The sequence below is a fragment of the Cavia porcellus genome, unplaced genomic scaffold (genome assembly GCF_034190915.1).
Source record: "Cavia porcellus strain 051 isolate PalLab524CR breed Dunkin Hartley unplaced genomic scaffold, mCavPor4.1 scaffold_29, whole genome shotgun sequence".
Classification (NCBI taxonomy): Eukaryota; Metazoa; Chordata; class Mammalia; order Rodentia; family Caviidae; genus Cavia; species Cavia porcellus.
In genome coordinates, this window is record NW_026947512.1 from 37,549,938 (window position 1) to 37,676,300 (window position 126,363).

General features: G+C 37.8%; 2 protein-coding genes and 1 non-coding gene across 5 annotated transcripts; 1 reads left to right on the plus strand and 2 right to left on the minus strand.

Annotated features, from left to right (window-relative positions):
* Positions 1-41,687: 41,687 nt before the first annotated feature.
* Positions 41,688-118,035, minus strand: Gtf2e2 (general transcription factor IIE subunit 2). Of its 2 annotated transcripts, none has more exons than XM_003474876.5 (8): positions 117,869-118,035; positions 114,283-114,458; positions 94,753-94,844; positions 84,217-84,324; positions 82,158-82,340; positions 60,890-60,983; positions 43,890-44,005; positions 41,688-42,198 (listed from the first exon to the last, which is right to left on the minus strand). In XM_003474876.5, the coding sequence occupies exons 2-8, from the start codon at positions 114,452-114,454 to the stop codon at positions 42,082-42,084; spliced, it is 882 nt and encodes a 293-aa protein (XP_003474924.1). In that variant the 5' UTR covers positions 114,455-114,458; positions 117,869-118,035; the 3' UTR covers positions 41,688-42,081. The 2 variants fall into 2 exon arrangements, with proteins under 2 accessions (XP_003474924.1, XP_063096186.1); XM_063240116.1 differs by lacking the exon at positions 117,869-118,035 and adding an exon at positions 117,653-117,675.
* LOC134474036 (U6 spliceosomal RNA) lies at positions 90,059-90,161 on the minus strand. The gene has a single exon (XR_010044604.1). It is a non-coding gene; the product is annotated as a U6 spliceosomal RNA (small nuclear RNA).
* Positions 97,988-106,187, plus strand: Smim18 (small integral membrane protein 18). 2 transcript variants are annotated; one of them, XM_013158079.3, is made up of 3 exons: positions 98,079-98,137; positions 105,177-105,259; positions 105,652-106,187. In XM_013158079.3, exon 3 carries the CDS (start codon positions 105,688-105,690, stop codon positions 105,973-105,975), a length of 288 nt encoding a protein of 95 aa, XP_013013533.1. In that variant the 5' UTR covers positions 98,079-98,137; positions 105,177-105,259; positions 105,652-105,687; the 3' UTR covers positions 105,976-106,187. The 2 variants fall into 2 exon arrangements, with proteins under 2 accessions (XP_005005985.2, XP_013013533.1); XM_005005928.4 differs by lacking the exon at positions 105,177-105,259 and having other exon boundaries at positions 97,988-98,137.
* Positions 118,036-126,363: the final 8,328 nt, after the last annotated feature.

The window sequence follows — 126,363 nt, forward strand, 5'->3', positions numbered from 1 at the left end:
TTCTTATATTGGATTTCTGGAATTTTGATTATTATATGCCTGGTGTAGCTCTGTTTAGGTTGTAGGGGGCTGGGGCCCTGTTTCCCTCATACATTTGAGTATGTTTTACCTTTTGCTAAATTAGGGAAATTCTCCTGGATTGTTTCTGTGAATAGCCTTTGTAGTTCATTTGTTTGTGTGCCTACTTCTTCTTTTACGTTTTTAATTCTTAAGTTATAGATCTTATCATCTTCTAGCCTTTGTATTTTTACTGCTTGTTTCCTTGTTATTTTTAAGAAGTTTTTCATTTCATGCTCCCACATTACAAATCTATCCTCCAGTTCAGTTAATCTATCCTTAGTTTCTTTCAAGCTGTTATACCAGCTTTCAATAGAGTTTTTAGTTTCCTGGTAATCTCTTTGAACCTGCTTCATATATTCTATGTTTTCTCTATTTTCTCCATCAAACAATCCTCCCCTTTTTTTCTGTTCTTCCATTCCACCATCTGTTTTTTCTTGGGCAGTGTTTAGCATTTCTCTAACTATTCTACTTATATCTTGCCTTACTTTGTTAAATACTTCACTTTTGAACTCGTCTATGAGGCTTCAGAGATATCACTTTATGTCTCTTGGTGCCGTGTCTGATATTGCATGTTTTCTGTCCTCATTCTCCTTTGCATTTACCTTTCCTGGATCAGTGTTCTCAGGATTGGGGACTGAGGACCCTTTCTTGTTGCTCCTTCTTCCCATACTTTTTGTTCCTTCCATACAAGTGTATATAGGAGGCCCAGTTTCTTTCTTTGTCAGTTAGAGTTTGTTTGAATCTGCTAGCTAGGTGTTCCCACCTCCTGCACTGTACTAGGGAGACACAGACCTGGGCAGTGTCTGTTGGGCCCGCCCCTCCAGGTCAGCCTGCTGAAGGCTTCACTGCTAGGGTGCACCACTGGGCGCTGGGACCTGGTTTGGGCTAGCCTACTGGGTCTTAGTCTGCGGCATCACCCAGGCCAAGCACTCCCCACCAATCCCATTTGAGAGGGGAATATGCAACTAAAGTCACTGCAGCATCCTGTTCCAGCTAGTCTGCCAGTCCCAGAATGTCCTCTGTTGGGGCCTCCTAGTCTATGCAAGTGTCCTCATTCCTCTCACTCACCACAGGTCAATCCACACCAGTCCTGCTCTCAACTCCATTCCCTGATTCCCACTCTCAGAGGTTTTGCCTCTCTGTACTTGCTTTGCCAATTCAGACGCAGCAGTGGCAGCAGGAAATTCAAATTGCGGTTTCCAGAGGCGTGGGTTCCAGCTTCCATGCTGAGATTTTATCTGTTCCAGTTATAGCACTGGGATTGCACTTCCAGTTCATTTCTCTCAGCTTAGTTTGTTCCTGGGTTGGCAGGGTATATCTCCCCTTGCTTAGGACTCCTCGCACCGCACCATTCCTGGATTCTATGCTGGCTGTCTCAGAGAGCCTCCATAGCTGCTGTTATCTACCCACCATGTTCTCCCAGAAGTCTCAGTTTTACCAGTTTTCAGTGGAGTTTTTAATTTGCTGGATATTTCTTTGAATCTGTTTTATGCACTCCAATTCTTCCCTATATTGGCCATTCAAGGTTTCCTTCATTTTCCTATGCTTCTCTTATTTTTTTTATCTATGTCTTCTTTAGATATGCTCAGCAACTCTTTTAATATGTTTGTCATTTCTTGATATACCTGAGAAATTATTTCTGGTCTGATTCTTTTACAGCCTCATGAAGTAGTTTCTTACTTTAGTTACCATCATCCCAGAAATTTCAGCTGTGAGGCTTCCAATTTCTTTCATTTCTATGTCTCCTAGATGTTTCATGTGTGGGCTGAGGCCAGAGATTATTTTTTGTTCCTTCATCTTCACATTTTCCTGGTTTCTTATTGATAAGCCAGTAGTGGGGTCCCAGGTGTTTCTATGTTGGCTATCCATCTGTGGTGTAGGGGAATGGGTGAGACACCTGGGTTTCTCCTAGCTTAGGTTCCCAGGGAGTTGGTGGGGTGTAGAGTAGGCTTCTCCAGACACACTCAACTTCTCTGGGGTATGGCAGGCTGGTTCTCCTGGTTTGTGCTGGCTACAGGTCCCTGGTCATTGCCACTGAGCTCATGATGTCTTCTCCCAGGCAGTGCTGGCTCCCTGTAAATTGTGGAGACTCACTGCTTTTTTGAAAATCCTTCATACCATCTTTTATTGTCTCTTGTTTCTTCTTGGCAATAGAGATCTCCTCAGCTCTATCTTTGTAGTCCACAGCTTTACTGGAGCTTCCTTTCTGGCCAAACACTCACTGTTTTAAATCATCCTGGTTGGTTCTTTGTTCTTGATTTGCAACATAAATCCATCTAAAAGCCCCTAACAGTGGCATGCTACTGCCTCGACATTCAACTGCTCTGAAATTTCTTCTGCTAGATTAATTAGTCCACTGTCCCTAATCTTAGCCTCAGGTAAAATCTCTGGACATGAGCAAAATGCAAACTTTCTGCCAAGTCATAACGCATATCATCTGGACTCCAAAAACCAGTGAAGTCCTTCCCAGCGGAAATCTCCCAAGCCTATTCTTTCCCAGCAAGATTTCTATCAGCCCTCTGGTCTTCTAACCTCTGACCTGAATCTCCCATACAGAACAGCCTGAGGCATTCCAGCTTTACTCTTAGAGGTGATACATCTGAATCTTTCCAAACTCTTCTTACAAGTCATTCCCAAAGGCTCTTGAGCCACATAATGTATAATTGCAACAATGACCTAGCTTCTCTGGTACCAAATTCTGTGTTAGTTACTTTCCTGTCATTGCTGAGACAAAATATCCCATGCCCAAACCTAAAGAAATGTTTATTTAGCCCATAGTTTGTGGAGATTTCAGCCCATAATCTGCTGGCTCCAAGGCAGAGTGGCACATGGCAGAGGGTGATGGTTCATGGTTCATGGTGGCAGAACACAGCAAAAGTGACAAGAGCAAAAGAGGAGGAGAACAAGCCTTTTTTCCTTCCTCATATTACACCACTTTGCAGGTGTAACACTCACATCATCTCCATACCCTTCTTTTTGTAGAGGATAAGGATGTTTGCAAAGTGAAGACCCTGGCCCTCTGCTGAGTCGCTTACTTAACCAGCTAAACTTTTCAAATTGATACAATGTATTAACCATTACCTGTAAATCAAGCAAAATTTCTGAAAAGAAGGGAAAAAGGTAAGGAGTTCTCAAATATTTCTCATGAACACAAAAATTGTACTACATAATAAATATCCTTAAGGAGTTTATAGTTTTCAGAAGAAGATAAACATTCATGGCTACTAGTGAAACCATTTTCCTTTATAATGTAAATGAAATGCTTAGAGGAGGAGCCAATTTCAAACAAGAGGAATTTGGGCCTCAGAACTTGAAGGAAAGGCAAGAGTTTGATAAGCAGAGGATGGAACATTCCAGGAAGAACCAAGTGGACTGATAGAATCAAACTGTATGTTGTATTTTGAGAACTATAATAGCCTATGATGGATGATGAGAGGCAGTGGTGATAAGAGGCTGAAGAAGCTAATCATTACTATATTGTGTAAGTCTCACTTAAATATGAAGTCAGGATTCATATATATACTATACAGTCTATTAGAGCTTCTAGAAGAAAAGTAATACTATAGTATTCAGTTTCACCCCTGTACTTGAGAAGGATTAATTACCTCAGGTAAAAGAAGCAGCAAAATTAGTAGTGACATACATGTTAGATGGGTTTGGGACCATCTTACTTTAAGGTCCTTTCTGACCAAAAGACTTGATCACTGGAGGCGGAAACGCTATTGACAAAGAAGTTAGCACATATTGACTACAGTAGTAGACAAAAAACACAAAGCTCAAAAATTTTTGTGTAACCATGGTCATTGTTTGTTTTTTATTTGGCATGACAGACAAGCAAGAACAGAAAGAGAAAGGGGGAAAATGGTCTTTGTTGTGGGCACAGGAAGGCTGCAAGATCCCATTGAGGCTGGGGGCTTTTATTAGTTTGACAGGTGGTAGGGTTTTGAAGGGGTGGCAGAATGACATATTGACAGCTGATTGGGGGGTTCCTGGTACATGCAAAAAATGGGAAGTTTAAATTTAGGTTTGGAAGAAGAATGCAGAAGTCAGTATTGAAGGAATATGCTGTCCTGCTAGGGCCCAGTGCCATGTTGGGCAGACGCCACACTGAGTTTCATACCAGTGGAACACACATCAGTCATATACTAAGAGCTGAAATAGGTAAAGATCCAAGGAGAGAGAGGATAAAGAGAGGTTCTGAACTACAATTTAGGGAATACTTCACTTTTATGCAGTGTAGGGAGGGAAAATAAGCAAATCTATTAGAGAGGAACAGATATAATGAAGTCAGATGAGAGAAAATCTTGGAAACTACAACTTCATGAAAGCAAGGGAAGCTACTTTTTAAAAGGAGACTGTGAATAACAGGGCTACCTAAGTTGAAGAGGTTTGTCAATAAAAGAAGAATGAAAAAAATTATACAGAATCGAGTTAGCAGAAAGATTTGTATTAATTTACAATAGGCAATTAACATTGTAAAATAGGTTGCTTGTTTTAAAAAATGGGTATGAGGGCAACTGATATACTAGTATGCAAGAAAACTAGCAAGCAGTAGGAGATCCATTATTGTAAGAATGGGGTATGGGAAGCTCAGGATCCCTGAGTGATCTGAGAAAATAAGAATGTATATGAGGAAATAGCCAATGGCCACCAAACACATGAAAAGGTGCTCAGCATTACTATTTATTGGGAAATGTAAATGCAAATCACAGTGAGATACACTTCACACTTGCTAAGATGGCTATTATTAAAAAAGAAAAATAACTGTTGGTGAGGATATGGAGAAACTGAAGCCCTTTGAGTGCTCATGAGAATGTAAATGGTACAGTTGCAGTGGGAAGCAATTTGGCTGCTCCCTCAAGCAGTTTAATGTGAAATTATTGTGTAATATAGCAATCTACATCTAGGTAAGCAATGGAAACATTAAGCATATATCACACTCAAAACATTAGTCATAGCATCCAAAAGGTGGTAACAACCCAAAGGTCCAACATAGATGATGGGTAAACATCATGCAGTATATACACATGATGGAATATTCTCAGCTGTAAAGGAATGATATTCTGATATGTGCTGCAACATAAATGAGTCTTAAACATATTACGTTCAGCGAAATAAACCAGATAGAAAAGGACAAAATTGTAGGTACTTATATGGGGTTCCTAGAACAATCAAATTTTATAAAGATAGAAATTAGAATAACGGGGTTGGGGATTTAGCTCAGCGGCATAAGTGCCTGCCTCGCAAGCAGGCAGTCGTGGGTTCGGTCCCCAGTACCGGTAAAAAGGAAAAAGACCAAAAAAAAAAAAAAAAAAAAAAGAAATTAGAATAACAACTACCAGAGGACTGAGGGAAAAGTGGTTTGGCGAGTTATTGTTTAGTGAATAGAGATTGTTTGGAATGAATAAAGTTCTGGAGACAGAGAGTGATGGTGGTTATACAGCATTATGAGTGTTCTTAACACAAATGAATTGTGCACCTAGCCAAGTGTGGTGGCATATGCCTATAATCCCAGCAATTGTGAAGCTGAGGCAGGAAGATAGCTGCAAGGTTGAGCCTAAACTGCATGATGAAACCCTGTCTCAAAAAGACAATAAATAAATAAATAAATAAATAAAAAATAAAAGACTGAATTGCATACCTGAAGATGGTTAAAATGGTCAATTTTACATTATGTGCATTTTAACACAATAAAGAAGTTTTTAAAGATTTAAAGAATAGTCTTACATTTGCAACTTTAACAAACTAAACACCAATTTTGTTCCAAAGTTCTAGTTGTGAAGGGCCTCACGTTGGGGATTTTCAATAAATTAGGTCCCACCCCTTAACTGAAAGATCAAAGGGAAAAAGTAATGAAGAAAGAAATATATTCAATATTTCTGTCCTGAGAAAATTAGGAACCAGCATCCTAGTTCATAGGCTTGCCTCCTACAGTACTGTTATGGTTTATGTTCAGATGCCCCACCCCAAGCCTCATGCAATCATAGGCACCACCAAGCATTTGTGACTGGTTTGCGGCCTAGCGCTCAGATTGGTGGTATGAATGCCACACCCATTCAGAGGTGGAGCCAGCATACCATGTAACGGTGGGAAGGAGGAGTCTTTCTCTCTTTTGCTGTTTGCATTTGCTGTTTGCAGTGCCCATGAACAGCAGTGTCCTGCTGTGCCACCCTGCCACTTGGAGCCAGTTGAGTATGATCTGAAACCTCCAAACTGAAGACATAAATCTTCCCTTCCCTAATTTTGAGTGTCAGGAATTTTGTCTCAAGAGTGAGAGAAAAAGTAACCAAGACAGGTACTGACAGAGGATTTAGGTTTAAATAGGGGAAGAACTGAGGCAGTGGGTAAGAGGGGTGCATAATTAAGCAGTCTGGTTGGGCATTGTCTCAGCTCTGGTTCTGCTACATTCTTATTGCTTGAGGAGGCAACTCGGTTCTCATCATAAGATGATTGCGCCTATATAGCAGGGCAGTCTCATCATGCGGACTCACTGCACTGCTCACAATACCTGGTCAGTATAGAACAAGGGGGAGACTTCAAGGTGTTGTTCCAGGTTTTTGGAACAGGACGTTGTAAAAGCTGACAGTTGACAATCTGTTCATTATCATGTTCCTGCAAATCTTGAAAGCACCTTAGTTCTCCTTGGTGTCTTTAGCCTTGAAGGGCTTGATTCCCAGCTTTAGGTAAAACATTCCTTAAATAATTAACCTGCATGCATGCAGAGTTGAGTACAAATCTGACTCAAAGTTTTAAAGTGGCAAATGTGACAGATACAAAATGAGGCAGAGATCTCAAACTTCTGACTTTTTCTTCTTATCAGTACCAGGGATCAAACTCACGACTGCCTGCTTGCAAGGCAGGCGCTTATGCCGCTGAGCTAAATCCCCAACCCCTTCTATCTCTCTTTTAAATACCTACTGGGAATCTGCAGGCCCCAGTGAAGAGTTCATTATTTTTAGTACAAGTAGATTCCAAGTTCTTGTTATGATTTTAATACAAGTAATTGTAGGCAAATTTTCCTTTCTAAATATGTCTTGCCTGGACATGGATAACTGTAAGTTGATAGAGCGATATACAGGAGCCACATACAATTTGAAATTAGGAATCTGCTGAGCTTCAAGAGCTACATTTAAATTATTAGAAAGGAGCAGAGGACAGGCATAATGGCACATATCTATAATTCCAACACTCCAGCAGGCTGAGGGAAGAAGATTGCAAACTCAGATCTAGCCTGGGCGATTTAGTGACTAAGATGCTGTCTCAAAAAATAAAATAAAATAAAATAAAAGGCAAGAGGATTTCCTAGGATTATAACTCCTATGCAAAAACACTCAATTCAGTGCTCAGTGAGAGAGGCAGAGAGAGAGAGAGAGAGAGAGAGAGAGAGAGAGAGAGAGAGAGAAGAAATAGAGAAAGAGAGAAAAATGATATCAATCAAAATAAAGAGAATGCATCTGGTGAGGAAGCTAATGGGTTGATTCTGGAAGAAAGAAATAGCCTGTAATTAGAAGAAAAATTTAGGTTAAATGAGAATAAACTATAGCATGGGGGGGGTGTCCTGTGGGGAAGGTATGGGAAAGGAGGTCAAAAAGGAGGAAAACAAATCTAAGATGCAAAGAAAGACAGAAAATTACCCATAAAGATCCTTAAAAAGCAGAAAGGAGAAAAACTGGAGAGATCATTTACCAATAACTGTGACCTCTATTTAAAGGAGCTGGAGTTCAAGGTTGAATATCTTTGGTGAAAAAAGACCGCTAAGAGTCTGTCTGAGCTCTGTGCAGCTTCTTCCCTGCCGTGATCCCTCCTCCCAGCTGCTCACAGTGCTGCCTCTCATCTTCAAGTCACCTTCATGAACCTCACCCTGAAATTCAGCCTGATGTGGTCCAGAGCTGTTCTAACCTCTTTTCCTTTTTCTTGTTTTCCATAGTTCTTATCACTATCAAGTATGCTACCCAATTTACTTACTATATTTATTCTTTTTTTTCCTCTTGCTCCTTACAAGAGGAAGGATTTTTAAAACTTTTTTTATTTAAAGAAAAAAAAAACAAAGCAAAACAGAAAAAGGGTAATTTCAAAAAAACAGTAAGAAATCGCTAGTTGATAATTATACACTGCCCTCTTAGAAATAGTTGTTCAAGTTACAGAAGTGAAGCATACAAAGTGGACATTCAAACAGTGAGACTTCAAATAGTTCTGTTCAGCAATCCAACAAAAGCTTAGTAATGTGATTATCAATCCTACGTACTTAAACAGACACGAGGTTATATCCTTTAGAGCACTTTCTTTTCCTCTCTTTTTTACAATAGCAATTACACATTTTCTGTTTTATTACCCCTTACATTTCTTACTACTTTTTACACTAGAGACACAATGTGATATTTATAAATATGATTCTTATTTATTTCACTAATAGGATAGTCTCAAGTTGTCTCCATTTGCCTATGAAGGCCTCAAGATCATACTTTTTTATAGCTCAGTGATATTCCATTGTATAAAAATACCACATCTTTTTCATCCACTCTTCAGTTGATGTGCATCTTGGTTGTTTCCAAGATTTAGCTATTAGAAATTGTGCTGCTATGAACATGGGTGCACATGTATCACTGTGATATGACTTTTTCAGTTTTTCTGGGGAAATACCCAGGAAGGGAATAGCTGTGTTGAATGGAACTTCCAATCCTAGTCTTCTGAGAATTCTCCACACTGATTTCCATAGTGGTTGCACCAGTCTACACTCCCATCAACAGTGGAGCAGTGTTCCTTTTCCCCACACCCTCGCCAACATTTGTTATCAGTTGATTTCTTGATGGTAGCCATTCTTTCTGGAGTGAGATGAAATCTCAATGCTGTTTTAATTTGCATTTCTCAAATGACCAGTGATGGTGAGCATGTCTTCATGTATTTATTTGCCATTTGTATATCTTCATCTGATAACTGTGTGTTCATCTCAGATGCCCATTTTTGGAGAGGGTCTTTGAATTTGAGGGGCTTGATGTTTTTCTATTTTTTTATATGTTCTGAATGTAAGTCTTTTGTCTGAGGGGTTGCTGGCTATAATTCTTTCCCATTCTGTGGGTTTTCTTTTCACTCTGTTGGTGATTTCTTTTGAAGTGCAGAAACTTTTTAATAATATGAGATCCTAGTTGTTGATTCTTTGAAGTGTTTCCCATACAATTTGCATTTTGTTCATAAATTCTCTGCCTACCTTGTCTCCAGGACTTCTACCTATCTTGTTTTCCAGTAGATTTAGTGTTTCTGTTTTAATATTTAGGTCTTTGATCCATTTAGACTTTAGTTTTGTGTATGGTGATAGGCATGGATTTAGTTTCAGTTTTCAGCATGTGGAGAGTCAATTTTTCCAATACCATTTATTAAAGAATCTATCCTTCTTCCAGTGAACATCTTTAGCCCCTTTGTCAAATATCAAGTGGCTGAGTGTCTTTGTAGTTGTACTTGCATCTTCTAAACTGTTCCATTATCCTCAGGTCTATTTCTTTGCCAGTACCATGCAGATTTTATCACTGTGGCTTTGTAGTATAGTTTCAAGTCAGGAATTGAGATGCCTCCTGCCTTGCCTTTGTTGTGCAGAATTGCCTTTGCTTCTGTTTACAAATGAATAGAGTGTTATCTCTAGATCTGTGAGGTATGTTAATGGTATTTTGACTGGGATTGCATTGCTGGGGACTTAGTTCAACAGTATAAGCACCTGCCTGGCAAGTGTGAGATTGTGAGTTTGATCCCTGGTATAAAAAAAAAAAAGAATGGGAGTGTATTAAATCTGTATAACAGTTTTGGGAGTATGGCCATTTTCACGGTGTTCCTTCTTCCTAGCCAAGAGCAAGGAATATCCTTCCATTTTCTAATATTCTCTTCAATCTCCTTTTTTTAGTGTAGCATAATTTTCAGCATATAGGTCTTTTACATTCTTAGGTTGATTCCTAAGTATCTCATTTTTTTAGATGCTATTGTGAAGGGTGATATTTCCATAATTTCTCTCTCAGTGAGTTTTTTGTTTGTGTACAGGAATGCTATTGATTTTTGAGTGTTGACTTTGTATCCAGCTACACTGCTAAATTTGTTTATTATTTCTAGTAGTTTTTAATCGAGTTTTATGGATCTTCTATATAGAATATCATGTCATCTGCAAATAGTGATAATTTAACTTCTTCCTTTCCTATCTTTATTGCTTTTATTTCTCTCTCTTGTCTGATTGCTCTGGCTAGTGTTTCCAGAACTATATTGAATAGGAGTGGTGATAGTGGACATCCTTGTCTTGTTCCTGATTTTAAAGTGAAAGCTTTCAGTTTTTGTCCATTTAATATAATGCTGACTGTTGGTTTGTCATAGATGGCCTTTATAATGTTGAAGTAAACATTGTGTATTCTGAGTTTATGAAGGGTTTTTATCATGAACGTGTGTTGGACCTTATCGAAAACTTTTTCTGCATCTATTGAGATGACCATATGACTTTTGTTTTTGGCTCTGTTGATGTGGTGTATTACATTTATTGATTTGTATATGTTAAACCATCCCTGCATTCCTGGAGTGAATCCCACTTGGTCATGATGTATAATCTTCTCAATGATTTGTTGCATTGTATTTGTCAGTATTTTGTTGAGAATCTTTGTGTCAATGTTTATTAGTGAGATTCACCTAGAGTTCTGCTTTTTGGTTGGGTCTTTCTCTGGTTTTGGTATCAGAGTAATACTTGCCTCAGGAATGATTTAGGGAGGATTGCTTCCTTTTCAATTTCATTGAAGAACTTAAGGAGTATTGGCATCAAATGTTCTCTAAATTTCTTGTAGAATTCAGCCGTGAATCCATCAGGACCTGGGATTTTTTTTTGTTGGTAATTTTTTAATTATGATTTCAATTTCAATAGCTGATATTGGGTTATTCAAAATTGTGATATTTTCTTGGTTGAGCTTTGGTAGTTCATATGTTTCTATAAATCTGTCCATTTCCTCTATGTTTTCCACTCTATGTGAGTAGAGATTTTCAAGGTAGGTATTTATGATCTTTTGAATTTCCATGGGATATGTAGTAATTTCCTCCTTTTCAGTCCTTATTGTGTGATTTTGGGTTTTTTCTTTCCTTTTCTTTATAAGGTTAGCTAGAGGTTTGTCAATTTTGTTTATTGTCTCAAAAAACTAGCTTTTTGATTCATTAATTCTTTGTATTTTTTTAGTTTCAATTGCACTGATTTCTTCTCTAATCTTTACAATATCCTCTCTTTTATGAGCTTTGGATTTACCTTGCTTTTCTTTTTCTAGAAGCTTGAGATGAAGCATTAAGTTGCTTATTTGTACTCATTCTGTTTTCTTGATATGACAATTTATTGCTATATATTTCCCTCTTAAGACCACTTTCATTGTATCCCACAGATTGCAGTAGGCTGTTTCTGTATTGTCACTGAATTGTAGATAATGCTTTATTTCTTCTTTAATTTCATCTGTAATGCCACTGGTTGTTTGAAAGGTTGCTATTCAATTTCCATGTATTTACATAGGTTTTGCAGTTTCTTTTGCCATTAATTTCCAATTTCAGTGCACTATAGTCAGATATTACACATGTGGTAATTTCAATACCTTTGCAGTTATTTAAGAATGTTTTATGGGATAATATATGGTCTATTTTGGAGAATGTCCCATGCACAGCTGAGAAGAATGTGTATTCTGATGCAGTTGGGTGAAACACTCCCAGGTATGGCTCAGTTCTATTATTTCTTTGCTGACCTTTTGTCTAGTCGATCTATCTCTGTGACAATGGGCTGTTAAGGTCCCCTGTTATAACTGTGTTCTTGTGTATTTGATTTTTCATGTCCATTAGTATCTGTCTTATATAGTTGGGTGCTCCTATATTTGGTGCTTATATATTAATAACTATTAGTTCTTCTTCTTGAATTTTTCCACTAATGAGTATGTAGTGACCTTCTTTATCTCTTTTAATCATTTTAGGTTTCAAGTTCATGTTGTCTGCAAATAGAATAGTTACTCCTGATTTTTTCTGGGTTCCTGTTGCATGAAATACTGTTTCCCATTCTTTCACTTTTAATCTGTGAGTTTTTTTGGGTCAGATGTATTTCTTGTATACAGCACATTGTGGGATTTTGTTTCTTGACCCATTCTTTCAACCTGTTTCTTTTGATAGGTGAATTGAGGCCATTTACATTTATGAATATCACTGATATGTACTGGTTCAACTTTGCCATTGTTATGTTCCAGTTGTTTGCTTTCTGCTTTTCCCCACTGTTTAATTGCTTGGCCTACCTGATGGTTTCTTTCTGTTGTTGTTTTGGGGATTGTGGTCATTTTTATCTCTATCTAGTATGTCTTTCAATACTCTTTCTAGGATTGGTTTGGTGGATACGAATTCCTTCAGTTATTCTTTGTCATGGAAGTATCTTGTTTCTCCATTAAATATGAATGAAAGTTTTTCTGGGTACATCAGTCTGGGTTGAAAGTTGCTTCCTTTCAGGGCATGAAATACCTCACTACAAGCTTGTCTTGACTTGAGGATTTGTGCTGAGAAGTCTGCTGTGATTCTAATGGGCTTTCCTTGATAGGTGAGTTGTGTCTTTTCTCTAACAGCTTTTAGTATTCTGTTTTTATGGTGTATGTCTGACACCTTAATTATTGTATGTCTGGGTATAGATTTATGTTGGTTGTTACTGCTTGGCATTCTATATGCCTCACTTATCTGCATATCAGATTTTTCCTCCACATTTGGGAAATTTTCTGCTATTACTTCTGTGAATAGTTTAGGTATGTCATTTGCATTGACTCCTGCATCTTCACTGATGCCTATTAATCTTATATTGTTGCTCTTGGCATCATCTTGAAGCTGCTAGATTGTCATTTCATGTTGCTTTGTTATTTTTAAAAGTTCTGTTCTTTCATGATCACTAATTGTAATCCTGTCCTCAAGGTCCAAAATCCTATTGTCAGCTTCATTTAAATGGTTTTTCCAGCTCTGAATAGAATTTTTTGTTTTCTTGGATGTCTCTTTCAGTTTGTTTCATGAATTATGCTTGTTTTCTATATTGTTCATTCAATGTTTCAACTAGTTCCCCATGCTCCTGTGCTTTTTTCTGTATTTCTTCTTCAGCCGTGCTCAGTAACTCCTTTACTGAGGTTGTTATTTCTATTTCTACATGGGAGAGTACTTCTAATTTGATTTCCTCTATAGCCTTATGGACTTGTTTTTTTATTTCACTCACTATCTTTTCATTGATTTCCAATGTGTTACTTTAAAGTCCTGTATTTCAATGTTTCCTGTACTTGTTCCTGGTGGACTACATGTTTGAGATTGCATTTTGTTTTTTCATTTTGCCATTTTCCCCTTGCAAGTTAATATTTGATCTTTCAATCCCACTGTCAACTGTTGGTAGTGTGTATCTTGGGGTCCTAATGTAAGGTTGGTATTTGTCCAATTGCTGGGGGTCCCTCAATGAAGAAGTCGGCCAGTCATATGACTTCCCACTGCAGGACCTGTTGGGTGAGTCCTATATTCTTCCTGGGCTAACAAGCCTCATAGTATTGATGTGGGTCAACTTTTAGTTCCTACTGTTACTTTATGTTCAGACTACTCCAGGTCACCAAATCTCCCTGTCTATAGTGTTTTTGTTGGCTGAGGCCCTACTGTGTCCCCATCGTGTGCCTGTATGTCTCATGAGCCCTTTTGACTTTCTCCAAGTTGGGGGAGTCCTTAGTGGCACGCTCCTCACCCTGCCTGATGTTTTCTGTGTGCAGGAAGGGGTCACCCACAGTCTTGCCACACTCACCAAGGTCTTACAGTTAGTTGGAAGGAGCTTTACTACTGGCCCTATTTACCCACTGCACACCTCTGTTTTAGAGGCATAATCACCACACTGACTGGAGCCTGCTGAGATCTTCTGTTTGGGTGAGGCAGTTACTAAATCTCCCTTCTGAAAGGATTTTGCCCTAATTAGGACATTACCTGACAGTGGGAGGCGGGACCAAGTGACGTTTACCTTGAGGTCATGTACCACACCCCTAGGCAACTCACCTGTGGCATGAAAAGAGTCCCAATCTGCTACTCACACATCAGCAATGCCACCTTTAGGCAGTACCACAGTTAGAAACTATATGTATGCCCCCCACACCACGTTTCCAGCAGAGAAAGCCAGACCCCCAGCAGTCATAGGGTTTCTCTCTGCGTTCTTAGAACAAAGACCGTTTTTACTTTATATTCTCTCTCTTTTACCATGGTGAAAATCCTATCATTTGGTTCCCCGACCAGGAAGGCAGTGTGAGTGACTCCTGGGGTCCTCCCAGTTTGAGTCTCCCTGCCAGTTCATGGACTGGACCGCATCTTAGATTAATTCCTCATTTCTCAACACCCGGGAGCTGCTCAACTTGTCGCCACAGGCTTGCAAACAACATCAGCCCAATTCATTTACCTCAAATGAGCCAACCTCCATCCGAGGGTTTCTCCATGACTGTAGGCCACTCTTACGACAGACTACCCATGCCGTCCCTGGACTGGGGTAGCAGTTCTCATGTTCCTTGGACAGTCTGAGGCAGAGCCGTTACTACAGTCCTCTGGGTTTCCACTGTGCCCTTTTGGTGATGGCCAGGAGGCATGAGTTGGAACTGTTCCTTTAACCATGCTTCCAAAAATAGGTGACAACCTCTTTTGGTTAGTCATGGTCTGGCTTTTGGCTTACTTTTAATTTGGTCATGGGAAATACTTTTTCCTTTCCCCCAACAAACACACCTCTGAGGTGCCTGGTTCGTAACCTTGGTACCCTTGGCCTAAAGAAAACCACAAGAATTGAACAATTAATCTTTTACTGCCAGGAGGCTTGGCCGACCTACGAACTTAATGGCAGCCCGTGGCCTAAAGAGGGGATGTTTACCCCCCTGTATTCTCAAAGATTTGTATGACTTTTGTTACACTGGCAACAAGTTAGCAGAAATTCTGTGTGTACAGACTTTCCTTACCCTGAGAACTTGCTCTTCTCTCATTAAATCATGTATACCTGCTTAAATATTTTTAGCTAGCTCTACTGCACCACAAACTTTTCCCTCCTGCCTCAAGACCCCTTAGACAATGTGCCCCCTGTCTTTAATGCTCCCACCCCCAAGATCAAACCCCGAAGCCTTCTCAGCCAAAGGTTTCTGTACCTGCTGTGCTGTCCTCTCCTCCTCTCTCCCCTAGGGCCTCTAATCCTTCTCCTAGGGCCTCTGATCCTTCCTCCTAGCATCTCTGATCCTTTCCCTAGTGCCTGTAATCCTTCCCTTGCATTTCTCTCCAGTCTGTCCTGTCTGAGGGTTCTTTGTCTCCTTCTCCTGTGTCACCATTTTCCCCGCCAGCTCACCATACTCAGGCTCAGGTGTTCCAGCCTTCTGGCGGGCCACATGTTTGCTGCAGCTCGAGTGGAGGACAGCCACCATCTTATAGCCCTCCACCACGTGTCAGAGCACTGCCATCTTGTGATGGGTCTCAGGGTCAGTGGCTGCCCCCTTGTGGCTCCTTGTGTGATCAGCAACGAGCACCCTGTTACCCTGTTTTGGGTCACATGATGTCTCACTGTGCTGCCAGCAGTGGCTGGATCGCTGTGGGGCACATGATGACATGCCAGCAGCCTGTGTTTCTTTGTCTCATAGTGATGAGCAGATGCTTTGTAGCCAGTCATCGGGTAATTGCCTGCACACCCTTGCCGAATACTTGGCTGCTTGATGGTCATTTACGCCACAGTCTTCTCCACCTCAATCTCTGTTCCCACTTGAGAACAGGCTGGCTCCGAGGGACTTGTTAATATACATGTGCCTTTCTCCATTTCTGACTTAGATTAGCCATAAGTTAGGTTGCTTCTGTGTTGACCCACAGAATTATATCATAGAATTTTAATTTATAACTAATTGCTACGATTTACATTTTAAGGACATTTATGTGATTCTAAACTCCACCCTAAGTTCACAAGAGTGAGCTCAGTTGTGGCAAGCAGCTCGAGAAGAAGCTGATCGCAGACAAAAGGCAAATACCGATGAAAATTACCCTGGGCCTATTGCGGTACCAGAACAAGAGCCTACCTGGAATTACCAAAATGGAGAAGGGTCTTATCAAATATATAAGATGACTGAATGTCTAATTATGGGCCTTAATAAAATTGCTCACAAACATACTAACTATAACAAACTTTTAGAACAGGTCCAGGAGGCTAATGAAAACCCAGCTGTGTTCCTAAATTGGCTTAGGAACACCTTAATTAAGTTTACTAATGTAAACCCAGATGCTCATGAAGGGATGATTGTTGTTAACTCTTATTTTATTTCTCAGTCTGCTACTGATATTCATGCAAAGTTACAAAAGGCTGAACATGGCCCTCAAACCCCACAAGGAGACTTTCTTAATTTAGCTTTCCATGTCTTCAACAACAGAGAGGAAAAAGAGGCACAAAAAAAGAAATTTGCTAAATATCAATCTGATCTCTTAGCAGTGGCACTTGGGGCTCCCAAGACAGGAAAGTCAAAACAAGGTGGAGCTGCTCGAGCCCCTCCTGGGTCATGCTTCAAGTGCAACAAGGACATTGGATAACACAATACCCCAGTCCTGGTAAATCCTTTGGGGCCTTGCCCCTATTGCAATCTCAAGTGCCACTCAAAGAGTGACTGTCCTAGCCACCAGAGAGCAGGTAAGCCATCCTCTAACTCCTTGCCCTCACAGGAGATTCCATCACCACCAGATTCATTGCTGACTGATCTGCTTGGACTTGCTGCTAAAGATTGATGGGGCTCAGGGCCCACAGACCCCTGTAAGGTATCCTCAGAGTCTCACTGGAGGTCTCAGGTAAGACACTATCTGTACTTGTGGACATGGGGGCAACTTATAGTGTGCTTTCTGAGTTTCCAGGTCCTTATATTAAGTCCTCAATCTCTGTAGTGGGTGTTGATGGCCAGCCTATGCAGCCTTTACAGACAGGGCCTATTCCTGCAGATTCCAGATTCTCTTCTTTACCCATAGCTCCTAGTAATTCCAACAGCCCTACATTCCTTTTAGGTAGAGCTCTCCTTCAAAAACTTAACTTCTCCTTTACCTTCTCCCTCCTCACAGCTCTAGTCCTCCAAACAGCCTCACAGTGCACCACAAAGTCATCCCCTTCCCTTCCTTCTTCTCTGGTTGATCCCATAGTTTGGGATACTTCCAATCCTACTCACACTACCCATACCATGCCTATTTTAATTCATCTCAGGGCTTCTTCAATTTTTCCTTGTGTTCCCCAATATCCCATAGCTCCCAAACACTTACAGGGACTTATATCTATAATTAAGTGTCTTTTAGACAATGGTTTTCTTAAACCTAACAAATCACCCTATAATACTCCCATTCTCCCAGTACTCAAGCCTGATGGGTCCTATCACCTAGTGCAGGACCTTAGGGTAATCAGTAGTGCAGTAACCCCAATCCACCCAGTGGTGCCAAACCCTTATACCATGCTTTCTCATATTCCTCCCTCCACCACTCACTTTACAGTTGTAGATCTTAAAGATGTCTTTTTTTTTAGCATCCCCCTACACCTAAATTGTCAGGATTTCTTTGCGTTTACGTGGAGTGATCCAGACACTCTCAGGTCTCAACAACTTACTTGGACAATGCTCCCCCAAGGGTTCAGGGTTAGTCCCCACTTCTTTAGCCAAGCTCTCACTGCTGACCTTGAGAACTTGATCTCAAACCTAGCACTCTCCTTCAATACATAGACGACCTTCTCTTATGTTCTCCATCCTATACGTTAGTCATACAGCATTCAACTGATCTCCTTAATTTTCTTCCCAGTTGTGGATACAGGGTCTCTCCTGCTAAAGCCCAAATAGCTTCCCCAAAAGTCAAATATCTAGGTCTCTTTCTCACCCCATCACTTGTTCCTTCTCTACCGATAGTAAGGCTATTCTTTGAGATCTCCAGGTGACCACAACTAAACAACAGGTTACATCTTTCCTAGATTTAGCTAATTTCTTTTGTCTCTGGATTCCTAACTTTGCAGCTCTAGCTCAACCCCTCTACAAGGCTTCTAAGGGTCCCTTATCAGAACGCCTAGACCCCAGTAGGCTGATACATGCCTCCTTTCATAAATTAAAAGAGGCTCTCCTAAGAGCTCCAGCCCTTACCCTTCCTAACCCCACCCAAACTTTCCCTCTCAGGAATATACTACCTCTCAGGGCCACAATGCTGTAGATGTACTAGGACACAAGAAGGGACCTTCTTTTCAAGCAGTAGCCTACTTGTCAAAACAGACAACACGGTAAAAGGATGTGGCTGCAGCCCTACTGACATCATTCTTCAGATTACTCACACCTGTCATCTCTGTGTTAGTATCTCTCCTCAGGGACATATAGCACCCCCTTTCTTTCCATCAATTTCCAGGATATAGTTACTAAAGTCCTATTACAGGAAATCATCCCAAGGTTTGGTCTTCCTCAGATCACTCAACAGGTATCCTCAAGCTTACACATCACCTGGCACCTATACATTCCATACCACCCACAATCCTCAGAGCTGCACGCATGCCCCAGGGCCGGTGGGGTTGTGCAGTAAGCTCTCCGTGGCCCAGGCCAAGGTCCCAGGGCCGCATGGCGTTCCTCAGTGCCGGCTGGAGTCGCGCCTATTTCCAGGTTTTGAGCGATGTTTCAAAGCTTCCTTGTGCACTGGGAATCACGTGGCCTATTTTTGGCTCCTGAGCAGAATGCTGGGCCACTTGGAGCTCTCTGGGTTAGGCCAATTGGGCCTGAGGGGACTTCTTGTGTCCTCTGGTGATTTCAGACACAGGGTGTGGTCTTACCGCCTGGGAGCGAAGTTCTAAGGCTTCCCAAGACCTGGAATTCAACCTGCAGAGGTGGTCAGGGCCTGGGACTGGATTCTGGGCCCTGCTTGCTGCTTGGAGTTGGCTGGGCATTGCCTGGTTAGGCCCACTGGTACAGAGGAGGTATTTTTTAGTGTGTTTTGTTTACTTAAAATGCTGTCTGATGCTTCATAAATATTTGTAGGTCAATACATAGACAGGTTGATGTTGAATGGAGCAAAACAAAAAGAGACAGTTTTTTGAAAATGTGTACTTTGGAATAGTGCTGACATTTACTTGGCTCAAATGATTCTGCTGAATTGGTTGCTGACATATTGACACTCAGTTCTAGCAGCTGGAATTACCTGCTGCTCCAGCAACCTCAGCCTCTCGGTGCACTGGGGCCCTAGGTCAGCAGTGCGAAGTGAGCTGGGGGCCTCTCTCACAGAAAGCTCTAGTGCCTTCTGTCCTTTCAAGGCTGTTGCCTTTGTGTTATTGGTTAAATATTCTGAATATTACCTCTATTATAGGTGATATTGAAGAGTCACTGCAACATGAGCATGGTGGTGCATACCTATAATCCCAGGATTCTTGGACACTGAGATGAAAGGATTGAAAATTTGAGCCCTGCTTTGACAACTCAGGGGTTTAGTAAGACCCTGTCTCAAAATAAAAAATATAAGGGATTGCAGGTATAGCTAAGTGAGAAGGCAAGGCCCTGGGTTCAGTATCCAATACCACACACAGGCGCACGCACACACACAAACACACACACCCCACAATGAAATGACCAGGAGTATTACTGGGCAGCAGTGTGGTATCTTTTAAGGTAAAAGGTGTGGATTTACTGAAAGCCACCCGAACAGTCATTAGGCTGGAAACCAGCACACAGAAAATGACAACAGAGAAGATTCAGAGCAGATATGGGCCTGACAGCAGTGGGTGAGTGCAGATGTTAGGAGATAGCGAGGCATTTCTTTGAGATTGTTGATAGTGGAATCCAAGTTAAGGGTTAAGGCTTTAGGAGTAATGACAGTTAAACATTCTGATGGGCTAAAATACTCAGAAGAGCTCTAGAGAAAACAAAATGTAGAGTGATGGTCACTTTACAACTATCTGGAAGGAAAAACTGTTTCTCTAACCTGTTAGGATCAGCTCTTGGTGGCCTGCAAATTAAAATAGTAAAATGGGATCAGCAAGAGGAAAGACAGGTTTAGTCACTCAGCTAGGAGTCATAGGAACTGTGGTTTAAAAATTTGTTAGAATTTTTGACCTATACACCACCTTCATAGGAGGAGGAGTACAAGAAAATGGTGCTCACAATAGCACAAATGACTTTTTGGAAAAACTGATGGGCTCTTAGAGGAACAGGTAAGAGATGAAATGGTTTAGTGACAATGCCTACGCAAGTGTGGTGTACAGAGTTAGCTTCTCTGATAAGTATCAATCCTCCGTCTCTGCACCCAGCCAATGGACTTACAATTGGTTTCTTTTCAGTTCTTTTTGGAAGCTCTTCTTTAAAGCAGGGAAAAGAATTCAAGAACTCAGACGCCTTCTGCTCAAAACCATCAAAAAATTTTATTATACATATTTGCCATACATAATGATCACATTCATCACATAGAATTTGTAACTGTACGTAATATATATTCATTTTTTATTTCTTTCATTTCCCTCCCCTCCCTTCAACCCTTCTTCTTTTCCCATTTTCACAAGTTTTGTTTCCATATTTTTCCTTCTAATCTTTGTTTTTAAAATCTCTTCCCCTTCCTTTATTCTCACTCTCCTTCCTTATTACCCTTCCCATCTGAACATGTTTTTCCTACTTCTCAATATCTGTCCTCCATTTTGCTCCTGATTTACCCTTAGGATTTCTCATACAAGAGAAACAACTCTATATTTAATCTTGATTTATTTCACTTAAAGTTACGATCTTGAAGTGCATCCGTTGACCTACAAATGACTCAAGTTTATCCATCCTTATAGCAGAGTATACTTCATTGTATAAAAAAGCCCCCACATTTTCTTTATCTATTCATTGGTCAGTGGGCATTTGGGCTGTTCCCAAAATTTAGCTATTATAAACTGTGCTGCTGTAAACACAAATGTGCATATATCGCTATGGTATGATGTTTTTAATTCTTTTGAGAGGATACCAAGGAGGGCAATATCTGGGCCAAATGGAACTTCTAGTTTTAGTTTTTTGAGAAATCTTTTGCACTCATTTGCACAGTGCATGTACCAACAGTGTCTACATTCCTACCAACAGTGGAGAAGGATTTCTTTTTCCCTACAGCCCATCAGCATGGTTATTGGTTGATTTCTTGATGACAGTTATTCTTTCTGGGATGAGATGGAATCTCAGGGTTGTTTTAATTTGCATCTCTTGAATGACCAATGATGCTGAACATTGTTTCATATATTTATTTGTTGTTTGTACTTCTGAAAAGTGTCTATCCACTGCAGGTGCTCATTTTTAGATTGCATCTTTGAATTTGGGGGTCTGGTTTTTTTTGATATATATATATATATATATATATATATATATATATATATATTCTAGATATTAGTCCTTTGAGGACTAGCTAATACAAGTATTTCTCCATTCTGCAAAATGTCTCTTCACACTATTGGTGCTTTCTTTAATGTGCAAAAGCTTTTTAATTTGTTATGATTCCAATTGTTGAATTGAAATTGTAATTTTCCTGTGTAATTGGTGTTTTGTTCATAAAGTCTTTGCTTACACCTGTGTCCTTGAGAGTTTTACTATCGATTCTATCTTCCAGCAGAATGTTTATGTTTTTATATTTGATCTATTTCAATTTTACTTCGGTGTGTGGTGAGACATATAGGCCCTGATATCAGAGAACGATTCAATCAAAAAAGAGAACTGCAGGCTAATCTCCTTAATGAATACAGATGCAAAAATCCTCAATAAGATACTGGTAAACAGTATGCAACAAATCATCAAAAAGGTGGTACAACATCATGCCCATTCCAGGGATGAAGGCATGGTTTATCACAGGCAAATTAATAAATATAACATACCACATCAACAGAACCCAAGACAAAGACCACATGATAGATCTCAATAGATGCACAAAAAGCATGTGACTAAACCCAACACCCACTCATGATAAAAAACCCCATAGAAAATTGGAATAGAAGATTTTTATCTCAATCTGGTAAAAGCCATATATGACAAACCAACAATCAACATTATAGTAGATAGTCAAAAATTGAAAGCTTTCACTCTAAAATCAGGAATAACACAAAATCACCCACTGTCACTCCTGTTCAATACAGTTTTGGAAACATTAGCCAGAGCAATTAGATAAGAGAATACAATAAAAGGAATTAGGATAGGAAAGGAAAAAATTATCATTTTTTGCTGGTGACATAATACTCTACATAGAATATCCCCAAAACTCCACCAAATGACAACTGAATTGATAAACAAAGTCAGTAGTATAGCAGAATTCAAAATCAACTTTCAAAAATCTGGCTGGGAATTTAGCTCAGTGGCACAATGCTTCCCTGGCAAATATGAGGTTTTGAATTCAATTCCTAGAACCCACCCCCAAAAGATCAGAGTATTCCTATACGTAAATAACAAACTTACTTAAAAAGAAAAGAGGGAAATAACACCTTTCACAATAGCATCAAGAAAAATGAAATAAATAGAAATCAATCTAGCAAAGGATGTGAAAGATCTTTATGTTGAAAACTACAGTATTCTGAAAAAGGAGATTAAAGCAAGTATCAGAAAATGGGAAGATATTCCCTGTTTTTAGGCAGAACAATTATCAGGAAAATGGTCATACTTCCAAAATTGTTATAAACTGTTATACAGACTTAATGCAATTCCAATTAGTATATCACTAACATATCTCAAGAACTAGATAAAATAATCCTAAAATTTGTATGGAACCAGAAGATACCCAGAATGGCAAAAGCAGTTTTGCACAACAAAGACAAGGCAGGAGGCATTATGAGTCCTGATTTAAAGTTATACTATAAAGCTAAAAAAAAAAAAGGATAAAAATAGAATGGTATTGGCAAAAAATACAGATTTGATGATCAGAGGAACAGAAGATGCAGAAACAACTCCAAGCACACTTGATTACCTTATCTTTGGCAAAGGGACCAAACACCTTCACTGGAAAAAAATAATCTCTTTAATAAATGGTGCTGGGAGGTGCTTTGGCTTTCCACAGGCCACAGACTGAAAAACTGAAAAGGACCTATATCAAGAAAGATCAGCTGATCACAGCAAGTGTCACTTTGGGTAAAGATGTACAACTAGTAATAATTTATATGAGTGCCAATAATTTGTAACACTTAACCATAGGTATAAGATTTATGGTTTTATACCTAAATGTAAAACAAATCAGAAAATTATGTACAGTAAATATTCATTCAATAAAGCAATTTTACTCTAAAGGGAGAAGACTTAAAAGGAAGAACAGGAAAAAAACAGGAAAATAAAAAGAGGAGAAGAGAGTAGAAGCAAGGCTGAAGGACAAAGAAAGATTACTCCAACTTCAGGAAACTGGTAAAGAAGCCAGGAAGGAAGGGAAAAATGAACAAAACAAAACAAGGACAAAACAAAAACCTACAAACACTGTTCATTCAAACAAAGAAGCAAAAACAAACAATCAGAAAAAAAATCAAACAAAACACCCACAAGCAGAGGAAATAATATTAAAAACCAAATGAGAACGAAAAAGTTTCTCTGTGATTTCAAGCCTGTGCTTATATTCTGGGGTCTACAGTTTGGTGACAGTGTCAGATCAAGATGTGACTCTACTCTCACTAGTACACAAAGGAGGCAGTTAGAGCACAGATCCATGCTGGACAATTCCAGAAGGCCAGCAGAAGGATTAGAGTGTGATGTTGTTCTGATGCTTTCAAATCCATGGCAGTTCAGACTGAGCCTGACCTCTGGTTTTGGGGTTGGGATCTGAGTCATTCAGCTTACAACACTTTGGGTCTCATGCCAGCTTGACTTTGGCTCCCTGACCACGGGTGTCCCTCATGATTGTCCCTTACCAGTCACTGTTGCAGTGTAATTCTGGGGGCCCTGAGATGGAGCCATCTCGAGGCTGCTCTGAGTCCAGGGATTGGTTGGTCCTTCCCTAAAATGGCGACCAATCAAGCACTCTTTTCAGGGACACAGCTGTCACTCAGACTGGAGTCACTCACCACTGTTATGGTGCACAACATCCACTATCCCACTCCACTGGTGCATTTCTTCTTAGAGGCCGCTGGAGTCAGCTGCTTCACTGTCTCAGTAGACTCAAGCTTCCTTTCCTCACACCACAAACCAGGAGCCAGGGAGGAGTACAAGTTGCCCTGTCCTTTTTCTGTGTTGTAGTCTGTCTCTTCAATTTCTCTGTAGGCTCCAATTGTTCCTTCAGGTCCTTCCTGAGTCCCAGGGATCTACCTTTCTCCTTTTCTTCCTCAAGTTGTTATTAATCATTATCTGTATTCCAAATCTTTGACAGGCTGATTTGTTGCTACATACTGCTCTACTATCCTCCTGGAAGTTCCTCTCAAAATCATTTTTAAGCCACAGTGGGGTATGCAGGACTCCTTTGCTCAACTCACTTGAGTTTGGGACTAAAGACTAGAAAGATCACTGGACACAGTGGTGCATACATATAACCCCAGCACTCTGAGAAGCTGAGGTAGGAAGATCACAAGTTTGAACCCAGCCTGGACAATTTAGGATTTAGCAAGATCCTGTCCCAAAGCAAAGTGAAATGAAACAAAACAAAGCTGGGAATGTAGCTCAGTGCAAAGGCCTTGGATTCAATACTTAGTACCAAAGAAATAAAAAAAAGATGAGAGAAAAGCAGAAAGGCAACATCAACTTCAGTTATTTTTCTCTGCTGTCATGTTCAGAAAACTTTGTCTTTCAATATTCAGTTGGGACAATACCTCTTGTTTTGAGCATTATAGACCACAGCATAGTCACAGAAGCCTGCTGTTGGTATTGCTTATCATCTAGTCTGGGAGAGGCAAGCTTGATATTCTTCAAGCACATCACTTTTAAGATTGTGCATTGAAGGGGTAAGTATACTTCGGCCACAGGATACTTATCTGCATGCACAAGGCCTTGGGCCTAATTCCTAGCATCGAAAAATGTGTATTATAGATTACAGATGTAATCTGACTTTAAATTCTATGAAGCTAATATAAAAATAATAGATCTTTAGCAGCATCTGATAGTCATTCTCTGTTCCCTTATGTGTTCAGCTTCCCTAGAGAATTCTGTCTGCCAGTGAAAGTACCATCTTGAGACTATAAAGTGGTCAAACCCATTTCAAATGCAATATGTCTTTCACTGTTGTGATTAGTCAGCTCATACAAGTACCTGACCACACTTTTTCAAGTTGCCTCTTTAGAAAAAGGGTCTGGTAATCCTTTTCCTTTGGCCTTACCATCCCTTACATCTTTTAAATGATATTTTTGTTTATTGTCAGGCTTTCTAAGGTTCTCAGCAATTGGTAGCACACAGATCCTGTTTTAAATTCTACTCAATCACACAGAATATCTGTGTGATTTTAATTTAACTAGAGCCTGCTTTTTTGGTCTAGACATACATTTGCCTTGCCATGCCAGGAGATAGCATCTCTACAAAGGCATATGCTTTTATTATACACATTTGGGGTTGGAAGCACCATGTTTTGGTAAGAAACTATGTAGAGACAGCTCTGCTTGTACGATGGGGAGGGTCACAGGGGATTGATATATTTCTTCCTTTGCTCATTATAATTAGCGATATTTGTATGAAAATAGAATCTCTGTTGTTTAAGCGTTGCTCAGCTCCTGCTGATCAGTTCTCAGTCACAGGCATCAGCCTTTGTGATATAATAGTTAGTTGCTGTGGAGATGATTATCCTGTCATGGAGAAAAGAGACTTATGAATTTAAATGAAGAATGAGCAGCAGGAGCTAAAGAATTGTGCCATAAGCCAAGTGGTTTGTCTAATTTAATTTTCTCTTGACTTTTTAATATATGTTATGCAATCAAGTTGGATATATCAGCTTAAATAATACCATTTCAGGGGTAATGATGAGTAATGACAAAAGAGAAATTTAAAGAAATAGCAAGATGCAATACTGACATTCCTTATAGAGGCAAAAAATAAGTTATAGAAAATCAAACTATAATAAATACTTAGTACTAAGTTATACTCCAAAGTTTAGATAAACAATTAAGCTATTTAGATAGTTCCACTGCATTCTAACTTTTGATGGACGGGGGAGGTAATGTAGCTATCAGTCAACAAGTAGGAAGCAGAGTGCTGAGATAAATGGCCTTTGTGTCAGACACAGATGGTCTGAGTCTCTGCCACTTACCAGTCATTACCTAAATGAGGTCAGTTTCTCACTAACTGAAGTTAATGAACTTCAGTTTCACTATAAAATTTGTAAATTGTAGGGTTATTTTCATGATTATTCAACTGGTATGGACTCAAATGGCGATGACGTTTTTTGTTGTAGTTTTGTTTCTCATTTTTGAGGTGCTGGGTGTGAAACCCAGGGCCCGCTTGATGGCAGGCAAGCACACTACCACTGAGCTCCACCTCTAGCCCTGCCACCAGTTCTTTACCGCCAAAAACCTTCATTCATTGGTCACTTCATTCATTCTTATGGGTCAGTGCCTATTTTGTACGTTATTATATATTCTATACATAATATATACTCTCTCTGTATATATTACATATAATATATCCAGAATATATATTCGTGGCTAAATACAATGATGTTGTATTTTTCACTCCCAGAGATTCTAATGTAGGTCTGGTGGCTCCTCTTTCTCTTGTGGCTATTGGTTTCCAGTCCTAGGTCATTATAGTGGGAGAAAGAAAGGATGAAGGGAATGCACAGCCTTTCACTTTCTGAATCTCAGATAGACATGGGCTATTTATACTCACTGACAATTGGACAGTCTCAGATTCATTAACTGGTCATATAGGGGAAGAATATACCCGGTCAGAGGTGCTCACAGCAAGGTTTGCTGACTTCCAGTATTTTAGTGTCAGATCGTGGTGATATGAGGAGTGAGACAGAGAAGCCAACTTGTTAGGGTCCACACTATTACCATAAGGAAATTTCTTAGTGAGTGGCAGTTACCTATTACACAGCTGTATAAATAAGCATGTCCTGAGCTCATATTTTATGTCTATAGTAGAATTATGGGCATTATAGAGCATGTAAAGGAAAAATAAAAACCTCCCTTCTTATAACCAAGAAGATGAAATCATTCCTGGCAAATGTGTTACTCAGGTTCCCATCATGATAAAATATCTGTGATAATCAGCTTACAAGAAAAGATTTATTTGGGTTCATGGTTTTGGAGATTCTAGTTGAGGACTAACTGGTCGTATTGCTTTGGGCTTGCAGTGAGGCAGATAATGAGGGGGCACTTGGCAGGACAAAGCTGCTCAGCTCATTAGTGGGGGAACACAATGGGAGAAGGCTGGAAGCGCACAAGCTTCAGTGACCTGAAGACCTCCCATGAGGTCCCACCCACCCCGGGGCTCACCCAACTGCTGACTTGCAAGTTATAATAAAAAATAAGTTTTGATCTATCCTTCCCCCATAGTGTCAGTCTGGGGGCCACGTCCTTGACCTGTAGGCCTTTGGGAAGTACTCAAGATCTAAACTATAGTACTAGACAAGCCAATAAATAAATGGAGAACTGCAAATGACAATTTAAGAACAGAGCAGCATAAAGGAAAGTGTTGATTTTGAGGCAAAATTTTTTAAAAAGTAGAAATCAACATTAATTCCCCATGGATGTTAAATATTTCAGCATAAATTTAGGCATCTTAGCCAAGATGTACATGTAACAACAACACTAGTGTTGGAAGTTAAGAAACTTTCAAGTCAGCTGCTTTGAACAGGAAGACACCAGGAATAGCCTGATGCTTCGGGAATCAAAGGCAGATGAGAAACGCCTTGGAATTCATAGGAAAACTGGCAAAAGTCTAGGAAAGCAGAACTCAAGACTCCCTGCGACCCACGGAGGGGCAGATGAGAAACAACACTGAGCACTGATGTATTCATATCAAAAGGTTACAGGAACATTTGAGTTACATCTTGTTTGAAGTCATTATCTTAATATAGTTTAAGTCTCTTAAACATTTTTCTGTATTTAAGACATGAGTTACATTTGGTAATTTGCTACTAGTTTAGATCTGACTATGTCATAAGCATTTTTCAATATTGTGAATTAATGTTCGAAATATAATTGTTTTGTTTTTGTTTTCTGAAACAGGGTCTTGTTAAACAGTTCAGGCTAGCTTTCAACTCGGTAGGTAACCTAGGCTGGCCTTGAACTCATAGCAATCCTCCTGCCTCAGCCTCCTAAGTTTTGGGATTAAAGGCATATGCCACTATGCCTGGTTTTAAAAAATAATTTGTAATGTATAGAATTTTTCAAATGTAAAATAAGGGGCTGCATAATATAATGAAAGAGTACATTCTCTTACTTATTTTTAATATTTATAAATATTTATATATTTAACTTATAAATATTTATAATATTTAACTTATATATTTAGTGATAATATTTAACTTATATTTATATATAATATTATATTTATATTTAATGTTATATTTATAATATTCAATGAGAGAACACTCTCTCATTTAATCTCTATAATATCCGTATGAAGTAGGTACTGTTATCCACCACCTTAAAACAGTAAAAATGAGACCAGGAAATGTTAACATCACACAGTATCTGAACCAGATAAAACCTTTGTGTGGTTTTAAAGTCTGTCCTCTAGTTATTTATACTACACTTTCTTTCCTTGCTCGGCATTGTGTCAATGTATTATCAACTAATAAACTGATCTGTTATTGTTGAATATTTGTCTTAAAAGTCTTAATCATTAAAAACTCTTCTATCATTCACAGTAAACTATGAACATTTAAGTAGAACAGTTAAGAATATTTAAATAGATCTTAAGTGTTTTTATCACACAGAAAAAAAAAAGATAACTGTGAGAGATGATGGCTATGTTAACTAACTTGACTGTGGTAATCATTCCACAATGTGTATGCATCTCAAATATCATGTTATATACCTTAAATATAAATAATCTTATTAGTTATATTTCAATACAACTGGAAAAAAAACTATGATAAACATCGCTGTGAGTAATTTTGCATGCATAAGATTTGCTATGTCAAGCCTCTCCCTGTGAGTCAATGTCATTCGCAGACGTGGGGGAGACAGAACAATGCCACATCAGCAGACAAGCCCATTCTGGGAACCAGCACCATGCACCAACTGCCTCTGGACTGGAAACAGCTAGACTAAGTCCTTTCTGGCATGCGGGCTGGCAAACAAGAAGTACCAGCCCCCGTCCCAATAAGGGATCGGCTTTCCGAAGAAACACAGGCTGTGATGATAGCTATGGGGGTGAAATGCAGTTGGGTGCCTGTGGTGGTGCTTTGGTGTTTCACTAACATTGCAGGTCTAGGGCCAGAGGTCTGTCATAGGTTCAGAGAACAGTGGTATGCAGTGTGACATTGAGGGGGATCTACTTCTGAGGGTTACAGCCATTGTTGGCTGCCTACGGTCTTCTTTTGAAGTCCTATATCGTTTCCATTGTTTTGTTGGGTTGCATTTTATTCTCTTCTGTTTTGTTTGATGATGTTAAATCCAAGGGCAGGAGAAGCTATTTCAAGGATGGCAAAGGGCTGGAAATTTAGCTAAGTGGCACATGTGCCTGCCTGACAAGCAGGAGATCGTGAGTTTGATCCCTGGTACCAAAAAAAAAAAAAAAAAAAAAAAAAAAAAAAAAAAGATGGCAAGATATAATATGGTAGCAATTTTGGATTTACTATTGGCTTGTTTTGAAATCTTTTATTGAATTCATTGTTTTGTGTTTATTGTTCCTATTCTATTCTGTTCTGTTTGATTTTGACTATGTCCAAAGTTATCTATAGCTATTTTGATGACATCAAAAGGCATTATATGGTAACTATTGTTGACTTTGTAGTATTTTGAAATCCTGTATCTGTTTTTTTTAAAAATTGGTTTTATTCTATTCTATCCTCTTCAGAACAAAATTTCATGTCTTTACACATGAGCCTTTTAAAAAATATTTCTACAAAGTAAACACTTTAAAGTGGAAGTGATCAGAGTTGAAACACTGAAAAATTTTATAATGTTATTAAATTTTCCAATTGAAAAGTTGTATCGCTATACTCTGATACAGTGTGAAAGTGACTATTTCCTTGACATCTGCCCTGCAGTAAGTATTGTAATTTTATTCATTTTTGTCTAGTCACAAAATATGAAAAAGCTTAAAGCCCAACAATCTACTAGATTTGTGATATTCTAGCAGCCCTTAATGCTCCTCTTTTGGTGTTAGTCTTTAATGTCGTAGCAAATGCTATGTGATTAATTACAATTCACTTATATACTTACTATTAGCCTGTCTTGAACCACAAATGCAAACGTAGTAAGTCTGTGATTTAGGAATGAATTTTATTTTTAGAGAACATTCATAAGTTAGATTTGTCCGTAAGTTTGACAAAGTGAATCTTATATTCCTTTAACACAAATTGACAAGTAAAGCATTAAAAAAGTATACACACAAAAGAAATGAGTGTCACCTATGATCACTGCGTTGGAGCAATCTCTCACTTATGTTCACTTTTGTTTCCATGGTAATGCTTTGCTCTTCCTAGCAGTCCCTTCCACATCACCACTCTTTTCCTCTTGCTTCCAGACATCCTCGGCTCCAACTGAGCACTGCACTGCGGCACACTATCGCACTGCACAATGAGCACACAGCAGCACAACAGTGACAATGTGTAGCAGACACGTGAGCTACTTCCACAGTTTATTTGCATTTATGCATATTCATAATGTGAGGTCTGTGTGCAACTCAGATGTCTGGAAATCAGGGATTGACTGTATTAAAAATTAAATATCTGGAATTTATTTAGTCCAGGTCTGTAGCCTTACACAGCCAAAGACTATTATTCTGTCCATTTGGAGACTTTTTACTAATTTCTTCTACAGAGGAGGAAAAAAAATTCCTATCCTCTAATGTTTTTGCAGACATTAAGTCATTAAGTTTCTTGTTTGTAGTCTTGTGTAAGGTTTATATGAGTATTAGCAAAAGCAGGAGAGTGGCATGTAATTGAATAATGTGAATAAGATTGAGGAAAATGAAGGATTGATGAAAGTGAAGTTTTTTTTAAAATAATAATAATTGCAGCATGAGTTTTTAAAATTGATGAGTATTAGTAATACAGTACAATGAGATTCATTTTGGTATATTGGTATGTGCATATAGCAAGATGAATATCTTCATCTCTGATACACCATTTCTTTTTTCAAAAAATGAGTTTTAAAAGCTGTTTTGTATATTGCTTTATGTTTTAGAAAAATAAAATTTCCAAAATTCAGCAAAAATGTATAGATAAATATATATAGTTCATGAACTGAAACACAAATAAGGTTATTATGTTAAAATAATTTATGTTTTCCTAGAAGTGTTAAACTCATATAAAACTAATAACATGTTCCTTATAAGCAATCAATCTAATGTGGCTATCTAATTTATATCTGTTAGCTGAGCCACCATATCAACAAAGTAGACCCTTAATTCCTAATTTCATATAAAAATATGAAGAATGTGAGGGTATATATTAAAATGCGAAGCAGAGCAAGGCATTGTGGCACAGGCTGTGATGCCAGCACTCTGGAAACTCAGCCTGAAATATAACAAATTGACAAATATAACAAATATAACAAAGCCTGGGCAGCTTAGTGACTCGGTGGGATCCTGTCTCAGAATTTAAAAAGGGGAGGGGAACCTGGGAAATGTGAAGCCCTAACTTTAATATCCAATGCCTAAATAAATAAGTAAATAAGCAAATAAATAAATATAGTAGCACATGAAAAAGTTTCCTAGTAATAAGAATATAGGCTTTTGAGTAAAAACATTAGTTTATACCAAGTCTGTCACTTCCTAGCTATTTAATTTGGGGGCTAGACATAGTTGTTTAATTTTTTATTGTTGTTTCCCAAACTATAAAATAGGGCATTTTTATTTACCTCATGGAGAGATTCTAATGGTTAAAGGAGAATATATATCTAAAATAACTAGGCATAATAGGTGGCAGCTAAGTGTTATTTATTTCATTACTGTGTTCTCAGTAGCTGGCCTAGTGACCCATATCTGTAATTACCTAGCTATTCTAGACACATCACACTTTGACCTTTTAGTAATTTAATTTGCTTAGTTATAACAGGTTGTCGTTCTCACCAAGGGTACTACTGGATGTAAAGTAAACAAACTATAGTTCATTATTTTCAGCTAACAATAATTCAAGTCAGTCTCGTGCAGGGAGAGAGAGAAAGAGACAGAGAGAGAGAGAGAGAGAGAGAGAGAGAGAGAGAGAGAGAGAGACAGAGACAGAGACAGAGACAGAGTAGAGAGAGAGGGAGAGAGAGGAGACAAAAAGGTCCCAAGAGCACTAGAATATAAAATAATTTTGGAGAAATTTTGAGATGACGGATTGTTTTAGGGTGACGTTTATTTGAAAATGAAAAATAACAATATATGTGCAATGAAATTTGTGCTTTAGGTGAACATGTTTCAGTGCTAAAGCTTTCAATATATTTCATTTAACAGCCTTATAAGCTGTTAAATGGTTAAGTGATTTTACTTTATGTGGCAAAATGAATGGCTCTTTAAGTGCTTTTTGATGTGTGAAGTAATATTTTTTAATTGCCAATGGTAAGTGTCCTTAATGTAGTGAACTCTTGTTTCTGCCTTTTTATGGTTTGTCTCTCCGATAAAGTGAAGCATATTTGCTTGTGGCAGCCATAGATATTATTATAACCTCCAACATGCACAGTGATGAAAAATAATGATATGTGAACAGATGAATACAAATAAATGAGATGCAGCAAGGTGGAAAAATGATCTTCAGAATTTATTTTAGAAGGAAACTGTTTTCTTTTAGGAAAAAATTTCAATAGACTGCTGGAAGTAGAAGGGGAGAATCCCAGGACGGGGACTGGGGAACAAAGAAGGTAGCATAAGTGAGGTAGTCTGAGAAAATGGCAGAGTAAGAAACACCAGGAAGCTCTCTCTCCACCTAGACAAAAATACCCTGGAAGAATCTGTCTGATGTAACTATTTCAGAAATCTGGAGTCTACAGAATTGCAGCCTCCAGAGGAAGGAACTTCAGAGAAAAATTTATGGTTACTTTCAATCAATTTCAGGGGTGGAGTAGCAGCAACCCACCCTCCTGGCTTCAGTCTGCAGTGGGTAACTGTGTTGCACCTAAGTGGAGCCCGTTTAGGCTCCCTAGTGATACAGTGAGACCCAGTCCCTGCCCCCCCCCCCCCAAAAAAAGAAAAAAGCCTGAAGATGTAGCTGAGTTACAGCATTTGCCTATCTCTGGGTTCACTCCCCAACACCTCTCATTCCCCAAGAGTCTCAATACATTTGAAAATATAGGCACATAAAAGTATCTATAGTATCTATTTTTATCTTTTATGTGGCTTGCATTCAGCAATTACTAAACTCACAGATTCAAAAGCTTAATAAACATTTACTCCAAGGATTTTAGGTAGAAACTAAAATTCAAAGATTTATATGCAGTATTGTAGGTAATTGCCGCTTAATGAGAAATTAATAATTTAATCATTTGAATAAATCAATATTTGTGATGTTCATCTCTAGGAATGGAAAATATTCAGAAAGTTTTTTTTTCTGGTCAGAAGTTGCAGTGGTACTTTTTAAGCCTTTAGGGAATAAACTTAACAAGAGCAATAAAAAGATAAACTCTCATGTTAAGTGGTGGTGCTCATGATACGGTGTGGTGCTCAGCAGTAGGGTCTGAATAAGATCATGAAAATGTACGATGAGAAAAACACCACGGGGTTGTGTGCATGGGGGGGGGTGTGAACCAGGCTGGGAAATGTACTAGTGAAAAAACCATGACTGCGTGTTTCGCATCGAGAGGGCCAGAAGCAGGCAGTGGAAATGTAAGAGTGTGAAAAACGCCACGGGATTATGTCACAAGTCACACGTGTGACATGTGACACGTGTCACATGTGGGACATGTGCCACACGTCACACGTATCAAATGTCACAATTGTGACATGTGTGACACATCACATGTCATACATGTGACATGTGACATGTGTGACACGTCACTTATCAAACGGGTGACATGACATGTGTCACATGTCACATGAGTGACAGGTGACATGTCACAAATATCACATGTCACATGTCAAACAACTGACATGTGACACGTGTTACACATGTCACATGTCATGTCACATGTGTGACCTGTGAGATGGGTAACACATGACACGTCATATGTCACGTGTGTGACATGACATGTCACACATGTCACATGTTGCATGTGACATGTGACATGGGTCACACAGGTCACATGTCACTTATCACGTGTGTCCGGTGACATGTATTACGCATGTCACATGTCACCTGTCACACGTGCGACCAAGTGACATGTGTGACACATGTCACATGTCACACATCACATCATACGTGTGACATGCGTCACATGTCATGTCACGTGTGAAATGTGACGTTTCACACATGTTAAATGTAACATGTAACATGTCACATGTGACACATGACATGTCACGTGACGTCACATACCACGTGACATGTGACATGTGTCAAACTAGTCACATATCACGTCATGTCACATGACACATGTCACATGTCTGACATGTGACATGTACATGTGACATGTGTGACACATGTAACATGTCACATGTGACATGTGATGTGACACATGTAACATGTCACATATCACACGTGACCTGTGACCTGTCACACATCACATATCACACGTGTGACATATCATGTGGCATGTGTGACCCATGTCACTTGTTACATATGTGTCACACATGTCACATGACACATGTGTGACATGTGACATGACATGTGTGGCCCTTGTCACGTCACGTGACGTGACACATGACATGTGTGACCCATGTCACATGTCGTGTGACGTGACATGTGTGACAAATGTAACATGTCACACATGTGACATATGACTTCTGACATAACCCCGTGGTGCCAATTCACACCACCAAGTGGTCTTTTTTTCACTCCTAGATGTTCCCGATCTGGTTCAGACTTCCCTATGCGCACCACCCTGTGATGTTTTTTAGAAACCTACATTTCCACTGCCCGTTTCGGAACCTTCGAACCACCCTGTGGTGCTTTTCTCCTTCCTACATTTCGACTGACTATTTCAGACCCTCCCGATGCACACCACCCGTGGTCTTTTTGTCACTCTTACATTTTAATGGCCTGTTTGAGACCTTCCCGATGTGCACAACCCTGTGGTGTTTTTCTCAATCCTACATTTCCACTGCCTGGTTCAGATTCCCCCGATGTGCTCCCTCATGTGGTGTTTTTCTCACTACTACATGTCGACTGCCTGGTTCAGACCCTGCCAATGCACTCTACCCCGTGGTGTTTTTTTTGTTTTGTTTTGTTTTAATTTTATTTAAGTAGAAAAAGAAAAAAAAGCAGAGAAAGGGTACAAGTTATACAAATTTACAGAAAAAAATAAGCAGTAGGAAATCACTAGTTAATGGATTACATATTGTCATCTTAGAAATAGTTGTTCAAGTTACAAAATTAAAGCTTATAAAGTGGACATTCCAACAATGAGACTGCAAACAGTTATGTTCAATGATCCAACAAAACTCAGTAATATCATTATCTATCTTATACACTTAAATATACATGCAGTTATATCGTTTAGGGCACTTTCTTTTCCTCTCTTTTGTACAATGACAATTACACATTTTAGGTTTTGTTGCTCCCCCGGTTCTTATTACTTTTTTGGAAGAGAGTAGAACCAAATGTGACAGAACAGAACAGAGTCAAATCAAAAGGGTGGACATAATAGATAATGTAAAAGCATAATACAAGGTGATCAACAATGGTAACCATAATGCCTCCCACTATCTCTAATAGAATTGCCTATATCATCAGTTATAATAAAATTGAACAAAACACTAAAGAACAAAACCGGCAAAACCAAAACATTGGAGACATTATAGGTCTTCAAAAGTAGATAATAGTCAACCAGAATGGGCGTCATAATGAATCCCACTATCTTCACAGCTGTTGCCTAAACTTTCGAACCTGGTACTATCAAGCAAAACAGAATAGAGGAACATCAGTCAAAACAAGATGGTGAGAGCAATACAGAGCTTTAAATCAAGATAATGGAAAGTCAAAGTGGGTTACTATAATATATCCTGCTATTTTTAAATTTATTTTTCCCTTAATTAAAAGGATAAAAATAAAAAAGTAAATAAAATGGAGATTGAGATAAAAGAGGGCATAACAGCAAAACAGCGCAGATCAAAACATAACCATTTAAGCAAAATAGTGTTTCACCACAAGATTATCCCGACATAAAAGTAGTTACCATATTGTCTCTTTCCTTGAAATATTTGAGTATAACTTCGTATACTGTAGCATCAAATATATCAAAACAATGTAAAACCATTTAGGAGAATGACTATTACAGGGTATTTAGAATCAACTAACAGAAAATGAACAATAGTTTCTGTATAATCTCCTTGTCTATAAAAGTTTTTGCTTATACTATCATATATAATAAAATCCAGTAAGATACAACCTGTTTAGACCAATGAAGACAGAAGAACAAAAGCTTGATGAGACTTCAAAACAAGATGATACTAAACCATTATTACCTATTAAGATGTCATTTTCTCCAAAATAGCTTTTATGTGCCTCATTTCTGTTGAGCTCTTTTTCTGTCATTAGTTGTCAATTTGTCTTCTTCATTTTGTTTTCTGCTCCATTCATTGTGGCCTCTGTGCCACTATTTCTGGATTCTTCGTATTTTTCTTTTTTAGAATATCCTGCAATATTCTCTGTAGAGTTGGACTGGTGGTTGCATATTCCCCTAGTTCCTCTTTATCCTGGAAGCACCTTGTTTTTCCATCAATTTCCAGGGACAGTTGTGTAGGATATATCAATCTTGGCTGGAGATTATTATCTTTCAAAGCTTGAACTATTTACCCCCACACTCTTCGTGATTTGATGGTTTGTGCCGAGAAGTCTGTTGTAATTCTGATGGGTGTTCCCTTGTAAGTGATGTTTCTTGTCTCTGACGGCTTTTAATATTGTTCTTGTATTGGATTTCTGGAATTTTAATTATTATATGCCTGGGTGTTGCTCTGTTTGGGTTGTAGGTGGCTGGGGTCCTGTATGCTTCATACAACTGAGTATCTTTATGTTTTGCTAAATTAGGAAAATTCTCCTGGATTATTTCTGTGAGTAGCTTTTGTAGTTCATTTGTTTATGTCCCTACTTCTTCTATGTTCTTAATTCTTAAGTTATAGATCCTCTTATCATCTTTTAGTCTTTGTATTATTGCTGTTTGTTTCTTTGTTATTTTTGAGAAGTTTTTCATTTCATGCTCCCATATTACAAATCTGCCCTCCAGTTCAGATAATCTGTCCTTAGTTTCTTTCAAGCTGTTATGCCAGTTTTCGATAGAGTTTTTAGTTTCCTGGTAATCTCTTTGAACCTGCTTCATGTATTCTATGCTTTCTCTATTTTCTCCATTAAACAATTCTCCCCTCTTTTTCTGTTCTTCCATTCCACCATCTGTTTTTTCTTGGGTGGTGCTTAGCATTTCTCTAACTATTCTGCTTATGTCTAGCTTCAGGTCATTAATAACTTCATTCCTGAACTTGTCTGTGAGGCTCTGGAGATAGCGCTTTATATCTATTTGTGCTGTGTCTGCTATTGACTTTTTCTCAGGACTGGGGGCCGAGGAGCCTTTCTTGTTGCTGCCTCTTCCCATATTCTTTGTTCCTTATATATGCAAGCGTATATAGGAGGCCCAGCTTCCTTCCCTGTCAGCCACAGTCTGATTGAATTGTGCCGGCTAGTCACCTTCAGGCGCTGGGATCTGGGTTGTGCTCACCTACTGGGTCTCAGCCAACAGCGTCATGTAGACTAGGCACTGCTCACCAATCCCTCTTGACAGGGGGATACGTTACTGAAGTCACTGCAGCACTCTGTTCCTGCAAGTCTGCCCGGTCCCGGAATGTCCTCTGTTGGAGTCTCCTGGACTGTGGAAGAGTCCCAGTTTCTCTCACTCACTGCAGGTCAATACACAGCTCCCCGCCCGTCCTGCTTTCAACTCCATTCACCAATTCCAGTTCTCAGAGCTTTCGCTCGTCTCTCTCCCTGCCAAGTGGATGCAGACGCAGCGGCGGCAGCGGGAAACCCAAATCGCGGCTTCCAATGGCGCGGGCTCCAGCTTCCATGCTGAGGCTTTTCTGTTCCTGTTATAGCACCAGGATTGCATTCCCAGTTGGTTTCTTTCAGCCCAGTTCGTTCTTGGGTCAGCAGGGCATATCTCCACTTGCTTATGATTCCTTACTCCACACCATTCCTGAATTCCAAGCTGGGTCTTTCAGAGAGCCTCCGTAGCTGCTGCTATCTGTCCGCCATGTTCTCCCAGAAGTTCCTACCCCGTGGTGTTTATCTGACTTCCCCATTTTTCGGCCTGGATCTGACCCATCCTGTGCACCAACCCTTGGTTTTTTTTCTAACTCGTACATTTTCCCGGCCTGGTTCACAACATCCCTATGCGCACCACCCACTGGTCTTTTTCTCACTCCTACACTCCTCACTCCTCTCACTCTTCACTCCTCCCTATCTGGTTCAGACTTCCCTATGTGCACCACCCCGTGATGTTTTTTAGAAACCTACATTTCAAATTCCTGTTTTGAAACCTTCCAATGCGACCCACCCTGTGGTGCTTTTCTCCATCCTACATTTCCACTGCCTATTTCAGACCTCCCGATGCACACCACCCTGTGATGTTTATCTCACTCCGACATGTTAACGGCCTGAGGCCTTCCCTATATGCACCACCCCGTGATGTTTTTCACAATCCTACATTTCCACTGCCTGCTTCAGACCCTTTTGATGCATGTCACATCCTTTTGATCCTTCAGACCCTTTTGATGACATGTGTCAAACATGTCACATCAACCCATGGGGTTTTTCTCACTGGTACGTTTTCCCGGCCTCTTTCAGACCCTTCTGATGCGCAACATCATGTGGTGTTTTTCTCACTCGTATATTTTCCCCGCCTGATTCAAAACGTCCCAATGCGCACCACCAAGTGGTCTTTTTCTCACTCCTAGATTTTCCCGATCTGGTTCAGACTTCCCTGTGCGCACCACCCGTGATGTTTTTTAGAAACCTACATTTCCACTGCCTGTTTTGGAACCTTGCGATGCGAACCACCCCGTGGTGCTTTATCAATCTTACATTTCCACTGCCTATTTCAGACCCTCCTGATGTGCACCACCCTGTGATGTTTCTCTCACTCCTACATGTTAACGGCCTGTTTGAGACCCTCCCGATTTGCACTACCCCGTGGTGTTTTTCTCACTCCTACATTTTAACGGCCTGTTTCTGACCCTTCCAATGCGTGTCACACATGTGTGACATGACGTGTGTGACACATGTCACGTCACACATGTGACATTTTACATGTGACGTGACACATGTAAAATGAAACACGTGACACGTTTCACACATGTAACATGTCACATTTGACATGTATCACATGTGTCACATGTCACACGTGTCACATGTCCCATGCCTCCACCTCCCACAGAACACTGCATCTCCCAGAAGGCTCCACTGTGTGCAACCTGGAATCCATGCACTGTCCTATGTGAGCTCCAGGGACAGTGCAGGCCCCGCTGTTCCAGGCACCACACCCCAGCCTTGGTACAGAAGACACGATGCTGGTCTCAGCTCCCTTACAGTCCATGAAATGTTAGAAAATCTCTACTCTTCCTTTACATCATCTTAAAAGTAAAAACAGTAGCTGCTAGTAATTTCAAACAGCATGTAAGAGAAATCCAGGGCTATGCATTTAGAGTCCCTCCCCAAGAGCTCTGGGATGGGAATAACCAAGTTCTGTGCTGTCCCATCTGTAACACGGCCCTATGGGTATCAAGTGCCCCCTACTCCCAGGGTCCCATCGTCTTCTGGCCACACTTAAAGGCTGTGACAAGCAAATGTTCCTTTACATGTTGTCTACATTCAACTACATTTCTCTTTGCTAGCCCCTAAAAGCCTCAGGTGACTGTGATGAATTATACATCAAATGCACTGCAGACTGTGGGGCCCTGTTAACTCACCCAGCCAGGCCTTCCCACTTGCTTCTAAATGGCAGCTATTCCAGCAGAAGTGGGGAGCTGTGAGAGCCTAACTTTAACTTGAAATTTCTACTGGATGTTTTTAAGACACTCAGAAGAACTGCTAAGACTCACTTCTTTGTATTATGTTCACCAGGCAAAACCTGGCTGCCATGAGATTTTCCACGAAGACTATACCCCCTACACTGCCTAGCCACACAATCCTCAAGTGGAGGGGTAAGCAAAGGGGATCAAAGCTTAAAAAAAAAAAAAAAAAAGAAAATGCAAGTGAATGAGACCTTCTGAATTTATATGTGGGGTGATTTAATAAGACACTTTGTTTCTCCAGAATTAGTACATCATGGTCTGTACAATCTCAGCCAGGATAGTTGTCTTGCTGACCAGAACATCAGCTTTGCTGTGGCTCCGAGACCTCATGTCCCAGTGTCCTCATTTCTAGAGTGAATTTTAAGACATGGAGGCTGAAGTCACTTATCAAGCCAGTCCACAAAAGATTGTTAATTGTGGGGTTAGCTACAAGTCACTAATAATAACGAGTGATAACAGAATGTCTTCTCTTAGAACTCATGATGGAGGCCTTGATATCTCTTTGCAAAGATGCTGAAATGTTTGAAATATCCAAAACATAACCAGACCTAGCCTGTAAGACAGCATACAGGGTATGGGCCCCCCCAAAAAATCAGGCCTCTGCTTGGAGACAAGCTGTTCTAGATTTATAGAAAACTGAGGCTGTAAAAAGCTCTTATTAGCAAATACCTGAAGACACAAAAAAAGCGAGACAAGCTGAATTCTAAAAATTATCAGAATTCAGTCCGCTATCATCTCATGGTATTCTGTGCGGCAAAGAGGAAATAAAGTGGTAAAGCAAACACATAATACTAAATGGAGGTGAGAAACATGCATAAAGAATAACTGAAACAGCTAAAAGACTTCATCATCTGATCAACTCCACTGCTTTGAATTACCACTGCACAATTTTTGATGACACCAAATCTCTTTTTTTGGGGGTGGGGGGGATACCAGGAATCAAACTCAGAGCCTCATACTTTCCAACAAACATTTTATACCCAATACAACTTCAACCTGTAACGTAAGACCTGCCTAAATCAAACCAAAGGACCACAGTAGATCATATAAAAAGCACAGAGAGGAAAGTGCTCAGCCTGTCAGACAGGCAGAACCCCAGTGACTTTAAGTCTCTGTATCATGGGCAATCCTGCACATACTTGATAAAGGCTCTCACAAGCCAGGCCAGTGATGAACAGCAAAGGGCATGTTCATTGCAAGAACCTCAGGACAAGACACATGAGATCTGAGGTACCGTAAAGCCAAAGCCGGGGTCAGCACATGACTCCTGGTTGGAGACAGTATCAGACCTCGACCTTCCAATGCCCAGAGGCTAAACATTGACACAGAAAGCTGAGTCCCTGCACTCCCAGACCCCGTCTCCCAATGTCACGACACACACCCTGGGCGGGTCCAAGGCATGGAGTTGCTTCCTGTCATTTTTGGAATAAAAAGAAACAAACTGAATTCACTAACTTCTTAAAAATCCTTCTACAATGATTTTATTATAAATATGTTCTTTTGGAATAAACAAATATTGCATCCAAGATAATCCGCAACTTGTTGTAAAGTAGTAAAAGGGAAAAGGGAACCGGGAACCATTTAGAAATAGAGATAAATAGCAAACACACCTGCATGCCATGCTAAGTCCCTTTCTCCCAAAAAAGAACAGAAGGTTAACAGGGAATATCACACTGCGTGTGCATTGGCCTATTTGATGAAAAATAAGCTTGAGTTTGTACTTGTTCTACAAACCAAGCTGCTCCTTGCTTCAGTCCTCAGCAGCAGAATGGCAAGTCTTCAGATCTGACATCCTCAAGAACGGTTTTGGTTGTGTGTTTGTGACTCTCTGTTCAAAGACAAAGTGTTCCTATTTGCTAGGAGTAATGTCCGAGTAATCCTTCAGCACGCCAGCCATGTGTTCGTTATGAGTCTTAAACCGCCGCTTTTTCTGTGAAGCAGGCTTTTTCCTTCTCTGAATAGGGGCCTAAAGGAAAACATAAAACTAGTGAGAACAAACAGGAACCTCAAAGGACAGAATGGTCAGGACATAAAGAACAAGCCCAGAAGCAAGGATGCAGGGTTGGATGTCTGCCCTGCTTTTATTCACCTCACACCATTCACAGCACACATCCCAGCCTCCAACCAGGCCCGGCGCCTTCCATTACCATGAAAACCTCCACTGGGAATAAACGGCCAGCACAGAAACTTACAATGGACCGTGATTTATGAACTCAATGTGTTCCCGAGGGCCGGCTGTAACTCTGTCAGCTGAGGCTCAGGCTCCCTTACATAGTTCTGCAAAATCTCTCCTGTATGTAGCAGAACTCAGTGTGCTTAGACACTGGCTCAAGCTTTCTCAGCCCTATACAGGAAAGGATGCTGTGATGTTCCTCCCAGTGCTCATTAAGGGTTAAATCTGTATCTGAGACCATTTGGAAGCACAAGTGGCTAGCATTCAGCTCATAACTCAAGACTTCGGTCCTAAGCTAAAACAAAAATTCCGGTCATAAACCAAGCTGTTTGTGTGCCAGGCTGTACTAACTTGAGGATCCACTGTACCACAAATATTCCAGGCATTATGCAGATAAAACAGGTGGTGCTAGGCTTTATCTCTGTTATCAAGTCTAAAAATACAAGGCCATTATCATTTCAAAAAAAGATCTGAAGTAAATCTGGAAAACTACTGGGACAGGCAAAATGTAGAAATGGTTAGGCACACAATGGTTGTTGGTAATCTCTATGCTGTCAGTATACACATTAGTGTATTAATAAACTATATTATTATACTAATATACTAATTAGTATATAGTATATTATATTAGTATAATACTATAATAGTATATTATAGTATATTAGTATATAGTATATTATATTAGTATAATATTCTTTTAAAACTCTAAGCAATGATAAGAAATCACGAAATGCTGCAATTACACTCATTCAGTCATAGAGATCACTGGCAATACATTTTCCTTTTATGAGTCCTAAAAATTCAGACTGAGAGAGAATTCTACAAAGAACAGCTTCAAAGCATAACACTGGCAAGGAGAAGAGGACAGAGGCACCACAAGAAGAGTCTAGCGGTGATGGCGAACCTTTCGGAGGCTTCAGTGCCGTGTGCCACAGGTCTGCCACTACTGCTCTTAGGTGTTACCGCCCACCCTTGGTCTTTTCTTGGGCTACAGATTGTTGGCAGCTGGTCCAAGGCAATTTACCAGTCTCTGTCTGATAACTGATGGCTCCAGTAAGCAGGACTGAGCCACGAAGACAAAGATATCTGGCTCCCTGAGAGTCAACAGGGACAGTGTGCCATGATCAGTGTGGCATCAGCACTGCTCCCAGAAGAGTGGGGAGCACACTGAAGGTGGCAAAGGCCAAGGGGTGAGAAGGTGGGCACCATGGGGGCCTCAGGAACCGGGCATTGTGGCTGGAGCTTGAGTCATCATCAGCAGGGTGGGCTCTCAACAGGGCACACTCTCAGGTGTGCGAAGCCACCCCTGAGGGAGCACACTGGCCCCCAATAATGACATCAACGTGTGACCTCAGCTGTGTCTAAGTCAGTGGATCAGATCCAGACAAAGCTGAAGGGGAGAACAACCATCTGCTCCTCAGAATGGGAAGCAACTACGGCTCAGAGAAGAGAGGATTGGTAGACTTACTCTCGAGATTACTTACCACTTTCTTTGGTCCAGATTCCTGCATGGAAGAAATACCCTGTCGCTTCAGATATTCTTCAATTTTCTCCTCATCCATGGAATCCACAGTAACGCTCCTCCATAGTTTCTGGAATTCTGTAGCAATCAAACAGTAGTTATTTTACCACTGATTCTTACAAACCACAGCATCTTGACAATCAAAATCTGGGCTTTGATATTATATTCTCTGAGCCTCAATCAACACATTTGAGATTTCACAACAAAAACAAGTAGACAAGTCACAGTACCACAAGTCCACTATCCCAACACCCTGGGAAATGAAGGTAGAGAATCAAGTTCAAGCCCAGCCAGGGCTTGAACTCTTTCTTAGTAAGAAAGAGCCTTTTTCACAGGAAAAAATAAAAATAGCTCAGGCTATAGCTCAGTGAGAAGACTCTGGGTTAATTCCCAGTCATAAATATAAATAAATGCATACATACACACAAGAACAACAACAAAACAAAAACAGAACAACGAAAAAGGCGAGAACATTCGAGTGTGGACACTTAGCCACAAAAAGAGCTATGAACAGACTAGCACCAGTCAGCAAAGCCCCAGCAGCAGCGCTCAATGCCCGGAAATTAAGGGCAGTGGGACTGAGGTCTCTTTCGGCTTTCCTGGAGAAATAAAGCAGTCGGCAATTTTATTCCTAAAACCAGGCCCCCTCCATTTTGGGCAAAATAATTCAAACTCTTCCTTCCTGCCCTGAGCTTGGTATACACCAACTTCTGGCTCACTAACTGTAAGAAACACATAGGGAAATGGAGCACCACAGCTGTACATGGAAGTGACGCATTGTTATGATTTAGTTGCAAAAAAACCTTTTTACAATCAAGTAACCAGGGGCTGAGAAGGATGGCAGGGGGTATCCGAGACAGGAACCCCACACGTGCAGCAAAACAGGTCTAAGTCAGTGGATCAGATCCAGATCTGATGCCCCACCTACAGCAAGTCCTGGGGACCTGTGGTCCTATGCAGCAAGAGGTCACGAGTGGGACCTGTATAAGTACTACAGTGTGCATCTCGAGTTCCCTCACATGGGCTCTAGTGCTCACCTCACTATCAGCACTGACTTTCAAATCAAAGCTCCTGGTCACAGACCCTCAGGGATTCCACGCTCTGCCTTCCTTCAGGGGCCTTGACTCCGCAGAGCCTGTGCACAAGCAGTATGTGAAGTGGGCACGGAGCTGGTGACAGACTGCATTTCCCTTTTCCCCTTTTCTGCCTTCCTTCCTCTCTGGCTATTCAGTGCACACCGCATGCATGAAGCAAATGATAACCAAACAAAACTATGGTGAACATGCCAGGAGCACTGCAAACAATTCAATCTGGGTCTAAAATTATTTAAATATGAAATGTCTCTAAAATAGATTTTTAAATTTCTACAGATACATATTGAGGGTTCTCTCTCCTACACAATTATAGGCATCGCTTAACTTACAACTGTCTGCACAACTTCCTCACCCCTTGAACACGGACCAGCTCTTAAAGAAACTCTCTTTGCATTCATTTCCACAGCAGCAGTTACTGGGTTTAGCACGTGACACTATCTTCACTATCACTATCACTATCACTGTGAAATACCATGGTCTGCTATGGCCTAGATACCACAGGGTGATTTCAAAAAGTCTTTAAACATTTATTATTGGCAATACAGAGGATGGAACCCAGAATGGTTGAGCTACATCCCCAAGCCTTTTTATTTTGAACCATCTGGCCTTGAACTTGAGCTCCTTCTTTTGCAGCTCCTGAATGATTGGGATTACAAGCACCCACCCCAGCACCTGGCCCTCTTTTTGTTTTTAAAACCTTTTTGCCTACTGAAAGAAAAAAAAGAAAAAGAGGCACAACCGGAAAGTCACACAACACCACGCCTTGTTCCCTTTTCCCTTGTTATTAACCTGCCTCCTTTTATCATCAGTGTGTGTTATCATTTTGCAGTTCCAGAAAACACGGCATTGCAGTTAACCTCATCCTTTAAAGCAACAATCTTAAATTATAAAATCTACCGAAATTATTTATGTGATTTTAAACATGCATCTCTCCCTAAATGTCCACATCTTGACTAGAATCTGTGAGTATATTATCTTATACAACACAAGGGACTCTGACGATGAAGGTTAAAATCTTCACACTGGAAATTATCTCAAGATTTAAATTCTGGTAGAAAAACCAACAGTTTTTAAAATAAAAATAAGTATTATGTGATGTGCGTATGTGCTAGGGACTGAACCAAGGTCTTGCACATGGTGAGTAAGCACTCTGTATCACTGAGCTACACCCACAAGCCCTGGAAGAATAAAGTACTTTCTAAATGTGCATACTCCCAGAGACAACCTACAGATTCAATGCAGTCACTATGAAAATTCCAATGTAATTCTTTACAGAAATAGAAAAAAAATTCTAAAATTTATGTGGAATCACAAAAACCATGAATAGCTAAGACCACTGCTGTGTTTTGAATGATCTGATCTCTCTGAAACTCATGTTGAAATTGAACCTCCACTGAGAAACATTAAGGCCAGGCACGGTTGGCGCATGCCTGTAATCCCAGCACTCAGGAGGTTAAAGGAGGAGGATCACCATGAATCCGAGGCCAGCCCGGACTGCACAGTGATTTCAAAGCCAACCTGAGCTAGACAGCTCAGTGTCTAGTGTCAAATACTTTTTCCCTAAATAACTTCATTTAATACTACTGGAGTTCAGACCTGATGGCAATAAATTCTGTTCCTGTTTCTCAGAGAGTATGTCTTAGTTACTTTTCTTGTTGCTCAGTCAAAATTTGTGACTCGCAAAGAAGGAAAGGTTTATTGAGCTCACAGTTTTATAGAAGTTGCGGCCCCTACCTGGCTGGCTCCAGGGTAGGGTGACAGGACGGACAGGCATCACGCAGGAGAAACAGTCTGTGGAGGGCAGAGAGCAGCAAAGCAGCAAGGGAGAGACCACAGCTCCTTCTATCCTTCACACTGTATCTGGGATACTTCAGGCAGGCGGCATTCGCACCGTTAGTGCTAGTGCCCCTGATCTAGCATCATCTACCACACACTGTAGATATGGTCCTCTCTAAAACAAACCAAAACCCCACCTTTAACCACATGAGGGTTGGGGGGGGGTCTAAACACCAAACATAACCAAGAATATTTCTCCTTCATTTTTGAGATTATTTTTGCCGGATACAGAATTCTGAGTTTAAAGTGGTAACTACCCTATCTTTTGGATTACATAGATCTAATAAGATGTCAGCTAGAATTTGTCTCTGTAAGAAGTCTTTTCCTTTTGGCTGCCTTCAAAACTTTATCCTCATTCTTCAGCAGTTTTACATTATGCCTAGGTTTTCTCTATGTCTTTTTGTAAGAATCCAATGAGGTCTGTGGAAAAAGCCTGTGAGCAGGCAAGGTAGTCTCTTGCTAGTTCACCCTAAGTCTTTAGCAGTTCTAACTGGGGTTGATTTTGTCCCTCCCAGCTGAACAAGTACAGGTGCTCCATCTTTTCCCGGGGGTACCTGTTCTTCCTTAGATTTTGGGTTAGGTGGTTGTTCTGAAACCTCAGCTTTCTGATGAATTTAAGAAACCCATAAATCTTCATATTTATACTTCATTGTCATCACTGGAAGTGCAATAGCATTATTTTCTCTAACTCCATTCTAAGACAAATCTAGAATTCCCCCAAACCTACATTTTTGGCCAAAAACCTAATTTTAAAGACAATGTGATGAATATGGCTAGCTCTGCTTGTCTTAAGTATATATGAACTAGAATAGCTGGACACAATGGCATATACTTGTAATCTCAGCACTCTCGAGAAGCTGGGAGAGGAAGTTTCCAAGTTCAAGCCCATCCTGGGCAACTAAGCAACTCCTTGTCTTAAAATACAAAAAGGGCTGGATATGTAACCAGTGCAAAGGTCCTGGGTTCAGGTCCCAATGAGAGGTAGGGAGTGGGATAACTTCTAACTCCACAATAAAAACATCAAATCCAATACAGTGCACAAAACTAGTGATTTACTATTTACCTTTACTATTATAGGAAGTGTCATACAAAGAATACTTCTGGCATTTGACCATAAATTTGTTAAGTTCTAATTTATCAACATATGAAAACTGTATATTCAACTATTTATAATGAGCACTATATAACAATTCAACTGTGTATTTGTGTGTGTATAGACACAAAACGTAAATGAGGGAAATACAGATGATAAAAACACCTTTTACTCACTGGTTAATTTAATCCAATACACTTTTAACCAAGCCTCTATGTTAGAAAGTAATGCAAAAAATTCCGGTTCCTTGAAGACTGAAACTACTTTCTGACATGCACAGATGTTTATTACTACAGGTCTCTTATGACAGACACAGTAACAGTAGAATAGTGACATTAATAATTTAAAAAACTAATTTTGCACAAGGCAGAATAGTACACAATAAAAGTTTGTGACACAATGGACTTGAAAATATATTAAAATTCAATTTAAAGCAGGTGCAGAGGGAGAGAAAAGCAAGCATTTCCCAAGGCTTTGCCATGCTGGGACTTGGGGGAACGACCAAGAAATCAACCAGCCAGCCTTCCTGGTAAGCAGCGCAAGCCTCGCACGCCAGGGAGAGAAAAGCCAGCACCTCCTGTGAGCCTACCGACCCCTGGGGCCAGCATCTCTTGGGAGGGATGACAGTATGCAATACAGCAAATATGAAGGATTTCCTTCTATTTTGAAGTCTTAAGTCCAATATTATTTGTACTGTTTTGCTTTGTTCTGATTGTTTTGCTTTATTCAATATTGTTTCGATTGGTTTTATAGTGTCTTGTGGTTGACTTGATCTTGCTATACCTGATGGAATCAACAACTATTGTAAAGAAAACAAGATATACTATGGTAGCTACTATTGTTTCCCAGTATCCTGCTCTGAAGTTCAGTATTTTGCTGCATTGTATTGATTGGTTTTGTTCTGTCTTGTTTTGTTGTATTTTGCTATCTTTAAAATAAAAACAAAAATTTAAACCAGGGCAGCAGCAAACACCTGCAATCTCAGCTTTACTGAAGTTCAAGACCAGTCTTTTGGTCAACTTAGCAAGACTCATCTCAAAAAAAAAAAAAAAAAAAAATTTTTTTTTTTTTTTGATGGCTGGGGCTATAGCTCGGTGGTAGAAAACCTGTCTAGCATGTTTAAGGAGCTAGTTTCACTCTCCAGAACCACACACACACACACACACACACACAAAAAAAAAAAAAAAAGTAAAAAGTAAATAAAAACAAACACTCATTACTGGCAAAAGTCTGAAAACACAGATGGCTTCTTGTATGCTGCTATAAAAGTGTAAACTGATCCAAAATTACAGTGCATTAAGATATGTATGTGTACAAACTCCCCAAATAAATGTATTCTTTAGTACTATAGACACATACTAATTTAAAATATGTTTACAATGGATGTTTGCCAAGGTGTTGAAAATGCTTAAATGTATCTTTTGATCCAACAATTCTACTTTGAGAAAGTATGCATATATGTGGTATAACTGAAAAAAAATACAATGAATATTTAAAGTTTTTCTTTAAAGAACCTCTGAAGCAGTCCTGGACGTTCTCTTTCATGAGGGCCTTTCTATGGCTGCCGTGACGTCCTAACTGATTCAAACCACTTACAGAAACTTCTGTCAGCTAACAGTGTTAGGCTGTGGGCTCCCAGCCCACATGATGTCAGGGTCTTTTCCAAAGTCTAAACGACCATGAAAGGTTAATGTTTTGAATCGGCTCAGGACAGCACAACTAAAGATACTCATGAAAGAAGATCCAGAACTGTTCTCGAAGGCAGCAAGGGTGGCAGGGATAAGGATGTTCCAAACGAAAGGGATGTCTTGAGAGGGATTAATGGCAATGTGTCTTTTACTATAAATTTTTAATTTAAAAATTCACTGTATGTTTGAATCACACTTCATACATGCTTCATCAAGGACTAAGCATTATTTAACCACTCCCAAGGTGGCTCTAATCACATAAACTCCAAAAATGTACTAATAAAACTGAAAAAACAAAAGTTTCTATCTATAGAAGGTTAAAAAAACTTCATCACACAGAAGATCTACAAAAATGGAACACCATAAAACCACTAAATGGTAACGATCTAAAAGCAACATCAGAGCCTAAGAGTAAGACCTTAAAAGTGGTAGCTACTAACAAGGAGTCTTGAACTGTAATAATAAAGATGATACAGTCGGGTTTTCAGTCAAAAACACATCTTTCTAGCATTGTGGGAAAAATCAGTCTGTCATTGAAAGTCTCATCAGGAACACTGAAAACCCATTATGAACCTGCAAAAATTACTGCAAATGTAGCTTTAGACTGATAATATGATTATCTTTCTTTGTTTTCCACCTAATGAAATACATACCAAAGAAATAATAAGACAGGCAGATAAATAAGCAGCCAGACAAAAATTGAAATTAGTATCCTGGATACTATATTTCCAATACTACTGACACTGCCGTGTTCTTACTGTGTGTCAGCTTCTACTAAGCTCCAGTTTTTACACACACTCATTTAATCATCATAAAATGAGGTAAGGATACCACTATTCTCATTTACAGATGGAGAATCTCAGAGAGACAAAGGGATCTTGAGTAAACCAATAAGAACTGGAGCTGAAGTCAGAGTGACCTCTACACTCTCCTCTTGACCAATGTGTATGCACTGGCTCTTAGTGACATCCTGACTTAAGGAAGCCCCATCAATCAATGCCTTTGTATGATAAGGTGCGTGTGTAGGTCCAATCACTGTATGTTCACTTCTCCACTTTATGTTCACTTCTTAAAAACTATCACACAGTGACTTACGCCTTTATTCAAGCTATATTCGTTTTAGGATGTGCTTTTATTACAGACAGAACCATGGGTGAATCTTCAATGTGCCTGAAAGCCTACTTTCCTCTCTGTGGCTAAGACTGCCACCTAATGGGCCCAAAGCAAACACCATCAGCATCAGTACAATCAAAACAAACCTTGTTGAGAAGTAAAAATGCATACTGAGAAAACTGCAACTAAAGAACAGTGCCAGTTTATAGTACTAAACTGAGCTCACAACTCAATTCTGATACATGTATGTATGTAAGTATGAACAAAGTACATTAGGTACTTCTTTAATACTTTATCTTCTAGAAATACACAATGGATACTGTGTATAGAATGATTTACCTTTTAAAAACAAAAGCCTATGCTTTGCATTTTTCATAATTCTATGAAGAGTTCCGTACTACTTATAGGAAATACCAGTTATGGTTTATAACTGCCAATACATCATAGTCATCCAGAGCTATATCATATTTATGGTGACTCTACATATAAAAGTTGGTACATATATAACAGCTATTTCACTTATTTCCATTTATAAATGCCTGACCATTTATAAATATTCAAAGAAATTTTTAAAATGTAAATTAAGCCAGGGTGATGACACGTTTGTCATCTGTTATGGATTAAGAACTGGTGGTCAACTTAACGCCAACTGAATTTCATCAGCATGGCACTGAGTGAAGATGCTCCACCTGAGGAAAGTTGCCAGCATAAAGGTGGAGAAGAAGGGAGGCTTTAATGCATTGTTGCATTGAGGCATTATGGGTTCTCCTACAAGTTGCTGCTTGAGCCATTGGTTTTCCTGGAGAAGCTTTGGTCCTTACATCAAGCATTGCTTCCTAGCTCCAGAGGGGAAGACATGTGCTGCTTGGTCTCCAGGATGAACTCATCACACTGCCTTCCTGGCATGTACCTGACTGTGCTTGTCATTGGAGGAGCTCGGGGCCTCTGTGTCACTGAGGATGGCTGTGATGCTTTTCAGGACAGCCCTGGTCTTGTGAGTATGACTTCGCGGCTGCAGCGTAGAATCCTCATCCCACCAGCACAGCTCCTTCACCCCGCCGGCATGGACTTTCTGGCTTCCACTGCCGACCGTTGGGCCTTCCCAGCACGGATCCGTAAAAAGACAGGCGTGAGTCCTTCTTGTGGGCTGTGGACCTCCAGTTGGACTCGTGGGAGGCATTATCATGAGCTCTGGGTTTTCATCTGGATTCATGTGAGACATTGCTGTGGGACTTAGGCCTTGACTAAATAGTCTATGTTTTTGGTGTTGCGGATAGATTTCCTGCATTTTCTTGTGTTAACTCCTGATGACCATTATAAAAATAATACTATAAATTCCATGTCCTGATTCTAATTGTTCTCTGGACTACGCCTAACTACAACATCATCGTCAGCACTGTGCGAAACTGAGACAAGAGGATTACAAATGATGAGCCCAGCCTAGGTTCCTTATCAAGAGCCTGTCTTAAACAAATGAACAAACAAATAAATGAAAAAGGGTAGTTGACAATGCAGCTCAATGCAAAGGCCCTGGGTTCAATTCCCAGCACCACAAAAAAAAAAATAAAATATATGCACATGCACATCAATTTCTTTTTACTTCTTTACTTTACACTTATGGCATAATACTGATTTTTTTAAAAGGAAGTATGTATACTGATCATTAATATGTATGAATTTCACAAGTGCAAAGATGTCAGGAAATATGCCTCAAAAAAAGTTCACCAAACCTGAGGAAACGATTAAACACCATAGTTGGTGGGTGTCAGAGTCTTTCCTCTGGTCTCAATCTAATGTCCTTGCCTGTGGCTTCCCTAAATTGCTCTGTGGCATTCAGCAAGCTTCAGCTTCTCTCTTCAAGTTCCATCCCTTCCCCTTTATTATGCTAGTGGGGCAAATAGCTCATTTATTTCTTCCCAAGCACTTTGTACTACCTGTTCTAATTTTGTTTTATTGTCTACTTACCCCTTTACAATCTAAGTTCTATAAAGTCAGAATAGCTTACGTTGTTCACTACTGGAAGCCGCCCACTACATACAGCAAAATGACAAGGGTACAGAGGAGATAAATATTTAGTAAACATAAATATTTAGTAAGTATAAATGTTCAATAAACTTTAACAGATTTTGACAAAAATTCCAGAAAGTACCAACAAGGAACTAAAAAGTCAGTAGAGAATACCAGAATGAAAGTAAATTATGTAATTTTCCAAACGATGGGGAGAAGGCACCAATAATAATAAGCAAATATAAAGTGACACTCAGAACTGATTCAAATACTTAAAAGATAGCCATATGCCACATACAAAGTAAATACTACCACTCCAAGTTTGAGGCTAGTCTGTGCTACCATCAGAACTACAAAGAACTACACAGACTCACACATCTCTGACATAATATTCAAATAAAGAACAACACATTAAGACAGTAAAAGAGATAACGTCAAGAAAAATAACTAAAGAGTGATTACGGATGATTATGGGTACAATCCTTAATCTCTTACTGCCAAGAACATATGCAGACTAAAAGCTCTATAGAAAAATATGAGGCATTAATTACAGGAAGCATGGAAGGAAATCAACAAATACAAAAGATACGCAAGGTTTTAGTGTTTGCTTAGCAAATACTTAAATCAATTAGTCAAATTAGTATAGAGTTATCTAATAGACATTTTCTTGTAAAAATTATAGCAACAAAAGTAAATAAACCAGTAATAGTTAAAAATAAAAGAACTACAAAAAAAGTAATGATAGGAGAAAATAAAGTAAGTTCTACAGTTGCATTCCGTAAAACTATATGTGATTAAATTTTAAAAATTTTAAGCAAAATGTGGTGGCACATATCTATAATCCCAACACTCTGGGAGGCAGAGGCAAAAAGATCACAAGTTCAAATCCAGTCTGCACAATAAGCAACTTGGCAAGACCTTTCTTCAAAATTAAAAAAAATTTTAAAAGCTGGGCATGTAGTTCAGTGTGATGGCCCTGGGTTCAATTCCTAGTACCATCCTCCAGAAAAAATTGATGAATGATTCTGTGACAAGTTATCAAATTTGATCCAGACACACTCATGCATGTATGCTTTCAAAGTTTTAAGAATCTAATATTCTCATAAGAAAAAGAATGGTAAAAAAGAAGGGAAGAAAAACTGTACTTTTCCTTTTATGAAGTCAGTATACTACCTATAATCAAAACCTCACAAAGCACACAAAAAGAAAATTATCGTACTAAAAAAAAATCCTAAATATGTTAGTATGAAGAATCTAGATATACATAAAGCCAAGTAAAGGTTACTCTAGTAGTGTTAAGAATGCTTCACTAGGGGCTGGAGATTTAGCTCAGCAGCAAAAGCACCTGCCTTGCAAGCAGGCAGTCGTGAGTTCGATCCCCGGTACCGATAAAAAGGAAAAAGACCAAAAAAAAAAAAAGCTTCACTATTAGGAAATCTAGAAAAATAATTTACTATATATTGAATAAGTCAGCAACAACCAAGATTTTAAAAGGTGTAAAAGTATCTTCTTGATTTTTACAGCTATTAGCATAAAAGATACAGGAATATCTAAAGTAAAAGATGTATAAAGATGTGTGTAATACCACTGTTAAGCATTTTAAAATCTATTCAGGAATACCAAATAATTATAGAATATCAGTAATGCAAGAAAAGAATAATGCAATGGGATACCAAATAAGCATACAGAATTACAGAATATGAGTAATCAAGAAAAGTAAACTGAAAGAATAAATATCAAACTAAGCTAGGCGTGAGGGTGTGTGCCTGTAATCCTAGCACTTGGATGGGTAGGGAGCCTGAGGCAAGAGGATCATAGAGTTTGAGGCCAGCTTGGGCTACAAAGTGAGTTCAAGGCCTGCACTGCATCATGAAACTCTGTCTTAAAAAATTTAAAGTATTTGTTAATGGATATATGAGATTTTAAGAAACTTATTTTTAAAATGGGGTCAGGGAGGTAATTAATGAAAATTCTCATTTTGTCCCCATCACCAATAAGAAATGGAGAGGAGCTCAGATCAACGAAGGCCATATAAAATGGCAAATGAAAACTGGGTAATATTAAGGAACAAAAATGTAAAAGCCACACCAACAGGAAAAGGAAAAATTGCACAATGGAATACACAGAAACTATACATGAGAAAATGGTAACAGCTTAGTGTGAGAAGATGAACCTACCACTGGTAAACACAAAGTGCACACTTAAACCAACACCAATGAAATACTATTTAAAATTCCTCATCAGACACAGTGATGCATACTTACAGACACAGCTACATAAGAGGCTGCGGTAGGAAGACTGCGTTTGAGGCCAGCCTGGGCAACTTAGTGTGATGCTGTCTTTTACAAAAAAGAAAAAAGCTACAGATGTAGCTCAGTGATCAGAGGTTTGCCTAGCCCGTGAGTTCAATACCTGGAATCATAAAAATAATACGTAGAAAGGAATTCCTTGAATTTTAAACTACACTTTTAAGAGTGCTACTACAATCTCTCTTCAATCGACTACTGGCCTCCAGTGAAACATCTGATTACAGATGGACACGCTATGCTATGCTGCCATCTGCAGAGCAGACTTAACACTAAGCTTTCCACTAAGAATGTCTAACAGTGCACTCTGTCAAGACACTAAGGTAAACAATGAAGAGACAAAAGGAAGCGGCATGATTATAATAGAAGAGACAGCCTAACAGCATCAGCATATTGTTTCTCCATAGCAATATGGAGAAACGCTAGAAAAACCCAAAATAAAATGATGTAAGCAATTACCACCAAAAAAAAAAAAAAAAAAAAAAAAAAAAAACCAACTGGAACCACAGAAAGCACAAACATAGGTGCTTTTTTTATCCTAAGATCCTACTACTGGAACATGTGAGACTTGTGCTAAGTTATATCTACGTACTGCTAATTTTTCTCAAATTATGAGTTATTTCTCAGTAGTTTTGTTAACTTAGAAGAATAGTCATATTTTTAAAAGAAATCAATTTGAAAATTTTAAAAAGTAAGACATACAGAAACAGGATTTCAAGTAAAGGAGACTAAAAGCAACACAAAACTGCTCTGCAGATGGCTGGCTGCTCAGTGCTTTGCTTCTTCCAGTTAGGCAGCTGATCCTATGTCCTCTCCATCAAGTTTTTCATCAGAAGTCACATCCTCATTGAAGCCTTTTTTCTATAGAAGTATTACAATATCACACTGTATCTCATATAATATGTACAACTATCATGTGTTAATGAAAATGTTTTTTAAAAATGTAACTAGCCTTAGTTGATAATAATTATACTCTGTATCTAGGTATCACTATACTCCATGCAATTAAAAAAATTACACAAAAACTCAGTAGGTTACAGTATGTTCAGAAGTAGTTCACTACCTCTTTATATAAAAAGTGTGCCTTATTAGAAAAAGCAATACTGAGAAACTAAGTGTTCTGAAAATTTCTACTTAAAACATTTATTAGCTTGGCAGGGTGGCACACCCTGTGATCCCAGCACTAGGAAGACTGGGGCAGGAGGACTGTCATGAGTTCAAGGCCACCTAGGCTACATAATGAGATCTCATCTCCATAAACAGACAGACAGGTAGGCAGACAAACTCTATGAGGGTTCATCATCAGGATTTTCAAAAACACACATTCTAGTTCCTAAGACAAATAAATCGTGGCCATCAAAGGAACTTTAACCTAACTAAAGCCGTAACTGCTAGCATAGCCTGACCATCTTTAGGCTAGATAACAGACAAAAGAAAAAATCAAGGTTATGTACAAATTATAACATCATAATCAAGACATTTACTGACAAAGAGACATGACCTATAAGTGTACCTGTTACACAAGACTACTTAGTCCATGGAATCTTCATGATGCCATAAAGCAATAACGACTACTGTGTAGGCCACTGCAATTTTCTATTTGGAGTCTAGTATTATTTTACTCTATGTATTGCTATATAATTAGATGTTTTACTGTGGGGATCATTTTGAAATTCTGTAAGTGAACTGATGTGCAATTCTCGTCATTTCATGAAACTTCAAAGTAACACAAATTAGAGTAATTACTACCATTTGGGTTAAAGGGGAATTTTTACTTGAAAAAATTTCTTATTGCTAATCCCTTGTTTATATTTTACATGACTAATACTGATGAAATACTTATAACTAAATTCCAGAATATATCTACCGCCATTTTATTCCTGTTTTTCTCTAATACATTTTCCTACACTTAAAACAAAAGCTAAAGAATCATACATTTTGAATATCAACATAGCACAGCACCAAAGTCCACAACAGTCAGAAAAAAAAAACACTATCTTCTTCCTTATCCAATTTGACAATTAAAAGATTCTTAAGTTAGAAGAATACTAGTCAGCAACAAAGGTTTGGTCTTTTTTCCTATGCTACATCAAGCATCAAGATACAAAGTGACATTCATAAAATTAAAAACATAAAGAAACTTCTGTTTAGTACAGTTGAACTAATAAACAAGAAATTATGAACTACTATACTGTAATTGCAAGTATACTTAATCTAAACTTTTTCAAATTTTATCAGTGTTACACGGGTGCTATCAGTTATGTACTAAAGAAATCACAATGCTAATTTAAAAAAGCAGTATAACGGACTTCTGGGAGAACATGGTGGATAGATAGCAGCAGCCACGGAGGCTCCCTCAGATACCCCGCTTAAAATCCAGAAATGGTGCGGTACGAGGAGTCCTAAGCAAGGGGAGATACACCCTGCCGACCCAGGGATGATCTAAGAGAAACCAACTGGAAATCCAATCCTGGTGCTATAACAGGAACAGATAAAATCTCAGCGTGGGAAACTAGAACCCACGCCACTGGAAGCTGCGATTTGAATTTCCTGCTGCCGCTGCTGCGTCCAAATCTGCAGGGCAGGGAGAGACACGCAAAAGCTCTGAGAGAGGGAATCTGCAAACGGAGTTGAGAGCAGGATTAGCAGGGAGCCCTACATCCACTTGCGGTGAGTGAGCAAAACGGGGACCCTTTCACAGAGTAGGAGGCTCCAGCAAAGGACATACTGGGACTGGGCAGACTACCTGGAACAGGATGCTTCAGTGACTTCAGTCACATATTCCCCTCTCAAGCAGGATTGGTGGGAAATGCCTGGCCTGCGTGATGCCACTAAGACCCAGTAGGCTAGGCCAAACCAGGTTCCAGTGCCTGGAGGTGCACCCTAGTGGTGAAGCCTTGGGGAGGTTGACCTGGAGGGGCGGGCCCAGCAGAGGCTGCCCAGGTCTGTGTCTCTCTAGTACACTGCAGTGGGCAGGAGCACCTAGCCAGCACAATTCAAACAAACCATAACCAAAAAAGAAAAAAACTGGGCCTCCTACATTCGCTTGTATGGAAGGAACAAAAACTATGGGAAGAGGAAGCAACAAGAAAGGGTCCTCAGTCCCCAATCCGGATAACGCTGATCCAGGAAATGGAAAGGTAAAGGAAGACAGAAAACATGCAATATCAGACACGGCACCAAGAGACATAAAGCGCTATCTCTAGAGCCTCATAGACAAGTTTAAAAATGAACTATTTAACAAAATAAAGCAAGATATACATAGAATAGAGAAATGCTAAGCACTGCCCAAGAAAAAACAGATGGTAGAATGGAAGAACAGAAAAAAAGGGGAGAATTGTTTGTTGGAGAAAATAGAGAAAACATAGAATATGTGAAGCAAGTTCAAAGAGATTACCAGGAAACTAAAAACTCTATTGAAAGCTGGCATAACAGCTTGAAAGAAACTAAGGATAGATTATCTGAATTGGAGGGCAGATTTGTAATATGGGAGTAGGAAATGAAAAACTTCTTAAAAATAACAAGAAAACAAACAGCAATAATACAAAGGCTAGAAGATGATAAGAGGATCTATAACTTAAGAATTAAGAACATAAAAGAAGAAGTGGGGACACAAACAAATGGACTACAAAAGCTATTCACAGAAATAATCCAAGAGAATTTCCCTAATTTAGCAAAAGGTAGAGATACTCAGATGTATGAGGCATACAGGACCCCAGCCACCTACAACCCAAACAAAGCTACACCCAGGCACATAATGATCAAAATTCCAGAAATCTAATATAAGAACAAAATATTAAAAGTCGTCAGAGATGGGGGCTGGGGGTTTAGCTCAGCGGCATAAGCGCCTGCCTTGAAAGCAGGCAGTGGTGAGTTCGATCCCCGGTACCGATAAAAAGGAAAAAGACAAAAAAAAAAAAAAAAAAGTCATCAGAGACAAGAAACAGATCACTTACAAGGGAATACCCATCAGAATTACAGCAGACTTTTTAGCACAAACCATCAGATCACGAAAAGAATGGGGGGAAATAATTCAAGCTTTGAAAGATAACAACCTCCAGCCAAGATTGATATATCCTGCACAACTGTCCCTAGAAATTGATGGAAAAACAAAGTGCTTCCAGGATAAAGAGGAACTAGGGGAATTTGCAACCACCAATTCAACTCTACAGAGAATACTGCAAGATATTCTAAAAAAGGAAAATACCAAGACTCCAGAAACAGTGGCAGAGAGGCCACAATGAATGGAGCAGAAAGCGAAATGAAGAAGACAAACTGACAACAAATGACAGAAAAAGAGCTCAACAGAAATGAGGCAGAGACGATCGGATGGTAGGAACAGCTATTTTGGAGAAAACAAGACATCATAATAGCTAGTGCTGATTCAGTATCATCTTGTTTTGAAGTCTCATCAAGCTTTTATTCTTCTGTCTCCATTGGTCTTAACAGGTTGTATCTTATTGGATTTTATTATATATGATAATATAAGTAAAAACTTTCTAGACAAGGAGATTTTACAGAAACCATTTGTTCATTTTCTGATAGTTGGTTCTAAATACCCTGTAATACTGTCATTCTCTTGAATGGTTTTACATTGTCTTGATATGTTTGGTGCTACAGTATACAAAAATTATACTCAAAGATTTCAAGGAAAGAGACACTATGTTAACTACTTTTATGTCAGGATATCTTGTGGTGAAACACTATTTTGCTTTGACCTGCGCTGGTTTGTTGTTATGTTCTCTTTTATCTCAATCTCCTTTTTTTAAAAATTACTTTTTTATTTTTATTTTTTTAATTAAGGGAAATTTTTTTTTAAAAAGCAGGATACATTATAGTAACCCACTTTGATTTCCTATTAACTTTTTATTTTATTTTATTTTTTTTTTTAAAGGACTGGAGAGCGCCCGCGGGTCTCGAACCACCGGACCAATCGGCCCGGGCGGTTGGGAAGCCAGACTGGAAGGAACCGCTGGGCTAAAGCTGGCCCGATTTCCTATTAACTTGATTTAAAACCCTGTATAGCCCTCACCATCTTGCTTTGACTGATTTTTCTCTGTTCTGCTTTGCTTGATAGTACCAAGTTCGAAAGTATAGGCAAAACTGTAAAGACAATAAGATTCCTTATGACGCCCATTCTGGTTGACTATTTTCTTGTTTTAAAGTCCGGTAATATCTCCAATGTTTTGGGTTTTAATCTTTACTGTTTTGTTCAATTTTATTATAACAGATGATATAGGCAATTCTTTTTTAAGATAGCAAGAGGCAGTATGGTAACCATTGTTGATCACCTAGTATTTTGTTTTTACATTATCTATTATGCCCAGCCTTTTGATTTGACTGATTCTGTTCTGTCACGGCACATTTGGTTTTACTGTCTTCAAAAAAAGTAATAAGAACTGTGGGAGTAATAAAACCCAAAATGTATAATTGTCATTGTACAAAAGAAAGGAAAAGAAAGTGCTCTAAAGAATATAACTGCATATATATTTAAGTGTATAAAATAGATAACCATATCACTGAGTTTTCTTGGATCATTGAACAAAACTGTTTCTAGTCTCACTGTTTGAAAGTCTGCTTTATATGCTTTAAATTTGTAACTTCAACAACTATTTCTAAGATAACAATACGTAATCTATTAACTAGTGATTTCCTGAAATTCTGTATAACTTGTTCCCTTTTTCTATTTTTTTTTCTTTTTCTCCTTAAATAAAAAAAAAGCAGTATAACATTTAAATTGCAACTGTAAAAGGAATATTATAAATTTTATCAAGCTGAAGTTGTCAGGTATTTGCAAATTAAAATATCTATACAGAAAGACTCACCTTCATCCACAGAAAATTGACAGCTTTTATCATTGAAGAAAAGTATTTTCTTCTTATCAGGACGGTTTACAAACAGTATCTGGTCCCCCAATGCCTTAAAGATAAAGAAAGATGTTTTAGTTAATTCCAAATTACTTCCATGGTGAGGTTTGTGGCTGACAACAAAGGACTCCTATCTTAACTTTTAATGTCCCATGAAGATCCATGAGGTCAAGTTTTAGTTTTCCAGTTTCTTTTCTAAGTAGTTCTATTTTTAAGGACCGACATTTTAATACTCCTAATTTTAGTGATTTTCCAAAGAAAGTTTTTCCTTTATTTTTGTTTCTTTTTTCTTTTTTTGAAACAGGTTCTCTCAGGCTGGCCTCAAACTCATGGTTATGGTCCTGCCTCAGATGACTGAGTGCCGCCATTACAGGCATGTGCCAACCACACCCAGCATAGGGGCTTTTTTTAAAAAAGGACAAAAAATTATTATTTTGGTCCACTGGACCCTTTTATTAATCTAAGATACACTGTGGAATCTTACTTTCCTCTACCTTGAAATATTTTTTCTACCAAGTTATCGTTACTCATCAGTTATTTCCAATTATGCTTTTAAAATAAAATATTAAAATGGAAAACTGAGTAAGTCATCCAGAAGTCTAAGACAATTGTGAATTTAAAAAGCCTTCATTTTGTTCTTCTGTTCACTTGAAAAAAAAATGTATTCCAACTTTAAAATTGTAAATTCATTTTGGGTAATCTCTGTGCCTTCTGTTTATTCTGCCACTGTTAATGGTAGTATTTTTATCAAGTTGAAATTGTATAGGTTTTTAAAATAAAGAAATACTAGGGGAAAAACCCTTCAGTCTTCCCCTTGAAGTACCCTAAATACCACATCATATTTCAAGATATAAAAGACTGGCTGAGTAAATATGAAAATAACCTTGAAGATACTCCTGAAAGGAACGTAAGACACAAACAAATCAAAAGATATCCATGTTTATGGCTGAAGCACTTCATTACTATTAAGATGTCAGTACTGCCCAAAGTAGAGAAAGGAGGGGAGGGAGCACAAGGGAAGGGGATGAAAAAAACAAATCAACGTGTTTATCGGCTCCCCCTGTTGAAAGTAATCACTGTACTGTAAACAAGTATAAAAAAAAATTTAAAAATACCACCCAAAGTGATATAACAGATTTAACACAATCCCCATCAAAATTCTAATGGCATTCTGCAGCAATAGTTTGTGACTAGCCTGGGCTCCAAAGTTAGCTCGCGGCCAGCCTGAAATGCATAGCGAACAACAACAACAAAACACCAAGTGTTAGCAAAGATACAGAGAAACTAGAACCCCTGTGTTTGGCTGGAACTGTAAAATGGTACAATCACTATGTTATACGATAGTTTCTCCAAAAATTTAAAAATATATCTACCATATGATCTAGCAATCCTACTTCCAAGTATATACATATGCATCAAACTTCAAATAGACTCTCGAACAGAACTGTTCACACTCAAGTTCACAGTGGTATCTGTAATGACCAAAAGGTGGAAGCAACTCAAATACCCATCACTGGACAAAAGGATAAACAAAATGTGATATATGCATATAACATATTACTCAGCTTTAAAAAGAAAGGAAGTCCTGGCACACACTATAACACAGATGAACATACTAAATAAAACAAGACTATTATAAAAAGACAGCTACTAGATGATTCCACTTATGAAACATATAGAGTATTCAAATAGAATGTGGTAGTTACAAGACACTGGGAGAGACATAAAAAGTAAACAGCTGTTTAAGGAGTAAAGACTTTCACTTTTGTAAAAAGTAAAATGTCTGGGTATCTTTTGCAGCACTTAAGAACATATGTACTAGTGAACTGAGCCTTAATAATGATTAATATATCAGGCTGGAATGCTCAGGCACTGGTTTAAATCCCCAGCATCACACACACACACACACACACACACACCCCACAGCTGTAAAATATTATGTGGTTGTTACCACAAATAAACTTTTCTTTTTAAATTTTAAAAAAAGAACCCTAGGGATGCAGAGCAGTAAGCAGCAACCTCTTCAAGATGCTGAATGCAGATGAGGAGAATAAGAACTCAGGGAAGAGGAGGAGGAGAAAGGTGGATCTCGGAACCCAAGAAGGAGCTGAAGGAAAGACTGTAACCTGCAGAGAAAGTGAGGAGACAGAACACAGTGCAGAGGAGGCAAACTGCCCACCAACCCCAGCTCCAAGTGTGCGAGTGCAGCATCCTTGGGAGAAGGTGCCATCAGGATGGGCGACTTAGAGACCTCCAGAGAGGAGCCTGAGGGGCAGAGCCCTGGATGCTGTGAGCGACTACAGTGCAGGCAGCATGGCTGTTGCCTGGAGATAGTGCCTGGGAGGCTGCCTTTTTTGAGAGGGGTCAACTGAACCTGGGATTCAAGGCAGCTGGGGGCTGTGGAAATTCAACAGCAACTGGGTAAGCAAGGGCTGTGGGAGATGTTCAAAGTCTGGAAGTTGTAAAAAGGCCACCATCGGACACCCAGAGTGCTGTTGGCTGAAGACTCACTCAGACACGAGCCCCACAGCCAGAGGCCAGCATCAGCCTGAACTTCTGTGGAACTGCAACACCAGGTTGAGTGCCACACACCAACCCTGCTGCAGGCTTGCTGGGATTGCAGAGCACCCTACCCTAATCCTACTGTAAACCTAAGGGGTTACCCAGCATACATCTGGGCTCTGATTTGGACATTGCCACAAAACTGCAGACACCAAAAGATAATCACAAGGAAATTTTCTTCCCTTTTTTGGGGGGTGTGGGTGGATGGTTTTTTCTCCCCTTTTCTCAAGGGCCTGTTCTGTTTTTTCATGAATACGCATTGTTTTAAGCTTTGTTTTGTTGTCTTTTTCCTTTCTCACTTCTCTTCAAGTTTCCCAAGGCTTGAGTAATATTTCTTTCCCCTTTAGCATCGCTTCTAATCTCTTTCTCTTCTTGTACTTCTCTGTATCTTTTTCCTTATCTCTTTTACAGGATAAAATGCCTGTTAACGTAGATTTTTACTATATATACGTTCTTATTTAGATTTTGTCATATAACTATAAAGCTTCTACCTAAAGTTAAAGGTAGCAAATTAGGGTAACCCACTCAGGACCCCTCCTGTCTCTCAGGAGCTATTCCTATTTGTATTTCTCATTCCTTTTCTCCAATAAATTTGCCTACTCTTAAAAAAAAAGCTGGCAAATTAATAAGTTTTCATGGTTTTTCATTTTCTGGACTGTGCTTTATACCATTGATAATACTTTATCCAAGGTGATTGTTGAGATCAATTATTTTTCCTTCTATGTCAATACTGAGATTGCCTAGGAATAGTACACAATACCATCATCCAGTACCAGTAAACTGTGTTCTAAGCCAAACAGACACCAACCTTTAATCCCCAACAATGTGAAGAGGCATGATCTCAAGACAGAGTCACAAGCTAAAAGCCAGCTATGTATAGAAGACATTTCTGAAAAGTAAATCATCTCCTAAAGAGGTCTACCCCATAAGCAAGCACTAAAGCAAGATGCAACCCCAGACCTCCAGTTCTCCCAAGACAAATCCAGGAGGCACTGAGGCGAAAGGAATCAAAAGCCACCCAACTAGGCTTTCTGAATGGTAGCAACAGAAGTAGCAAAGCAGATGAATGAGGCTTTAGAAAAAAAAAAATCAAATATCAAATCAGAAATAATTCGGTTTACTAAAGACATGACAACTATTATGAAGGAAATGGCTAGTGAATCCAGGGTAGATACACATACAAAAAAATAGAAGAGCTTAGAAAAGTGATGAAAACCATGAATGCCCAACGTAGGAAAGAAATGGAATTCATAAAACAAATTCAAACAGAAGTTCAGGAAATTAAAAATTATATTGAAAGTATACCCAGCAGAATCAGCCACTATGAAGGGAGAATATTAGATTTAGAAAACAAACTTGAGGTTAGCAACTACCAAATGAAAGACTTCTTAAAAACAGCAAGGGACCTGCCCCCCCCCATCTAACTGCTACTAAATGATACCAAAATATCACGTAAGATTAATTGGAATCAATGAAAATATCAGAAGAAAGCACAAAGAACATATAAAACTTGTTACACAATAGCAGAACCTTCCCAAGCAGGGAGAAAGAATATGACTTACAGGTAAGTGAGGCACAGAGAACCCTGGTTAGCCATGATCAAACAAACAGACCAAAAAAAAAAAAAAGTATGACAAGGCACATAATAGTCCAACATAAGAATACAAGCGTTTTAAAAAGCTGTTCAAGAACAGAAACAAATCACCTATAAAGGAAAACTCATCAGAATCACAACACAAACACTTCTGGACACAAACTCAAGACTTGGAGTATTTCAAGCTTTAAAATAAAACAACCTTCAAACAAATTGATTTACCCTGCAAAATTACTTTCAAACTTGGAGAAATAAGATACTTCTGTGATAAAGAACATCTTAACAAATTCATGACCAACAAGCAAGCACCCCAAACAGTTCTAAAGGATAGTATAGAAAAAGGCAATGAGGACAACAACTCCATGAATCCCAATAAAATTAATCCACCTGGCAAAGAATTAAAACAAAAGACAAAAAAAGAGAACAAAAGACATTAAGATGACAAAGGTAAGTCAATACATATCAGTTATAACTATCAATGTTAATGGTCTCAATTCACCAATCAAAAGAAGACTGGCAGAATGAATCAAGAAAAAAGATTGAACAACACACTAAATACAGGAAATACTAACTCAAAAAGAAATTCACACATTGAAAGTTAAAGGTAGAAAACAATGCCCCATGCAACACAGACCCAGAGAAAACAGCACCCAGGAGAGTCTCACTCCAGGACTGAAGTGATACTTTCCACAAAGACTAGGTGAGAAACACCCACAGGAGATAAGCTTAGAGCACAGCTAAGTAGGGATCTCCTGGGGTCCCCGGGAGGCCAGGCTCAGACTAGGAAGATCCTGGAACCTGTATTCTGTGGTGGAGGCCAAGTTTGGTGGGCAGTCCTGAAGTAGACATTAAGTCTGGTAATATGTTTGAGCTCTGGCACTGCTGCCAGCATCCAGTAGGAATCATTGCTCTGAATTACTCTAGGTCAATATAAGTAGGGACCTAAATGTCTTCACTAAAATCAGCATCCTTTTTGTTTCGGTGAAGGCCTGTTCATGAGTTATTCCCAGGGTCTGTCAATATCCAAAAGACATTTAATACCACTGTTGTGCCTGAATTTGCTACTTCAGACAAAGAAACACTGTACTAACAAAACTGTGCACTAATAAAAGCAAATAAGTGGTACTTCAATTTACAAATTTAATTTGTTCCATGATTTTGGAAAAGATGGTCATATCTATGCTTGTGTGTGAAAGACTGTTGCAGCTGTGTCTGTCACATTTGTTATCCAGTGTAGTTCCAAACAAAAACAAAATTTTGTTCATGAATCAAATTGTTCACGAACCAAGATATCACCTTAGTGGCCAGCAACAAGTTTTCTCTCTATGTCATTATCTAGATTGTGTGTGTGTGCGTGCGTGTATAGAGGTGTTCACAAATAATACTGCGACTCACTCCCAAAGAACAAGGAACTGGGCCAACGAATCTGGAAACTCCATCACAAAAACAAAAATAAATAGAAATATGAAAAGGCAAGGCAACAAAATGCCTCCAAAAAATTCCAACTCTCTCAAAAGCAGTACACAGGACACTGGAGGGAAGAAATAAGCGTTAGGTCTAAAAGGGTATCAATGCAAGTAAAATAGTTCTGTGACATACTTGGAGAATCTAAAGATGATATGACTGTAAAGATTCAATGACTGAGGGGCTGGGGATTTAGCTCGGTGGCATAAACATTTGTCTTACAAGCGTGTGACTGTGAATTCGATCCCCAATACCGATTAAAAAAAAAAAAAGAAGCAGTGACTGAAGTGAAACGAATGATTGGTACATCTACAGAAAATACTAACACTCCTAGTGTGTTAGCTAGTGGAGCTAAAGAAACATGCAAAACATGAATGTCTACGATGGAAAAGAATGGGAGTTCCAAATAGAAATCCAGATTAAATACATGTGGGTAGCAGAAACCAACGTGAAGACATCGTCAAATCTGAAGGACAGGGCTGTGATCAATCAATTGAAAAGCTCACAGATGACTTGAAGGGGAGTAACATAAAAGTAACTGGACTTAGGGAAAAATCAGAATACAGCACAAAGAACATTAAAAAAAAAATGTTAAAAGTAAATGTTAAATAATAACAGAAAACTTGCCAGAAATAGAGAATATAACTTAAGATAAATAAGAGATACCGAATTCCAAATAGCCATAATCAGGAAAAAAAGTACTCCATCCACAAATAATTAAAACACAAGAAAAGAATCTTATAGGCTGCTAGAGAAAAGCAACAAAATACCTGTAAGTAAAAACCTATTAAAATTACAACGGATTTCTCAACACACCTTAAAGACAAGAACAGACTGGACTGAAGTGTTTCAAGCTCTTAAAACAACTTTCAGCCCAGATTGTTTTTATATCCTGCAAAATTATCTTTCAAAATTGATAGACAAATAAGACATTTTCATGATAAAGGACACTAAAGAACATGGCCACCAAATCAATACTCCAAAAATTTCTCAAGGATATTGTAGGAGATAATGGAGCTAACAGTGCCAAAAGGTCCATTAAACAAATACATCTGGTAGTGCTAGCAATTAAGTATAAGGCACAGAAAATAACAGTAAATTAATACAATGACATGAACAAGCTAATACTTATAAATTATAACTATCGAAGTAAATCAACTCAACCAAAAGACAGATTAGCAGAACAGATCAAAACACAAAGCCCAATGGTATAGTATACACAAGAAACATACTTAACATAAAAGCAAGTAAGAGACTAGAAAAATAAGAAAATGTAAGACAATATTCCACAGCAATTCCCAAAAAAAGCAGGAATAGCTGTCCTATTTTTAAGTAAAGTGGAGTTCAAGTCAAAGTTTTACCAGTTTTAACGGAACTATTTAACAAAGAGATAACAATTACAAACATATATGTATCCAACCACAATGCATCCATCTTCATCAAACAAACTCTGCAGGACAAAAAGATCAGACAAAAATCCATACAATTTTACTGGGGGATCTCAATACCCTATCACAAATAGATCAACTAAACAAAGTTTTAAAAAGAAATATTAAGAGCTAAAACTTTAGGGGGAAAAAATAGATTTGCTGGGCATAATGGCACACACTTGTAATTCTAGCACTCAGGAGGCTGAAGCAAGAGGATCATTATAAGTTTCAGATCAGCCTGGGCTACAAGGTTAGCTTAAGGCCAGACTGAACTGCATAGTGAGATCCTGCCTCAAAAAAAAAACCCCCTCACACACACACACACACAAAGGATTTATTAGATATGTACAGAGTATTTCACCCAACAAGAAAAGACACATTCCTTTTGGCCACAGATGGTACGTTCTCCAAACAGACCATATACCAGTAAATAAATCATGCCTAAACAAATGCAAAAGAAACTTTACCATGCATATATCAGATCACAGTGCAATGAAATGAGAAATCAATAGCAAAACAAACCACAGAAACTATGTAAGCATTTGAAAGTAATACAACACATTCTTGAATCATCACAGGGGAAATTAAGGAAAAACTAAAAGTTTCCTAGAATTAAATAATAATGCCATATAACTTACCAGAATTTATGGGACACAAAAGCAGTCCTAGAAAAGAAGTTTATAGCTTACATCAGAAAAATAGTACAAGCCCACATAAACAACCTAATGATGCATCTCAAGGTTCTGGAAAGAAACAATCCAAACTCAGAGCTTATACAAGGGAGGCAATAATAAAAAGCAGAGCAGAAATTAATGAAATGAAGGCAAAAGCACAATATAGTCAGTGAAAAGAAGATGTGGTTCTTTGAAAGAACAGATAAAACAGGAAAACCCTTAACCAATTTTACTGAACACAGGAAAGAAGACATAATTTCATGTAACTAGAAATAAAACGATTAAGTCATAAGGGACACTGACAAAATCCAGACAATTACTAGCAACTACTTCACACACATAAATACCAAATAACTGGAGATCTCAGAAGAAATGGAGAGTCCTAGACACATATAAATTGCCAAAAGTGAATCAAAACAACTTAAAAATCTTGAACACTAGCATAAAAAACTAGAGGAATTAGTGGGATCCAAAATGTACCGTAAATACTGTGTGAGAGATAGGGGAGGAAACATCTAAAAAGGAAAGGTGGTAGCCACTATTAACTCCCTATTATCTTGTTTTGAACTCTTGCAGTCTTCAGTTTTGTTTGGTATGGCTTTATTCAGCCTTATTTTGTTTGATTTTATTATGTCTGATGATACGGGAAGCTATTTTGAAGACAAGATATATTATGGTCGCCACTGTTGATTTTTGTATAACCTTGTTTTGAAGTCCTGTAACATTTTCATTATTATATTTGGAAGACAACAAGAGGCATTAATTATGGTAGCCATTGTCTATTGCTCATTATCTTGATTTGAAGTCCTGTATCACTTTCCTTGTTCTATTTTGACTGGCTTCATTCTATTTTGTTTGGTTTTACTGTCTTTAAAAGAAGAAAGAACAGATAAAACAGGAAAACCTTTACTGTCTTGACTAGTCCAATAATAGACAATGAAATAGAAGCAGTAAATAAATAAATTAACAAACACTACCAAGAAAAGCCCAGGATCTGATAGATTCGCAGCCAAATTCTAGAATAACTTTAGGGAAGCTCTGACACCAATATTCCTCGAACTTTTTAATGAAATTAAAAAGGAAAAGGGTGTTCTAAAAATCATCCTCAGAAGCAAACATTACCCTGATCACCAAATCAGAGAGGGATCCAACCAAAAAAGAGTACTACAGGCCAATTTTTCTAAGGAACATAAATGTCAAACTCCTTAACAAGATATTGGCAAACAGAATGAGATAAACCAACAACAAGATTATACACTATGACCAAACATTCATCCTAGGGATACAACACATGTAAATCAGTAAGTTTAACCCATTACATAAACAGAACGATAAAAAAAAAAAAATCACACAATCACCTCAATAGGTGTAGAAAATGCCTCTGACAAAACCTAATATCCACTAGTGATTAAAATCTTAGAATAACTATAGAAGGTGTTTATATCAACATGGTAAGAACTCTTTATGACCAACCTATTGCCAACATGTATTAAACACATCATATTAAACAGGGAAATGCTGAAATAGTCTCCCTCTAAATGCAGGAACAAGACAAGAATGCCTATATCATCACTCCTGTTCAACAAAATCCTGGAAACATTAATCAGAACAATCAGGCAAGAGACAGAAATAAAAGGGACATGTATAGAAATGACTAGGTCAAAATATCATTATTTGCAGATTCTTTACTTACAAGACCCAAAAATCTCTATCAAGACTTCTAGAATCGGTAAATAATTTGTATTCTGGTACAGCAGTATAGCAGAACACAAAATAAACACACAAAACTCAAGAGCATTCCTATACACTAATAATGAACTCACTGAAAAAAAGCAATTAGGAAAACAATACTATTCACAATAGCATCAAAAAAATTAAATATTTAAATATTTACCTAACTTAGGAAGTAAAAGACTTCCACAATGAAAATTACATCAGACTATAAAAGGAAATTGAGGATATCGAACAATGGAAAAGTAGTCCCTGTACCTAGACCTGTCCCTAGCCAGAACCAACATGGCTATACTTTGAGGTCAGATATTACAAATTTAATGTAATCCTAATCAAAATACATCAATACGTTGGTTCACAAATACATCTGTTTGCAAACAATTCAGTTTGCAAACAAACGTGTTCAGCAAAAGTTTACTTCAATTTGCAAACTCCACATCAGGAGACAAACACAATACCCATCTTCTCACAAACACACATTGCTGCCACCTTCCCCAAAATTGTGAAACAAATTAAGTTTGTAAACCAAGGTGCCACCGTACCAATGTGTCTTGTCTCACAGAACTAGAGAAAAGAACCTCAAAATTTACATGAAATTGCAAGTCATCCAGAATAGCAAAAGCAATTCTGGATAACAAAAGGAAGCCAGGTGGTTTCACAATCCCAGACTTCAAGTTATTTCAGAAAGCTACAGTGATTAAAACAGCATGGTACTGGCACAAAAACAGGCACATGAATCAGTGGAACAGAACAGATGCAGAGCCTGGTGTGGGGCACACACCTATAATCCCAGCACTCTGGAGGCTGAGGCAGTAGGATTGTGGCAAGTTCAAGGCCAGCCTGGGCTACAAAGTCAGTTCAAGACTAGCCTGAACTACATAGTGAGATTCTGTCTCAAAAAGAGACGCACACAGAAAGAACAGATACAGAAACAACTCCAGGCATTTACACCTACTATTTGATCTTTGACAAAGGAATCAAAAAGAAATACTATAGAAAAAGTAGCCTACTTAATAGTGCTAGCAAAACTGGATATCCACATGCAGAAAACTGAGCCTACAGCCATATATTTCATCATGTACTAAAGTAAAACCAAAATGGATCAAAGGCCTAAACGTTAAAATAGAAACAATTTACTGGAAGATAGAACAGGCACAACTCTAAAAGACAGAGACATAGGCAAGAACTTTCTGACAGAACTCCAATGGCACAAGAAATAAAACCAAGAATCAATAAATGGGATCATAGTAAATTAAAAACTTTCTGCATAACAAAAGTCAACAGAGCAAAAAGAGAATCTACAAAATGGGAAAAAAATGAACAACACACAAATTACTCAAAAAAAACAACTGAACTCCCTAAAAGACTCCATGGAAAACTGGGCAAACAAAATGAAGTTAGGTCTCAGAGGAAGTACAAAAGGCCAATAAACACAAGAAAGACCTAATTAAAAAAAAAAATGGACAACCAAACTAAATACTCACTTCTCACAAAAAGTTGTACAAAGGGCCAATAAATACATGATAAGAATGCTCATCATCACTGGCCATGAGAGAAATGCAAATACAATAAGATACAATCATATTGCCAGAAAAAAATGAGTATCAAAAAACTCTAGTAACAAATGCTGGCGATGATGGTGAGGGAAAAGAAACTCATCTACAGTTTTGGTGGCAATGTAAAGTAGTACAGTACTATGGAAATCAATATGGAAGATTCTCAAAAAACTAAAAGAAACTTCATTTAATTTAGCTATCACTTCCTAGGTATCCTGCCAAAACAGTTATAGTCACCATATTACAGGGATACATGCATACACTTTACAACAACACATTTTATAAAGACAAAATCTTGCAAACAGCATACATGTCCATCAACGTGAATGAACAATAAAAATGTGATATTTACATGTAATAGAATACTACTGCTGCCACAAAGATAAACTTGAGACATCTGTAAGTAAACGGATACAATTGGAGAATATAATCTTAAGTGAAATAAGTCAGACAGACGAGCTCAAATATAACAGTTTCTGTTATGTGAAAAATACTATACATACACTCTCACATACAGCACAAAATAGAAGAGCTCGCACTCAGGAGGGTGAGGCAGTAGGACCGCCATCTTGGCTACAAACGAGTTCAAAGCCAGCTTAAATGGGCAATGAAACCTGTCTCAAAAAGACAAGAAAAAAGGTAAATAGGAAATTGGAAAAGTTCAAAAACTTCCACTGTTCGAATATTCCACTGTTTTAAACATACTGCAATAAGCCGGAGGTTTAGCTCTGCAGCACAAGTGCCTGCCTGGCAAGTGCGAGGCTGAGAAAAAGAAAACATAAACCCCGCAGGCCTTAGAAGGGGTGATGAAAACATCTGGTGAGTGTTTATATATGCTAATTTGTTTCATTTATACTAATAGTTTATCTTACTTCATTGAAAAGAAAATTTACCTTTCTTTCTTATAAGAATCTTCGGTCTTGGGCTAAGTAAACTAATTTGAAGATAACGATACACAGTGTAATAACTATTATTCTTCATTTGATTATGAAAATGTTTCATTTTTCATAAAGTAATAAACTAAAAAAATTAATGTAACTCATCACAAATTCAGGCTGACCTAATAGGGCTATGCTGGCAATTAATTTGTTAGAAAATCACCAAATAAAACTGAAGGATGAGTAATTTGAAATGGTCACTGATTTCCCTTTCTTCTTTTGTTTTATTACTTTTACATAATTCTTTGTGCTTCTTGCTAGCAATACATTATCTTTCATCTCCAAAAAGAACTAAAGAGGAAGCAACATAGAAGGGTATTAATTTTACTATGTCAAAGAACTCTTTGAGAAATTACAATAGAACCTCTCTTTTAAAAAAAAAATAAAAGTTCTGGTTTCAAATTATTTAGGAATAATTTCTGCCTGAAAATAAAAACACACAGTTTCAACTCTAATCCTAAGGGAACTGAGCCATTAAAAATACAGTGTCAAAGTGATTTTACATCACAAATGTAAAATGAACTGTGCAATTATTAGATCATGGTGCTGCCCTACTTTAGAGGTAATGAAGAACCTGATGCATAGTAACAATACTGGCCTCTATCAAACGGGAGAAAACAGTACAGCAGGAAATATACTTAGTACTCTTATTGTCTAGGCTAGGACTCAGCACCTTGAAGTGCATAATGTACCAACTTATTGACGGTCAAATCTTAGGAGGATTCCACTTACTATGGTCAAATAGCTCCTAAAAGACCAACTCTCCCCCCAAAAACATTATAAGCCTTTAAAACAGGACATTTTTTTTTAAAATCAACTTTCTAAACAACTTAAAGAACAACCAAGTACAAGCAAAAGTGAGGACGGAGTGCTGAGGTCAAAGCCACAGTCAGCAGCCTATGGAGCTTAACTCAAAGACTTTTCAAGTATTCCTCAACCAAAAACCAGAACTAAAAATCCAAAAGTAAGTATTATGCTTACGGTCAATTGATTTTTTTTTTTTTTTTTTTTGGTACCAGGGATCAAACTTATGACTTCATGCTTACCAGGCAAAGTACTTGAGCCACTGAGCTTAATCGCCAGCTCCTGGACCAAAAACTAGAAAACAGAATCTGGAGTAACAACAACAGCAGAAAGAGAAAAGGGGAAATTCTAGGGAAAAAAAAGTACATCAGAGAAGATATAAATTATGCCCCAGTGTCTGGCCACAATGAGCTATGCATGAACAGAAACACTAGAGGCAAAAATGCCAAAGCTAAAGATCAGAACAAATACATCATATGCTGCCCACTGTGGGGAAAACAAGGTAAGGGAGTTTGAGCCCAGACGAGGTAATCGGCCGCTTAGCCTAGTGAAGTGGCCTAGACCTGTAGTATCAGCATTCTCGGAGACTGAAGCAAGAGATCACAAGCTCCAGTCCTACCTGAACAACTTAGCAAGACTTTGTCTCAAAGTAAACAATAAAAAGGTTTGGGGATGCAACTCAGTGGGAAGGTCCTGAGTTCAATCCCCAGTACCAGTACCACCACCACCACCACAACCACCACCACCCACCCACACACACACACACACACACACACACACACACCCTCTAATGGGAAATTGGCTTAAAATGAGTTTTTAAAAGGCTCAGCAATGAAAAAAGCTATTAAAAAATGAAAATGGAAGTCTGAAAAATGTAATTCCTAAAATAAAAAATCAACTTTGCTTAAAAACAAATTCAGTTTGAGCAAGGGATGTTGCTCAGTGGTAGAACACTTGCTTGGCTTGTGCAAGGCTCTGGATTCATTTCCCAGCAGTGGCAGCAGCACCACCATAACACTGGCGTTGGACCTCAGGGTGGTACCACTTGGAGGTTGTGGAGCTTTTTAGGGTGGGACCTGGTGGGAAGACCTTACATCGATGGAGGCTATCACCTCGAAGGAGACTGTGAGACCCAAGGTCCTTCTTTTCATTCTCTTCTTCCCTGACTATGAGGACATTGACTTTTTGTGCCATGTGCTCCTGTCCTGATGTATTAACCTCATCAAAGCCCCAAAGCCCTGGAGCGAAGTAATCTTGGCTAAAATTTCTAAATCTTTGATGCAGGCTTTTTCTCTTTACAAACTGATTATCTCAGGTATCTCATTATAGTTTTGGAAAACTAACACAGAGATGAAGAAAAATCAATGAAGCTGGCAACAGGTTAACACAAAAAAGGTTTAAAAAGAGATGAAAACAGAAACTTCACGGACTTCTGATGTAATACCAAAAGGTCTAATATATACACAATATAATTCAATTATCAAGAAGTATAGGAGGGAAAGAGGTGAGTTTACTCACAGGTAACAAAAAAAAATGATCTGGCTTCCAAGGCTACCACAAATATTTAAAACCATGAAGAACAGGGCTAGGATATAGCTCTGTGGAAGAGTGTGTGCTTGACATGTGTAAGACCACAGGTTCAGTTCCCAACACTACACTTCTAAAAGCAATTACAAAGAATGGATACAAGCAGCCTTGGGTGTAAGTTTCAAAGTTAAACTGCAAATGAAAGCCGTATCAGTCAGACGTATTTGTAGCCCCTTTAGGATGTAAAAACATCCAGGTTATTAACCAATGTGTAGCCCTTGGAGCATAAGACTAATTTTGTCATCAAGGCATACAAATGTAAGTCTGTTAGACCTAAATTTTTAGAATATTTTTATTAATGAATTATTATAATTTTGAATTTTATTATATTAAACAATGAGTACTTAACAAGAAAAAGTCACAAAAATAAAGTATTGAGTTTTTAATATGTTTATAAAAAAGTATCCAAATTTTCAACATTAACTGTTTTTTGATGTACAAAATCTAGAAAAGAACATCAGAAATAAATTTCCATATGAACTATGATGAAAATACCAAGCACTCTACAAAAAAAAAAATCTTTAAGTATCACACCTAAGGCAGTCTGCACACGTGACAAGAGCACACACACATACCCTGCTTACATGTCTTTTGCTTCCCTAGCCTTTTTGTAGGACACACTTGACATCTCAATGGTCTGGTTGTTTTGCCAGGAGGTTCGAATTATATTATACAGGATGAAGTTAACAGGAATATAAAATATCAATAAAAAAGATTATTAAATTCTTATCGACTTCCGGGAGAACATGGCGGACAGATAACAGCAACTACCGGAGGCTCTCTGAAAAACTAGGCTCAGAAGCCAGGTATGGTGCGGACTAAAGGGACATAAGCAGGTGGAGTTATGCTCTGCTGACTCAGGAACGAACTCGGCTGAGAGAAACCAACTTGGAATGCAGTCCTGGTGCTAAAACAGGAACAGAAAAGTCTCGCTGCTGAGGCTGGACCCTGCGCCATTGGAAGCCGCGATTTGGGTTTCCCGCCGTGCGGCGGCTACATCTACATCAGCTCGGCAAGGAGAGAGACGCGCGGAAACTCTGAGAACGTGAGTCTGCGAACGGAGTCGAAAACAGGACGGGCAGGGAGGCATGTTCTGACTTGTGGCGAGGTGAGTGAGAGAAACTGACACTCCACCACAGTTTGACTCCAGCGGACCTTCTGGGCCCGAGCAGTCCTGTGGGAGCAGGGCGCGCTGGCGACTCCAGCCACACATTCCCCTCTCGGGCGGGATTGGTGAAAAGTGCCTGGCCTGCGTGACGTTGCCGGCGGACCCCGTAGGCTGGCCCAACCCAGATCGCAGAGCCTGACGGAGGCCGGGAGGGGCGGGCCCCCGCGTAGGCTGCCTGGTGCGCAGCGGTGAGTGGGAACACCTAACCGGCGCAATTCGATCAGACTGTGGCTGACAGGGAGAGAAGCTGGGCCTCTCATATAAGCTTGCATATATAAGGAACAGAGAATATGGGAAGAGGCAGCAACAAGAAAGGCTCCTCGGCCCCCAATTCTGAGAAACAGGCAATAGCGGACACCGCACCAATACACATAAAGCACCATATAGAGAGCCTCATAGACCAATTCAGGAATGAAGTTATCAACGACCTGAAGCTAGAAGTATGCAAAATAGTTAGAGAAATGCTAAGCCCCACCCAAGAAAAAACAGATGGTGGAATGGAAGAACAGAAAAAGAGGGGAGAATTGTTTGATGGAGAAAACAGGGAAAGCATAGAATACGTGAAGCAGGTTCAAAGGGACTACCAAGAAACTAAGAAGTCTATCGAAGACTGGCCTAACAGCTTGAAAGAAACTAAGGACAGACTATCTGAACTGGAGGGCAGAATTGTAATATGGGAGAATGAAATGAAAAACTTCTTAAAAATAACAAAGAAACAAACAGCAATAATACAAAGACAAGAAGATGATAAGAGGAGCCATAACTTAAGGATTAAGAACATAAAAGAAGAAGTAGGGACACAAACAAATGAACTACAAAAGCTACTCACAGAAATAATCCAGGAGAATTTTCCTAATTTAGCAAAAGGTAAAGATACTCAGATGTATGAGGCATACAGGACCCCAGCCACCTACAACCCAAACAGAGCAACACCCAGGCATATAATAATAAAAATTCCAGAAATTCAATACAAGAACAGAATATTAAAAACTGTCAGAGACAAGAAACAGACCACTTACAAGGGAACACCCATCAGAATTACAGCAGATTTCTCTGCACAAACCATCAAATCACGAAGAGCATGGGGGGAAATAATTCAAGCTTTGAAAGATAATAATCTCCAGCCAAGATTGAGATATCCTGCACAACTGTCCCTGGAAATTGATGGGAAAACAAGGTGCTTCCAGGATAAAGAGGAACTGGGGGAATTTGTAACCACCAATTCAACTCTACAGAGAGTATTGCAGGATATTCTAAAAAAAGAAAAATACAAAGAATCCAGAAATAGTGGAGGCCACGACTAATGGAGCAGAGAACAAAGTGAAGAAGACAAACTGACAGCTACTGACAGAATAAGAGCTCAACAGAAATGAGACAGAGAAGATTGGATGATAGGAACAGCTATTTTGGAGAAAATGACATCTTAGTAGGTAATACTGATTTAGTATCATCTTGTTTTGAAGTCTCATCTAGCTTTTGTCCTTCTGTCTCCAATGGTCTAAATAGGTTGTATCTTACTGGATTTTATTATGTACAATAGTATAAGCAAAAACCTTTTAAAGACAAGGAGATTATACAGAAACCATTATTCATTTTCTGTTAGTCGATTCTAAATACTCTGTAATGCTGTCATTCTCTTAAATGGTTTTACATTGTTTTGATATACTTAATGCTACAGTATACGAAGTTGTACTCAAGGATTTCAAGGAAAGAGACAATATGGTAACTACTTTTAGGTCAGGATTATCTGGTGGTGAAACACTATTCTGCTTAAATGGTTATGTTTTGATCTGTGCTGTTTCATTGTTATGCCCTCTTTTATCTCAATCTCCACTCCATTATTTACTTTTTTAATACTTTTTTAAAAAATTTTTATCCTTTTAATTAAAGGAAAAAAATAGCAGGATATATTATAATAACCCACTTTGACTTTCCATTACCTCGATTTAAAGCCCTGTATTACTCTCACCATCTGGTTTTTAACTGATGTTCCCCTATTCTGTTTTGCTGGATAGTATCAGGTTCGAAAATTTAGGCATCAGCTGTGAAGATAATGAGATTCATTATAACGCCCATTCTCGTTGACTTTTATCTACTTTTGAAGACCTACAATGTCTCCAATGGTTTGGCTTTGTCGGTTTTGTTCTTTACTGTTTTGTTCAATTGTATTATAACTAATGGTATAGGCAATTCTATTAGAGATAGCGGGAGGCATTATGGTAACCATTGTTGATCACCTTGTATTATGTTTTCACATTATCTATTATGTCCACCCTTTTGACTTGACCGATTCTGTTCTGTTATGTCACATTTGGTTTTACTCTCTTCCAAAAAAAGTAATAAGAACCGTGGGAGCAATGAAACCCAAAATGTGTAATAGTCATTGTACAAAAGAGAGGAAAAGAAAGTGCTCTAAACTATATAAGTGCATGCATATTTAAGTGTATAAGATAGAATATGATATCACAGAGTTTTATTGGATCATTGAACAGAACTGTTTGCAGTATCACTGATGGAATGTCCACTTTACAAGCTTTAATTTTGTGACTTGAACAATTATTTCTAAGATGACAGTATGTAATCCATTAACTAGTGATTTCCTACTGTTCATTTTTTTTCTGCAAATCTGTATAACTTGTACCCTTTCTCTGCTTTTTTTTCTTTTCTCCTTAAATAAAATTAAAAAAAAAATTCTTATCATGTACTGTACTTACTTTTAGACAGACATTTTCACATCAGCTGTTTACCTGCTTACAAAACCTAAGATAACATCAAAAATAAATTCTATATGATCTACGGTGAAAATACCAACAGAACTCCACCGCAAAGTCAACTTTGCTTCAAGACATGTATAAAGACCCAAGGCAGTCTTTACACATGACAACTGCATGTTCCATGTGAACATCTCATTTACATAAACAGCACATGTGCTTAGGCTTTCTTTTCCTATGTGGCTGTCTCGTCAATTTTCATCCTGTTTTGTCAGGAGCTTCCTACTATACTGCAATATGCACTTAGCAGGGAATTAAATGTCAAAATATAGTATCAAATATGTAATGAGTGCTTAAAATGGACATCAACATTTTCACATCAGCTGTTTAGTTGTTTACAAAACCTGAAAGATAGCATCAAAAATAAAAACTAATGTGAACTACAGTGGAAACACAAATCCAAGTCTACCACAGAAAATAAACTTTACTTCAACTGTCACACCCACGATAATCTTCACACATGACAACCGCCATGATCCATCAAAAGTATCACACCGGTAGTATGTATGTTTTGTTTTCCTGTACTTTCTTGTGGGACCCAGTTGACATCATTTTTGTTTATCTATAGTGATGGTAGGTCTTTGTGATGCTGTCCTTGCCTGTTCACCTGTCGGCCTATCAGTGTACTCCATCATTTTTTTGTGTAGTTCTCTAGGCAGAAACATTTAGTTTATCCTCTGCTGGAAATAATCTCTTAATGAGCTCCTGTTTCAATCCTCTAAGAAAATTTCTGTGATATTTTGCACTCATTTCCCTTGTAAACTATCAAACTATTATGCCACATGTTTAAGGATCAAATAAAATATTGGCAAATGATTTGGGTTTCGAGTGACATCATAGATGCCGTGTTACTCATCAACAACATCTATTCCACATATGGTTTTGTTGTGGAAAGTCTCCAACTCTGGCTTCCATTTTGTTGAGGTTTCCCTATCAATATTTCCATCTTGACAAAATGTTAACATTAGCAGTACCAGTTTGCTTTTCTTTGCTATATATGAGGCTGTATCTTTCTGAAACTCAAAGACTGTACAACGCAATGCTCTGTTTTGAAACTGCTACATTTCATTTGGAATTTCTACTTTCTTCCTGTGTATAGTTACTGCCATAGTCAATTTGTACTCTGTTAGCAAACGTAACACCAATCAGAAACCAGTAAACCAACACCTGAGTGTAACATTCCACTTAGTTTGGGAGACGGGAGTAACAAGTGAGTCCACAACATCATTTGATTTATTACTGTATGAATAAGGACCTAATGGCTGAATTCCATGACAAATGTCTAACTGAAAGAATAAGTCTTCACATCTACAAGGGCATAAATTTTTATGCCGTATTTGGTCCTGGTTTTTCCATAAGTCCATAACCTTCTTGTGATCACCGATGAGAAATCTGTGCAGACTTCAGTTCAATTAGTGAGTTGTCATAATAAATATATTTTTGAATATGACTACTGGTGCATTCAGAACATTTTACTTGCATTTCAGCCTCTGTGTATTTTACAGCATCTTGCAGCATTTTGTCTGTTACAATTTCCAACAATGATTGGTTGGACATTCAGTGCTGCCATTCTGTGCAATACATTTCATGTATTAGACCTAGTTCTAATACTGAATTGTTTAATTTAGTTGCATGGCCATTCGTAACATTTTGACTAGTCAAATCTGTACTCACATTGCTGTTTTCTTCACCACCTGAATCAAAGACGTTTGCATTCCCTGTGTCTGTAAGTCAATTCTAGCTCTATTTTATTATCACAGAAACTTTGGCTCACATAACCAATGTCAAAGTCATCATCGTCATCACTGTCACCATCATCATTCTTCTTTTATGAAAGCATATATATTTTAACATAATGGATCATCTTCATCATCCATGCATGAATAATCTGATGATTCACTTTTAACCACCCCCAAAACTTATAAACCTGGTTTTTCACGTGCCATTGTACTGAACTGTGCTACTTCTACCACCAAAATCAAAAATCTTGTTTAAACAAATCCTGGAGTGGTGTGGGTCTACTGGAGCTTCTGTGATGCTCTAGTAAATATATGCAAAATGAGAGCATAAAGGTGGGTCCAAATCCCATTTTGACACTTCTGCACATGTGCACGATCCTTATTTTTGTCATAGCAAGTGGGTAAATGTATATACAGTTACCTATATCCCTCAGGGAAAGGTACTGAGAGGCACGGTCAGCTACTATAGTGCTAAAATAAAACTTACAGTAGAAAAGTAAGTGATTGAACTGCTGGATGCAGGCTTATGCTTCAAGGGTAATGCTTATTACAGCTTTCTGTCACTGTGGACTTGTAGTCCACAAACTCTTGGCCTCCTTTCTTCCAGGCAGTACATCCTGGTCAAAGCACAAACAGAAAATGTTGCTCTTTTAAAGCAGCTAAAAAGTGGAGCTCATTTTTGTAACATATCTCCTGCAAAACTCAAAAAACTATGAATCCACAAATGGATTAATCCATTCATGAGATCAGAACCCTTACAGTCTAATCACTTCCCCAAACCCCGTCTCTAAACACTGCTACTGGGGTTGGGGACCAAGACTTCTACATATGAGCTTTTGGAAGACATTTTGACCAAAAAAACCTTAACAATGCCTCTATCTAATTCCTCAAGTAAGCATGTCTACCACTGTCATCAAAGGAACTCTTAGTGACAAGTGCAGCTTAAACAAAAAACACTAATTGTTTGAGGAACAGTTTCCAGAAATATTCTAAAGAATCAAATAACCACAAAACAACAACACAGGAGACCATTAAATTACATAAAGATAGCTACCTTCATTCCTGCTCTGCAATGCAAGTTTCACATCTTCAAGTAGCTTATTAAAGCTCTATGTATATAAAATGGAGAATTTTAAAATGTTTTATGCTTAAAATGAACACAACATTATTAATTCAAATTACATCAAAACACAGAAAAGAGAGATCACCTTGACGGCTTTCTGTGAATTAGGCAGTCCTTCTTCTATGTCTTCTAAAAGAATTCCTCCTAATCCTCGCTGGTCATGCTGATCTAACAACCTAAGTAGGGCCCTCTTATCTTTCAAGTCGTACTTGGGTTTGAACGCATACTTTCCATCTATGACTTCAATTTTGGGATTGTTGACTAATGCCTGAAACAATGACATAATGTATATATATTAACAAAAGAAAACTTTACACATACATTCTTAAATTTCAAATTATTCAAAAATATAACACTACCTAGTGCAGTGACAAAATAAAACTTGTATGAATTAGAAGATCTAAAACAGCAGATACACAGAATCCCAGAATAATAGGCAAAGATCACAGTCGTGCATGCTTCTTTACATATTATTTACATACATTATTTAGGGGGTAAAAAACCATTATAACAACTGCCTTAAGGAAAGCTGAATCTTTAAGATAACAAAATGGGTCAGAATCAATATTATGCCTATTAATAGTAACAGACCAAGTAAACTTTGTAGTACCCACTGCATCTCCATAGTAGTTCATCATATATTGGCATTACATGAGAAATATGACCCTAGGATGATGAAATCAGCAGTCAGTCCTAGCAGTTATAGAAAGCACTGAAAAGGTCTAGACTGGTTTGTACATGAACTTTACTACTGTCAGCTTAAGAATGAAACCATGTTGGAACTCAAGAATTAAAGAACATAATTAGGTGCCTAGTCAGTGCTATTGTACAAGTAGTATCTAGAAGAAAGCTCTGTAAGAAAGAGCAACAACTGTATTTTCTACAGTTACAAAACCTGACCCTGCGAGGAGAAACAAAACATGAAGAAAAGAGGGACAACAGAAAAGTAACACAATAAAAATAATCTTTAATGTTGGAAAGTCTATGAAATTCCGACATTAGATAAACTACCAAATTTAAGTGTGACCTGCCATAATTTGTATATCAATAGTATATATATATTACCATTATTCACAACATCTGTGCAAGTTTAAGTCTGGACACTTTGAGGTTACAATATTATAGTGGTTCTGCTTCTGGTAATGGCCAAGGAGTTCCTAAAAGACTATGACCTTCCATGCATGATATGAAGGGACCAGGAGCTTCTATGATGATTAACTGGTTCATTTTATATTATAACAATCAAGAACTATGTTTTGGATTGGTCAAATAAATTAAGCATAGTTTAGGAATTTTTCATTTGGTCTTCAGAATCTTAATCACTGGTCCTAGAAAGTATTCTTGTTCAATGTCATTAAATATATAAACTCAAAAGCATAAAAATCTATGAATGCTTATAATGTTATTTCCAGTCAAATGCAGTGGTGCATGCCTATAAACTCAGCACTCACCAGACTGAGGCTCAAAGATCACCACAAGCTCCCTGGGCTACGTAGGGAGCTCAAGACTAGCCTGAACTACATAGCAAGATTTTATCTCTAACCCCTTAGAGGCAATGATTATCAAGTCATAACATTAGTAACAGCTCAACAAAAATGTCTTACTAACCCTATACTACCTTACATTTACTTTTCCTAAAACATACATACTGAAAATTTATAAGTATATAAATTATAAATTTAGATATTCAAAATAAACTTTGTAAACATAAAAGTGATATGATACTTTGACTTTTTTACAACTTTTATATTGAAGTTCTAACTTTTAAGATTTTTAAACAGATACATAAAATTATGTGAAAACCAACAAGTCAAACAACTTAGAAGTATGTATGTTTAAAAAAAACAAAGACCCTTCATAAGTTCTTTTAAGAAACAATAAAAGGCGTAACCAGATTTCAGTACATTAAAAACACTCTAGGGGTTAGGGATGGCTCAGTGGTAGAGTGCTTATGTTGTATCTACAAGGCCCTAGGCAAAAACCCAAAGCAAAACAAAAACAAAAACCACTCTTAGTCGTAATAAATATGTCACATTTTCAAGCCCTAAGACCAAAAAAAAAAAAAAAAAAAAAAGGCACTCTAGTTATAGCAAATATTTCACAGTAATCAACTAATTTTTCTATATTTATAAACCCATTCTTACCTCAGTCATTAGCCATTGCTTCTGCTTGAGTCCAATATCTAAATGCTGTGTTTCATCCAAAATTTCTTCTAAAGTTAGAGGATGTGTATCTCCTCGCTGATGTCGGGTCTATTGAGGGAAGAAATTATCATTAGAAGAGTTTTTAAATGCTAAATGTATTAAATCAAAGTTTTACATAAATAAAAATCTTTGGGAATGTACAACACGTGTTTGTGAGGCAGTACAACTAACAGTAATGAGAAGCATGGACTACAAAACCAGACAGGACCAGCTTCAAACTCACAGCTTTATAAAATTAAATAACCTATAAAAAAGTATTTGCAACACGTATCATAAGGAACTAATATTTTGAGAAATCCAAAAATCAAATATGCAAACAAACAAAAAATGCAAATAACCTTACAGATATGAAGCTGTTCAATTTCTACTAAGATACTTCTCACCCATTAGACTAGAAAAATCTCTAATTGTCTAATGACTTCTTTGGTTAATCAGGCTATTAGGAAACACCTTGTCACAGACTGCTGGTAAGACAGCACATGGTACAAACCCTAGGGATGGCAAAATGTCCCAGCATTTGTCTATCTAGGAATTTATCCTACAAATATATCAAAACAGAAAATGATTAAAAATCATTGCAGCACTGTTTGTAGAAGGAAAATAGTGGAAATAACCCAAGCTGCCATCAAGAGGGGACTAATTAAACTGCAGCACCTCTATGTTCTATAGAGACATTAAGAAAAAACATAAGGTGTCAAGGACAAATTGCTAAGTTAAAAAAACACAGACACCAAATGTTGGAGTAGAACAAGAAATGGTAGAACAAGATATATTCAATGCTGGTGAAAATACAAAATGATACAGCTACTTTGGGAAATAGTTTGGCAATTTCTTAGGATTTAAAACACATTCTTACCTATCCAATCAATCTACTGATTACGGACCTTTTGTGTATGCACACAATAGTGTTTATAGCACCTTTATTCTTAAGTAGCAAAATCTGGAGGTAACCAAAATGTCCCTCAGTAGGAGAACGGCTAACATATTGTACATCCAGAGATCATCGTTAGCACTAAATAGAAATGAGAATCAAATGCATATCACTAAGTAAGGAAGCCAATCTAAAAAGGTCTCACATTATATGGTTCCAACTATATGACACTCTGAAAAAGGCAAAAGTATGAAGACAGTAAAAAATTTAGTGATTATCACAGATTAAGGGAAAGGAGCAACAGAAAGGTAGAACACCAGGGTATCTTAGGGGCAGTGAAACTACTCTTATGATACTGTAATAGTGAAGACATATCATTATACATTTGTCAAAACCCATAAAATATGCAACACTGATAGTGAATTCTAACATAAACTATGTACTTAAAATGATAACATGCCAGTGTAGTTCACTAATGGTAACAAATGTACTATTTTGGTGTGGCTTACTGACAGTTGGGGAAGACTGGCAGAGGAAATGTATCGCAAATATATATATCTATATATGTGAATCTAAATATGTGAATCTAAACTGCTCTGAAACTTAAAGTGCATTTTCTAAAAAGCATAAAAAAGTATACATCTTTTATTGGAAAGGGCAGATCTAAAAAAAAATAGAGGCGCTACCTCAGGAGACATACACTTAGTGACATGCACAGAAGAATGCTGAAGGAAGACTAGAAATCCCCCATGACACAGCAGATCAGGACTACTCCACCCCTTCCTTCACTTCTGCATTCTGCAAGATACTACAATTCACCTAGAATCAGATGAATGGTGGTGGATTTCATATTAAAAAGGAAGACCTAGGGCTGGTGATTTCGCTCAGTGGTGTAAGCACCTGCCTGGCACCTGCTGGTTATGAGTTCAATCCCCAGTACCAAAAAATAAAAATACAATAAGAGGAAGACTTTTAAAATGCAGATATTATAGAACTCATAGTGCTTTAAGAAATGATTATTTAAAAGCTGAATTAGTATTTCTTTTTACAAAAAGGAAAATGTTTCATATCTGCTAGATACTCAACTATAGAAGCTACTCCTAGTTCAAGAACAATTACTTTTTAAAAATCAACAATCTGTTCCTTCAAATACACCTTCCATTTAAACCATGTGTTAATGTAACAAAGTTACTGCTTTTTAAAAGAAATTCACTGTAAAGAGTACTTTGAAAACGTTTTCAAAATTATTTTCACCATCACATGATTTCTAAATTTGCAAAGTACTATGTAAGAAAAATTTCCATATCTATATATCATAAAATCTTTAGAAACAATTTCTTAAACTTCAAAGCTTCTAGTCTTTTTTTAAAATCAATTTGTCAAAAATATAATCTTTTTTGATACTTTCTCATAAACTGACATATAAAATGGAAATTCACTACACAAACTGACTAGTTGGTGAGATGAGATTAAAAATTAAGAGTTTCCTAATACAATCATAGTGTGGGACTTCAATACACCATTCACAATTAGTCTGTTCAACAAGAGGGAAAAAAAAAAAAAAAGAAATATCAGAGTTAAACCACACCATTAAAAGAAATAGACTTCAAGTGCATTTTCTAAAAAAAAAAAAAAAATGCACTTTAGTATTTAATCTAAAAACAGAATGGATTGTTCTCAACGACACACAGAACTTTTTCCAAAACAGACCACATTTATGTGATTAAAGCATGCTTAAATACATATAAAAGAACTGACATAATCCCATGCACTATCAGATCATAGCAGAATAAAGCTAGAAACCAACAGCAAAAGCAGCAACAGAAACTACACAAACACATGGAGATTAAATGATAATTAATGAATAATCAATAGATCACAGAAGAAATCTGGGAAGAATAAACTTTCCAGGGCAAAAGAACAATGGAAGAACAAGATACCAAAACTTACGGCACACAATGGGGACAGTTCTGAGAGGAAAGGTTATGGCTGTAAATCCACACATAAAATGAACAGAGCAATCCCAAATAACCTAATGATATATGTCAAGCTCCTAGAAAAATAAAACAATCAAAATCTAAAATAAATAGATAGAAAGAAATTGTAAAGAGCAGAAATTAATGAACTGAGGCTAAAAAAAACTGTACAACGGATCAATAAGGGTTAGTTCTCTGAAGGGAAACTGATCTGGGAGTAGGGACATGAGGGTGGGAAATAAAAAGAATCAAGATGTAATATAAATAAATAAGTAACTGCATGAACGTATATACACACACACACACTTATATATATACACCAATTTCCCCACAATGAATATATTTACTCTGTGTTGCAAAAATATAGATTTTAAAATTGAGAAAAAAAATTAAGTGTTCCAATCAGGTCTGGTTGTGCATGCCTATAATCCCAGGACTCAGGAGACTGAGACAGAAGACTCAAAAATTCAAGACCAGCCCCATGTGGCACAGCAAGAAAACTTAAAATGGCCAGGGGACTACAGCTCAGTGGTAGAAGGGATTACCAGGGATGCATGATGACTTAGTTCAATCTCTAATATCACCCCCAAAAGATTAAATCTTCGTCAAGTTTCTTCCTAGATATTAGATGATTTTTGATGCACTGCATTTAATAATTTCATTTTCTGATTTTTTCCCCCCAAATTTACAGGAATTGATTTTTGTAGACTGATCTTGTACATGATGACTTTATGACATGGGCTTACTCTGCCTACTGGTAGCAGCACTTCTAGTATAACAGAACACTTAAGTTTTGACAATTGGGTATCTATTCTTGTCTTCTCTCCTGACTTACAAAAAGTACTGAGCTGTTTCATTATAAGCATGTTTATAGATAAGATAGGTAGATAGACAGATCAGCATTCCACAAGCCCATGGGCTCCATAGGAAATCATTTTTTAATTTTAAAGAGAAAAAAATAAAAATCACAATAAAACAGTCTTGTAACAGGCTAGGAGAGTAACAATAATACACTGCATAGGCAGAGCATTCAGTTCAGTAGCATAAGCACCTGCCTGGCAAGCTCAAGGTCATGAGTTCTATCAGGAAAAACAAACAAACTGCATATTGTTATCTTTATAGTAGCCAGTCAAGAGTACAAGATACAGGCTTGAAACACTGCTCAAACAATACTAGTTCAAACCTTTTTCAACGAACTAAGAGAAACTAGCTGTATGACTATCTTAACTGTCATGTGTATATATTTTTTCCTTTTCCCTTTCTTCCTTAACCCTTTCCCCCATCACAATTTTTTTCTTCCGAATAGTTTCTCCCCAATTCACAGTATCTATTGTACATTTTGGATCTTATTCATTCAGATTCTCAAACTAGTGAACAATACAATGTTTACACATGTGGGTCTTATTTATTTCACTTGGCAGTACTCTCAAATTGTATCCATTTACCTATAAAAGTCTTCTTTGTGGCTGAGCAGTACTCCATTGTTAAAACAAACACACACACATCTTTTTTATTCATTTCTCAGTTGATGGGCATTTGGGTTGTTTACAAGATCTAGCTATCACAACCATGCTGCTATAAACATGGGTGCACACATATAGCTATGGTATGTTGCTTTTAATTCTGATGGGAAGATACCCAGAAGGGGACCCATGGGAAATTATGATTTAAAAAAGATAGGCCTTGTTTTTTCATGCTTCACATACCATATGATACTAATGTTCACAGTATCAAACAACTGCTACTAAATAGCTTTGCTAACAATTTCAACAGAAATCTTTTAGCATCACATGGCACAGTGCAAACAGCCACAGTGCTGAGGTTACTATCAATTTTTGATACAACAGGGTGAGAACACTGATAACTGGTAAGCTACACTGTACAAATGGGAGCACAGCACGTGACAATGTCAGAAACTCCCTTCCCAAATTTTAGCCTCCAATCTCCTTTTTAAATAGTGTCAACTGACTTACAGAAGCAAATTCACTAGCAGTATTACAAAAAGTGAAGGAAATGCTCACTCTAAACAAAGAATTTTTATGCACCATGACTCCTGTACTCTGCTGCTCTAACTATTGTAAAACACAGATAATGCAGTAATAGAAGTAACTCACTTCACGAACTTGATTCGTTCCATGATTCTGGTCCCAAAACCAAGTTGGATGAGAACCAAATCAAATTCAGCATTTAGGTTTAATGTTGACTTTATGGAAAATATGTTTCTTGTTTAATTCAGTCTGCAACCAAAATTGTGGAGAGAACTGAACTTATGAACTAAGTACCACTAAAAAGTATGTTTTAAGCTGTGATGTTTTGGTCCCTTTTCAAACTTTTTCAGTTAGTTATTATTGTATTGTCTTCATTTTTATAATTAACACTTTTTGTGGAAGACAACTCCAGTGACTCCCTTTGAACCCCAAACAATTAATGTGACTTCGATTATTTGGAGACTCATTTCCTTATACTGACGTGTAAAAAGCTGGCTACAGTATTTCCCTCTCTATAGCACCCCTAAACAATTCCACTACTACCTTAATTGGATTATGTAAATTGATCCTTCTGCATATCTTTATCTCTGCAATTTACAGAGATGCCAATCTTGCACCTGGCCAGCCAGCTCAAATTACTCTAATTCTCGCCATCCTCACTCATCCATGAACCAGCCCCTTCTTCACAAGATAATAGGCCTTTGTCCACATGTCCTTATGGGGAATGAATTTAGGACCCTTTGACTGCCCTTAACTTGGAATATGTCTTGGTGTTTTTACTCTTGCCCATGGGTTGCACTGGTGGTGGTAGATTAAAATTAATTTACTGGGACTCTAATAATGTCTCAATGGGATTACAAGTATAACTTTTTGGGTTGTGAGGAAAAATAGAAAGAAGATTACAATACTTGGATGACTGAACTTGATATTTGGGTTTATAATTTTTTTTTTAAATAGAATGCTTCATGAATTTGCGTGTCATTCTTGTGCAGGGGCCATGCTACTCTTCTCTGTATCATTCCAATTTTAGTATGTGCTGCTGAAGTGAGCACAACACTTGTTTTTTATCAACATGTCTCACAATCCAGTATGATGACCTCTGAAAATTTTAATGGAAGAAATTTGTATACCTAGGTTCGTGAACAATTCTAGTAAGGTCAGTAATAAAGAACCATAATCTGCTGAGTGATTTTACTGATCAATGCAATAATAGACACAAAACTAAACTCTACCACTGTAGTAATAACTACTAATCAATGGTTTATAACTACTAATCAAAGGTTTATAACCATGAGTTGTAAACTAAGACATCCTATTTCACCATGCACAATATACACTTTACAAAACTGAAAAATCATAAAAACAATCACAGCCACTGGACAAGTCATAGTACTTCCTAGAATCACAATTTAAATGGAATGAAGTCTGTATTATTTGGGGGAAAGATTAGGGCTACATCTCAGTAGTAGAGTACTTGCCTTGCATGCATAAGGACAAGCATCATGAGAGGCCATATAAGAACCTTGTTTGATAAAATGAGAAACAGCTGTTTATCTAAATCAAATCAACAGATTCTATCAACATTTGTTATGCAATAATCTTGTAAAAACTTTTAACAAGATGATACATTTCAAGAAAAATTTTTGTTCTACAAAGGAAGAGCCAGAAACAAGAAAAGGGCCGGACAGATTCAATGCAGGGATCAACTGTGTTGATCCTATCAATGATTGATTGGCTCAAGGCAAAGTTTTGCCTCTGGTTTTAAAAAAATCCTGATATCACAAAGCATTGCTTTCTTCAGAGAGGTAGAAGAATCTAAAACCCTTGGAAATGAAATGGAAAATGTCTTGAAGGATGCTACAACAATAATTTGTTTTATTAAGCAAAGGCAACTGTACTGCACTTGAACAGTACAATTTCCTGCTAAACACAGAAATCAGTGGCTTAACTGAGGTTATATCAACAGACCATTTAAGCTGAAAGGTGAATTACAGAAATATTTTCAAGAAAATCACAGGTTTTGAAAATGTAAGAATGACTGCAGAAACTAGCCCTCTTGGCAGACTCTTTTAAACAATGAAACAAGAAGCAGTTGAACATGGGAAGCAAAAAAGAAAAAAAAAGTCCTGATTTCAAATTCCTTGAAAATGTTCTGATTTGAAGTTCTCTGAATTTAAAGAAAAACTGAGTCTTTGGGAAACAAATCATGTGAAAAGGAAATCTTTAACACTGCTTTGGCCTGAGAATGGGGAAGAATGTCAGCAAGTGTTGAGCATCACTGAGAACTACCTAAAGGACTAATAGAAACTATATGTGGGTAAGGATTCTTTCTCACAATCTTCCACTCATCTAATAAATACACTGGAAAAAGAGAATCAAGTAAAACCTTTGAAAAAAATCTGCAAGTTCGACATCAGCCTGGGCTACAAAGTGAGTTCAAGGCCAGTCTTAACTGCACAGTGAGACACCATCTTCTCACCCCCCCCCACCTCCCAAAGAGGTAAGTAAATCCAGATTCTTGATTCAGACCCAGCAGACCAGAACTTGAGCATATGAGGCAACATATTTAATTTCTATGGACTTTAGCATCTAAATTCTAAATTAATTGCCAGAATAAATTCAAAGGGAAGCTAGTGGTTTCCAAACTTCGGCGTTTACTACAGATGCTGGGCTGCACTGTCAGTCTAGGAAGAGGCCCACAGCACAGGCAGATATCCACGGTGGAGAATGATACCAAGAAACAGGTACACCAAAGCAGACAATGTTCCAACGTGTTCCCCATTTGTCAGCTGAAGACTAAGTAGAAGCTAGTACACAAAAAGGCATCCTTGAAATGAGAATTTCCAAGGTAATCTGATGTGCTTTTAAGACTTGTTTAAGCAATAAAACTTGTTTCACGTTAATTACTTGTATGGAAGTGCTTTAAAATGCACCACGGACTTCCAGCTCCTAAGCAGGCCCAACAAACACGCTTCAGTCTCCCTTGATGTCCCAGTCACTGGCACAATGTAAATTAGTGGCCGGTGGTGGAACCTACTTCGGAGGCTGATGAGATGTGACAGGCAGTTTGTTCCTGGCCAAATGTTCTCGGTATTTAACTCCAAACTTCTTGTATATGTCTTTTTGCCCTCTGGTTTAGAGTTACTACTTCTTGCTGTGAATCTTTATCTCAGTTCTATGATGAGTACCCTTGAACTTTTTCCACATGATTTCTATGTAATTCTCATTGTGCAAGTAAACAGTTCTTCTATAAGTAAATGAATAAATTCTAAGGAGCATTTCTGTTGCTATTTTCTTTTTCTTGGCCAAGTTCCTTGTCTTATCAGATCTTCAAAAGGGTGTACAAGGGACTACTGTAGAGTTTAACAGATTATGTAACACTTTCCCCACATAATTTTTTGTTTTCAAGCAGGCTTTCCCCTCACCTCCACTCAAAAGTTATGATGCACTGTGTGAAGGTACACCAAACTCTAATGACTCAAACAACATTTCAGGAAACCTTTATTATGGCAATTGATCACTGATCCTTCAGCCTTCTGATTCAGACTTGCTACAGTGAGCTCCAGGACTTCAACAGGACCTTTAAGGTTTCCAGTACACAGACAAACCTTTTTCATCTTTCCACACCTGACTCTGCAGGGAGCCACTGTAAGCCAATCTTATAAATTCTTATATATTTGAAAATCTTGCATTCTACCTGTTTCTCTAGTAAGCACTGACTGATATACAGCAATTATAAAAATAAATCTGAAGACATTTTTAATAATTAGTCTTGAGATCAGATGAAAAAGATTTTTAACTTCAATTTATATTACTGTGGCAAAGAAGTCTGAAAGATAACTGATGAAAAGTTTAAATCATAAACATATATAAGGATAAAATTCAAGGACAATAAAAGAAAAGACAAGTTCAAAAATAATTAAAATTGGGGCTGGGGATTTAGCTCAGCGGCATAAGCGCCTGCCTTCAAGCAGGCAGTCGTGAGTTCAATCCCTGGTACCGATAAAAATGAAAAAGACAAAAAAAAAAAAAAAAAAAATTAAAATTTCTGACCATTTAGGATCATTTATTTTTAAATTTAATAACATTTAGATTCTATTAGATAAATTTAAAAGTGATATACCTGATTGAAACATTGTAATATGACAGGAATTTCGTATTTCTGGTAGCTGTATAAACTCTGGGTTAAATAATGCTCCTTAACTTTAACTTAAATCTCTGCAAAGGCATACACAGCTTTTGCAAAGTGTTCCAGGGGAGATGTGAGTGAAATACTTGAAGATCGTTGTTCTATACAGGCACTTTGTTATAAGTAAGTTATCCATCTAAGAGAAGACTACACAACAGAGCAGAAAAAACATGAAACTCCAATACTAGTTTCCCTCAATAAACTGACAGTCTTAAACAGCTGCACCTTTTCTGAATATTCCATTGAAAGCACTGCAAGTAACAGATACAATTTTTAACACTTCTTTACTATATTTGGGGTTGAATGAATAGAATGAATGGTGAACACATATCAAATTGCATCATTTGATACTGGAAAATTATAAACATATTTCTATTAGAAATCAAACAAGCCATACAATTCAGACATAATCACATATCAAGTCCCCTAAATTATAAAAGAGAAACCTTAGTATTTAAAAACCTTAGCCAGGCATAGTAGTGCATCTGTAATCCCAGCATTCAGAAGGCTGAGGCAGGATGATTGCCACAACTTTGTGGCCAGTTTGGACTATATGGTGAATTAATAGCCAACATGAACTTATAGAGAAAAGACTGTGAAGGGAAAAAACAAAAACCAAAAAACACTAATATGTTAGGGAACAGATGAGTGAGATTAAAACAGCAACAAATATAGTACTGTTTTTGACTTTTTCCAAGACAAAAACTGGTAAGTGAATGGAAATGAGCCTGGAACAACGGGGGAAATCTCAAATCACTTTGCCATTTTAGTGTTAAGTAAAATTTCACTTTAATAAATAAAATAAAGTCTTCATTAAAGTCAAATCTTCATGAAAATTTAAGTGCTCAAAAATACTGATCCTTCCAAATATTAAATTCTAGTTCTTTTGTAAGTCAATATTTTTCTAAGATACTCGGTAATTCTGTAATTTTCTCGTCCAATATAGTTTTTACATTTCACACGATGGACACAATATCACCAAAAACCATTCTTACCTTCTAACTAATTTTGGTAGTAGTTACGGACTAGTTAAAAGGGGACACATCTATGGCCAGGCCACACTTTTAAACTGTACTTTAACTGCTATAAATTAAGTATACTTATGTGAATTGCTACAATGCCAATTTAAAATAATGTAAAAGGGGCTGGGGATTTAGCTCAGCGGCATAAGTGCCTGCCTTGTAAGCAGGCAGTCGTGAGTTTGATCCCTGGTACTGATAAAAACAAAAATGACAAAAAAAAAAAAATAAAATAAAATAATGTAAAAGGGTGAGAGCACTCATATTTTCATATTGTATTGAAGTATAACAAGCATATAATAAACTACATGCACTGGCAATGCATAATCTGATAAATTCTGATGTGTATACAAATTTAACTTCTGAGAACCTTAATCCCCTTCTTTAGGTAAAATATTAAATTGGATGTTTGTTGTTTGAGACAAATACTTACTTTCATGTAATTCACAATCTTAGCAAGAACTCCAAACTTATATCCAGAGCTTCCTGATAGTGCTTTGAAGTTAAATGATCCATTGCTATGATCTGGAAATTAAGTTTAAAAAAGACAACTTTAACAATTTCATATTATACATTATTATCACATTTAAGCAAGGAAGATGATTTGAAATTGGCAAAGTATTTGAGCTTTTCATCTATTTATATTCTATAATATTCTGATGAAAAGAAATTTTTTTAAACTGTATCTCTGAGTACATATTAAACTATTTTCTCACTAAGGGTAGAAACAAAGTAAGAAATAATTTAAAATCATTAAATTGTAGTTTTGGGGCCAGGGATACAGCTCAGCGGCACAGTGTCTGCTTGGCAAGTGCAGGGTCAAGTTCAATTCCCAGTACCAAAAAGAAAAGAAAAAAAATATATATATACATATATACATATGTATATATATATTTTTTTCATGATTACTTTAACCTTACTCTTACCTTAAATTTGATTAGACTTCCCCCATATTTAAACATTGAAACATTATAAAACTTAATCTGAATCAAAAGTTTTTCTAGCAGACTTAAAAACAGTAAAATAATTAATTTTTAGTTAAGTCAGAGCGCAAATGAGAAAAAAAGACAGACCGACTTTTTATAGAGGATAATAGGTGTTTCAGAACACCTATTATTTTATTGTATTCAAAAACCCTAACACCATGATTGCATCACAAACACATTCCATTATTTATAGGAAGGAACCATATAAAAATTAATCATAAATGCTAAAAAAAAAACCTCGGAAGTATATGGTTTATATCATCAAAGCACTGCATTAGACCAACCATGTGGTTGATCCACAAACAGAAAGGCTAAATAAAAGGGGAGAAGGAGCCAATCTCTAGCATTGACTTGGTAATAATCATTTAAACAAAAGACTGCATTAGTCCACCACAAGTCAAATGTAAGGACTTTCAGAGATCCAAGAGAGCTTCTAGATGGCAACATAATACTCCTTTGAGAACAATTAGTGAAAACTCTTTATTGAACAAGCTTGAAGACTAAAATGAAACTTCATACTGAACTTTCCTTTTAAAATAATTTTGTTGCTGGGCATGGTGGTACAAGCCTATAATTCCAACAGTCAGGAGATTTATGCAGAAGGATCACCTGGAAATGGAAGCAAGCCTCGGCTACATACTAAGTTTAGGGCCAGTATGAACTACATTAGGGAGATCTTATCTCGGGGGGGGGGGGGACAAACAAAAAACTTAGTTATAATTTTGACAAACAACTGACACACAGAAGTCTACTGTTTCCAAAATAACAATACTATTAAGACTGTCATACTCTGGTGTGGTGGTGCACATCTGTAGTCACAACACCTGGGAGGCTGAAGCAAGAGGACGGCCTCAAGTTTGAGGCCAGTCTCAGTGGGTTGAAGGACACCCTGAACTATACGGAGACCCTGTCTCAAAACAAACAAAACAAAAACTGTCTTATAGGTGTTCTTTTGCAGTCACTATTTCAATTATAAACATTATCTTCACAGTTCAGTTTTCCAAGGTGTTCAAGACCTAAGCAGCAATAGTAATAACTAATATTTATTGAACATTATTTGCAGAATATAAGTGTAAATTATTTTCACATTTAATCTCTCCTTAAAACCCTATTTACAAGCCAGGCATAACAGCATATGCCTGTAATCCCAGCACTCAGGAGGCTGAGGCAGGAGTAAAGTTGCATGTTTGAGAACAGCATGGGCTACAAAGTGAGCTGAAGGCCAGCCTGAACTGCATAATGACATCGTATGTCAAAAAGACCCAAAACAAAACAAAACCATTTATACTAGGTGTGGTAGCGCACACCTATAACCCCAGCACTCAGAAGGCTGAGACAGGAGGACCGCAACAAGTTCAAGGCCTGCCTGAGTTACTTGGTGAGACCCTGTATCCAAAAGGGGAAAAGAAAACAAACAAACAAACAAAAAAAACTAAACCCCTTTTTAAGAGGTATTACTGTCTTCTCTTAAAATAAGAAAACTGAGGGTAAAAATGACTGCACAGATTGAAATAAAGGTGCAAATCCTGTGATACTGCCTTGTAAAAGACCTATTAACTAGCCTTTGAAACCAGCTATGTTGCCAGAGTACAGAAATTCTTAAATGTACAGTTCCTATTTCCTTGTTTAATTTGGTAAAATACTATTAAGCACATCCTACACTACTGCATAAATAACTAACTGGAGCTGGATATGGTGGTACAAAGCTGTAATTCCAACACTTGGCTGAGACAGGAATATCACAAGGTCAAGGCCAGTCTGGGCTAAACAAGTTCGGTATCAGCCTGAACTCCAGAGCAACACTGTGTCAAAAACAAACAAAACAAAACACAATAACAACAACAAAAAAAAATAGATGGGAAGACTACAAAAAAGAGAACAATAATATATTAAAAGTTTCATTTATCACAGGGTCTCTGGCTCTTGATGCCTACCACAGTCAATATCCAAGACATATTTGTTGAATGAATGAATGTAATAAGGCTATTTCCAAGTATCCCTTTATGGTCCCAGAACCTATCAATTTATCTATAATTTAAAAAAAAACAAATATACATAGCAAGGATGTATACAGCTGACTGGTATCTTACCAGTCACTTCATTAATTAAAATTTTGATGCTGTTATGTTTAAACCAAACTCTGAATAATATATGATAATTAAAAAGATTCTCTCTGAACAGTCAAATGGAGATGATTTTACCATTTAAAACACACAGACTGCGACTGTGTTTTAAATGTACACTGTGCTTACCTACTTGAACTCTTACAGCTTGAAAGCTAAAAATCTTACTTCTTTTCCTTCAGAACTGCTTCTACATCCAATCATCATAATCACTTCTGGACAGATTTACATATGGGACAAGTATTGACAAAAAAATTTTAAAAAATGAAATTTTATTTACGAGATACTGTATGTACACTTCCTGGAAAAAACATCAAGCTGGTTGGTTACCCAGACCATTATTTCCGAGGTCACTATCCTTCCTGGCATTACCTTATAGCCTCAGCATTAAAACATTCACTGAAGAATGTGAAATTTTAGAGGTAAACACTAAGAGATATCAATTTATTAGTAATTCCCAACAGAAATGTAGCCTAAGGATTAAAAAAAGAAAAGAAAAGGAGTGACAGTCGATATCCCAGACAGCTCTATTCAGGTTTATGAATGATTTACTCTTCAGGGTGGCAGGGCTTAATGCAAATGAATGTGGAGGAAAACTCCACTGCACTGTGATCTAACCAATAGGAGCGCAGCTCCATCTTGGCTGTGCACTAGACTGCATTACAAACAGACGATACCATCGCTTCAACAGCACCCCTTCAGACAAGAGGTAGGTTTATACCATCTTTTTATTTGGTAATCCATGTCCTTATGATACAATAGAAAAATATTTTAGCATATAATCAACCAGAAAGCTTTGTTCCTTCTAAACACTCAAAAAAGCAATTATTCATTCCATTGCTTGGTAGGATTTTATTATAAAAATATGAAGACTGCCTTGTGCAATTTGATAAGCACCCTTACTATATCTGCACCTTAATGGAAAATGTATTACATTTTATACGGACATGATCTATATCCAGACTTTAAACCAGAAACATTTGATTTAACTAGCTACTTGCTAATTTCAGTTTCTCATAGCAATTTCATTTCAGCAGCTTGGCCTGTCTTAACAAAGGATTTTTCTTAAAGAAAAATCTAGACTAAAAGCAAATCCTGGGCTAAAGCTTTCTGATTGTATGTGCAAATTATCTTGGCTGACAAAGTAGCTACTCAAAGTTTCCTGTATTTTAACAAACAGGGCAAAATAATTCAAAATTATTTTTTTATTTTATTCAGAAAATGCCAAGAAACATTACAATTTGATTTTTATATAAAATTAAGACCGTAAAGTTTATTGTTATGTGAACCAGATAATTTATAAAGCACTTCAGACTTCCCTAACATTTTAATTAAAATAATTCCTCACAGGGAAATTTATCTTATTGTAATGTAAGTCATACTATAATTAAATAAAAATATTTTAGATAGCCTTTCATTTTTGATTAAGCCACAAAAATAAAAATTTACCATAGCATTTAAAAATATTGAAATTATTCTTAAATTGATCCTATGAACAAATACAAAGGAAGTCTTTTTTACATTTTAAAATAATGATGTCCTAAACAGAACTGGTTAAGGAATGAGAGAGAGTTCAAGTTAAAAAGCTTATTTTCACAGCTCAGAACAACCATTCATGTCTATTAAAAATTAGTATAAAGTACTGACCAAATTTCTAATTTTGTAATATTCAAACATGAAAATACCACTAGTTAGTAGATGCCAGAGATCCAGGATATATACAATACATACTGACCTAAAGATCCAACTTCTACCCTTTATTGTGTGAGGTATACTTACTCATTAAATGGTTTTTTCATAAGTTTTGTCCCTTCTGTTTCTTAGCATTCGGTTAACATGTGTAGATTATCCCTTACAAAACCCAAAGGGTCAACTTGAGCCACTATTTTGAAGAAAACAATATGCAATGTACCAACCACTGTTAAGTACATATCATTTTGTTTTGAAATCCTATATTGCTATTGTATGTTTTTGTTGTCCTCATTTTGCTTTTTGTTTTTTGATAGTTTGTTTGCTTCTTGATCTTTGTTTTTTTCTTTAAAATTTAAAAAAAAAAAAGGTTCTTACAACAGATATTAGATCTCTCAGGTTCTACACACGGGGTTAACTACCTAGAAATCATTCCTGTTTGCTATACAAAGTATGCAAGGTCCCAGATATCATAATTTTGTCAAATAAAATAGTTAAAACTTAAACTTCAGGTGAACTATAGACAGAAATTCAACCACTCTTAAGGTTTGAACACTCACACCAATTTATATTTAATTTCAATTTATCTATCTATAGTTAGCACAGATAAAAACAGACTTAGCGGCATGATCTATCTCAGAGTTCCAGACCTTAAACTGCTCTAAAGTCATGATTAATTCTCAAGTGCTATGCTTAAAAGCACCAGAGAATTCAATTTAAGAGATTTTACCATAAATAGAAGCAAAATATAATTTTATTCTTATCCAGTTATCGAAGATTTCAAAACAATTCCATCCTAGCTTCATAAATACTCCACTGGGACTCAATGAAATAGGAAGAAAAATAGGTGAAGGAAATACATTAAAAATATACCAAAAATATGTTATTTGGTTTAAAGTTCCCTATTCCTATAATTAAATTGTTAAAGGGACAATTTAATTGAAGACCCCAAAAAGTATAATACATCTTTATTTTTCTTCTCCTTACCATTTCTCTTGCTTTTTATAATGCATGTTTGTAACATTTGCTTGATATAAACTTATATTTTAGTTTCAAAGTAATTAGTCTCAAAATGAGAGAATATTCTAATGGTATATTTCTTTTTGCATGCTTAATCCACCAAAGGAACTATTTTGTTTTGTTAGTAATGCTGGCAACTGAACACAGAGCTACATCCCTATCCCTTCTTTAATTTTACTTTTATTATGAGTCCAGGTCTGGCTAAAGTGTGTAAAATCTAGACTACAACTTGTAATCCTCCTGCCTCAGCCTCCTAGACTGCTGGGATCACAGGGCATGTGCTAACCATTACTGTAAAGTAACAGTCTTCATCTTACATTTAACTCAAAAAATTACCAGAGCTCTTCTGTATCTTGAAAGAATATATACTAAGTTTAGAGTGGAAAATGGTAGAACGTTATGAGGTTTACTTTTTTTTCAGTTGATCTCAGACACTAAAACACAAATCTTTGAATGGTTCATCTATTATCAAAGCTGCAAATCATCACGATTTACAACATAAACTTGACATATATACACTTTCTGCTAAATGGCTTGGAAATTTCCAGCAAAGCATACATACGATTTTGGAAGTGGCCTACACTGCTATCCCAGTCATTGCAAGCATAATAATTTTATGCATATTTATGTGAGTAAAGTATAATTTAATAAAAATGGGTGTTTACAGAGCTGGGGATGTAGACTTTAGTGGTAGCATGCTTAGTATGCACAAGGCCATGGGTTTAATCATAAGTACAAAAAAAGTTTACTAATTCTAATTCTCTAAAATTGAAATATGACACAAACTTTTAAAAGCTAAAGTCAAAGAACAGCATTTTTCCTTTCCTTTTAAAATACATTATTTCAGTTTTAAACAAGTAATAAGTTTAAGTTGTTCAAAAACCAAAAGAACTATAACAAGGCATAAACTAGTAAGTCTCAGACATATCCCTGTACCCCCACTCATTCCCACCCATCCTCACAATGTTATTAACATCTTGTAGATCATGACAAGACTTTTGTGCAGACAGAGCAATTCAGGTACTATCTCCCCTTCTCATGTAGGCATACTATCTTGTACCTTGTTCTTTTCACTTAACATGTCCCAAACATCTTTTCATATCACTACAGAGCTACCTGTGAGTCTGTGGAAACACTGTGACAATTTAAAAAGTTCAGGGATGGCTCACCTCATGTAACTGAACCTAGCTGTGTTTCACCTCAAATAATTGAACCTGGCTGAGTTTCTGTCTGTCTGCCTTTCTGTCATCCTTTTCCCTCCCCCTACCTGCTTTACATCTTAGGGGCAAGAGGACCTCAAAAAAAGGTCCTCTTTTAGAACATTTCATATGCCAATGTTCTAATCATTCTAAAATTTCATTTTGAAACGGTATATTTTATTAGTGCTAACCATTTCTCCCCAATTTTAAAGTCACAACAAAAAAGGTCTCCTCATAATAAATTAAAATAGAAAATAATAACTTCTTAAGAATCATGTATTCAGGCACAAGTTACAGATTCATATAGCCAATTTCTTTTTGTTTTTATGCCAAGAATAGAACTGAGGACTTTATGCTTGCCAGGCAGGCGCTGTGCCACTAACCTGTATGATCAGCCCCTAAATAGCCAATTTCGAAAAGAAAAACAAATTTATTATGGAAATAAGATTTCAGATGAGGCTTTAAATTTATGTAAATGAGATATCTAAAATCAATTCTGAAAAAATTTTAAATTAAGTTCATTAATAGCATGGATTAAACTAATTTGAGAAGCCTAATATACAAAGAGATTATTCCTCTGTATGTGTCTTTCTCTCCCTATCACTGTGGGCTCTGCAGCTACTTTTAAGCCCAGACTTGGAAGCCTTCCAAAGAACCTGCCACACACATTTTAACAAGACTGGGCTGTTAATGCTGCTCAGTACTAAGAGTGCTTGCCTGGCACCCACATGCCCTGGGTTCAATCCCCAGCACCAGGAGGGAAAAGACTCAGAAAGAGGTCAACCTGAATGAAAGGCCTTAACAGGAAATGTAAAAAATAGTTCCCATAAATACAAGAGGGAAGGGAGCTCTAGGTGAGCCCCGATAAAATTAGGACTCAGTAAAGCCTCAGGTGCTTTCTCCTGCTCTTTACCCATTCACACAAGTGGCTCTGTTCTCTTATTTTCCCAAGGTCCTCCACTCTTCCTCTCCCTGTTCTACTGAGATTAAAAACTGCAACAGTGTCTGGTACTCCTCCCAGGAATGTCTGTATTTTAGCAGCACTAGAAATCTTTCAAGAAGCTCCAATCACTGACCATTTTTAAGATTATGCACACAAGTTGTCTCCAGTGCCTTCACTCTCCTAAGGAAGACAAGTCAGAAAGGACTACCTTTTGTCTCCACATGAGTCCATTTCTGTGAGTTGAATGTTTGTGTAAGTGGCAATCAGAACACAGAGGTGAGATGGACAGTCAGCCTGTCAGGACATTCACCTTACACAACACACTGCAGTCTACAAATGGCCCCCACTGCACAACGTGAAACGGTGCCCCCGGAGGTGTGCCAGGCAGTTATCCTGCTTTCCCTAGGAATGTGCGCTGAAGAGGAAATTCAAAGGAGAAGCAGGTAACTGTGAAAGGCTGAGTGTACAGATTAGTATGAAAATGCTCTAATGAGGAGGGACAAACATATATTCCACATTATGTATTTCCACATATCCCCGAACAGAAGCAATTAGTTAATTCTATTACTGCCCATTAAACATGTTCTCCCTCACCTGAAGATGGAGGGAGGGTCACTATGCACCATGAAGGCACTCTCACACCCAAAAGAAAACATACATTTAACCCTTCATTACTTTAACCTTCAAAATCCAAGAAGGAAAAAAAGAAAGTCCACCAGAGGTGAAGCAATTTCTCAAGTAAACTTGATTTAAGATAGAAAACAAAAAAGATATGAAAGGAACTCTTACAGAATACAAGTTTATCAACCTCAAAGTTTAAAAGGAAAAAAAAGGAGGAAAAAATGGAAATAAAACTTCTGTGAATAAGGAGGGGAAGAATGGAGGAGGGGAATGAGAGACAAGAAAGAAGAACCAACACAAAGTACATACAGGTGCAGATTCTCTATAATGCTATAAATGTTACAATACTCTAAATTCTCTATATCTAAAATGTACCATAAACTTAAGAAAAAAATTTAAAACCTTCAAAAGGAAGAAAAAACAGAGAATGTAATTTTTAAGTTGTAGTATGTTCCAACCATGAGATATTACACAGCAACTAAAAAATTACTAATAGATAAATTTCACCAACTTTATATTAATTGGAAAAAAGACACCAGGGAACCATGCATGGCTCCATTTCTGTGAAGGAAAAACAAATCTACAGTGGCAGAAGCCCCAACAGGGATAACCTCTCTGAGAAATGGGCTACTGACTCAGGTGGGAAACTTCTGTTCGATCCCAAAGTTTTAAAACCCTATATATATATATATATAGGGCCAGGTGATACAGCTCATCGACACAGCACCTGCCTGGTAAGTACAAGATCCTGAGTTTGACTTCTGGTACAAAAAAAAAAAAAAAAAAAAAAAAAAAAAAATCCCAAATATAATAAAAGAAAGGAAATAAAAATAACCTACAGAGTGGAAGCAACTGGAAAGTACACGGGGCACAGAGCTGATAAATGAAGTTGTATTATAAGCCCATGAACATTCACTACACTCTCCCCTATACTCTCTTCAGTATTGTAAATTAAACCCAGGGCCCTACTTCTTTTTTATTTTGAGATAGGATCACAAATTGCCCCAGGCTTGAGCCTATGATCCTCCCGCCTCAATCTATCAAAGTGCTGAGATTACAGCTCTGAACCACCATGCCCAGCTCATACATTTTCATACTTCTGTATGAAAGCCACTAAGTCTTCTTTACATGAAACAGATTATATAAAAGATTCCTCCAGAATTTAGAAAAGTATTTGGTACAGAGTGGGTAATAAATAAGCACTTTTTGTAAGGATGAATAAAAGTGTATTTACAAATATGTTGTAAAGAAAAGGCATACCATAGGGTAGGGCACAAAGGCCTGTAATCCCAGCTACCATGGAGACTGAAGTAGGAAGATCTAAAATTCAAGGCTGGCCCAAGCAACTTAGGAAGTTTCTGTCTCAAAACAAAATATAGTGAGTGTCTTGGTTCATGAACCAAGTCAGAAAGGAATTTAACCTAAAGGTTCAATGTTTAGCCTTATGGGAAAATCTGATACATTTTACCAGTTCAGTGATTCATTCTTACCAGTTCTGCCTTAAATCATGGACAAAATTTAGTTCATGAACCAAGGTACCACTGTAATACCAGCACCCTAGAAGGCTGAGGCAGGAGGGCTGCAAGTGAAGCCCAAGTCTGGGAAAATCAGTAACTTAGCAAGACCTCGTGTCAAATAAAAAATTGGGGGCTAGAGATACAGCTCAGTGCAAAGGCCTTGAGTTTAATCCCTTGTCCCCACCATCCCCCAAAAAAGCTGAGGACGTAACTCAGCATTCCTAGGCCCAATCCCTAGTACCAGAAAAGGAAAAGACATATAAAATGATAGTCATCAATGAATTAACAAAAACTTTTTTCTCTTATTTCCAAAACTTTCTTAGTATATAAGTCTTTTGTAATCTTTAAAAATTAGCTTAAGGTATACTCTAAAAGATCAAAATAATCCAAATTCATTTAGTTTCCCATTACTGGAATTCCATACTATCAAATTTTAATCCTTACATTTTCATTTAAGGTCTAACAAGTATCAGGTAAACACAAGCAAAACTTAATGCAATAATACTGAAGTTTAACTCACTAGCTTACTATGTGAAAGGAAGTATTAATAACTGTTAACCCTACAAAGGCTAAATTTGTCCATGTATTTTTTAAATATTAGTGTCCATACATAACTTTTAAGTATATGAAACCTAAGATTATTATCCACAGAACAAACAGGGTCAAGTCTAAGGCTCTACACAGGCAGCACAGCCTAAATTTTACTTTATTCTTATTCTAAAAGCATTTGGCTTTTCGTTCTCTACTATTTTTTCTTAGGCCCCTAATTCCTGATTCAGATCACTTGTTATTGAAGTTTAATGGTGTGGAAATAGGAAGCAGAAATACACTGAACCAAAAAGGTAAGAGAAGCCACAAAAGCTTTTTCAGGTGCACTCTGCAGAACACAACCTCAAGCTGCCAAGACTTCTTATACACAGCAGTTCACTTACCGTTGCTTTAGTCAAGTTTTAAACCCAATTCAGTCACCGGTCACCTCTTTACATTAGCAATTAATTTTTGAATATGAATCTTAAAAACACAAATATTTAGCTAACAAATGATACACATGAAAATGATTTAAATATCTGGAATATACAAGAAATTAAAAAATAAAATTCTGTCACTAATTCTGCTAAACAGTAAGTAAAATTCATATTGCCTATGTAAATTTCCAAGAACTCTTAGGACTGAGATCAGAATGAGCAAACCTGTAGTTTAGTTATACACATTCACTTTTTACCCCTTTTTGCAGATTCAAAGAGCAACACAAGAAGTAGAATCTCTCAGAATGGGTTCCAGCCACTGGAATGAAACCACTACCTCTGTTTATCAGTACCTTGGCTTTCAAGTACAAAAAATTTATCCTTTCCATGACAACTGGAACACTGCCTGCTTTGTCATCCTGCTTTTATTTATAGTCACCGTGGTATCTTTGGTAGTACTAGCCTTCCTCTATGAAGTGCTTGACTGCTGCTGCTGTGCAAAAAACAAAACTGTGAAAGACTTGAAAAATGAACCTAACCCTCTTAGAAGTATGATGGACAACATCAGAAAACGTGACACCGAAGTGGTGTAGCCCTCTACAGAACAGGTACAAAATCTTTAAAAGCAGACTTCAGACTCTTCTGAGAAAAAAGAAAATTTCCTGAGGCCAACTGTTACTACAACAGCTGACTCTGACTCTGAATGATTAAAAGATTTTCAGTACAAGAAAACACAAGTGAAATATGCACTTTGTGTATGTGTGTACCTTACATTAAATATGCAGTAAAACTTCATAAATGTGAACCTATCAGTATCTTTAATATGACACTTCAAAAACTCAATGAAATTACTAGTTCTCAATAATGAGCAAAAAAAGGTAAACTGGAAAACATAATCAAGGTTATTGGTGCTAAAATCATTTATGCTCAACAATTTATATAGACTAAAAAGTAGTATAGATTTCTACAAAAACGCTATTGTAGATTCATTTCTAAATCCAAAGTAAAATACTTAAGTTCCTAAGTGTACAGAATAGCAATATTTTCTAATTTATTGAAGAAATATTTTAATGATTTGAATTTTACGTAATTATTTAAAAATCTCAAAATAAAATGCTGGGCATGCTGGTACACACCTGTAATTCCAGCACTCGGGAAGCTGAGGCAGGAGTATCGTTGCAAGTTCAAGGCCAGCCTGGGCTACAAAGTGTGTTCAAGGTCAGCCTGAACTGCATAGTGAAATCATGTCTTAAAAAAAGGGCTGGGGATTTAGCTCAGCGGCATAAGTGCCTGCCTTGCAAGCACACAGTCGTGAGTTTGATCTCAGGTACTGATTTTAAAAAAAAAAAAAGTCTCAAAACAATCAGAAAAGACACAAGTATACCTGCATAAAATCACCAAACTGACCAGTTGTTTCATAAGAAATATATGATCTATTAAGAAGCCCAGACTATTTTCAAACCAAAACTTACTATTACACTGCCAAATAGCAGTTCCTGAGCTTATTCTTGTTTTACCTCTCACATTCACTCTGTTAAGGACTAAGATACTAAATGTAGCGGACAGCAAAGTGAGTAAAAACCAGCTATTAGAGTCAAAGAAACATGGCAATTCTCCAGAGCTGTACGCTCACCTAAGCAGGAGGGTGACATAAGAGAAGCCGAGTTTTAGGTCAGATTGGACAGCTCAGCAAGATACCGTCTCAGAAGAAAAAAATGTTTGGAGATGTAGTTTAGTGTGAGGCCCTAGAGTTCAAACCCAGTTCAAAATCTTTAATTTAAAAACAGTATAAAAGCTTTGTCTCCTGACATTCCCAGGGCTGTAGAGATACTACTGCATCACATTAATACTGTCTTGCTATCATCCTTGAAGCAAAACAAAGCATGCTCGCAACCACTATACTCCCTCAGATCAGAAATGACACTCTTGGAAATGTAATCTGCAAAATTAGTCTAAAAGAAAAAAGCACATGTACAAACAAAAATGTTTATGGCACTATTCAAAAATCACACATGAAAAATCTAAACCTTTAAATGTGACACATCAACAGATCAAGAAACTACCAAATCCTATGACAAAATGAAAAAACAATGAGTATGTGAAATGAAAAATAAATTCAGAATATAACTTTCAATAACATTATATTGCTATAAATTTACATACATACAAGTAAAGCCTGAAAACAAATATGGAAAAATCTGAAACAGCTGACATGTGAAGAGAAATTATGGGAGAAGAAAGGGCTAGGAGGACTGTAAAGGATTCTTTCTTTCCCTCCATTACTGACGAAATGGGTTTTGCTTTTGTGTTTGTTTTTTGTCTTTGTGGTAAGTAACCAGGTGGTAAAGAGAGGGGAATAGAGACTTATTATTTTCATTTTAAAGACCTTTAATTAAATCTTAGCACTTGGGAGGCTGAGGCAGGAAGATCTCCACACATTTAAGGCCAGTCAGGGCTACATAATGAGTTCAAGGCCACACTGGAATACATAATGAAACCATCTCTAAAAAAACTCCATAATGAACAGTTTGAAATCACTTTCCCACTAAGTATCTTTCTTTTATAATTCTAGCAAAAACAAATACAAATGATATAACTAACTTTCAGAGGACTTCTGAAACTTAATATACAAAATACTGAGGTAACAGAGTTACAAAGAATGACAGATTAGAAAAATCACTGCCTGCTGTATGAAGAAGAACTTGAAAGATGCTAAATCAGAATGACACAGGGGACACGCCTCAAACCTGGCTGTTACTCAGTCCTAGAGTAACTATAAGGAACTAACTCTACCCATCGATAACAAACATTGCAATAAAAGGAAACAACTCTGTTGTTTTAGGACACTAAGACTTTGGGATTGTGACCACAACAGACTTGACCCTATCCTGACTGTTTCTAGGGATACCCCTGACCAATGAAAGCAAAGTCTTATGCAGGCGCTCACGCCTGTTAAATGAAACAGTGCAGAAGACAAAATTCCTGAGCAGATCAAAAAGACTATGCCTCAGAGTGGCTCTGCATTAATGTTTAAAATAATTTTAGCCAGCCTGGTAGTACATGCTTATAATACCAGCACTTACAGGCTGAGGAAAGAAGACTGTTTGAGGCCAGCCTGGGCAACACATGAGTTCAAGGCCAGCCTGAACTGCATAGTAAGACCCTGTCTCAAAAGACAAAAATGAATAGTTTTTATCTTTTTGAGACAGGGTCTCACTATGTAGTTCAGGCTGGCCATGAGCTCACTTTGTAGCACAGGCTGGTCTCAAACTTGCAATGATCCTCCTGCCAGCCTCCTGAGTGCTGGGATTACAGACATGTACCACCACATTCGGCTCAAAATAGTTTTTAATATAATTCAATGTAAATTTCTTTGGAATGAAAGACAAAACTAATATACAATGATAGGGCTACTTTGATAAATAAGCTGTTTTAACAGGCATCAGTAAAGTAGCTTGAAGAACATCTAACAAGAGGGACATCAATAATGAAAATTACTATTGTTACTTTGGTAACTAAGTTATTAGGGTTGGGAATTATGTTGCCCTGACCTTCTTATTTAAAAGATGATAGTTTAAACCAGGCTCGGCAGCACACACCTGAAATCCCAGCACTCAAGGGCTGAGACAGGAGGACTGCCATGGGTTTGGTGCCAGCCTAAGCAAGCCAGTGCAAGGCTCACCTGAACTACACAGTGAGACCCTGTCTCAAAAAGTCAAAAGCTAAAAAAATAAAAGATAACAACTTATATGGGTAAACTAAACCCAAAGTAAACAAAAGGAAAACACTGAAACAGAAATAAATGAAATAAAAAAAGAGTAACCAATGCATTTTGTTCTTTGAGAAGATCAACAACAAAATAGTCAAAATAAGACTAAGAAACAAAAATACACAAATTCCTAAAATCAGAAAAGAGAATACTTTGAAAAACTTTATAGACAACGTAGTAATGAAATGAAACTGAAAAGACACAAAGTACCAAAATTAACTCAAGAAATAAAAGTAAATTTGAAAACACCTACTTATCAGAAACTATCTGACAGACCTACCCACAAGGAACGCTAAACCCAAATGCCTGCACTAGTGATTTCTCCCAAATGTTTATTACTTGTGTGTGTTTTTTCTGGGTTTGTGCGACAGGTTTTCACTATGTAGTCCACACTGGTCTCTGAAACAGGTCAGCCTGGAGACAGCCCTCCTATCTCAGCCTCAAGTGCTGTTATTAGACACTTGCACCACCATGCCCAGCTTCTGTTTTGTGGTTGTTTTGTTTTTACAGCACAGAGAACTGAAACACTGTACTGGCTTTTGCACTACATATATTCCCAGTCCTTTCCGAGACCAGGGTCTCACTAAATCACAAAGTTGCCCAGATTGGGCTCACACTTAGGATCCTCCTTGCCTCAACCTCCCAGAATGCTGGGACTACAGGTGTGCACCAACATTGTTAAGAAGGTAATTCTTCCCTATGTTGATGTAGGAATTCAATCTAGTATCTATCAAAATCCCAGTGGACTTTTTCTGCAGATGTTGACAAACTGAACCAAAAATTTATATGGAAATGCGAAGGATGGCATAAAAATTAAAATAATCAGGGGCTGGGGATTTAGCTCAGTGGCAAAAGCACCTGCCTTGGAAGCAGGCGGTCGTGAGTTCAATCCCCGATACCGATAAAAAAGAAAAAGACACCCCCCCAAAAAAGTAAAAAAAAAAAAAAAAAAAAATTTAAAATAATCTTAGAAGAAAGGAAGCTAGCAGGCAAGCAAGCTAGTTAGCTAGGCTTACACTTCATTCTTTTTGTGATGCTGAAGCACAAACCGTGGAAGTTCATGCAGGCACATGTCCCTCTCAAGCCTCTACCCCTGCGTCACATTTCCCACCTGTGCATTTGTATTTCTTTATCTCAAACTTTAACCGTAACGCTACCTCAATCAATTAAGTAGGTAGTGGCATAAAAACAGGCATATAAATCAACTGAGAGCCAGGGATTTAGCTCAGTGGTGTAAGCGCCTGCCTGGCAAGCTCAAGGTCGTGATGAGTTCGATCACCAATAAGTCAACTGAGACCCCAGAGAAACGCCTTCATTTGTGGTCAATAGATATTGGAAGAATGGATCAATGTAATACAATAGGGGAAAAAAGTTTTCCAAGAAATGACGCTGGGAAAACTGAACTGTAGTTGTAGCTCCTTCATCTATATCTATATATCTGAGCTGAGTTTTGTGTGTGGTTTAACATATAGGCCTAACTTCACCTTGAATTCAAGAAATTCACTTTGAATGTAGGCTCTTAAATTACACCACACACAAAAATCAACTTACACATAGTACAGACCTAAATGTAAAGAGCTGAACTATAAAACTTTAAAACAAAACATAGAATTAAATTTTCATGACCTTGAATTGAGTAAGTCTCTTTGATATGACATTAAGAACATAAGTGATTTCCAGAAATCCAATATAAGAACAGAATATTAAAAGCCATCAGAGACAAGAAACAGATCACTTACAAGGGAACACCCATCAGAATTACAGCAGACTTCTTAGCACAAACCATCAAATCACGAAGAGTGTGGGAGGAAATAATTCAAGCTTTGAAAGATAATAACCTCCAGCCAAGATTGATATATCCTGCACAATTGTCCCTAGAAATTGATGGAAAAACAAAGTGCTTCCAGGATAAAGAGGAATGAGGGGAATTTGCAACCACCAATTCAACTCTACAGAGAATACTGCAGGATATTCTAAAAAAGGAAAATACCAAGATTCCAGAAATAGTGGCAGAGAGGCCACAATGAATGGAGCAGAAAGAGAACTGAAGAAGACAAACTGACAATGACAGAAAAAGAGCTCAACAGAAATGAGGCAGAGAAGATTGGATGGTAGGAACAGCTATTTTGGAGAAAACAAGACATCATAATAGCTAGTACTGATTTAGTATCATCTTGTTTTGAAGTCCCATCAAGCTTTTATTCTTCTGTCCCCACCGGTCTTAACAGGTTGTGTCTTACTGAATTTTATTACATGTGATAATATAAGCAAAAACTTTTACAGACAAAGAGATTATACAGAAACCATTGTTCATTTTCTGTTAGTTGGCTCTAAATACCCTGTAATAATGTCATTCTCTTGAATGGTTTTACATTGTTTGGTGATATGTTTGGTGCTACAGTACACAAAGTTATACTCAAAGATTTCAAGGAAAGAGACACTATGGTAACTACTTTTATGTCAAGATATCTTGTGGTGAAACACTATTTTGCTTAAATGGTTATGTTTTGACCTGCGCCGTTTTGATGTTATGCCCTCTTTTATCTCAATCTCCTTTTTTAAATTATTTACTTTTTTCTTTTTATCTTTTTAATTAAGGGAAAAATAAATAAAAAATAGCAGGATACATTATAGTAACCTATTTTGATTTCCTATTAACTTGATTTAAAACCCTGTATTGCCCTCACCATCTTGTTTTGACCGATTTTCCCCTATTCTGCTTGGCTTGATAGTACCAAGTTCAAAAGTATAGGCAACAACTGTGAAGACAATAAGATTCATTTTGACGCCCATTCCGGTTGACTATTATCTTCTTTTAAAGTCCTGTAATGTCTCCAATGCTTTGGTTTTATTCTTTACTGTTTTGTTCAATTTTATTATAACTGGCAATTCTTCTTAAAATAGCAAGAGGCAGTATGGTAACCACTGTTGATCACCTTGTATTTTGTTTTTTACATTATCTATTATGTCCTTCCTTTTGATTTGACTGACTCTGTTCTGATATGTTGCATTTGGTTTTACTCTCTTCAAAAAAAGTAGTAAGAACTGTGGAAGTAATAAAAGCCAAAATGTGTAATTGTTATTGTAGAAAAGAAAAGAAAAAAAAGAAAGTACTCTAAAGGTTATAACTGCATATATGTTTAAGTGTATAAGATAAATAACCATATTACTGAGTTTTGTTGGTCACTGAACAAAACTGCTTACAGTCTCACTGTTTGAAAGTCTACTTTATATGCTTTAATTTTGTAACTTGAACAACTATTTCTAAGATGAGAATATGTAATCTATTAACTAGTGATTTCTTACTATTTTTTAAATTTTGTATTACTTGTACCCTTTTTTTTTCTTTTTCTCCTTAAATAAAATAAAATAAAGAACATAAGTGATACAGTAAAAGGGAGGGGGGGGACTATAAATCAAAGCTGGGCTTAGTGGGGCTAGGGATTTAGCTCAGCAGCATAAGCACCTGCCTTGCAAGCATGTAGACGGGAGATCAATCCATGGTACCAGTTTAAAAAAAAAAAAAAAATGACCAGGGATTTGGCTCAGTGGCATAAGCGCCTGCCTGGCAAGCACGAGGTTGTGAGTTCAATCCCTGGTACCACAAAAAAAAAAAAAAAAAAAATTTAAAAAGCAGGGCTTACTGATGCACCCCTGTAATCCCAATACTCAGGAGACCAAGGCAGGATGATTGCCATAAACTAGTGACCAGTTTGGGCTACATAATGAGTTCAACGTCAGCCTAAACTACATAGTGAGACCCCTCTCAAACCAAAAAAAAAAAGGTTGAGTTTCATCACAATTAAACAAAAGTTTCCTTTATCAAAAAATATTCAGAATATGAAAACAAGCACAAGCTTGGAGAAAATATTTGCAAATACACAAAGTGTGATAGAAAAATACAGTGGGGAAAAATACAGTGAATACTTAAACACCTAGACTTGTAAATGATGTTCACAGCAATACTATTAGAAACAGGAAAAATAGAAATTACCTAAATATCTATTAAATGGTGACCTGTGATATATCCATACAACAGAATCCTCTTCAGCAATAAAATGGAATTAAGTACTGATTCATCATAAAACATAGATGTAACTCAAGAACACACTGAGTGAAAGAAGTCACAGACAACCATTTAATTTACAGACATTCCATTTATAGCTATTGTCCTAAAACATCAAATATAAAGACAGAGGTGGGGGTAGGAACAATTCCTGAAAATGGGCATATATAGGATCTTTTGGAGATGACGAAAATGTTCTAAAAGAGTGCAGCGATGGTAACACACTCTGAACGCTTATTAAAAATATCTGAATTGGTCAAGCACAGTGGCACATGACTATACTTCCAGCTACACAGGCAGCTGAGGAGGAGAAATCTGAAGTTCAAGGCGAGTCTGAACAACTCAGGCAGACCCTTCCTCAAAATAAAAAATGGGCTGGGTATGCAGTTCAGTGTTAGATCATCCCTTGATTCAATCCCCAGTACCATGAAATAAAGAATTAAATTGTACACTGTTTTGTATATAAAGTAAATCTCAATGACTATTTTTGTAGAAAATTTAAATTTTAACTAAACACAAGACCATTAACATCTTTAGAGCTTAAATTCATTTATCATCCCATCCCTTTTATTGTTGTTTTGTTTGAGACAGTGTCTTACTATATAGTCCAGGCTAGCCTCAAACTTGGCAGTGATCCAGTCTCAGCCTCCCAAATGCTGGGATTACAGGTGTGAGCCACCATACTGGCAGCCAATCCTTTACGTTTAACAAACTGTTTAAAAAACAAGATATGAGGCTAAGCGTAGTGCTGCATACCTGTTATCCCAGCACTCAGGAGGCTGAGGCAGGAAGATCACTGCGAGTTCCAGGCCATCCTAGACAACAAAGCAAGTTCAAGGCCAGCCTGAACTGCATAGTAAAACATGGTCTCAAAAAGACAAAAAAGAAAAATAAGAAGGCCTCATCCGCATGACCTTGGTGAATCCAAGGTCAGCCTGAACTACATGGTAAGGCCCTATTATAAAAAACAAAACAAAAAATCAGTATGAACAATGAGTTGAAAAACCCTTCCTAAAAGATTTCCTGAAAAATAAAAACCAAACATTCTTTAACAATTTTACTAACCAGAATTTTGTTTAGACCCTGATGATCCTCCATGTTCTACCTTTGCTTTCTTCTTCTTCGATGATGATGAGGACGATGATGACTCAGTAGGTAATGAACGTTTTTCCACTACAGGAGTAGAAAGAGCTCTTTTTTTGAACAGTTCTCGTTCTCTCAGTAGACTTGGATCCATAATGCTGAAAACATAAAAACAAATACATGTAACTATTAAACAATACAAATACACTTTTCCTGTAATGCTAGGGATTGAACCTAGGGCCTCACACATGCTATGAAGACACTACCAATGAGCTACATCCCAGTCCAAAAATATCTTTAACACAGATTCAAGGCACTCAACCATGAATGCCGAATCCCTATTTCCCAAATAAAATTGCCTCTTATTATTTACCACTTATTGTTTTACTCACTTATTCATTCACTCAAAAAATAATGCTTGTTGTGCGCCAACTAATGGGCTAGGAAATACTAAAGAAAGGACAAAAAGAATTTTTCTGTAAAGCTCTACACTGTGCTGTCCAATACAGTAACTACATGTACCTATTAAGTATCTAAACCATGGCTAATTAGAATTGAGATGTACTTTAAGTACAAAACATATACCGGATTTCAAAGAGTTAGTAGAAAGTTTAATTAGTGAGATACTTTAATGTTTAAATAATCTTTCGTGTATCAGATTTGATATAAAAATTTCACCAATTTTTAAAGAAAAACTACTAGAAAGTTTTAAATTAGTGTGGTTTACATCTGAAGTTCACATTACTGTCCTAGAAACAACATTGGGACTACAGGACAGAAATTAAGAAGCAAATTTAAGTGCAATGCAGGGAAAAAAAATCAGAATTGCTTATAAATGAAATGGTGTATTTTAATAACTAGTGAACTCTCAATCATTTATTGAAAAGCCTGGGCTATTATTTTATAAAATGCATACAGAAAATTTCTGACTTGGAGAGTGATGGGACTAAGTAACCTCTTAATCCCCCCACCCCATCCAATTCTAACACTCTACTATCCTAAGCAAATTCAAAGAACCAGGACAAAGAACAAGTCAATCAAAAATCTAAAAAAATAAAAATTATCTTTTCTGAACTCTCCTTGTGTCCTATCGAGGATGTACAAAGAACTCAAGCTGACTATGAACAAATCTGTCAAGGCTGTGGTTAATGTTAACCAGAGGGAAATGAGTATGTTATACTGGCATTCCTTGACTTACAATGTTGTTACAGCGGATAAGCCCATCCTAAATTGAAAATGTATTTCAACACACGTAACATACTAAGCATAGCTTAGCAACAGAACCCACTGTGAATTACCAGCTTTTTCCCCTCATGATATGTGGCTGGCTGGGAGCTGAAGACCACTGATTTTTTCCAGCATCATCAGAAAGTACAATACCACATTTATCCAGAAAAGGATAAAAATTACAAGTACAATTTTTTTTTTTTTTTTAGTACTGACAATCGAACTCAGGACTTGGCACATGCCAGGCAGGCGCTGTGTCACTGAGCTATATTTCTGGCCTTCCAAGCACAATTTCTACTGAATGTGTGTTACTTTCACACTATGGTAAAGTAAAAGTCATAAGTGCTTCTATCTGTAAAGTATTTTGAAAGTCTTTAAGCACAGGATATATCAATAAATATTTGTTTAAAAAATAAATAAATATTTAATAAATGGAAAACCTTTAAATTGCACTAATCTTATTACTGATTTCACAAGCCTTTCATAAACAAATGTCTTGTGTCAGGCACTTGTGCTCTAAGCTTTGAAAGCTTCTAGAAAAGAAATCCTTGCCTTCAAGTAAGGAGAATAAATAAGTGTGGAGAACCTTTTTTAAAAAACAATGAATTGGGCCAAAAAACAGTGAATAGGGCCATGTAATGGCCCACATCTGCAATCCCAGCACTTGGGAAGCTGAGGCAGGGGGACTGCTGTGAATCAAGGCCAGCCAGGGCTACATAGTGAGTTCAAGGCCAGCTGCATGGGGAACACCCTGTTTCAAAAAAATAAAAATAAAAATAAAAAAATTTAAAATGAGTAAATGTGAATTGCGGCACTAGAAGTTAAAAATATAAGCACTGATAAGGAACAATCAGTATGAATTTCAGTTTAAGGAGTGTGATTTAGACCTGCCTTTTCTTGATTTCAGTTTTTAACAGTCAGCAATATGCCTAGGCAACTCCTAAATTTGATTTCATTGTAAATAAAATGAGGACAGTACCAATGCTACAGACACCTGCTCCAAATGTGAAAACAAAATACCAATGAAAATGACTTTTAAATATTAAAACCATAGAAGCACGTTATTTTTAGTGTTAATATTTTGAATTAGATCTGGTAGGAAATAAAATGATTAATTCAGGGTGAGGAAGGTAGGAAACAAACAGCATTGGAAAGACCGAAGCGTGAAGACAAGGAAAAAACCACAATTGAGAAGATGGAAGAAACACGCTGATTGTAAAGTCCTAAACAGGAAACATTTCTGTCTGTTACACCTTGACAAGACTCTAGAATTTTAATAATGATTTTAACACATTAAAAGTTCTATAGTTTACAAAAACCTAAATGCTTACAGTATTTGTGCTTCACAACACTCTAGATACTAGAGTTACTACTGGTTTAATAAGTAAAATTTGAAAGGAAGTGGTACAGTTAAAAGTCAAAACAGCTGGAAAAACCAGAATATAACTCCTCAGTCAAGCGCTCCTTACCCAAGACAGGGAAAACAAGTAAAGTTAATCTAAAACAATGTTCAGCGGCACCTGGAGCACAAGGGTTAACAATGTGCCGCGCTCAACCTAAACTTCTCCTTTTTCAGAGACCACTCAATAGACTACAGAATTTCACAGCTCAGTTCCGACCCGTGCGTAAACAGCACACACCTCCATGTCTATTTTACATTTTTTTAAATAAATAAAACACCTCCCACAACTCGGATAGCTGGCGTGTTGCTCTGTTAATGGATAGAGACAAAGCTTGGGCTCCGCAGCCCATGGATCTCTGCCCCTAAAACCGCCCGCCTTTTTACTTTTTTTTTTTTGCGTCTTTCCCTACCGGAGCCCCAGAGGTGCCACTGGCACCTAAGCCACTTCTATGAATAGCCCAGAGCTGAGAAAAGAGGCTGCCTGCCGCAAGAAATTCAGAAGAGAAAAAGATCTCATATCTGCTTTGGAAAAACGTCTTAAGATTTTACTGAAAATGACTACTTTAGTTAATTAGAAATCATTACAAACTACATCTCCAAAAGATTGCTGAAAAATCAGTCCATATGTCCGCCCCTAAATCACTGCCCGCAGCAGGACACCGTGGACGCCCAAACTACAGACACGTTACGCTGGGCTACTCAGCTCGGGACTACGAATTTTACCTCTTTCCCCCGCAAAGTTTGCTCCAAGAAACTCCGGCCTAAAAAGACAATGCTCGCAAGGGACCAGTTGGCGCGCTGAAGTGCTTGGTTTAAAGAGCTGCAGACCCAGCCTCTCGCGGGATGAAGAGCACGCCACTTCCCTCGGGGACCAGAGGCGACGCGTCCCCGGCCGAGGACTCCCGTTCGGCGCCCTCCACGGGCGGCCGCAGCCCCTACCTGAGCGAGTCGGGCGACGTCTCGCGACCCCGCCGCCTTCCCGCGCCTCCTCCTCTTCGGCTGGCTGCCCGCGCCGCACGGCCACCGCTTCCTACTCCTTGTCAGCGCCCCCGCCTGCCCGCCCAACGCTGACCCGGCAGGTCCGGGTCTCTCGCCGCAGACGCCAGCGGCACAGACTGCGACTCGGCCCCGGGCTCCGCCCGCCACTTCCTGATCTGGCGGCGAGACGCTCAGTCCCGTCAGCCACCGCGGCCCCCTTCCTCGCCGCCGAGAATGCGCATGCGCCCTCGGGTGCCGGGTTTGGGAACCTATCGGGTGGGGGTAGGGGCGGAGCGGCCCCAGCGTCGTCGGTCTCCATGACAGCGGAGGATGTCTATCAGCGGATTACAGAACTGGACCCAGGTGGGAGGTGTCGGGGGACTCCGCTGATGAAAATGGAAAACACCTTTCTTCACGCAGCCTGAAACTTCACGAGCTCCGGAATCTAACCCATGGGTTATTCGATGTTTCAACATTTATTTTGTGACTTTATGTAATAACACCAGCCCTTGAACTTCAGAAAACATCCCAGTTCTCTTTTACAAGGAAACAAACTAACAAACTAAAAACCCAGTAAGGCAAGCAAAGGGAAATCGTGACTTAGAGTTAAGTGCCTGAACCCCAACCCGAGCTCCGTCCCCACCTGAGATTCTGAAGCATCTGTAACGGTTGGGAATAAAGCATCAAAAACAATCGGCACCTTGCAATGGTCCTTTCTTGACTCTCAGAACCCAACTCGGCACCAACTACTCTATAGCTGTCGTTTAATTACTACTGGTTACTCCTTAAATTAGTCTATCTCTGCTTTCTCATCCGAAAAGGGAATAATTGTACCACCTCAATAGATTTTTCGCATTGGAATGTGATTGAGATGAAATAAGATAACAATTTATTCACAAGTTGGAAATTGGGGCGGGGATTTAGCTCAGCTTAAGCGCCTGCTTGACAAGCACAAGGTCTGTGAGTTTGATCCCTGGTACAAAAAAACAAACAAAAAAACAAACAAACAAAAAACCCTTGTAAATAGGCCACGGTGGCCCACAGCTATGCACTGGAGAGGCTGAAGCAGGAGGATTACTTCAAATTCAAAGCCAGTCTGGGCTGCAAAGTGAGTTCAAAGCCAACCTGAACTGTACAGTGAAACCCCCCTCAAACAAAATACTTGGAAATAAAGGCGAAATGTGTGGCTTTTTTTTTTTGTTTGTTTGTTTGTTTTTGAGATAGGGTCTCCCTATATAGTTTAGGCTGGTCTTGAACTCACCATGGAGCCGAAGGCTGCTCGAGCTCACAGTAATATTCCTGCCTCGGCCTCTTGTATGCTGGAATTCCAGGAGTACACCATCATGCCTGGCAACCTTTAATTTTTTTTATTTTTTTAAATAGTCAAAAGCTAGACCACATATGATAAAACTCTCACCCACTGGAACCAAATCACAACCCCTACAACAATCAATACAGAATAGGATTTACTCAAAAAAAGTTGCCAGCTTTCCAATTTTAGTCTTAACCTCTCAGCTTCCTTGTACCAGCATAACCTGTAGAAAGCCAAATATGTTCCCCCAAACAACTACATAACACTTCACTGGCCTACCTGCAGCTCCAACAGCTTTAATGAGAACATATCAGAGCCACCTCCCATAAAGCCTCTCTCTCTCCCCTACTGCCTCTGAGTCTGCGGAACTCAGGTAATGGTGACTGCCTCCCTTACCTATAGCAAACACTAAATAGTCTCCATTTTCGTGAAGGAAGTTTATTTCCACTTCTGTTAAATAAAATTTGATGCATGCTCATTATCAATTCACTTGATAATTAGAAGTTGATTAAAGAATGCTTTTACACAATTAAAACTACTGCACAAAAAGCACCCAGTTAATGCTCGTTATTCATGTCTCATTTTAGCCAGCTGGAACAACTAAGCTAGAGACGATATTGAAACATGTTGTTTGTAATCCAAGCTCCCAAATCTCCAGTGGCTCTCCTTTACCCAGACACTAGCAGCTCTTATTTCCACTGAAACCCTTACACACCCCAGCAAGCCCTACTACAATATGTCAGTGATGTATGTTGCACAACAGTGGTACTGGTCGTGCTTACACTGCCTGTTGCTTGTGACTAATGGAAAGCAATGACTGCATTACTCCAACACTTTTTGGATAACATCCTGTATACTGAGGTTACTCAAGTAAAGACCAAAAAGGAAGAAAGAAAAAAAAATGGGACTGACTCTGTGACCTGTATTTGGGCCATTCTCCTGCCAGAAGTAAATTAATAAAAAAAAAAGACTTCTTTGCTGGTAATGTTGACTCCACGGACCAATTTGTTTCTAAATATTAGCCCAAACTGACTTGCTTTCAGAGTTCAATATTTGTAATGAAACATGTGTTTTTTATCCTGCCTCCTTGTCCTTATTAACAACTGAATTTCTTCTAAGGTAGCCTCTTCTAAAACCATCTGAATTTCTTCTAAGGTAGCCTCCCTTCCGAGGAAGGCAGAGAAAAAATACCCCACTATGAGGTGAAGGTCATGGCTATTTATAGATTCTATTACATACAGTGTACTGATGCTTAAGTAAACATGTATAATAATTAAAACCACCTCTTCAGGATGTCCAGTCAGAGGGTGTGGCTAGCATCAAATTATATGAAGGATTATTCAAATAACTAATAACTTCTGTGGCAGTTTGTCATACCTCACAGATGCTTATAATATGCCACATACTCTTTGGGTGTGGCTTCTTTAGGAAATAGAATTTGTGTATTTTACAATGAAGTCTTGGGCTGAGGGTATGGCACAGTGGTACAGTGTTTGGCTAGTATACATGAAGCCCTGAGTGCAAACCCCAGCATGCACACACACATACACCAGAGTTCCATTCTTTTTAATATAGTGGCTTAATTTTTTACTCTAATTTTTAAACTTCATACCCATTAGTCATAAGAGGAAAATTCTAACATCAAGTAATACCTGCCTTCAACTCTTTCTACTTATTAATCATCTCAACTAGGTAAGTATTTAAATTCTCTAGATAGTCAACAAAACAAAATTGGTTCATATTTACACAAATCAAGAGCTAAAGTACTTTATTCTTCATCTCTCTGGAATGTTCTAGCATTAATACTCTCTCCTCCTTTGGAAAATTTTCCCTTGCTTTCCAGCTCAGCTTGTCTTGTCCTGAAAATACCTTCCCACAACCATGATCTCTTCTTAAGCATTCATTCTCCATTAAACTTTCTCTAGAGAGCCAATATTAGCCAACAATCTTCAGAGATTAAAACATTGGCCTGGTAGCCAAAGACAACTAACCTAAATATATTCTTTACCACTGTGTAGTTGTTGAATTTAAGGCAGTATTAAATCTTTCTAAACCTATGTTTCCTCATCTGTAATGTAAAGGATTAAATTAGATAATGTGAACATAATGACGTCGGACATCCAAGGAAAAGCTTTAAGAACTAGCTTGTAATTCACTGTCTTGCTTGTCTGGTAGGCATAAGACCCTGCAACCTCAAGACCTTTGTCAGTCTGATCCTGGAATGAAGATGACCTGTGGACACCACACACACACAACAGATGTGTCCCATGCACGAGAAATGAGCTTTGCGATTGACAGCCTTAGCCTGATCACATGTGAGAGCACTAAAACTTTGAGACCACCCTGAGCTCTGCTGAATTAAAGTCTCGCTAAATGGACTAGTCTTACCACAGAATCTGGTTAGACTATTCTCCTTGCAATGCCTCCTTCCCTCAAATCAGCCTTCTGCTAGAAAAGCCAGCTACTGCGATAGCCCCTTGCTTGATAGTGACCTCACTAGCATTCGGAACGAGGTCCAATTCACACAGTTCATCCATCAGAGCAACCAACAGGCCAACTGTATGCTTCTGGGGGCTCCTGGACTCATTCTCATCCTGGGATTTATTTCTTCTATAGCCATTTGGTGGCCCTAACTTCTTTATGGGAGTTTAACTTGACCTCTGGTCTTTTTTTTTTTTTTAGGACATACTTGTACAGTGTTTACACTTTCGGTGGGAAAGTGGTTCACAGACATAACACATTTTCATGTCCTTTTATCCTCTTCCCATATGAAAACTCTGTCTCTCTACTTCCTTTTATCTACCTTTTATTTTGCTCTTTATTTATATTTTGGGTTTCTTATATAAAAGAAACCATGTGATATTAAGCTTGTGGGTCTGATTTATTTTACTCAACATGATAGTCTCAAGGTTCATCCAGTTTTCTACAGGTGACTTGAATTTATCTTTCATTATGCAGAGTACCATATTTCCAAGAAAATAAGACTTAACCAGAAAAAAAACTTAAAATCCTGAAAATTTTTCAGGATGGTTATAATTAAAAGCTACTCAAAATAAGACCCAGTTAGACTCATTAGTCAAAAGGATGCATTTAGTACATTTGTTACAACACACTACAGACATATTGAATTATAAAATAATTCAATGTAGGTGTATAAATATTATTGGCATTAGTGTTTAAAATAAATAATATAAATTATAATTAAGTATTTGTAAGTAATCAAGGGGGTGCCCTTGGATGAGAGGTAAACATCTATATAAACAGATGAACTCAAGACATTGCTGGGTGACCAATTGGGAGTACACCCAATGCATAAATACTGTGCACACTTGACAGTGAAGAGACATGATTGTGTCTAAAATGAATCTGCATAATTCATTATGTTGTATGTTGTTACAGAAGTACTTAATGCACTTATGTGAAATAATTTCTGAATTTTGGTGTCTGTAATTCTTGTGCTTTCATGTGGACCATCATTCCTTTTTTTTTTTTTTTTTTTTTTGGTACCAGGGATTAAACTCATGAGCTTGTGCTTGCTAGGCAGGTGCTTATGCCGCTGAGCTAAATCCCCAACCCCTGGACCATTATTCTTAACAGTCATCATTTTTGTTGCTGCTTCTGTCTCATAAGGCTTCAATAAACACTTGGTGTAATGGAAACTGTGAAGCCCAACCTGCAAGAGACTGTGACTTGGGTAAAGAATTCATGAGACAAAATCACTGACAGCTATGTTGCCAGTGTACAAAACGTGGTGCACAGATAAGAGTTCATATAAGGGGAGTTGTAGGGAACCTCTCTGACTATTTCAAAGCTTAGGGATGTCTAAGGACACCTGAGGATGTGACCCTGTTTCTCTATCGCAGCAGCACAGTAGGATAGTTATGTAACCATGACTTAGCACGGGTAAAAATGCTTATGCTGGTTGCAGCACTAGGTAAGAATGTAAACACGAGATAACAACCTGTGTATGAATTACACAATAAAGATGCACGCAGAAGGTCAGGGATGGAGCTCAAAGGCATAAGTGCCTACCTGGCTAGCACAAGGTCCTGAATTTGATTCCTGGTACTGAAACAAAACAAAGCAAAACAACAAAAGACACAGGCAGATCTTGCTCTTCTGCTCTGCTCTGCTCCATGCTGTCTACTGTCTATATCTTTTTTCTCCAAATCCATTTTATTTCAAGTAGAAAAAGAAAAAAAACCCTACAACTAAATTCTACAACATGTCAATCAGGGGGCAGCGATGATACATACTTTGCATATTGTCATCTGCAAATCATTTACCCAGGGCACAAGATATCTGCATTGACTTGCTCAAACAATACTAACAAATCTTTCTCATGAGTGAACTCAGAGAAATCAGTAGTATAACTATCTTAACTATTTTTATATACATATACATGTTGTTTCAGCTTCTCACACTAATGAGACAATACAATGTTTACACGTGTCTTATTTACTTCACGAATGAATATGGTCTCAAATTGCATCCATTTACACCTATAAAAGTCTCCAGCTTATCCTTCTTTATGGCTCAGTCATACTCCATTGCATTAAAAAAAACCCACATCTTTTTTATCCATTCCTCAGTTGATGGACATTTAGATTGTTTCCAAGGCCTGGCTATTACAAATTGTGCTGCTGTAAACATGCGTATTAGTCAGGGTTTTACTAGAGAAAACATATAACACAAGATATACAAATGTATAAGAAATTACAAAATTAGGGGCTGGGGATTTAGCTCAGTGGCATAAGCACCTGCCTTGCAAGTGAGCGGTTGTGAGTTCAATCCCTGGTACTGACAAAAAAGAAAAAGAAAAAGAATTTAAAAAAAAGAAATTAAAGATTACCTTACAACGGTCAACAACAGAGTTGGATGAGGAAGCGGAGAGGGAGTCTACACCCTGGAGGCCAAGGGATTCAACCCAAGGTCTGGAGTTCACCTCCGTGTCTTGTGTAAGTCCGCACCAGCAGGCTGATGAGTCTGCAACAAAAACTCTACAAGGGAAGGCTGAAGAGTCTACACTGGAATCCAGGAGACAGGGTCCAAACCAAAAGTGAAGACTGCAGCTTTTCCAAAGAGCTCCTCCAAACTCATCCTTTTATACCATTCAAATGCCGAGCCGCCCTAGGGTGGGTCTTCCACACTGAATGGGTTTAGCAAGGCTGCGCCCTAGGGTGGGTCTTCTACACCCTAGGGTCGACGGTTGCTAAGCTCATTTAATTAAGCTTCTAAATGTCTCAAATTTGACACAACAACCAACCACTACAGCATGGGTGCACATATATCATTGTAGTATATTTTTAATTCTTTTGGGATGATATCCAAAGGGGAATAGTTGAATTGAATGGGACCTCTGGTCCTAATTTTTTGAGGTATCTCCACACTAATTTTCACAGTGGTTGCACCAGTCTGCACTCTCAACAACAGTGGAAAAGAGTTCCTTTTTCCCCACAAACCCTCCAACATTTGTTATTGCTGGATTTCTTGATAATAGCCTTTCTTTCTGGGATGAGGTGGAATATCAGTGTTGTTTCAATTTTCATGTCTCAAATGATTAGTGATGCTGAACATCTTTTCACATATTTATTGCTGTTTGTAAGGCTATATAGTGATCATTTCTATAGCGTGTTATTTGCTGTTTGTGTTTCTTCATCTGAGAAATGTGTAGTCATGTCAGATGCCCATTTTTAGATTGGGTCTTTAATTCTGGGAGGATTGCTCCTTCCTGGTAAGCAAACATGGCACAAGTGAGCAGTGGGCAAGCCAGGAAGTGAACCAGTCAGCCTCTCCAGAGATCCAGCCATGTTGGAATTTAGGGCGCTGAGCAAGAAAGCAACCTGCCCTCCTTCCTGGTAAGCAGCTGTGAGCCTACCAGCATGCAGGCTGAGAATCAAACATCTATGCCCTATCCCCTCACCCCATTAGCAACTGGGGCCAAAGGTCTGAGTATATCTTGGAAGGATGACCGTATATAGCAAATATGGGGGATTTCCTACTATCTTCTCTTTGAAGGCCAATAGTTTTCACTGTTTTGCTTTGTTCTGTTCTGATTAATTGTTTTGCTCTACTCAATATTCTGTTTTAATAGGTTTTATAATTTTGGGGAGGGGTTTGATTTTGCTGTATCTGACTGAATGGACAACTATTGTGAAGACAATGAGATACACTATGGTACCTAATACTGTTATCCTGGTAACCTGCTGTGAAGTTCTGTACCAGTTTCACTGCATTGTCTCAATTGGCTTTGTTCTGTCTTGTTCTGTTGTATTTTACTACCTTCAAAATAAAATAAAATAAAATAAATCTGGGAGGACTGATTTTTTTGAGTTCTTTATATGATCTTGGTAGTAATCCTTTGTCTGAAGTACAGCTGGTAAACACTTTCTCCCACATAGTGGGTTGTCTCTTCACTCTGTTGGTGATTTCTCTTGTCATTGCTGATGTTTTGTACATGTGTGTTCTTTAACTTTGGGACCTCACTAGCAAAACTCTCCCTTAGGCCCCTTGAACAGGCCAACAGGAGCCCTGTTGCTGGACATGAGAGATTGGGGCCAATGGTTCTACAGGAAATGGAGTTGCAAGAAATTCAGGCCAGAATTTAGAGCCTGGAGAGTCATACAGATGTTCCTGAACAAGATAAATTACCTGTATTTGAATAAGTATAGATTTTTGTTCATGAGTAAATGAACAAATGTAGATTCCTATGTATAAAAAGAAGTAGTTTGTAATATATGAAAAATAAGACACCCCTGAAAATAAGCCCAACTGCATATTTGGAGCACAAAAATAGTGTAAGACCTGGTCTTATTTGGGGGAAAATAAAGCAGTAAAGTGCCAGTCTAGGCAACTTAATAATTTACTAAAATCCTTTCTCACAATGGACTGGGGACATAGCTCAGTACAAAGACAATGGGTTCAATTCCCTTACACATAAAAAAAAGCCATCTTCAAAAGAGGCATTAGTAGGAAGTGGTTTAAAAAAAGAAGAATCACAGAGTGCTACGTTTGTTTTGTGCTAGTTTTTACACTAAATGTGTGTGTGTGTGTGTGTGTGTGTGTGTGTGTGTGTGTGTGTTGTATGTATATGTATGTACTAGAGATTACTAAGGCTAGGGCTTTCACTTTGAGCTACATCCCC

Excerpts from the sequence above, each read along its gene's own strand:
- Smim18 (XM_005005928.4), top strand. The coding sequence starts at position 98,012 with ATGTGGAGGAAAACTCCACTGCACTGTGATCTAACCAATAGGAGCGCA. Across the intron at positions 98,138-105,651 it reads AGCACCCCTTCAGACAAGAG|ATTCAAAGAGCAACACAAGA; the intron begins GTAGGTTTATAC and ends CCCTTTTTGCAG.
- Gtf2e2 (XM_003474876.5), bottom strand. The coding sequence starts at position 114,454 with ATGGATCCAAGTCTACTGAGAGAACGAGAACTGTTCAAAAAAAGAGCT. Across the intron at positions 94,845-114,282 it reads AGGGTCTAAACAAAATTCTG|ATCATAGCAATGGATCATTT; the intron begins GTTAGTAAAATT and ends CTTAATTTCCAG. Across the intron at positions 44,006-60,889 it reads TCAATTTTCTGTGGATGAAG|AATTCCAGAAACTATGGAGG; the intron begins GTGAGTCTTTCT and ends TGATTGCTACAG.